Source organism: Gavia stellata, chromosome 32 (genome assembly GCF_030936135.1).
Source record: "Gavia stellata isolate bGavSte3 chromosome 32, bGavSte3.hap2, whole genome shotgun sequence".
NCBI lineage: Eukaryota > Metazoa > Chordata > Aves > Gaviiformes > Gaviidae > Gavia > Gavia stellata.
In genome coordinates, this window is record NC_082625.1 from 2,354,863 (window position 1) to 2,484,841 (window position 129,979).

Genomic DNA, 129,979 nt, shown 5'->3' on the forward strand with positions numbered 1-129,979 from the left:
GAAGGCACGAGACCCTGCCCCGCTGCAACATCAGCATCATCTTGCAGTTCACAGCAAGTCTCCTTTCCCTGACAAGGACCTTTCTCCAAGTCCTTCTCAGCTCTCCCACGCTGGGAGGTAGGTGGGAGCTATCTTCAAGCTGCCCCAAGAGACCAAATTCTCCACCCTGAGGTCTCCAAGCCCACTGCTCCCGATCGGCACCAGCCCCACAGCCCAGACCGGCTCCAAACGTTGCTCCCAACCCCTCGATGAGGCTGAAGAAGCCGAGTTTTACCCCTGTGCGGCTGCTGGGCTCTTGGGCCAGACTGAACCTTCTCCCCGCTGTTCACCGCACACTTGTTGCCTCGCTGAGCAGAGCCCAGCCGGTTTGGGAATGGCCACAGGCACCTCCACGGCATGGAGCCCACGCTGGGCTGGTGTGGTGCAAAGGAAGGTGGTGAAGAGCATTTCCCTCGCCTGACCACAAACCCCAAAGCGTCATCTGCCCAGCACAACCCTCCCCACATCCCCTCGGCTTCGATCTCCGCGATAACACGGGTGCCCAGCCCTGGAGTGGGCAGTTTGGAAGGGGAGTTGGGGGACCTGGGCGTGGACCCCTCTTGTGCCCAGCCCAAACCCAGCTGTGGGCAGTGCCAAGGTGTCCTTGCAAACCTTCAGCTGTGGCACAGCAGCAGCAGGAGCCGACAGCAGCAGCCGTAGGGTGTTCAGCCACCCCAGCCCTGCCCCAGAGCCAGCCATGGGGACACACTGTGCCTTCAAGCATGTGCAGGGGGGAGGCTGAACGAACCCCAGCACTTGGACTTTTGATTTCGGGACAAGCTGCTTCCTCGCAAGGCCTTGAGGAAGGTGAGTGACAACCCCGTCGTCGTGGGATGGAGCTTGTGCAGAGAACGACTTACCCTGAGGGCTGGAGGCATCTCTCCGGTGGGTTCCCCGTGCACGCTTGCACCTGACAGCCCCGGCTTCTTCTCCGGTTGCTGGAGCAAAGCGAGAAGCAGAGACTCATCGGGGAAGCAGCAGCTGTGGGGCTGGTTTGCTCACGGGGGCCTCTGGCTCAACCATCTCACCGCTTCCCCTTTCCGACGGCACAAACAAACCCGCCTCTCCCATGCTGCAGTTCCTTCGGTGGCGGCCCCAGTGCTGCCCCGACGCTCGCTCCCACCCTCGTGGGGCTCTGGGCTCTGGGAGGGTCCAGCAGAATCGCTCGGGGCGTTGTGGACCTCAAACTGCCTGGTGCGGGGGCCCGGAGAGCTGCTGAACCAGCGATGGCTGCAAGGACAGCAATTGCCGCAAACTGCTTCCTGTTCCGTTCAGAGAAAAACCGCTTGGTTGTGCCGTGAGAGCCTGGCACACACGGCTGAGCCTGTGGGCTCGTTGCACCATGGTTCGTTAGCCTCCTGCCAGGGGCAGCGAGGCCTCGCACAGGGCTCCTTTAACCAGTCCTTCATCTTTGCTGTCAAGGGTTGACCTTGAGCAGCAACGGAGACCCCGGAGCCCATCAGGTCTCAGTCTGACGTGGGATGACGCCATAGCAAAGCACAGGAACGCCTGTGCTGGCCGTACTCATCTGTGCAGGCGAGACAGACACTTCAGCTCCCAACGTGAGCGGGGTGATCCCCCTGCCCTGCCCTCGCCGTGTGCGGTCCGGCAGGCAGGGCCCCCAGCACCGCCCGGGCTCGGGTTTTTCGGCATGGCCATTCGCTCCTTCCCAACAAGCCCCGTGGGCTGATGAGCGCACGCTCCTCGTCCCACCGCCCCGAGCACACGCCAGCCCTGGCCAAGCCCTAATCAGAACAAGATCCGCTCACACTCCAATTACTCAGAGACCGCAGCCTTGGCAGCACTTGGAATAGCAATTACCCCGTGCTCCAGGAAACCACAAGAGCAAAGAGGAATTAAGGTTTAATTTCTCTGAAGTCCACAAGAGCTCGATTAGTATCAGAGATCAGGGCTGCTCCTAAATACCAGGCAGCTGCCCCAGCTGAGGGGACGGGGAGTTGTCCTCAGCTCAAAGGAGGATGAGATCTTCTCCTCCTGCCCTGTGTCTGACAGGGTTCGGGGGTTACCGAAGCGGAGCTGTGCCGGCAGCTCGGAAGAGCAAGGAGGGATCACGCACGGGGGCTGGCTGAGCCTCAGCAGCCTCCCCGCACATCCCAGAGAGCCCCGCGGGCAGCAGACCTCCCGTGACAGCAAGTTCAAGTGTTGTGGCTTTGCTTCATTTTGCATTTTAGGATCCCCAGAGAACAAGCCTCTGCCAGAAGAGGCAACTCCAAAACATTTTAAACTACCAGTTTGTTTCTCATCACTCTCACGGTGAGAGAACTCCAGATGGGCTTAGAAAAGGGCCGAAGTGCGGCTGAGCTCCTTGGCGTGCCCGAGGCAGGCGTGGGGTGGCGGGCAGAGCCGGGCCAGCTCCAGCTGCGGTGGCCAGCCCCACGTCGGGAGGCACTGGGTGGCATCGGCACCGCACACTTTCTGGTCAACCAGCAGCACCAGCTCCCTCCCAGCCCTGGGCTGAGGAAACGGTCACTGGAATTTGTCAGGGCCGGGGGCAAGGAGCGCAGTGAGGAGTCACCTCAACCCCTCTCGAAAAAGAAGGACTTGTTGCAAAAAGAAAATCACGCTACTCACTTTTATAACAATTCATTGCGTGAGTGTCAAATGATACCCCTGGGTCCTCCCGAGGGGCAAGTCGGGCACGGCGGAGCGCAGAGCTCCACGCGGGACCAGAGCAGCCCCAAACCGCACGGCAGCACGTTCGGGTCGGGCAGGGAAAGACCAGCGCCAGGGCCGAGGCGTGAAGAGCCCGGGCTCCAGCGCAGACCATCAGCCAGGGAGCTGGGCAGGTCATGCTGTGGCCTGACAGAGCCACGGGGAAGGAAGTATTAAGCCAAAACTATTAATTCCACCAGCTGCGTTGCTGCACCTCCCGCCGTCGGCCCCGTGAGGAACCTGCAGCGGCAGCAGCTCCTGCGGACGCGGGCGGTGGCAACCCCAAGGCTACGAGGAACAGCGCAACACTCAACGCCTTTGCTGACTGGAAGGGGAGCGGGGTATCTTAGCTGAGCGGCTACATACAGCGAGAAGAAAAACAGCAGCAGTAAGGCCCCCACCTCGCTGGCGCAGCTGATCAGGAAGGAAATCTCGCCTCCGGTGAAACAAAACAAGATTTAAGTTCAAAAGATTTTACACCTCCAGAGCGGTCTGCTGCAGAACAGGTGAGACGGCTCCCGCTGCAGATCCGGTTAGAGCTGCTCAGCCGCAGGACAGGGATGAAGCAGATCCTCGGACTTGGAATTTTTTTTAAAAAATTGCCTACGGGGAGGGAAGCGTGGGTCCACGCCTGTGGAAATAACAGGACTACGTTATGGAGAAACAGCTCTCGCTGCTTCAGGCAGAAGGAATCCCTTTACCAACATTTACCGGGTGGCACCGGGCTGCCGAGAACCCCGCGCCGAGGACGCAGCCCGGCGCGGCTCGCCCCCGCCACGGGGCGGAGGAGTTCAGATGGCTTCAGAGCGCGAGCCTGGGACCGGCAGATGTGCATTTGGGTTTTTTCTGAACACCATTCATTTTGCAACTGAAAGTATTGCTTATTCCAAGATACGAATTTAGTGCTTTCTCTGTGGTAAAGCAGCGTTCAGCACTGCACAGACAGCAGACAGAAAATTAACAGTTATTCTTGGATAATTTATTCACAATTTTAATATAAACAGTTAATTGTTCAATATTCTGACACACAGCAAGATTTTTTTTTCTTAATAGTCAAAGATATTTTCTGTACATGTCACTGCTTGGCTCTTATATAAGAAAATATTGAAAAAAATAAATCAAGAGGGAGGAGGTTTTTCTTTTTTTTCTGCCTTTTTGAAAAAAATCATGGCACCTTTGATTCTTTATTTCAAAGAAGAGGTATCTGCAATACTATTTGCATTCTGGAACCTTAGATATGCAGAGAGAAAGGTGGGAGCAGCAAGATTAAACAGGGAAAAAAAAAAGACTTTGCAGAACATCACTTAACAGGTAACTGGAACCGTCTCTAGTTTATTTAAGTGCAAGCAGAACGCATTTGCTTTGGGCTGTGTTTGATAAAGCCGATGTCCAGAAGCCCCGACCACGCAGGTCCTCAAACACCAACCACTGCTTTGATACTCCACGAATAAACTCGCTGCCCGAACTGAAGCAAAAGGAACCGCGTTTCCTTTTCCAGCAACATTCCGTCTTTCCAGATTTGGAAGGGGCCTTTCTAAAATCCTCCGTCAGCCGGTTTTCATGGGACTCGGTTATGGGAGAAGGATTCGGAAACCAAGACGGTGGAAGCGTTGCTGGATGCTGCTGGGAGAATCTGGATTAACAGCAGAGCTTTGGCACGGAGCCCAGCTCAGCTATCTCAGGTAGTTAGTCCTGAGCTCAAGCTTTACTGGTGGCACTGGGACTTAACAGGGGCTGGGACACAGCTAAGCGAGAGCGCCTGTGCCACACTTCAGCTCCTCTTTAGCTGCCAGAACTATCCCAGGTCCCGCCGGCCGGCCGGCGCCTGCTCCCACAGGGACTTTCTGGGCTGAGAAAAAGAAAGCAGCGGATACCACCAGCTGGAACCCGGGACTCGGAACAGAACGACCACCAAAACCATCATTTCTTACCGACTGCAAATCTGTCGGCAAAAAAAATAACAACGCTGTAGGAGTTAATACTAACTTTATTATACAATATTTAAAAAGTCATTTCTCGACCTGTCCCCTGACAGCTTGCATTGCGCTGCGGTTAATTTGCTGAAACCACAAGAATAAGTGCTTACTTTCCAGAAGGCCAAGCAATTTCATTTTAGAAAGAAACAGCAGATTTGCTAAAAACGGTCGCTTTAGAATTGCTTTGGAACAGTCAGGTTCCTCCAAAAGTCAATTGTAGGACTGGCTTCACTCTCGTGATGCTCGTAGCAAGGCAAGCCGGAACGGAACAGGCTGAACACGTTACTGCTCTTACACCAACATTCACATACAGAATCCAAGCAGAGTTAACACAGAGCCAAGCAGAAGGTAATAAAAAGGCCAAATTCAATTAAGTTCATACAAATACCAAACTAGCCTTATTTTTAATTTCACGTATTTCCAAAGAAACTATTTCTCGATTCCAATCCATTCTACAGCTCCCTTCCCTGGACCACGCACACAGGAAACTACGAGGGGCTTCGGCTGCTTCGTGGAGGGGAACGGGTTCCTGCCGAGGTCTCCCCACGGCGCCGGGCAGCTCCGAGGGAGGCTGGGACACAGCGAGAGGATCAGAGGCTTTATCTGCAGTTCCTTGCTCACTCCAGGCTCTGAACCCATCGCACATGGATCACCGGAGCACCTAGCACAGCCTTGAGAGTAAGGTTTTTATGGCACAAAGATATTTTACTTTCTGAGTTGTAAAACAAGGTTCCAGTCTTGGTATCAGGAATCACTGCTCGCAGTGAAGGGCCCGGAGTACCTCGGGGTCCGTCTGCGTATCACAGTGACGTTAAGAGGGAACTCGATCGCCTCTCTCCCTCCCCTAAAACGGAGGCCGAGGAATAACCGCCACAGCACCCTTCTTGCTCCCGTCTTTTCCTATTTGCCTTCATCATAGTTAGCTCGGTAACACAGTAAGCAACTTTCCGATTTTTCCAAAGAGATACCAACATTATATGCAACATACTAAAATTAAGGAAAGTGTCCCATCGCTATAATACAAATTCAGAAGGAAAGAGATACACTACCCATAAATTAAGAGTACCCTTTAGCAACCTAACAGCAGCCTCTTCCATACCAACACAGCTGCTTCATGATCAACAGAAAATACCCTCGTTGCAGCGTGGTCTAGTTCCTAGCACCTTTCCCAACCCCGTGCTGGCACAGAGTTTACGTTATTAGCTCTTCTATGATACAACACAATGGAGTATTTACAAGCAGCCAAGAAAGACACGTTTCTAACCGAGCAGCCAAGCTTTGCAATGCTGCACTGTACTGCAAGAGAAGTACCAGATTTGCAAGAGGCGTTCAGGAAGTGGCGATCGAATGTAACGTGCAAACGTTTCTGAGAAACCTCTCCAGTCTCACGCTTCGAACATCTGCTCAGTGAAAACACAGCAGAGCACAGAAAGCCGTTTCTTACACCTCCTGCTTCACCAGCTTTAGAGATAGTGAAGTTCTGGCTACTCGTGGTACCCTCCCCGTCCCCAGACCGCGCGCAGGAGGCTGCGGCTGCTCCCCAACAGGTTGAAGAGTCTGTCCCGCCGCCCCGGGCTGCGAGCGGCGAGTTCTCTGCCCACAAAGGGCAGGATCCAACCCTCCAACAAACGCTACCAGCCGGTTGTGGCTGCCCTCCTCCAGCCATTCTACCTGCTTTCCTGCGCTATCGCTTGGCTCCTCCTCACCAGCAGCAGCGAGCGCTCGTGCTTCCGCTGCAGCTGCGGTGGTCCCACCCCGACAGGGATCTTGCCGGAGCAAAGAGCGGCAGCTCCCCCGACGAAGGCAGAGCACACCTTGCTGGGCAGGAGTCCTTCGCAACACCCCGCGTAGAGAAGGTTTCGTCTAGCACGTGCAATCTCAACTTGTACGCGACCCCCGGCGTCCCTGAACAGGTATCGGCGAGATCCAAGTGAGGGATTTCGGCATCCCCAGGGCGAGGATCTTCCAACAATAGAGACCAAAGCGTCAGCTGTGGGCTGGGAGTAAAGGATCTTCCAGAAGTGAGAGCGGGGCTTTACAAATGATGTTTGTTTATTCTTCCTAATTCTATAGTTGAGTGAGTGTCACCTTTAACAGCCATGAGCGGCAACCACGCTAATTTTTTTGTTTTTAAAAAGGGGAAAAACGATATCCTCACCACTAGTACCATTCCTCACCCTTGGCACGATGTAGAAGGGATGACTGGAATAACCTTTAAACACAGTATCGGGTATAAACAACTGCTCCGTGTGGTGCAGAGTGAAGGTGACAATATGAGCCACGTGAATGGACTGTCAACAAAGCAAAACACGTAATTCCCTCGTTCAGTGATCCGAGTGTCGCAAATCACGCGTGCTCAGAGGGCCAACCAATATAAACTCAATTTAAAAGCCAGACCCAATACGAGGTTCCAATGATGGTTTATATAAAAGATCTTCTATTCCCACAGTTACCATCACTGCAATTTGAAATGTTATCAAAACAAGGACATGCTGGGAGAGGTTTATTTAAGGAGGTCGCATCCTACCAGCAGGATTCCAGATTACCTGTGCGCAGCGAGAAGGGCAGTGACCAAGATAACCCGATCCAACGCCAACAACAAGGGCTGGTCACACCCGGGCCCCCCGCTGGCAAATACTGCTCCAGAAGGAAGCGGTCTACTCCTTTTAGGTCATTAGTTCACTAAAGTCCAAACGTTTAAATGGCTCTTTTATTGGGTTTGGTTTTTTTTAATCACAACAGAACTAAGAGGATGGTATCAGAATATCAGATCCGAATTTGTAGATAGGTTCCTTTGGTCACAACTGCTCAGATTAGCGATGAACAGTGACGAGCCGTTCTCCTACCCATTCCCTTCGGTGAATGGTCCCTAGTATTGGAATCAGCCGATATTGATTTTCCCTGATCCACAATAGGTCCAGACCAGAATATTTAAACAGGTTTAGAGGTGCGTAGTATTAAAAATATCCTTAAGAAACACTGAGGTAGACTGCACCAGAACAGGACAAAAATAATCCCACCACATCCACCTGCCAAGATTTTACGGATACAAATTTACACATTCTGTGTGTTTAAGAAAACAAATTGTCTGGTGGGTTTTTTTTTTTTTTTTCAGTGTTTTATATATTAAAATAAATTAAAAAATTCTAATAAGAAAAACTTCTCTTCCTTAGAAAAGTGTGAGAATATGTCTTCTTTCCTGCAGTGTAGTACAGAGCTGCTAAACAGTTACTACTTTTGTAAAGCAGAAGAAATGTAAACGAAGCCTTTTGAAATCAAAGGTTCTTACCCATGTCTGGACTGTCTATTTTCCGCCTAACTTTGTGAGCACCCCGCACCCTCCACCTTTATCTGAACCGACCAGATTCAACCAGCGCGAAGGCCCGACAGCTCGTGGCGGTGCACGGAGTCCGGCGTCCTCCCCTGATGTTGCACCCACCGGTTTAGCTACGGCGCGGCTGAGCGGCGCGGGCTCGGAGAGGCGCTTCCCTACGAACTCCAGCCCCTCTCATCGGCTACAGGGAGAAATCAGCGGCACCGCTCGGGCTGGAACAAAAAGCCACACACCAGCTTGGCGTCCCCACTCTCACCGAGCCAGGAGAACCTCGTTTTCTCCTGGCCGAGAGCACAAACTGGCTCTTGGGCTTCTCCAGGAGGAGAAGTGGAGTTCTGAGCATCTCTCTCCCCTTTTAAAACCACCTCCCATATGACAAGGGCCTGCAACATCGATCACTTCACTTCTTGCTTTAGCACTTCTCCCTGCCAGCACACTCCCTCCTCACTACGAAACGCATTTAGTTTCACAATTATTTTCTAACATCTTATGCTGATCAGCTCTGTCTTTTATGCAAACAGCAGCACAACAAAGCACAGTCCAGAAGACGAAAGTTGACATCCCGAAGAGCTGAAAGCAGCGGCTAACGCGCGCGTCCCGGGAAGCGTGCAGGACGCAGCGTGGGTATCTCAGGAAAACATCGAAGGCCTGCAGGCAGCACGAGGCCAGACGCCTGAGCAGCAGCAGACAGGCAGCGGGTAGCTAACCACAGTCACGTTCAGCTTCTGCTTCACGTGCAGAGCCAAGAGCCTTGTGCTCTCCCCCCTTCGGATCGGCTGTAGCGTCTCTTTTTTCGGTTAGAGTTCTTGCTCGTCCTCTCTTGCCGGCTGCTTCTGCGGCACAGCGCACGCAGAAGGCAAAGCGAGGGATGTGGGGGCAGAGGAGGACTCGGGACCGGGATGTTCTGGGGTCCTTCAGCCCCGACAACCAAGTGAAGTCCCAACGACTTTATTTCAGGGCTTCGACTGGAGCCAGCTGGCTGCATTGTATAAATCGTGAAACTGTATTATAAAGCCTTGTCAAGTATAAACTTAACACGTGCTTCGTAGCTCCTAAAAGGGTAATCGGCTAAAATTAGTTCATTCTGAAATCTTTGGACCACTTTAAGACCAAACAATCCCCCAAATTCTCCCCTCCCCAAAAGGATCATAAACAGTCAATAATTTATATGAAGTTAAAATTTAAACTAAAGACATTTTTAAATATGTTACAACAAACAATATATATACTCAATGCTGTAAGGACAGAAAACTCCGTATCTCAGGTCAGGGGACTCCTACTTCGTTTGGTCTTGAAAGTACCCACAAATCTCAGATTTCTGCTCCTTTGGCTCCCAGCACATTTTCCTCATTTGTTAATGAGAGAAAACCTACTCCCAAGAGTCCTTAGTACAAAAATAATCTGTTTAGGATTCAGTCATTCCAGGGAAACGGGAAGAAAAGATAAGTACACACTTCTGAGAAGAGGAAAGCTTCTGTGACAACATACAAAACTTATGTACAAAAAAAAAAGTGTATATTTTGCTATACATATACACCCCACATATATATACTGCACACACGCGCACACACACACACGCACGCACCCTGGGATTTAACCCCTTTAAAAAGTAGGAAAGCAGCAGCTATTGGTCAATCTGAGGATCCGGCGCGTCCGACTGATGTGTTGAATCCTTCAGTTGTAGTGAAGAGTATGCCTGAAAGCCTGGAATTCTACTGGAAATGCTTTTGTCCTGCAGAAGTTTTGTTCCGCACCGTTACGCTGTAGCTCAGATACCAGCAAATTTCACGTCTTTTGTTGGCAAACGTGGATGCTCCTCCTTCCGTTTCACTGACGCGGTCGCTTCCTGTTTTGAAACCATGGTTACAGAAGGGACAGCAGCCATGGAAACCTCTTCCATTTATGTTCACAGATAAGTCCACTGACAACCAGTCAACTTGGCAAAAAAAAAAAAAAAAGAAGTACGAATCATAAGATGATTAAAAATCTGAAGAGTCTGTAGATGTGTGTCATACACTGTGGCAGCAATAACAAGAGTCCTGAGATTTGTGGAGGGGGAAAAAAGCTGACATAACCCTTGGGCCACACCAGGAAGCGTTAGGAAGGACTTGACCTGGGCATGGAGAGAATCCGCCCGTTTTTCTTGCCACCGTTCATGTGAGTGTAAGGTATGTGCTCTTCATAGTTCCCCTTGAGGGCCATGGAGGGTCCATTGTCCCGCCCCAGGACTTTGTCCCTCTGCGAGTACGAGGAGGGATCGAGGGGAATGCTCTCCATATTCTCAAAGTCCATCTCGTACTCCTCTGACTCCAGAGGTTTGTTCTCCTCGCTGTAGAAGAACGAGACCTCGTGGAAGCTGGGGTGCAAGTCCTCCTTCAGCATCTCGATGATCTCGATGAAGGTGGGGCGCATTTTAGGGTTGTACTGCCAACACATCTGCATCAGGCTGTGCCTAGATCAGGACAAACAAGAGTCAGGGGTAGGAAGAAACAATTTCACGTAGGCAGGGCCGGCACGGACCAAGACTGGTGTCCATGTCAGACCACCCACCACGCACGCCACTCCTCTGACACTCCAACTGACTTATTTGTTCTCTTTCCAGTCTCTGTATTTGCCTGTAGATCCTGACACTCCTTTATTTCTGTCTAGATCAAAAATTCCTTCCAATTCCTTCAATTGTTCTTAACTTGGCTTCCGAAGGAAACAGGGCTGCAGTTCACATACTCTGTGTATGCGCGCACACGCTTATAGCCAGGTCACAATTTTTTAATTCATTCAATTTTAATTTTAACTCAACCTGAAAGATAACAAAGCTCCTAAAACTTCAAGGAAAACAGGAGGCTGTGCAGAGGACAGAGGTCCTGTAAACATCCCACCCAAAAGAAAGGCTGCGGCAGGAGGTCATATGTTATCAGACACCATGGAGAAAGAACTTACAAGTACAAATAAAGTTTCAAACTGGAGTTTGTAACTGGGCATGAGAGACAAATGTCCAGGACAGCAGGCTTTTTTTCATAAGGATACTCACAAAACATGTTTATTTTGACTCTGGAAGTGCTGTTTTGGCCAGAAGCGGGCTGGGGTAAGAGGTTACCAGGTTGCCCCTCACCGCTGTACGCTGCTTCAGCGGTGGCTCCTTACACCCTCCTGTCAAAACGCCCTAGCTCAGGTTAAACACTTAGTAAGGGGATTTTTTTAATTACTCTGGGAGAAGCAGCTTAGGGAGCATCTGGGTATGCAGCCGTGCTGGCAGACCTGGGGCCGCAGTAACCTCCAGACAGTAAATGTCCACAAGCAGCTACAGAGAATAACCCTTAACCCCGGCGCAGCAGAACGTCTGGCTTCAGTTTGTTATCTCTGCGAGGTGTTTTCCACTGTCTTCACATGGTGCCCTCTTTTCTCCCTAACCTTGCAAGCAGCCTAGCCTTGTACTTTAAGTGGGGCAATGAGTCTGCAACAGAAATGAAAAGGCCTCAGACGTGATAAACAGCTCTTAGCTCAGCACAGCATTCTCCTGCCTCTCCCTCCTCATTAGCCATAAACTGGATTTCTGAAAATCAGTGGTAGAAAGTTGCTGTAATTCTCAAGACTATTTACATAGTACAGGGAGATGAATTACAGAACACCTCAGCAGACCTGGGATTAACAAGCTGCTCTCCGGCCTCTGTAGCCACGTGGATGCAGATGGTGGCCAGGCTTTGCCACGTGATGTAAGCCAACTGCCATCCACTAGTCTGGAATGGAGGAGAAACGTTTTGTTTGGGCAATTGATACACTGCTTATTTGTATTTTAAGCTTTTCCTGTGCTTTGTACTTCCTTCTCTTGAGTCTGTACTCATGACGTCAGACCCAGGTTGGTTTAATTTCCCTTCTAGCGAAGCAGGCTGGCTCAGATCTTTAATTCCTGGATCGCTAAGGATGCATTGGCTGAATTTCTGTGGCTCACTAAAGTCTGCTTCATTCCTCCCCAACAGAGAAGGGGTTAAGAGGTGCCACATGTGGGGTCCCCTTCGTTGGCCAGGCTTTAGCTGAAGAGTGCAGCTTGGATGATTGTCCCCTGCTTTACTACTTACAGCCTCTCCGGGCAGTTGTCCGGCTGATCCAGGTATCCTCCATCCATTACAAACTTTAGCACCTGTTCGTTGGAGAGTCCCTGGTACGGCTGCTCTGCTAAACTGCTTATTTCCCAGAGGACAACACCAAATGACCTGAGAAAGAGAGAAGACTCCTGGTGAGAATAAAACATCCCGGAGATCTACAAGTGATCATCTTATTTTAGAGAATACCTACTTTAAAAGAACACAACTATATTTTTAAGAAGAGGGTTTCAAAACAATAGTGTTGTTTTGTCTGTACTCTGAAGAAGTCAGCAACTCACAATTTAAACCATGTGTGTTAAAATAGCGAGCTCTTGAGCTAGAATCCATCTGGGATTGCAGAGTACGACTTACCACACATCGGAATAAGCAGTGAAAACACCATCCTTTAATGATTCGGGTGCCATCCACCGCACAGGCAGCAGTCCTTTGCCTCCTTTACGGTAATAATCCGTCTCATAGATATCTCTGGTCATGCCAAAGTCTGAGAAAAGCAATTGGCATGTGTTAAATGTCTCTCCTTCCCCGCTAGTTTTACTGTGCAACACCTCCAATGAACATTTCCTTCGTTTGACACCAGGCTATTTCCATACACCCAGTAAGCCTCCTATGGCCCAACTTGCAGTCATTTGTCACCCTGTGATTAACGTTCAAAACATTTTCCTTTTCCCTGCATTTTTTTCTACAGAGCCGTGATAGAGACTCCAGAGTTAAAATTTTTAGTGACAGCTTCTATTCTAAACATTATTTTTATATACCCCCTTTAAGTAAAAGAGAGCTCTCTTTGCCCTGAAATCCCACTGCCTTGGCTTTAAGTCCAAAGAGGTCTGAAAAACCACCACGCTGTGGGCTTCTGGTTTATTTTTAAATGTTATATTTACTTACTTCTAAAAGGGTTTGCTTTTAAAAACTGGTTCTTGTGGAAGATAAATGACTTTAAAAAGGCACCTGACCTAATGATAGGATTATCAACACTTGGTTTGTTGTACCCAACACCTTCTTTGTCATAATTCTCATGACACAAAAGAACAGTGAGATAACCCCAGGCAGCTTAGGCTGGAAAGGCAATAAACTTTTTGGACAGAGGTTTGAGAATAGAGAAGGCGAGAAAAGCTGCTCTGGCTTTAAGGGAGGTTATTTTCTCACTGAAGTCCACATAATTCTTTCACAGGGAAGAAAAAGAGGAAAGTTTGCTGCATTTCCAAAGGGAGCCAGTGAAAATCACCTTTGTCTGCCACATTGGTCTTGGTCTTGATGTATTTGCTTTTAGAACAAATATGACCCACAGAATTATCTTCTGATCACACACTACATACCTCCAATTTTTACAGTGAAGTCTTCTGCAACCATACAGTTACGAGCTGCAAGATCTCTGTGAACAAATTTTTTGGCATTCAGATAGGCCATGCCATCGGCAATCTCTGCAGCCATCTGGATCATTTCTCTCAGTGTTGGTGGCGGACGACCAGGGTTGTTCTACAATAAATAAAGAAGTATTAAAAACCAAATCAAGTTACTCTGTTGCACAACAGACTCTCTCTCTCTCTCTCTCCTGTCTTTACCTCAGCATCAGGTCTCAAAGAGCGAAGGTAGCTTTTCAAATCTCCATGAGCCATCAACTCCATGACCACCAGAGTAGGCTGCCCTTTTGAGACCACCCCGAGGAGGCGAACCTGGAAAATAAGTGAGAAATTCCCTCAAGGTTGTGTCCAAACACACTGGGCAGAGCCCAGCTATGAAAAGAGGGGGATATAGCAAACCCAACGCTCCCGAACAAGAGCTCAGAACAGCACCACAAAGCCCTGTCACGACGTGAACCTTTGAAAGATGCATTTTTAAAGTACGACATGGAAAGATCCCAACTCTTTTTGAGCAACCGCCTCTGCAGAAGGGCTGCTTTCGTAAGCTGAACGCCAAGCTTTGAAAGCACCAAAGAGCTATTAGTTATGTGATGGGGCTTGCTAATCATCCGAGGCACCCAGTGATGCTTACCACATGATGGCAGCTGAACCCTTTCATCACAGAAGCTTCATTTAAGAACTCGATGCGCTCGCGGAGGCTGGCTGATTCATTAACAGTTTTCACAGCTACGCGAGTCTCCAGTTCTCCCTTCACTATGTCCTTGGCAATTCCTTCGTACACCATGCCGAAGGAGCCCTGTCCCAGCTCTCGGAGGAGAGTGATTTTGTCTCGTGGAACCTCCCATTCGTCGGGGACATAGACTGTTGAGGAGAGGGAAACATTTCTGAATTGAGCAAGTTATCTTTCGAAAGACATTTCTGTAGCAGCCTTGTGTGGCACTGCCACAGGATACTGCGGGTATAAATTTAAAAAAAAGACTAGAAAAACTCCACAAGGACAATGCCAATCCCATACTGCTGCACTGCCTGAATGACCATACAAGAACTAAGGCACTGAAGAAAGCCCTCATTGCTCTCACCATCACTGGCGCTGAGATATTCAGGGTTAGAGGATGCGTAGAGTGGTCCAGTTGGTCCTTCGGTTTGTCTGCAAGAGAGACACAAATTCTTCAGCACATTTGCAGCCTTCTGACACATTAGAACTGAAGGCAGTTTGATGAATTCCCAAAGCATGCAGCAAATACAAACGGTCCCAGTTTCCAAAGGCACAAAATATTTCCTAAACTAAATTAATGTTGCAATCATTATCTAAATTAGAAAATAAATATGGAGTTACTTCCAACAAATAAACAAAATCTTTGGATCTAAGTTTTGCTTGTTCTGGTGAAAACAACATAAAATTGCACTCACCTCTTTTTCACAAGCACGTAAGCAGCTCCAATAATTCCAGCAATTATTATGGCAAAAATAATCGGAACAATTATGACAGCAATATTAGGCTGAGCATTCACTAAGAGAGAAAGAGAGAGTTGGAGGTATTATACACATCCAAAATCCAAGTCTTTTCCTCAATAAGGTCTCCCCCTTGAATAAACTGGAACAAATATGAAACTAGAGGCTATTTCAGGTACAGGATGCGGGGCTGGTCAGAATGAGAACCCAAACTGCTGTTCAACAGCTACATGAAGAAAAGTCACACATTTCTAAGTAATTTAAGTTTCTTGAAAGCAGACATGTTGGTAAATATTTTATGACCCCCTACAGTTCCCTGTGCATTGCTTGCTAAACCCCTCATCTTCCAAAAATAACCTGGGTTTCTATCAGGAATTAAATGTTGAAAATAAAATGAACTCACAATAATCAGCCACATAAAAATAGGTAGGTTCTGTCCATGAGCCATTTCCAGCCAGCGATGTAGCTCGTATACGGACACTGTAGTTTCCAGGCTGCAGTCCACGGAGTTTACAGCCCTGCTCGCTGGCAAAATGCTTACGGGAAACGCAGTAGTGTGCTTCCTGCGGGAGGAGGGAAGAGGAAGGCTGCATTACGCTACCTCTGCGGCAACCCAGAGCTCTGTAACAGCGTCCTCGGATTTCTACCTCACCTCCTTGTCTGGCAAATGTACACAAATAGGGCTTTCACATGCTCAGGTCTTTTCCAATATAGTGGTTTGTCCTGGATTTGCATTTTACAGTTTAGCAGTTCAGATTACAGAGAGCGTATGCCATTTGCTGTACTAGACCTCAGCCCTGAAACCTGACCTGGCCTGGCAAGCCCTCCTACCCCCACGGCACTGGCATTCTGCACGGGCAGCAGGGCTGCCCACAAGCTCTCTGGCTGCTCAACGCTTTCTTAATTTCTCTAAGCAACTTAAATTTAGATGTACGTTTTCTGTCCTTCTGTGAAATAAAATTCCTAAAAAAACTTCATGCAGAAAGTTGGCAAATTAGATACTCTTATTTGGCAGACAGGCACCCCAGAGGCAGGTTTTTATTTCTCAGTGTCGCCACAGACAGACTTCCAGAGGATACAAGTTCACTAGTGAAGTTTTACGTCACATTGGTTTGTGCGCAAGGAAACCAAACAGGAGAGAACACCATATGCACGAGGACTTTTAAAGACTAAACAGTCCTGGACTCCCAGGCAGAGCTACTTCTCCAAACGTGCTGTGTTAAGCGACAAGCAGAAATTCTCACCTCTGTCTCCCCCAGACGTCCATAATTCACTTCATACAGCACAATGAGACCATTTGGCTCCTTTGGTTCCTGCCACTTCAAATGTACGGTATTTTTTTCAACCAGTTCATGAGTCACTGGGCCGACGATGTCATCAGCCTTAGCTAGAACCAAGGTCATGATTAATAACAGTTTTATTTCACGTCTGGCAAAATTCAAAACTGCCAATACTTCATCCATCACCCTTCCCTATCGGGACATAAAGAGAGCACCAGTCCCACACGCTGTTTCTGTGTTGCAGCTGGCTCCCATAGGAAAAGCAGCATTTTGAAAACAGCCATCAACCCAAAGCAAAGCTCAGGAAGAGAATTACCTTCTGGCATGGTCCTGGCACTGACATAAGCTGCAACACTGCATCGGGATTCCTGAGCATCGTGGTTACAAGCGTGGAGCTCAATGCGATACCCGGTGAAATGCCGCAGGCCTGAGATAACCAAAGACTCCTTAGACTTGACTTTTTCAAAAGGTTTCTGTTCCTCTGCGTTCTCAGACGCTGCTGCAGAATTGTTTGGAGAGGATGCGATGGTGGGTATCACCACAGTGGCATTTGCCACAGAGCCGAGGTCTCTTCGTTTTCTTGATGGCCTATTAAATAATACAGGTCACAGTGTTATTTGTTATAGTCAATGTAAACACATTCATCTGAAAAGGAAAAGTTAAAATGGGAGAGCTCAGAGTGCCACTGAAAACTCAAATTCAAGCCTCATATTTGCAATGCAACAACAACAACAAAAAGTCCTGAATTTCTTTAAACAAGCAATCCGTCTCACCCTCTGTAATGCACACAGCTTTTTAAATTTATGTATCCCTGAGACTCTTGCCCTGCACAACTTCATACGGGGGGGGGGGGGGGGGGGGGGCGGGGAATCCAAGTCTAAAGTATTTTCTTGAGAATTCAAGCTCTTCTAGATCCTCTCAGCCGAACACAACTTTACTAGGTTGCCTCATGGATGCCTTGTGCAGTGTTGCAATGCTTCGCAGTTCATCTCCTACACATTCTAGCAAATGAGGTCATGCCACAGCCCCCAACTCTGATGGCCTTAGCTGTTCCTCATATTCCAAGTGTCATAAACTTGCATTTATAAAGCGTAAGACCAGTTTCACAGCTCATTGGAATACATCTGCCACTCTGAACCCTAAGGACGAATCTAGATAGATAGATACTTTTTACCTTTTCCTGAGAGACCAAATCTGTTACGCTCTTTTCAACAGACGCATTTAAAACCAACAGATGCAGATTACATATTAGTTGTGCAGTTTTGTTAACCAAATATTGCCTCTCAAATTATTGCACTTCAGTCTGAAAAGTCAGGTTTTTGCAGTTGTAAAAACAGAACCGGCAGTGCGATCCTGTCAACTCCCCTGTTTGCAAGTGAGTGCTACTGGCCAACCTTCATGTCAGATTTTGTCAGTAAATAAACAGAATAAGTTCAACAGAATTAAGAACCATTTACAAATTTCCATTTCTTGGTCAAAAAAAAAAAAAAGAACAAGTACCAAAACAAAACTCCTCGTTCTAACACTTGACATCCTGCCACACATTTGCCACGAGGAATTCCAGGTTGGGAACTAACCAACGTGGTGAATCAGTAATAGTATTTAGTTACACAAAAGGAATTAATGCCATTTCAAAACAGGACCATGTATTCCAAAGGGATGACAATCTTTTTTTGTGTGGGCATGTGTGTCCAGCTATTAAAGGGTACAAAGAGTGACCTGAACTGAACCCACACTTGAGGCATCTCGAGTCTCTAAAAATGTAACAAGCTGTTGAAGCAAATCTTTGCTGCTGAACTGAACTTTCCACTGCCACTCTCTGACTACCAGGCAAATGATTGGCAAACTACAGCGACAACAGGGTCTTTGTCTGCAACCCCCAGCTCCGTTCTCTGGTGTTATTTCTCCTCCAACAGCAAATGCAACCAGCTGGAAAGCAGATTTGAAGATTTCCTCAAACTAAACATTGGGTTGTACACAACAACGTAAGCATATTCATCCACCTGATGAAAAAATGGGATGCCAAGTGGCGAGTTCAGCAGAGCGCGTTCCAGTTTTTAGTTTTCTCTTTCTCTCATTACTAATTAACTCATTTTGGAGCTGCTGTTATCTCAGCTTGTGCATTGTTCTGAACAGTGTCCCCTAACAATGGGGCAGAGTTCAGAGACCCAGGTCTGGGTCATGCCACCTCCCTCCTTTGGAAGGAATCTTGACGGTCAACCAGAACCTTGTTTGGACTTAGAAGCAAAGCTACATGCCACTGTTTACAAAGTGTGGATTCAGCTGTTCCTCGTGTTTAAGAGAATTTTGTTTTTCACAAGTAAAACAGTAATTTGACCACTGATGCAACACGGAGTAAAATGCAAGAATAACTTCTTCCTTCTCAAGTACCGGAAAGCAAGAAAAACTTTTGAAGCTATAAACCCCAATCTTCCCATATTTATTATCCTGGATTTGCAGCAATTTTCTTGCCAAATTCTCTGTATTTTCAAACACCCGATGTCTTCCCATAGTTGCTCCAGTGCAATTTTCATTATGGCCATTTCAGCAGCTCCAATGACCTTTCCTGTGAAATACTCAGAGTCAGGTTCCTTCTCCTCCTACTGTCAGAGACCACCAGCGTGTGATGGCTCTCGGTTCACAGAAGGATGGAAGTGACAACTCATCACATGCAATATGGCCTGTGCTGGGGGATTTTAAGAATGCATGAGCTAGCTTAAACCAAGTTTTTCCCACACACCTGACACTAGCACAGGAACAGCTGGCCTGCCTTCCCCCTTGTGCTGGCAAAAGCATTTATATATTTGTCTGTGCAATTATTTGGATTGAACTGAGAAACCCAGGAAAAAAAGTTACTTTTAACGCGAGCCATTTCCCAGATTTTGTTCACTCCGTAACCCACTAATATTTGCAATGGCACAAGTGTGTGCGACAGAGACGGAGAGAGAGGATAGAGACAGAGAGAAGAGTGAGACTGCTTCTTCTGCAGTAGTGATGGTGGAGAGCATACACGACATTACATCCCAAAGAGCAGCCATTTAGCTCCCCTCTGCCTCTCAGGACTTTTATGACTTCTGAAATCTTTCCATGCTTTCCACAGAATCACGGAGTGGTTGAGGTTGGAAGGCACCTCTGGAGACTGCCTAACCCACCCCCCTGCTCAAAGCAGGGCCGGCTAGAGCAGGTTGCTCCGGACCACGTCCGGTCAGGTTTTGAGTATCTCCAAGGATGGAGACTCCACAACCTCCCTGGGCAACCTGTTGCAGCGTGCAATCACCTCGTTGCTCCAATATGTGCAACGCTGTTCCAATATAAGAGCAAATAACACAGGGAAGAAGAAACAAAGCATCAGCTTCTGATGGCCACTTTGTTCAGCTACAAAGGGATGTTACGAAGCACGTGGTGTAAAGATACCCGCTAGCTCTGACTGCCAAGGTGGGTACGGCAAGAAGCATTTAGAAACTTCCAGTTCGCCTTGCCAGTGCCAGAGCAAACTAACCCACAAGATTTGCGATAGTGTCTCCCAGAGTAATCAACCATGCGCATGAGGAAGGAACAGCTTCTATGATTTCCAGAGGGGTCCTCAGCAAGTCAGGTGAGATCAGACCTAGACTAAGGCAGAGCATGGCAGATCTGCGGCAGAGCCTCGTATGGACTGGATACTGCACAGGGATGAGAGAGCTGGGAACAGGACAGGAGGAGAAAAACGGTACGTGGAAAACAAGGAGACAAGACATAGGGGGAGTAACTTCTCAACTGCTCTGTCTTCTGCACCCCTGCCATCTCATACTCCCTCATATTGTCATCTGTGAGATTCCCCCCCGCCGTGAATGGCAGAAGGCTTCTAATCTCAAGGGGAGTCCACACAGTGCCTGGAGAGAGGTCAATAAACTATCAGGAGCCACATAAAAAGCACCTGAAGTAAAACACACTTCACATTCAGTTGCCAGGCTCTAGACAGGCTGCCCTCTGAGCAGGCAATAGGCACAGTATTCACAGGAAAAATAATTCTAATTTACGTTGCCACAGCCTGGAGCCTGTCAGAATAAACAAGCAGGATGCATGTCAGCAGGAAGGTATCTTAACTGCTGACTTCTAACAGCAAAAAGGGCTTGTATTAAAAGGATTAGTTAGCCTAGGGGAAGTGGAGATTTCTTCCTTAGCCGGCTGACAAGGTGGCACATCCTGGTGATTGGTTTCTTCCTAAAATACATACCCCAGAAACTCGCCTGAGAAGCATCCTGGGCTGGCTGCACAATAAAATTGGGAAAAAAAAAAGAAATCAGATTGTCAGAAATGTCTGCCTACGTCAAGAGGAGTATGGCTTTTGTACATGGCTTGGTTCTCCTCTGCTTTTGAATATGTTGTGTCCTGGCATCATTTTGCACACTGAAACTCGTCCTGATCAGCGCTAACAGCAAAGAAATAGCACAAGGAGGGAGCCTGCACCAGCTTCCATGTGACAACTGCAGGCTCGCAGAGAAGAGACACTGTCTAGAAATGCACTCAGTAATAAAAAAAATGTTCAGTGCAGTAATGTAGCTTTTGTCAAGCAGCTGCAAATAAATGTTTGTTAGCAAAGGGCAGTAAGCAGGGAATAAATTTAGAGGACAAAATACATGGCAGTGAAGAGGGTAAATCATTACAGACTCTAACCTGATTCCCAGTGCTTCCTCTGTAAGTTGCACATGAAGTGTGAAGACATTCAACACCACTTAATGTGACACTGTGTGTGCCATTCAAAACAGGACATTCACCACCCACAGCAGCTGCATTCCTCATGGTATTGGAGGTATTTCCCAGACTAAGTGCAAGGAAGACCGCAAATACCACGCTAAAGGACAAGGCTGTGGCATGGTAAACTTCCCTTTTTCTTTTCCTTTCTTTTCAACTGGATGAAAAGCTACACCACAAAATTGGAGGACTGAAAAAAATAGCTATTTTTGGCATCATACAAGTTTAAATGAGCTGCAGGCATTTAGCTATTTGTTAAGGATTCTCACTTTATTCTCACACTGAGGAGAATTCAGAGACAGGAAATAAGAGCAGGATCTTCCAAATCTGCAGTAGCATCAGTTGTAGGTGCTCAGCTCCCACCAGTCTCCAACACACATATTCAGCTGGACTAGACAGTCCCATGGAAGCCCAGAGAGAATGGCAATATGGCCATGTCCAGCCCAATATTTTGGTTTAATCATCAATCACATTTCCCTACCCCTGACCACCCGGGCAATATTCTCTGATATTCGTACCTGGGGACAAAAACCTCATTGTGAAGATAGTTCTCAAATGTCTTGCGGAAAGCAGATTCTTCCAGCTCCTTTTGTATTTGAGAGTCTGTTTTAGGACAGGAACAACATTCTCCACTGACATCCTCATTTTCACTTTGATTATACTTCTGAGGGTCTTCAGATTCAAAAGGAGGAGACCACGTCCTTGAGGGCAGTTTTAATCCTGTGGGCAAAACAATTTTAGTATCACCCATACTTGACATGGCAGAAGCAGATCTTTGATCCTGCAAAGATACAAAACTAGCGTACACGAGATTCACAGCACATCTGGGCACCCTGAGCTTTCATATCCAGGGCCGAGCAGCTTCCCCTCTTTTATGACAGGCCTTTGATTCAAAACTGTGATATTTTTGAAATGGAGCTCCGATGCTGCTGTAGTCAAACAGAGTTCTACCCCAGTTCATCTCAGCTTAGGTAACACAGGGCAGCAGGTGAGATTCTGGGAGTCCTCAGTGAAACTCTGTATCCTGAGAGAATCCCAAAAGAGCCACAGGATGCCTTCAAAAATGAACTTGGCCATTGAGCTCCAGAAGCACTGAAATTTTTTCCCTTACTATCTCCATAGCTGTTACTAAACTTATTACTCAATTTAAAAGGAACAAGTGCAGAAGGGAGATCCCCAAAGGAAAAAAAAAATCTTATTTGTAAAAAAATGGTTTGGGAGAGCTTTTGCATGTAACTTGGCAGTAGCACCTAATGCATAATGTAACTGAACAGTGGGAGAACACAGCTGCATCTCAGTCTGTTTCTTGAACAACAGTCTTGCAAACAGCAAAATTAGGCATCCAGAGCACCTGGAAAAATCTCCAGACAATTCTGAGAAAGCCTGAAAGAAAGGCACAGAGAGAGAACCACACACTCACCTTTTAAGCAGTAATCAAGTTCATAAAGCTCACTATCTTCTGCCTGCTGCTGCCAGTACACCAGGTAGTGCGTGATGTTTCCATTGGGCTCTGAGGGCGGCTTCCACTTCAGAATGATTTGGGATGAAGAGTTGGAAACAGATATCGGATCTAATGGGACTGACGGAACTGCATGGGTGGGAAAAGAGATAAGAGGTCACTTCCACTGCTCTGTGAGAGCTTGACAGAGCAAGGGACAAACACAGGCAAATTTCCATTTCCATGGGAATAAACAGTGCTCTCCATAGTAGCTCCACTGACACCCAACAGTCTTGCAGCAGCAGGATACACCAGCATGCACACCAGCTCCTACTCATGGGCACACAAGCTTGACAGGAGGAGTGCATGTCGGCACCACCTCCCCATGCAGGGAAGCGTGCATCCTTCCATTTGTTTAGGAATACCTTCCTACCAAAGTAGAGCAGCCACGGCAGCGGAAAGTTTCATGGATATGGGACTATCACGACTACCAGGCAGAAGACTATTTAGGTCTATTTTTCTTTTTCACTTGCAAGTCAACATTAATTTAATGATACTGACCAGTAGCGTTGGTCTGGACATAGATGATTTCACTCTTTGCACCGTATGTTCTTCGTTCATCTGAGAAGGTGACCAGAGTTTTAACAAATACGGCGTACTGTGTCCATGGCTTCAAGCCCCTCAGAAGCCAACCTGGCTGGGCCTGGGCTTTGGGCTCGTTTGACCGTGGCGGTGGGTCAACATCCACAACTGTCCAGCTATTTGACCCACAAGCATCTTGGCCATCAAACTCTGTCACATTTTGGTATGGACTTCAGAAAAAGAAGAAAAGCCTCAAATTAACAGAATCCTAACTGAAGCTTTTAAAAACAACATTTCTAAAGACATGACTGAAAGTTATAATCCTCTACCCTTTGGAGAAAGTATAACTAATCTCATTGTACGTATTCTGAAAAGGAAGCATAGGGAGCTTTGCAACCCAGTCTCCTAACAGCATCACAGATCAGGTACTGTTCCACAGGTGATCCCAACAACTAAATCCAGGCTAATTATTTTCAGCTTTATGAAAATCAGCTCCGTAACCTTGATTCTAAAAGAATGTTTCTCACCTCAAAGGGAATAAAAACCTCAACATCCCACGGAGATAGTGGAGAGATGATACACTCCATGGTTAGAGTATGTATGTCCAGAATAGTTGGAACAACTGATGTTTGGATTGCTCTCAAATGAGGAATTTTGACTGCGCACAACACAGTAAGTCAGGGATCTTAATGAACACTTTTATATAAGGGTAACATCAGAAAATTAAGTGTAGAAGCCAGACAATCACAGAGACTAAATAGCTATGCCCACAGCAGGTTTAGCATCTACTGCCTGTAGATGCCAACTGCCGTTTGTGGAAGCCTAGCATGGCTATTATTTTGTGACTTCACGTGGATCACTTACGCTTCTTTGTAAAAAAGCATAAATCCCAGGAGATCACGGAAATCGGGAGGCCAGTACGGCTCCCACTTCAACAGGATCTTGTCATGAGATGTTCTAATGGAAGAAAATTTCAGCAATTCATTTTCACCTGTAACAAAAGAGAGTGACAATAATTTTATTAATGCTAAAAAATAAAGGTTTCTATTTTACATTATTTTAGAAGTTTATTTGCTCCACAGATGAATATGAGAATGTTGGCATTGAGAAGAGCTGTTCAATAAAACCTTACCTGCCTTAAGCCAGGGTTTGGAACAGACGACCTCCTAAGGTTCCTGCCAGCTTAAATTTTTCTATGATTTTATGAAAATGACTCTGTAGAAGAGTTGAACTAAATTCTAATAAGTGGGAAATCTAAAGGCAACATATTTTGAAATTCATTATGATCTATATAGCTGAACCCAATAATACGGTTTGCACAGCCTTTGTAGCCTCTGCCTTCAAAGTCCGTGAATTCCAGCCTTGCCCGGGAGTAGCACGGTCCCTTTGCAAACAGGAGGGAAGGACAACAAACAGTTGCAGGAGGGTGGAGTTCTGAGGCTTGAGGGACATGTTACGATATGGTATGTCCAAGCAGCCCAGGAAGGACAAACTGTAGCTCTGATTGGATTTGCCGTTCCTGCAGTAGCTGCACAAGGGAGGAAGAACATTCATTTCACTGGCACCACATCCAGATCAAAGAAGGGCTTGCTTTTTTTTTCCTTCTTTTTTGGTTTTTTTTTGGTAAACAGGATGCCGCCAATATGAAAACTAGTCTTAAAATGTAAAAACAAACAAAAAGCCAAACACACTGGGAACCTGTGGTTTGAGGTGGGGGGATGGCACAGAGAACAGCTCAGCAGAGCGGAGTTAAAGCTGGCAAAGAGAAATGCAACCATCTCCTCCAGCTGCCTTTAAACAAAACCCCCAGCCAGCCCGGGAGCTGCACACAACCACATGACAGAGCTGGATTTGAACCCCAAATCAAGTTGCATCCCCAAATGCGGGAAGAGTTTGTTAGCGTTTCATGGGAGGAGAGGACCTCTACAAGCAGCTAATTCCTTGTACCTCCTTCACTCTGCCCAGACCAGAGCTGTGATATCCCTAAGGGTGTGGCTCTATGTAGGTTTTTTCACTGGTACTGCCAGTTTTTAGGCAGGCAGTCATTATGTTCCCCTCTCCCCACTGTGCTGGCATGGCTGCATGTGTTGACATGTGGCAAACCAGATCAGGAAACTGATTCAGCTGAAAGATCTTCACTTTTTAAGTCTGTTCACAAATAGCTACAGCAGTATAACAACGAGGGCAGGATCAGGGAAGGGGCTGTTTAAGCAGTGCTGTCACCAAACACAGAGAAACAGTGCAGCCACAGGATGATCTAAGCTGCACTGCAAGCTGCAAAAAGAGCAAGGAGCTGAGATAACGAGGAACTGAAATAATAGTTTAATTAATTCTGGGGGTTTTGGTGGCAATACCTGCTTAAGCATCTCATGTGTCAACCTGTGCGTGCTCCTCTTCCTCTGTGCATGTAAAACTTTATGGGGCTAGGCAATAAATCAGAGCTGAGAGATGACACAAGCTAAGAACAACAAAGCTTACTATTTTTTACCCCAGATTACTTCTACAACCTGGTTCACCATGCAGCCCAGCCCTGTAAGAGTTTTACTGGCACAAACAGGGAAAGGGGATTGTGTGTGGCAGAGAATGGGAACAAACAGCAGGGTTGGGGGTGCAGAAGGGATCTGTTTATGGCAGTACTGCTGCCAAAATAAGTGCCTGCAAAACTCCATCTTCAGCAGCACGACTTCAGTTAGCGCATAAAGCAACGCTGTGTGGTTTTGTTCCTTACTCATGCTGACACAGGCATCATCTTATAACCGTTGTTCTTGAAGAAAGCTGTTAGCTTAAAAACCTCTGAGAAGCATAACAAAAATTGTTGCAAAAATTTCTCTGTTGTCATAGCAACTCCCTCACGTGGCTCTAGAGATGGGTGGAAATCCTGTTTCTCTACTATGTTTATTCTGTGTGCATACTGTCGCCTCATGACATGGGAAAAGGAGATTGTGACTATTAATCAGGTACTCAGCAGTAACACAAAGTCCCAGTCTGGACTGAGGTTATGTTGTGCTAAACTCTTCAAAAAGACACAACAATACACTCAACCCTGAAAAACTCACAGCTGAGCACACAAAAAGCAAAATTCTGAAGACCAAAGTTGGCAAGGTAGGCTCTTGGCCAGATGGAGAACCCGTAAGTACTTTTACTCATGGCATATTGACAGTGTCACTGCAGTGCACAAGCCAAGCGGCAAGTCAAAAGGACAAGGACAGTACCTAGAAAAACGTCATAGGCTAGGCTGAGAGAAACAAGAGTACGAGGTTAGCGAGGCAGAGGGAAAGGAAAATGATGCAAATCTTGCTGCATTCCGAGACTTTCTTACATGAGGCTTGATCACCGTTCGTCTTCAGGGCTATGTCGTTCCTTTCCTGACGCCCCTTAGTCCCAGAGATCTCTTCCATCTTGTGGATTTCCGACAAACACAGTTTGGGATTATAATGGAAGAAGAGTTTGCCACGTGCAATAGTGAGGTTGTGTTTACTCCAGTCCCAGAGCTGGCGAAGATTCTGGTTGTCCAAGGCATAAAATGAGTAATTCCTGAAAGCAGAAAATGAAAATGTGGATTGGGAGGGGATCCTCTGAAAATTCTTTTTTCCTCATGCACTAATCCAGACACCAAAGAAAAATGAAATCAAACTATCTTCCCTGGCAGGCCATAAGCCATAGGCAGAGGAACATTTAAAAATAGCTTAGGAATTGTTTACCAATACAAATCACCCTGATAGCACTGGCACTCCTTACACTGCAAAGCATTAAAATAAAGTATCTTTTGAAAGAACTCACCCAGCTTCTAGTGTTTCTCCTCTAATCAGATGTAGTTTACGAAAAAAAGAAAGAGAAACCAAGGCATAAGACCGGCGGATTTTTAGATAACCTGAGATTTCTTCTATCAAGCCAAGATTCGCTTCTAGCTCAGCTGCTATGTTATCTATGGAGAGGAAAACATCGGGTTCAGTTTTCTGATATCACAGAGAAAAACACTGATATCAGAGCCCAAATGTATTAAATAGAACCGATTTACACTAATTCGTGAGACCTTACAAAAATCAGTTAGCAAAAAACCCCAAATGACCATCACAAGAGCCTTTGCTTTGCAGTTATTTTTCTGAATCACTCCAAGATTCAGAGTGGTCAAAGCAAAAGAGAAATGCCCCAGCTCATGGATGGTGTCTTATTCATTGATCTGACATCCAGTGCTCCCTACCCCCTTACTCATGCAGAACTTACTTCCTCCACGGATATTTATAACTAAGCTTCCATTAACAACTGTGCAGCCACGGAGCTCCTGTGCCGATGTCACCGAATCGATTGTCTTCTCTTTCCCATAGTCGCAAACCTTTGGACAGGGCCCTGCGCAGGGCGTACAGTGCAAGCTGGAAAACAAGAGAGTCAGGAATGTAGATGTGATGGTTTTGCAGAATGTCATCTGGGGCGTCCCCAGCGATTCTCAAAAGCAGAGTAATCAATTCAAAGCAACACTGTCCTGGCAATATGCCATGGGATTCACTTGCAGCGCACAGCACGTGGCTCTTAGGAACTCCAAATAACTGCTGGTAATTCTTTAAATCGTCATTTCCACATCTCAAACGCTAATCGCTCTGTCCCTTCCTACACAACAGAAACCAGAATGAAGTGATTTTGACAATTTTGAATAGCCCGTCCACCACAATGCTGCTCAGTGCTAGACATACCAGGGGTTTCACGATCAAGAAACCCAGGCCCAGTCTCCATTCCAAGAGCATTAACCCAACATTTAACTGATGAGCGGAGAGTTGGCTGTTCGTCTGGGAATCCTCTGGTTAAGGACTGTACATAAAGCTGATTTAAAAAAAGGCAAGCAAGCATGAGCTTTGTGCTCCGGGGAAATACTTCTTAAACGGCAGCAAGACGATGGCTTGCCGCGGTCGTAACAGCACAAGAATGTGTTCCCAACTAGTTCAGAGAAATAAATGCTCTAGGAAAAGCGCTGAGAGGTGTCGTGAGGTCCTACTGACAGCAGCCTGGAACAAGCATAGGAGAGAGGCAATGGCTGCTGTTACACAAGCAGCATATCTACTTTGGGGGCTGTTAGTTCGTTCTTTTGAAAAGCAAAACAGGAAATGAAATAAAAAGTCCTGTTAGAGTGAATTCCCTGAAATTATTATGGCAGGAGCAAATACATGCAAGCACAAAGCTACCAATATTCATAGGAAATCTGACTCATCACAATATATAATGTTATTGTGGGACAAACAACAAAGTTTTCAGTGATAAACAGCTCAGCAACATAAATTATTTAATTCCTTCGTCGAAAAACCCTGGGAATAGTCAGAATGGCTGTTCCCTGCTTTGACTCATGCTAGACTTGTTTGTTACATTGTCCATTTATGTCTGGCACAGCTTGAACCTGCTCAATGAAAGTAATTACAGGGATGAGGGAAAGATATTCTGAGAATGACCCACTCAAAATACACTATGCTCTTTTCATTAGACACAACTTTTCCCTATTCTGCTTAATAGCAAGGCTTTCTAGCCTGAGGTCTGCTTTGGAGGGGAGGGGAAGCAGGGCTACTAAAGCCTCTCCATTGCCCATCTCCCTCGTCCCGCTCGATTACAGAAAGATACTTCCAACTTCAGGACACTTCTCTTCCTTGACCCCTCTCTCTGAATCTCCCTTTCCCACTTTTTCCAAACTTAAGAGGAAACAAGGGAAGCAGAGGAAGAATAAACTGGTAGGTAGATCGGTCTGCTTTTAATGGCTTGAATTAGAAAGGTATTAGTTGGCAAATCATATTAAAGTAAACCAGGTAACTGTCACAGACACTCCAATGTCAGAAACTTTTCTTGGTCTTGACACAGAACACAAACCGTCGGTCCAAGCGAGAGAAAAGCACAGTACGAAAGCTACAGCATGGTCTCTTTACCTGCAGACACTTGTACTTACTTGCTGGAATTCATGATGTATCCTGACGGGCATTCGTGAACACATTCGTTATTGTGGATAACGTGACACCCCGACTCCCTGGCATTTTTGCATTTGTTGTGCAGTTCCTGGCAGAAGCTGAAGGTGACGCAACGCCACCCCTCAAAGCGATAGTAACCGGGTGGGCAGGTATCCACGCATTTGCCTTCAAGGTAGAAGTTGCGGCAAGCCACGCATTTTTCAGGGTTGTTCGGCTCCGTGCAGTCCCCGAGACATTCGCTGTGACAGCACTGGCCATCGGAGGTGCAGCCTTGGGACTTGCAAGCAGGTGGACAAACTGTGAAGAGAAAAGATAAAAGGCAACTGAGTATCACAGGACAACCCAACGATGTATGACTGTGAAAGGCTTATGAGCAACAACGCTTCATCCTGCTTGGCTTGGCAACTTTCTTTTCAAAGAGGCATCCATGAAGTGCAGACGTCTGCCTCATCTCCACTTTTCAGCACAAATTCCAAATTTTAATAACATTTTTGAAGAGTGTCATCATTCACCCTCACAATTCATTAATGCTCATCTTCAAAAAGAGAAAACGGAGTTTTCCTCTTCTCTCGCTCCAGTACTACGAGGCTCCCAGGAGAGCTTTGGTGACTCCAACATTATTTCTGAAGCCCAGAAGGGGTGAGACTCTACAGCGAGAGCTTCCCAGCCTGGGATAGCCAGTTTCAGCCATAAAATTCTAGTTTTAGTTTAAGAATCTAAGTTTCCCACATTGAGGCTGCAAATAATGCATGTCCAACAATACTTTTACATAACCCTTTATCAGGATTTGCTTCCTATCTGTCTATCAACCCGTCACCGAGCTCCTTGGAGGAAGCCTGCTGCCCTGGCACCCCATACCAGCTCTTCAGTGACTCTCCCAGCGAGTCCAAGAAGGGCACCCACGAGTGTTATTGCTTGAGGCTTTTATGGTTTATTTTTTAATTACCCATTACTTAGCACCTCACAATACTTTTAATGAGCGGTTTGGGCTTTGAAATAGAAACCGAGCAGCAGCATCGCTCAGAGCAAACACCATGACTAACGCTGAGCAAGGAGCTGGAGGGGAGGCTGAGCAGACGCGGAGACGCTCTGAAGGGAAGGACCGTCCTGCCCCTCTGCCGCTCAGCACCTTCACACTCAGTCTTAACGATCCAAACGAGGCTGAACCAATTAAACCCAACTGCTTAATCCAGAACGCGCCACAGAACTTCAAGTCGGAAAAGATATAATACAGCTGAAATCACCACTACCAGAGCAAGCACCAAAGCCAAGTACGGCTTTGACACAGCCATTTAAACAGCACGAGGAAGAACTCGAGATGAGGGACGGAGGACGTGGGCCTGATTAACCTGCGTGGCGACACACAGCCTTGGGGCTACAGCTGTGAACTGCCAAGACGCAGATCAAGACATCACCTTTTTCTCACCAAACAGGAGGGTTTTGTCTGAGGGCACATCTGAACAGCTTCTGATGTCCTGCCCAAGCGCCCTCGGTGGAGGAAGACAGAGGTAAGTCCTCCTGCGATCCGCGCTGGCCAGACCAAGTACCTTCACACTGAATTAACACCACCTGCCTCAGAATTTCCCAACCTCTCTGTCCAATATTCAGTGTTGAAGCAGGAAGGGCTTTATTTGGGGAGGTCCCAGACACACTGATGTCCAGGTGTCAAAATCTTATTTTTAATTTCTGGCTAACACGCGTGAGCCAACCAATAGTGGAAAATGGTCTAGTTTTATTCAACTAAATGAGCAGCGTGTAGGATCCATAGTACAGTGTGCTACCGATGTTTTGATGATCAAATCCCCAGCTGCGCTTTGGGAGAAAATCCCCCTCCGCCACGTTCTGCGCAATGTTAAAGGATTGCAGAATTGTGTTAAAGCTGTTAACGCCGTTCTTGAAATAAGCAGCAGTAGTGCAGTAGACGGGATAGTAAAGATGAGCAACCTCTGGTTTGTTCCAGCCTGATAAATCCTTTGAAGAAATATGAAATGGATAAAGGTTAAAATTCTATCACAAGGTCAACTGAACCTCAAATATCTGACTGCTTCCCTGTCAGTCACTCACAGCAGGCAGTTTCTCTGTGCATCCCTCAGGATTCATCCATTAACAAGAAACATGGGAATGTATTTCAAATTCATTTTCTTTTATGCTGACCAACTTTTTGCCCTCTTCTACCAACAGGTCTTATTTTGTGAACCTGTCACAAATAGTAACTGATTGAAATGCGACAGCCAAATAGAAGCAGCTTGCAGATGATAGCTTGTATTAGTCCAAATATAAAATGAGAAGCTTGTTTTAAAAGCATGGTTATACATTCTCTACCAGGCCACAGATGGAGCACAGTGTAGCAACAGATGTCGTGGCTGCAGTTTATTAGAAATATTGGCAGCAGAAAGACACAAGATAGAAAATTCCAGAATTTAGTCCAAAACACTATCAAACTTACTAATTCCAGTCTAAAATATCGAGGTTTATGGGGGGAAATATCAAGGTTTATGGGGGGAAAAAAAGTCTGGGCTATTTCTCACACACTTCCCTGCGTTCCTAAGTGAGCACCGACACACGGATGTCTTACAAGGACTTCTACGCTTGCTAGTACCAGCGCTCGCAGCAGCACACGCCTCCCTGAAGCGGGGTTAGCATCCAGCTGGGAAGTAAACTGCTACGGCGAACGCAGGCAGGAATGATTTGTGCAAGCTGGAGGGTGAGTGCTGGCAGCACAAGCCACAGCGTTCATCATCGGCGCTTCCTGCAAAAGGGTATTTTCCCGGGTCTGCTTCATGCTTAAGAACTACAAAGTTTAAAATATTCAAAAGACAACATTTGTTTCTCAAGGCATCAGTGGAGCAGACAGGTAATGTGGAAAAGTCAGCCCTCATGCAAAACACCCAGTGACACACGGCACCTATTTAACATTATGCCACACAGTATTTTTTTTTAATTTGTTATGGAAACTAATCTTCAAAGTCCTATGCTTATTTACACATTTTGAACTCAGCTGCAAATATTCACAGAGCAGAAACTGTTTAAATTCTCAACTCTAAAGGTTTTTAGAAGATACAATTAAACTATTTTTAAACTGTTCTTAACGTTTCTCTTTTTCCTGTTCTACGAGCTTTTGATGTCTGAAAGACAGCTTGAAGCAAGCAAAGCAGCCAAGGCAACATCTTTTTTTCCATTAAGCACTCAAGACCAGAAATTGTCAATCCCTATTCTGTGCAAATCCTCATTACACAAGATCCTGAACAGATGTCGTCTTGACATCAAAGTAGGCATGCTAGAAAGCACCTGAAAGTCACGTAGAAACCTCTCCAGCATATCTTCACTACCGCTTCCTAGAATTATTACTACAGCATCCAGGTTATGTGACTCCGGGTGGGTCAGATGGGATTTTTTTGTTTGTTTTTTTGCTGCCACGTTACGCTTTCACTGCGGGACAACACTGAATAGGTTTGTGCTGACCAAGTGCACCATCATCGAGGTTTGCAGACTCCAGTAACTGCCATTGGCCTATGCAGATTCGCAATGAGATCGGACTTTTGGGAGCTGTGGCATGGTCCGGCACAAGCCGAGGAGGCACAGGGTACGCTCAGACATACCAACTACGCAGCCCCGGCCTCTGGTTAATGCCGGGGGACTTTTGGGGAATGTGGTGTCTCCCCCTCGGCACAGGGAAAAAAGCGAGCTCTCTTCATTCCTCGTGGAAGAGGAGAAAGTCAAAAGGGAACTTCATAAATCCTAGTTAGAGACAAGGGAGCTGCTATTTTGGGGTAAGGGCAGAAGCCATCACACCGTACCATAAAAGCCGCTGCAGGAAAAAGGGCTTCAGCACCCGGTACCAGAGCAAAGCTGTTCATCACAGCCACGAAACCGCTTCATCAGATCTTTAAGAATGGGACTTTTAAAATCCCTGTCCCAAAGATGACAAACAGCATTAACGCTTAACTGATCTGCCCTGGATGGGGGAGAAACGGAGCCGACACAGAGGTTCAAACTTGTTGTTCCAGGGGTGAATAAATATTTAACTAGCTAGCTAGAGTGGCTCCAAAGACTTAGGAAACAATGCATTTTACAAACCTTTCTGATTATAGATTCAGACTGACATTTCTTCATGCTGCTGAGGCCCAGCTGGGGGGGACAAAGGCAGCAGAGTCAGCGCAAAGGAATTTCTACCTCTGTGGATCGCTCCCGTCGTTTCACCACTTCCCTGTGCTTCAGGTGGAAACAAAACACGCTGATACTGTAAACATATTCCTGAGCCAACACAGGTAACCAGGAGATCCATATTTAATAGGCAAGTCAATTAAGCATTAAGCCGTTCAGCTAATAAACACAGTTTGCCTGAATACTGAAGTACGATTAAACACATTTGTGTTAGGTCTTGTTAGCAGAAAGCAAGAAACAAAACAATAGCAGTGAATTGTCAGGAAAAGATAAAAAAAAATATATAAAAATCACTCTGGGTAAGTTTTGCTGTTCCTTTGGGATCCTCTGCCACTGGATGGGTTTAAATAGCAATGTTCTGGGTGAGCTGAACCGAGTACTCAAACGGATGGTGGTTCGGGTCTGATCAGAGCCACACAGCTCATTCAGAAGAAATTCTAAACCACATGTATGACCATCAAGATGCTGCATATACGCTGTACAGGGACAGATGTTCCCACATGGTTTTGGGACGGACATGATCTTTCTACCGTGCAGTAACAAGCCCCGTCCATGCGAACGTGGGTCAGCAGAGGCAGCCCGGGCCACCACGGGTCCTCTCGGCACCGGAGGAGCCAGCGGCAAGGAGCAACCTCGCCTTGCACCACCAGGTCCTTTTTCATGAATTACACAAGCTGTATTTTGATTACAGACAAGGCAATTAGCAGGCTCCAGATCCAACGAAGTCCAGGACAGAAAACAACTGCGGCAGGAGAACCGCCCTCAACCTCAGCCAATGCATTTGCTGCCTGCACAGGGAGGCATCCAACCGCTCCGCTATCTGCTCAAGGCAAACACGCCTTAACCCCTTGCCGGCCACCCCAAACGGGACTCCCCAAACAAGCCCTCGCCTCCCACCGCTCGCACGGGAGTCCACGCCACTCTCTGCCCACGATGCCCCAAAACTCATTAGGCTAATGCAATTTAACCGGCTATTGCAGGGTTTTTCTCACGGCGAGCGTTTAACTTGCGAAGCGTATTTATAACCAGGAGAAAAACGTAGGAGGAAGCCAGTGCGAACCCAGCATTGACACAGCTTAAAACGGCTTGTTTTGGCTGCGATATGTATCGCTCAATGCCAGAGCTTAGGTTAGTGTAATGTTATATGACGTGCACACGCATATTAATTCAAAGCCAGAGTCCCACAGAAACAGTATCAGAGCGCTCTGCATTTCCCCGTGTTTTTTTCTCTTACTGTAAATGGCTGCAGTATCTGTCATATAAATTTACCCTTGAATAGTCTTGCGCGTGCACACATATAATCATACTTGAGTTACAGTTGCAGTGGGAACTGTAATTTAATTTCCTAACTGTACAGTCGCGATAATGACCTCCGTAGAAATGGGTTCTTGTGGTTCTAAACAAAACCAAAACCAACAAGGAAAAAAAAAGGAAACCCAAGGACTAATCGCCCACGGCAGTAACTCCTCTGAGTGTGTTGCAAGCATGTGATCTTAATTTAGCACTACAGAGTTTGTGCTTGTTTCCTGAATTTCTGCAAGTGCTGGGCGGCATCGCTGCTACTGAAATCCATCTGAGTCTTAACTCCTTATAAAATTATGTATTAAATCATGTTATATGTACACAGCATTTTTCACTTGATCACTTTTCCTCAAGATTAACTCATTCTCTTCCTGTCAAGAAGACTCCAAATTCAGTAAGTTGTTAAGTAGTGTTTGTTGCAGAGTTCTGTAACATAATTTTTATCCGTAAAACAGTTTTTAATTTTTTTTTTTACTCATGATCATGTATTTTCTTGTGAGCATTTATTTGATCTGAACACGTCAAGATGACACCTAATCCAAGTGCATTGGTATATCATAAGGTTAAAAAGAGCTATTAAAATTTAAATAAAACTGTTTCTAGTGACGACTAGGTATATATCTAAAACTCCATAGCAGAGTGGGTTGACAGAGGGTCAAGAAAAGGCAAGAAAAACAGTATGCTGCCAACCCCTCTGCACTGTGGCTTATGTCCTTCAATTATTCCTTCATGTCACCGAGACCAGAGAGGCAGAAACCTAAACCCTAAACCCCACCAGCGGCAGCTCTTGGGCTGCACAGGACAAACTGCTCCCAGGGCGTTATGACGGCAGTAACGTGCCCGAGAAGAACGTGGTTATAGAGGTCCATCGGACTGTAAAGAGCACAAGGACTTTTGATCGCCTCAGTGACTAACAACAGTAGCTCTCCCAGACCTTCCCGAATCTATAAAATAAATGGAGAAACTAGAAGAGAACAAAAAAGAAGAGGTTAACATGCTTCTACAGAAAGACTGCCAGCAATGCCTGACACGGGCTGTAGTTATCAAACAAAATTCAGGAAATATCACAAGACGTTCAAGCAAACTTTCCGTCACTTAGTCACGGTGCTCAACTGCTCTAACAACTTTTATCCCTCCCTTTTTTCCCAACACCAAAGATGTCCAAGGAACAACCCTCCCAAAACGCATCGACTCAAATGCTGTTATCCCCACACAGGATTTCAGTTGTTAGCACCAACTCGGGAAGGAGCAAGTGCCAAATAAATTCAAGGTTTTACAATCAGCACTAAAATTAAAGTGTTATTTATAAAATAAGTTATTACAGTACATAGTGCCACGACCCCACTGAACCACGAGTTGGGAACGTTAGGAGGTCCGTATTTACACAGATAAAATTAACCGCAGGTGCCTCCCTTCCCATAGACAGTGACTTCCAAAAACAACACGCTGTTACTAAAACGTAAAGGAAACTCTTCCCATTGACATTTCTCAGGACAACGTTACAACTCTTATCTCATCTATCAGTAAGGATAAGAAAAAACTTGTTTTGCCTGCCAACCCTTCCACAAGTTACGTGCTCATCTGGAGCTACGGGGAACGTCTCAAATATTGCAAAACGGGACCGGTGCCATTTGCAAACCCCGTGTATTCGGCTGCTTCCCGCAAGGCATCCTCCCTGCCCAGGAGAGCTGCCACAGCTAAAACCGACGGAGATGCTGGTGCTGTTGCATGGACCTGTTAGGATCAGCAAACGTGAGTTTAGAACAGATAAAAGGGTTTGGAGTTGTGTGCCACCTTGTCCAGTCGCGATAATGGAGGATATGGAGGTCTGTGAAAGAAGTTGTTGAATGGAGATAGGGGGGAAAGGCCGAGTTCTGTTGTTGACAGAGGAAAAGAGCGGATAAAGGGAGATCCTCTCTAGAAGCGCAGTCTCTTCCATGCCAACCTTCTGCTGTTTAGCCTGCGGACTAATCTTCTGCGCTACAACTGCTGGTGGAGTATTTCTCTGGAAACAGAGAAATTTACTCATATGTCAATTATGCCAAGGAATACAGCAAACTTACTGAGAGGAACTCATACATAATGTATACACACACACACTTTTAATTATATAATATATAAAAATATATTTATCTGTAAGTCATCTTAATATGATGAAGCCTAGAGGAAGTCATCAACTGCAATGGATCCACAGTGCCTTTGGTCACTCTTTATCTTCTTAAGAAGTTATAAACTTTGCAAATGAGCTTCTCCAGCTACCGCACCAAGGACACAACGCAGCACCTGCGCCCAGGCGCACAAAGCCCTGCGTAACCTCAGATTCGACGGCTCACCTCCGTGGCTGGAGTCAGTAAGACTGCCCAACTATATTCTCTTATTTTTGAGGAAGGATCTTCTCGGGCTACAAACCTCAGCTGTGAAAGTCCCTCACCTTTTCCCAATAAACCTTCAGGACACGCTGTCATTTCACAGGTCTTCTAGACCTTTCTGTGTCTCTCCCTTGAAGGTTTTCACTCCTGCTCTCCTCCGTCACCCCAACCATTTACAGGGAGAAGTGGATGCCTCCTACTCGAGTATGCCTAATATTGCCCAGATAGAATAAAGATCAAAGAAACATTTTCCTTTCAAACATTTCAAGCGGTGCACGTGGTGTTTACACCATGGCAGCAAACCCCTTACGAACTGAACTTACAGAGCAAAGCATCTCTCTCTGATGAGAGCTAGGGGACAAAGCTAAAAAAATAATTAAGAAATTAGAATTCAAGACGAGGTCTGTGTTCATTCTCCTAGTACTTTTCAATCAAGCTGATTCCCCAAGCAGGTAAAAACAACTTGCAGAAATCTGGCTAAACTGTTGGCAATCAAGCTATAAATACCAAAACACGGAGTTTGATTTGAAAACACAGCAGCACTGTTAAAGGCGGAACAAGTGTCACAAAGTGCACGCAAGGATAGCGACGAGAAGTTGTAAATACTTTACCTAGCGTCTACAACACTGCTGTTGTGCCATTCTCTGGCAAGCAGATCAAGCCTGCTCCTTGTACTTTGTGTTCAAAATTACACGGGAGCTTAGGGCAGCACAAGGGATCAGAAATAACCACCAACCTCTGCTTGCTTCCTTGTATTTCTTTAATATGTGAGCCTCAAAATTGACACTACATTTCCAGGCAAAACCTGGAGTCCCTGGCCAGCTATCACTAAATATAATGCCCCATGCAAATCAATACTAACTCCAGGCTTTGCTACTGTCAGTCCCTTTGATGGCTTATAATTGAAGAAGATTAAGAAGCCACCACACCCGCTCATATTCCTCAGGTACCTGAGGATTGAGAGGCCAGAAGTTTCTGAGCCTCAGCCCTTCTGACAGTAATTTGCAAAAGAGCCACCAAGTGAAATCTGTCTCCCTATAAAAAGGGGCAGAAACATTCAGCGGACCTAACCTCTGGGGAACATGGAGATTTGTAAGGAGTAGATAACTTTAAAGCAGTTTGGAAATCAGCCTCCTCATATTGTACTCGATTCTGTACATCAGAACAGAGGCTTTGTAATTTAGACCAAGACCAGAATCTTTAAAGTTAATTTGGGGAATTTTTCTGTAAAGCTTTGCTCATTGTTTTACTCACAGCTATGAGGGTGCTTTTTTTGTTGTTATGGTTTGTTAAATTTCAATCCTTATTACAACCTAAGGATTTGTTTTTATCATTCAACGGTTGACATGCCACCTGGAAGCCTCATGAAAGCTTCATGTTAATATTTAACTATATATATTACTCTTTCCGATGTGCAGCATCTTGCAAACATCCCTGTTCACTTTAACCTACTCCCGTCAAACCTGCTCACTAACATTGCAATCCCAGAAGACCCAAGAGAATCACAGTGAAGTGGTCCAGGCAGCCACGGATGTCCTAAAAATAAATGTAATTGCGTGTAAAGTCTCTACCCATACTGTATTTTGAATACAGATCTCCGCTCTCTGAACCAGCGGGATGTGAACCACCTCCCTCTCAAGCCAGGTGACCGTATCAGCACGGTGCTGGGGGCAAGCGCCTCATCAGACTGATTTATTTCTTGGTGATCGGCGGCATGGACTGACCGGACTAAGAAGTCAGCAGCTTAGTGCTGCATGAGAGAAAACGCTGCATCAGGACAAGCCATCAAAGAGAAGTACGGGAGTTGGTACCTGCCTGAGAAACAGAGATGAATGGAGATATACAGAAGTCCTTCAATGTATGGTGATGGTCTAAGAACAAGATCCATCTAATTTTTCCAAACATAGGTCTAAGACAAGCTATTACTTTTACCTACAAACTCTGTCCTGAAAATGAGGAGCGATACGATCAAAGCATGAGGCGAAACGTATAACCTTTGCTTTCTGCAAAGATAAGAGAGGGATAAGATCGCTTTTCTCAAGGCCACAGAGAAGGATGTTGTAGTAAACAAGGTATGAAAGAATGAAAGCTAAGCTGACACATTCAGCTATGTGGGGATAAGGAAGACTGCATTTTAGATACGTTACGTGAAAAGATGTGCAAAATGTAACCCAGACACACAAAGTAAGAGCAAATCTACACCAAAAAGGACATACAGGTTACAGCAAATAGGAAAGCAGAGCTGTCCATAACCGAGAAAGGTAATGAAATGGGTGGAAGTGTAAGATTAACCACAAGGAGATTAGGCTGATAACGAATGATCTACACAGAAATGTCAAACAGAGGTTAAGATGTTAATCTGGACAGATTTCATGGCATAGTCATGAATCGTAAACATAAATACTGAAGTTGAATTTGTGTTTGTGGATGAAGATACTGAGAAGAAGCCAGAGAGAAAGAAGGAACATAACTTATTCCAGATCCCCCCTTCCCACCTCACCTTCCAGAGAGGATGAGGAGAGAGAAAAGTAAAGTATCACCTGAAGGCCCGCTGTGCAAAGAAATACCCGGAGGATGAATTTTGCCCGTGAAGCAGAGCCAGGTAGCTCTGCCAACCAGATTTTTTTTTTCTTAAGTTACCAGGATGCATAAACTGTTTTTGTGCATGGTCATTTAGCATGCTGCCCAAATCCACGCTGGACACGGAACGGCTGCGGTGGGAATCTGATCACAATGGCAGTCTCTGTCCCACTGCAGCCACTCCAAGGGTAAAGGGATCACTCCGTGCCAAGAGAGGCTGACTACCGGAGACAGCAGCAGGAGGAAGGCGACTCCGGGTCTCGAGCAGCCTCTCGAAGCAGGCAGTGCCCTTGAAAGAAGCGCTGCTGGTCAGCTTCGTGCTCCCCAACGTAACGCGAGGCTGGCAGCAGGCAACCTGGCAGGAATCAAAACAGAGCAGTCATACCCAACGCGAGCAGCCAGCGCGCGAAAGGATTCACCAAAGGGCTAAGGCATACATCCTTCTGTTACCAGATCTATTTCCCACATAGATACGGCCAAAGCCGAATATTGTAAAGCATGTCTTCCAGTAATTTAATAGGTGGTATGGTTTTCCCTGAACTACAACAATTTTTTTCAAAATCATATCTGAACTGCGGAAAGGAGAAATGTTTGCAGTATCTCATTACTAAGCACACTAGTATCAAATGCATAGATTATATGCACCCATCTAATATTCTCTCAACTACCCTAGTCATTTTGGCCTCATCAGCTCATGCCCACCAATTTATACACCCTTCTCTCTTTGCCCTAAAGCAGTAAGTACGCTCTCCGCAGTTTATTTCTAGGTATAAGAATTTACTCAGCAGTACTGAAATAGATACTGTTTGCTTGCAGTCCCAGAGCCAAGCACTTGAGACCTCTCTATGAAATGTATTTTTATTTACTACTTGCCCGTGTCATCTTCAGCATACCAGCAAGGCCCATTTTCAAGTAATTCAATGTATAATAATATGTGGCCGCACACAAACTGTCCAACTCAGCTCTATCCAGATATGTATCTGCTTAATGGCTTCTCATTACAAACATACCGATCTCTATAGTTTTGATCTATAGCGTGTGTGCTGTGCCACATCACTCTGCTTCTCTAATCAAAGTGCCAAATGAGAAATGATAAAAATAACCAAAAGCCACGCAAATACAACCCTACGGAAAAACAGTACAAACCCCATTAACTCCGTTGCACAAGCTACCCTTAGTGGCTATTAATTTATTTCTCCTTGTAAATTATGCAAGAGAAAGATGTAATTTGAAGGAATTTAATCCCAAACTAGTTGTGCCATCCCAACAAGGAGAGGCCAACAAAGAGGGAACTGAATCTTCCGGCGTTACATTAAACTCAGGGGAGATCTTGGATTCTCAATCTTTCTCCCACAATAGTTAATGTCTCCAACTGCCAATTGTCAGAATCGTGAAAATTCTGTTTTATTTCATGCCTCTGCCGTGACAAGCTCTTAAAATAAAACTGTCGCTAAAGTCACGGTGTTCAATAATAAGGAAGTACAGTAGTAGCAAAAGTCTCATTATCCGCCCGTTAAACTATGCTCGGCCATCGAAACAGGATCTGCTTACATCACACGAACTGTGCAGGCATGCGCCACGATTGCTAAAAAGCTTCAGCTTCGTGGATGTTTATCAGCACAGGAGTCAAGATACGGTCTAATCACCAGTGACCATCAGCATTGTCCGTTTCAGAGCAATTAAGATTATTCAGAGCTGGTCTAATTGATGCCGTAGCGTGAGCCACGTCACCTGCCGATCCCTAAATGGGGTAATTACTGCAGGGGGCGGGGGGGAAACAGCTATGGAAATAATCTTACAATGGATAGAGTCCTCTGAAAAAAATTGCACAAACTAGCGTTATCTGGCAAGAAAAAGAGATGGGACTCTCCTCTACAAGAAACCTGAAGCCGTATCAGTTTCTCCAGGGACAAAGAATCTTTTTCTTAAGCAAACTATGGAGGGTTTCAAATCTCAGCGCAGAGTTGCTGTTACTGAAAGCAATCTTCAACTGGAAGGGAGCCGAACAAGTTTTTGAGACACCGCCCAACCCATCCACCTGTCCAAGGCCAGATCAAATACTTTACCTAAGACATTTCTGACAGTTGTTTGTCTAAAACCATCTTAAATTCTGCCTTCAGGCACTTCCTGCACTCGCCGTCTGAAGTTTATTGAAGTCTAACTCCTCAGCAGGTCGCTCTGATCAGCTCCACGTTACAGACAACCACCGAGGCACAGAGAGGGGCACAGAACCACCCGAGGCCAATGGCAGCGCAGGGGAGAGATCGGTGGCATCAAAGTCCACATCCAGTGCGCGATCTTCTGTAAAATACTTTGTTCGAAGTGAAACGCTTGACAGTTTATTGCTGAGACCTGCTCGGTCTCCTTCAGTATCAAAGCAAGGCTCATATTTGAAATGGTGCCACTTGAAATTAGGCTTTGGGTGGATGGATGTATTACTGCAACGGATAGTCGTTGGCAAATCTGAGCACCGAGAGACCTAAAGCGCGTTTGAAAAACACAATCTGGAGTTCTTCTTGTTATCTCAGATTAGAGCATGTGGAAAAACAACACGCTCTTCCCCGGTGCTGATCAACAAGAACCATCATGCAGCAACTCCTCCTTTTGCCAACAGAGCCATGCAAAACACGAGGACGTTTTTCTTATCACACCCACCAAGTTCACGCACTGTACAGGCTCAAAGAGAACATTTTATATTCCCCAGAACAAAAAGTCATGCTTGATGCAGATACCTAGTTCTAATAGACTTGTAGAACAGTTTTGTGGACTAGAAACTTGCTATCTAAGCACGGAAAGAGCAGCCAAACACTATACAAATTATTTAAGCAGCCCTGGAGATAAGGATATTGGAGTGTGGAAGAGAAGCCTAAGGAAAAGGTAATCTACACATCACATTTCTTTTGCTAATTTAACAATTGTAGAAACCTGCCGATGAGGTGAGAAGTTGTTTCAGCTAAAGCACTGGCTTCTGCATACCTGGAAACTTAATAAAAAAGCAGTTAAGACTGCTACTGCGCATTACGCTCTCCGGTCTGCCAGAAACACAAGCGCGCAGAGATTCCCTGAGCCTAAAATCCACAGAATTGAATGAACAGAGAAACAGTTTATTGAGCTTTAAAGGCTTCGCTTCGAATCCAGTTTTAAAACAAAAGCCTTATTCCTTTAAGCCGTGCTAAGGCTCCACTGGGCGAGACTTTCAGACAGTCAGACATCACACTGAGGAGCTCCATTTCCTCTCTGGCTTTTGGGAGCTTTTGAGGGGTACTTACAAGGGAACTCTTGGACTCATTCATCCCAAACTGAAGCTGTGTAAACACATCCAGTGCGATCAGCCTTACTTCAGAAAGATGACATTCAGAAAAGACTGAAGACCAGAAAAAACAAGTCCTATTTGTTTTATTAAATCATTGCCGTTATGCTTTCACTACCCGTAGAATGTAATTGGTTTGTTTTTGCAGAAAAGACAAGAAAAACATTTGTCTGATACTCAAATTTTAATGACTATTGCTTATGAAGTATTAAAATCCTTGCAGTGTCATAATGCAATGATAATAATAATAATAATATTAAAATCCTTGCAGTGTCATAATGTAATAATAATAATAATAATAATAATAATAATAATAATAATAATAATAAATCCTTGCAGTGTCATAATGCAACATGGATGCCTGATGAAGTTTAAAATGGTAACAGAAAAATGCCTAGTTATCCTGTGATGTCTGCTGACATGCACATGCCTTATTCCGAGGAAACCCAATACACTGGTAGAGCTTCCTGCATCATTCCTAAGATTTTCTAATCGTGCAGCAGGGTTCAAGCCCACCTTCAAGTGCAAGCATTCTTTACGTACTTTCTCAATCGTAAAACGTTTGCAATATGACAGAGTTTTAGCGTGATGCCTGAATTTTCTGCACGAGACCTTTTCAGACACTCAGTTCAGTGCAATAGCTGGAACTTGATTTTTTTTTGCCACAGGTCGCTTAGTAAAATCCCAGTTACTATTTTCAGATATTTCACAACAAACAACTCGGAAGCTAACGGCATCTCACTCACATTATCGAAAGGGAAGCTGCCAAGTTCAGCAGCTCTCCCACAGACACCAAATAATCCTTCCCTCAAACACACAGTATCGGACTTGGCCCTCTTCACATGAATAGGGGAAAAAAAATAAATCAGCCAGCACACGGGCAACCCCATTTTGTGTCATGCAATCTGCTTGCAGTTTTGCCACACAGGAACGTTACATCTCAGCACTGAACCCTTTCCTCTTGGCAGGAAAGGTACATCTACTCCTGGCTCTCTGAAACGCTGCGTAGAGCCCAACCTCTCCCTCGCCGTACGCATGGCTCCTTCGCTGCGACTGCTGCCCACAGGTATTAAAGCCTTACATTGCAATAATGCTGTTAATATAATTAAACCCGCACAGCCACAAAACCAGCGAAAATATCAAGAATTGAGTTGGAAATTATGGCTACACAACTCCAAGCCGTATCTATTCCCTTGCCCTATAAACTTTCCCTTGCTTACAATCCTACAGTCCAGCAGGCTTTATTTGGATTAACGACTTGAGATCAACCTCCCCCAGACAATTCGCTTTTTAAAAAACACTAAATGAGGAATCGTGCTTAGGGGGGTCAGGCTAAAGTGAACTGAGAGGAGCACGAGGAACCAGAAAGCCAGCAACCTTAGATGTTGCTGCTGCTCAGTCGGCAGGTACCTTGCTACCTAAGTTGCCTTAACTCTGTGCATTGACTTAAAAAACATCAGTCTTTCCCTGTAACTTGAGCTCAGGCTCAGCTCATCATGTCAGGGCCCTGAAATTCCAGCGTGGCCACATACCAGCAGCAGCAGCAATTCTATAGGAGTTCCAAGTGACCAGCAATAAGATGCTTACAGCTCCAGAAGCCTTCAAATTGCACAGAAACCAAAAGATTGGAGTAGTTCTACGAACAGATTAATGAAATTCCCTTTCCCCAACTAAAAAGGCCTTGCAAATTTTACAATCTCCATCGGATCAACCTTGCTAAATATGTGTCACCCTCGTTACGCTTGCATATGAACAAGGGTTATAATACTTAAGAGCTCAACTGTCCGGCACCTGCCAGTGCTTCAGCGACTAAAGGTGGGAGCTGATGTCTGCAAAAGCTGAAACTGCCTGATTTACAATCACAATGCAGCAGTATTTCTTGACATCCTTGAAAAAGGGCACCTGACACACAAGACTAAAATCACATATATTTTTCTGGAGTGCACCAAAGTGATGCCAACAAAAGCACAAACACCTTGAGTTCTGTAAAAATACGTAGAAGAAAATTAATCCCAGCGTTCTGCTGAATGCTGTTCTAACCAGACTTTCTTCCTAACTCTTTTATGGGATTTCCTTCAAAACATCTTCTTCCTCAGAGCCTCCAGCCTCTCAAGGTGCCCAGGAGCCAGCCTCTGGTAAGGTAAATAAGAAAGCCCATTCTCAAATTAAAGAATTCATACTGAGGGTACTGAGCTAGAAGCTCCTTGTTCATACAGAGCATCCTCTTGCCCTGCCTGTGTCCTTCTCCTCAATAGCAGTTCTGACCCTATTTTGAAGAAGGGAGAAGGAAATTCCAGTTAGAAAACCTTTTGGACATGAACAGGTAGGTACCAAGCGCCCTGCTCTGTTTTTTCAGTTCATTTAAATACAGATGCACAAGGAAGCCAGGCTCAAACGAAAACATTATACTCACTTAGCCAACATTTAAGCACCACACAGAGCCAGAGTTAATTCCCTGTTTGTTTTAAATGTCACAAGCCAAAATAAAAGCAATGCTGACGACTCTCAAACAACGCCAGCCCAGCCTGCACAGTGACCCCCCCGAGTCCCCTCATCTAAAAAATCTAGATAAAGACGATGAACGCACACAGTTGTAATCTACAGCATTTCAGTGACCACGCCGCAGCGCGCTGGCTTGGACACTTACGCAATGCCAGCCGCAAACTTGGGATCAAAGCAGCAACTGAAATAACTACAGGCACGTACCAAGCAGCTCAGCCCGCTGCCAGGCAGTCCCAGCCCGTACCCCCACCACTTCCCGCTACCCAACAGGATTTTTTTTTTTTTTCAACTAACCAACAGCCCTAATTAAAAAGCATAAACAGCCCAGCAAGTTCATTCACACCCCTCCAATAGGAACTCGCACACAATTATAGGATATAATTGGGAAGCATGATCATTGAACTTTCAACCAGCTATTGTTACAAACTGAGAGAAGGGTTAGTGTTGCTTCCTCCAGGACACAGTTGGTTATTCACCAGCTCTGTAATTAATCAAAAGCTCCCGAAATCCTCAACCTTTCAGCTAGAAACAATCTTTGCACTGGGCACACCTGGGGTTTTTTTGACCTTTTTTGTGTTTTGTTTTGTGTGTCTGGTTTTTTTTTTAAACACAAAATTTATTTACAGAGGCAATCCCTGGGAAATACAATTCCTGATAGAGAAAGATGTTTCTGAGAGCTTTGCCAAGTGACATATTTCAGTTGGTCTTCTTACACACACTGAATACACGTCTTTGTACGGACCCAATGGTTCACAGTCCCTTCAAAGCCTTTTTACAAGAAGGATTCCCAGTTCCTTCATCACAAAATGAAAGAATGCTATACCATCATACACACCTTAAATTTATTTTGCTCTGACTGCCTAAATCTGAAAAGGAGCATCAAAATTGCATTTGATTTAGACTACTTTTACAATTAATTAAAATTTTTAAGATTTAAAATACAGAAATCATTGTTCTGCCTTCATTAAGGGAGGGGTTAAGGGAGGAAAACATATAAACTGGCCAGTTCCTTATCTTCACTTACGGCACCAAAGCACCCCCAACATTCAGCAGGATTTGCTCTGAATGAAACAAGTCTCCTCCTCCCCGAGCAAACACATCGCACCAGGTGAACCATTTGCAGCTCTCCCATTCATGCATTACTAACAGGTTAACCCTGTTGCTCAGTCTTATTTTTTTACATTCTGTGACTTCCTGCTTCTACATCCATGCCCGGACAACAGGATTCTCCAACAAATGTGTCTGCCAAGTGTAGTCAGTCTTCCGTATTTTGCCTAACAAGGGGTACTGCAGGTTCCCTTGTGTAAGCAAACAAGGTAACTTGGAAATGTTCTTGAAGTGGGAAAAGTAAGTATTCTACCTGAAGTACCCTTGACATGCCACCCTTGGAAATGGCAAACAGTTGACATCACCACTGAAGATCAAGCAGAAGGTCCAAACTCAAAACATCTTCCAGTAACGTTAGCACTGAGCCACTGCACGTGAAGCGTTAAACTCCTCTCAGCCTCCTCAAGGGCCCAGACGCTGACTTAAATAACAAGTGTTTTGGAGAAAGGGCTAAGGATGAAAGAATTAAAATGGCAACTGAGATGAAAAGAAGATGAAAACTTCCAATTTTCACTGTATCAGCAGCAAAATACCTTATTCTCCTTTTTAACTAATCAAACATTTGCCTTTACAAGAATCTCAGTAAAGAAATTAAGATATCTTAACTTTCAGGAGAATTCTCTATATTTACTGTTTATTAACTGTTGGATGAGCTAGGAATTAGTTCTTGTTCAAATGCTCTAAAGATGGAATGGATCAGACAGTGGCTTCTGTCTAAAGTGCTGGTCCATGATGGGCATTTCAGTAAAGGTTCAGCAGTGAAGAAGCCCAAGAAACACAAATGTGGTGAGACCATGGGAGCTGCTTTCATGGGGATTTCTTAGCAAGCTGAAACCATAGTATTGAAATCCTAGTCTTGTGTCACCCCAGGCCAGTGGACTGTTGAAGAGAAAAGATGAACTAGATGCTTCTTCACAGCCCCAAGTTTTGTTTGTTGTTTTTTTTAAGTAAGTAGTATACTCTTAAATAGCCATTCCGCCCCTTTTCCCCCAATTCTGGACTGTATCACACCACCAAGGACCATAAATCCCTTAACTACTCTTAATAAGCTAAAATGAATTAGTTTAGGATGTCTAGCCGTTTGCAAGCATCACAATAGCCCCAACCACAAGCACTACATGCACTCAATAAAGCTGTCGCTTGGCAAGGTTCAGAACAGACGCCCCGGTGAGATTATCGGGTGTCAACTTCCATCTGGCATTTGTCAGAGCTAGGGGGGGAAAAAAGGCAGTTCTTATCAGATCTCCAAATAAAAGGAGCACTTCCACTTCATGTGGTAGCAACTGGAAAAATTTCTTTTGTGTTTGAAGCTTTAAAAATATCTTGCCCTTGAGGTTGGCTGAGTCTGTTCAGTGCTTCGAGACCCCTTTCCCATACAAAGGTAATAAAACTAAGCTTATGGTTACAGAAATTCCCAGCACATAAAAATGACAGGAAGCTGTTGCTAAGTAATATTTCTACCTAAGTAAACATCACAAAACGTTTCCCACACACACCTCTGAACTTTGTTATTCAAACCTGCCTTGAAGATGTTCATCGCTGCAGAATTTCTTCTGGCACTGGTCTCTTTAAAAGCACTCAGTGCTATTTCACAGCAGTTGAAAAACATTTCAGGCTGAGCAGTGTTTTTCCGCGTGCTTTGTTGTGTTGCTTGTACTAGGGAACAAAGCAAGCTACTAAAGCTAGTCTTCACTTCCTTACCTGTCCCAGAATTGTCCCTGGATAAATCACAGGAAAATTAAAGAGAGATTCTGTTGTATCCCTAGTCTCCAGACCTGCTTACGCAACATCATTAAAAAATCTGGACAAACAGTATTATTTTCATACAGTACCTTTCCTTATCAGCTCCTTTGTGTTGCAATTACTCCAGACCGTCATCCCTTCTGTCAGCTCTGTTTTCCATCTTCTTCAATTGGCCCAAATGGTTTCATATACCTTCCACTTTCATTTAATGAGGTTAATATTTTACAACAAATTCTAGACTGCACTAACTGAGAGACACAACTTTTGGTTTTATCGCATAAAGCAAGATAACAGTTTGAAGGAAGAGTCTATCTACAAACCTGAAATGGCCCACGCTCTTAATAACTCAAATTTCCTGGTAGCGTGAAGTCCCAAAAATCAAGAAATAACAGACTCCTACAAAGCTTTCATTCAGGATGAAGAGGAGAACTTGAATTTGATTGTATCGTCTAAGGAACGAAAGCCCATATTTCAGATATTCATCCTTATATTCCAGGAACGTGGCCCCCAATATTCACCAAGGGACTGTCTGATATCGCAGATAATTTTCCTGTTCATTTTTATTTTGCCATTCCACTTTTCCTTCCTATTACCTTATTTCACCTCCAGACGACCCAATATGCAAGGAAAAGGCTGAATCTGCCTTTATAATTAGACTGTCAAAAACATCAGACCACTTCAAATTACGTATGGACACAGAAGACTGACTGCAAAGAGAATTGGCAGGAAATCCTATTTCAGAGGGAATTGTTCCTTCCACAAGTGGAGTGACAGACATATAGCATTTTTATTACATAAAAAACAAACGTGGAAAAAAATGCAAAATATGAAAATCATGTTTGGCAGATCTAGACTGAGGTCTAGGACGTGGCATTTCCAGCATTTTTGTTGTCTGCATTCTTCAGCAAAGACACTCTCTGCATGAACATGCTGCACCAAACTATGTTTTTACAGCAATAAAAGTAAGTACGTATGCAAAAAAAGCCTTATAAAAATGTGGGCTGAAAAGGTACAAAACCTCCAGAACAGGAACAGCACTTGGCTGCCATAAACAGCGTAAGGCTAGACCCAAATTCCAAACAGACTACATATTTCCCTCCCTTCCTACCCAAAATATAACATGAGTCGGCCTTAATTGAACCGACTTGCTTTTCATACCAACACAAGTAATTTAGAAAAAAGACAAGAAAACTTTGAGGAAACGCATCCCAACCAATCTCAATCTATGGTATATCCACCTACTCAGACACAGATTCCTCAATATTGCAACTGTTTTTTTCAAACCGTGCAGCTGCCCACAAATCATTTCAGTTCCTCCCAACGAGTTTCAAACACAACCTTAGCTCTAACGTCTGTAAGAAGATCCTTTACTTTGTTGTCTTGAACATGTTATCACCAACTGAAAAAATTTCTGGGCTGGAGTTATAGCTGCGAGGATGATTCAGAGACTTGGCTGTGTGCCTCAGAGATAATTATATGCTATAACTGAAAGTTAGTTTTGGAGTTAACTGGGATATCTGTGCTGATTACAATAAAGAAATATGAAAGACGCACGATCAATATGAGATGTGGCAGGGATAACGTGAAGGAAGTGACCGCAGAGAGCAGGCAGGGGAAGCTCAGGGACTGCGGAAGGGATGGGGGACACCCAGGGGACCCCACTCCAACCCCGACCGTTGCCATCTCCCTTCCCACTCACATCCAACCTTCTGCCTTCCCACACGTGCGCTCTCAAACTTCTTGCCCATCTCTTAATTTTCTCCAGCAAGACTCAACGCTTAGCAGGTTGGAAAAGCTTGCCAGCTTGGGACTTGTCTCTGTCAATTGACACACACTCTGTAACATCAAAACAATCAGTATTTACACACTAAGGATTTTTTCCGGTAGACAAAACAGCAAACAAAGTATCCTGACCCGCAGTCCCAGGGCAGCAGTGCTATCCAGCAGTGCTAGCAGTTTAGACAGCAACAGCTTCCCTTCCAGAGATGCAAAACAAAAAATAGCAAACAGGAGATTCTACACCAAGTTTTTTTTCAAATGAACTAGGGATACAAATAACCTGCGTTAAAACAAACAGCACACAAAACCAAACTTCCCCCAAGAAAGTTATACTGAAATGGGTACATTTCATTCCAGCATTGGTTAAAGGAGAAAGAGCAACATCAAAAAGAGGAGAATACACTTAAAACCAGAGGGACGGGAGACTTGAGCGCAGCGTTAGCCGCTGAAGATTCCCAGACAAGCTGCAAAAATGGAGAGGGAAAGATTTCATGACATTAATACTCTCGGTACTAGGAGTTGCTATGAGGCTCTTCAGGCTAAGGAAAGCCAACGTACTCTTAATGATCTTAACAAAACAGTTACACATGCTAGGGATACGTTATGGCTGGCACGAGAACAGAGAACGCAGCGATTCCACCAACAGGTTCACTAAACAAACGCCGCTTAATCTCTACCATAGTTAGTAGCGTTCATGCGTGTTGAAAGTCTTAAGGCTACTCAAAAAGTCTAAAAGACTACTCAAGCTGTTAAAACAACTTTGAGGCATACAGGCAGGTGTCACAAAGCACAATATAATACAGATACCAGCTTGCTGAGAACACCAGCTTCCAATAAATAAAAGTACAAATCTTAGCATTCAAAACAAAAGATAAGCGTGGCTTGTTAAGTGGTTTTGAAAATGCATACCAGTTACAGCCAAAATATGTAGGAGCATTGCTTCTCTAAATCTTCTACAAGGAACACACAGAAAACCAGATGGGAGCATCTGTATATAATTACTTTTGAAACCATTTTCAAATTCAAATTTCAATTTCAAATGCGAGTCAAATGGACTTACTAGCTTGGCATCCTTAGGAAATTAAGCTAAGATAGTGTGTGATACTGTACGGGTATCCTCCAGGAAATTTAGCTGAATTTGTACGAGAGGCTCAGGAGCTGAGATTTCTGCCCCACTGGTAAAATATTACATTCCTACAGGTTTCATGGAAACAGGCAGTCATATAAAGGAGAGAAACCGTACATTCCCGTCTGCTGTAGCACAGCCCCAGAAAATTCACAGGAATGAGGGACATTATGATAGGTCTAGCCACAGAAAAAGTTTCAGTTAGATCTTTAACCTTATGAAATAGCACAAAACATAGAACACGAACGCATAAGAAACCAGGTTTCAGCGCAGGTAATAACTGTACACCAAAAGAGTTTATAAACTAAAATGCTTTACAACCTTATTTTTCATTTTAAAAAAGGAACACACATACACGCCTGCATCTTCTTGCCCGTACCCTGTTATTCTGGTGACAAAAAATAACCATTTTCTTTGAAAGGAAGCTAGACGATTTTGGGGTGAGGAGTCGCAGAGGGGAAACCACATTAATTTCATTAGTTTATGCATACTGGTAGGAATTCCTTCTCAAATTTGGCACTTAGCACTCAGAGTTGCCCTTTAAAGCTTGGCAAGAAATTCTCTCCAGCCCGCAAGTTTCCTAATTTCGTCTGAGGACACACTGCTTCATTTGGATGCACTACCTCCCGAAAGACAGACAACTCTACATGTGTCAAAGTTTTACCTCAATTCACTTTGCTCCCCATCAGTCAGATTTAACACAAATCAAAGTAAATATGTAATTAAAACTAAACTTAAGCTCAGTTCCAAGTTTGGAAAGCACACATCTGTATGAAATGAAAAGCAACCCTAACACAGTTTAAGAACTGGAGTTCAGGGCTTGCAACAGCAGCTAGCTTTCTGAACACACCTTCTCCCCTGAACCAAAACCCCGGCTCAAAGCCGGGTTTTTCACCCTCCCCAGGACTCCTGCTACCCGTCCAGGTCCTCTCTCCTCCTTCTCCTTTTCCCTTCATGTCTGACTTGGCGTCCAGCTTCTTACCCCGCGCAAACGTTGCTCGCTCATCCACGTATCTTAAACCTTTTTATGGCAGGAAGGTTTCAGTAAAAATGTAACTGCATCTTTCCAAAGTCGGGTTTATTCCATTAAGACTTTTCCTCGCTGTTCTGTTTCCGTCTGCTGCAGCCTTTCAGTCAAACCGGACTTTTAATCCCCACCCAAGCCCCAACAGAGATGCTAATACCACTAACTACTATACAAGATACCAGTTACCTCACAGTCCATTAAACTTGTGAGCTTTAGGCAGTCCCCAACTTTGCAGAGAAACCAAACACAACATTTTTGGATACATTATTCACATAGGTGAAAAAACTGCTAAAACAGCCCCAAAGGTTCTCTCTTCACCTGTCTAATGTCAATTTTGAGCCTTGCTTTTAGAAACCTGAGCTTAAAGGTAGCAATTAATAGGGACCTATTAGCCCTCCAATAGATCTGACAGGTTACAACTTGACAGCAAAACCACAGTTGACATACATCACTCTATAGACTCACCTCTCTGACAGCGATCGTGGGTCCAGCAGCGTTCAATGAAAATGCCATTTATCACAGTAGGCGGACAGTTGCTCTTCCCTTTCACAGTTCCCGGACACACATCTCCACACTCTTCTTTGTCATCCTTGTTGGCCACGATGTAATTATCTTCCACAGAGTCCAAAATCCTTGACCAGTCGATCGTGGACAAGTAACATAATTCGTTGTTCTTCTCAATCCGCACAGCGCCTCGAGTAATGTTCATCAGGTTATAGAGACCAATCTCTTTCAGGTGAACCATCTCAAAAATGACTAGCGCGTAGTTAAAAAACAGATGAGTTCCCCGAATCACAGTGAGGTTAGGGAAAAGTCCCTTTAAACTCTCCAGGCCATACACGCGAAAAAGAAGCAAGTAGTCTGTAATCATAGTCAGTTTAGGAAAGCTGAGCTCACGGAAATCTTCGGGCTTGGTTTTAAACATCAGCAATATTTGCAAGTGGCCCTCAATCACGGTGCAGTTCTCAAGCAAGTTCAGCCGGGTCAGATTGTTGCGAATGTCCATGCTTCTGCAAACTGGAAGGCAAAGAGCAACGTTATTTATTTATTTAAGAAAAGGTGACTGTTTTCGTTTTCTAAATACACAATTTTGTCCAACCGCACTGTAATGTACAGCTACACTCAGAGTCCATGGCTGGGGCGTTTTTCAGTAACGCATGCTTTAAGTGTTAAGAAATATACTGGGGGGAACATTCCCTGGTATATGATTACAAAATAAGACTGAAAGAGTATTTCATAATTTTTTCTGCCATCTTGAGTTTCTGGATATTACCCCTATCACGACTGCAGTTGTAACACCAGTCCTGAGACGTCATTTGGCGTTTACAAAAGTAAGAGATGTCTATGCAACTGAGTCTGTTTTCTTTAGATAGTTGCCAGCGACACACCTACCTCATCTCAGATTGTGCAATTAATGCCAGTGGATTAAAGGGAGTAATTTAGAATGGTTGCAGGGAGGGGAAGATAGGAAAAGAATAATGGCGAGGAAATGGTAGTGCTTTGGAAGAGAGCAGAAAAACCTGGAAATACACACCTGCAAGAGTACAGCCTACACGCTCACCCAGACTTTGCTGACAGGAGTAATTTACTACACTAGTAATTTTTGCACTAAGCATTCTTTTCAGATTAGGTGTTCGGGCCTTTTTGTTGTTATTTTCTCAAGGTTGCAAATCTCCCTGCCTTGACTATCTGGACAGTTTATTTAGTAGAACCAGTAACCCAAAGAACAGACAAAGTGAACAATTACACGAAGCGTAAATTAGAAGTTAAACAGAATAATATGAATCCAGGCACCAGCAAAAGGAAAAGACGGAAAGCAAAAGGTCTGACTAGGGAAATATTTTTTTTTAATTCAGGTAAGAAATTTTTAGCCCAGGTAAGAAATCAAGAAGGAAATTTAGAGCACCGTGCCTGGACAGCACAACAAAACTCCCAGGGATAACCCTTTTAAAACCAAACTTCATAGAAATATACAGCCAGACCTTAATGGTCAAGGGAGAAGCCTGTGGAACGGCAAGCCTGCTTGGCAATAGAACGGTGCAAACCGACCGTGTCACTGTCCTGTCCAGGTGGATTTTATTTTTTTTTTTTAAGACCGCGTCCACTTTAGGGATTCTCTCTTCTGTCTAAAGCTGAGACACCCCACCACACACACATACTGTCCTTGCGAGTTAACAGAAACTTTACTCTTTCTGTCACTGTACGTAAAGCTCACCGACTATAAAATTACCACACCACAGCTTCACAAAAATCACCCAGCAATAATCAGGCCTTACAAAATTAATGGAGAGACAGACGTTGAATAGTTACGATTGTCTAACTCCTCATGGTTCTACACAGACCACTGCTGTGTGGGTTAAAAATAAATCCTATGCAAACGTCTTAATGATTATTCAAAAATTTGCTCCACCGCAATAAAAAAAAATAAATCTGGCAACACTAATATAGGATTTGAAGCAATGTTATTGCCCAATGGGATTTTTTGGCACTATATCCAAGTCGTTTCATAAATTGCTTTCTGGAAGAAAAAGCTAATGCACACAGTGCCTCAAAGATCAAGGATGTACTTTTAAAAAGTGGGAAAGGAAATCTGAGGACCAACCAGCAGCAGCCTCTTTGCTGCATGAAGAACTGCAGCCAAGCTGGAAGCAAAACAGAGAGCTGTCTCGCTGCACATCCCAACTGTGGGCTAGAAGAACTGGGAGAGCAACAGATTCAGTTTAAGTACTCTAAATATTCATTTTAAATAATTAAGATAGGTATTTCCAAGGAAGCAAGTGTGTGACAGGGTGGGCCAGTGGTTTCTTCATGAAAGGAGAAACAACAGAAGGACAAAAAACCCTCAAACGCGGAAATTCAATGTACAAGTTACCACTGCAGCTAAAACTATCTGATAAATTAAAAATTGGTTCTTATTTACCGCTTGCTGAGCACACAGGCAAGATACAACATGCTGTGCTGGTACCCACGACCAGTCGCTGTATCACAGTATAACGTACTACCTAGTGTAATTTGAATGTATACAGCCGACCTTAAGGAAAAGGGAAGGTCAAAAAACACAGCTCAACTCTACAGACTAAGAATTACTTTCAAGAGTAAAAGTTCTAAGCTTTTATTGTGGCTCGAGGACACAAAATGCATCTATACACTAAGCATAATTACCTCAGTCTTTCAGCATTGCAGCTAGAATTAGGCAAGTCACTAGAACTGGCCACAAGCTGGCCCCCAGACAGCCCCTTAACCCACACGGCTACCCCTGCTCAGCTCCATGGAAAGAGAAGACAGCAAAAGCCTGAGCACGGATGAAAAGAACTGCAGTTTGGGACAGTCAGGAGAAAGTGCTGCGGCTGCACTTCAGGCTATGACAATCCTCCTATCACCCAGTAACGAGGCCGAAGAAGCCGGTCTGGAGGAGCTATCCCAGGCGGTCAACTGCTGCATCAGCCCATCAGCCAAGCACCGAGGAAAATCATGATCCTATTTGGCTGAGGAACGGACAGGCATGCAGCAAGGCTTCACGGAGAGCATGCTCTGCTCCTCTCCTGCAACAGGCTGATCCTCCGCTCTCCCGGAGCTCACAGCACTCACCGCTTTCCTGTATGCTCAAAAGAAGTCAAATTACACTGCTTGTGAGTCTGACCCATACCACCACAGGCTTCTAGAGATCACTACGAATACAAGTATCACCAAATCACTACGGTTGGAAAAGACCTGCGAGATCATCGAGTCCAACCACCAACCCAACACCACCATGCCCACTAAACCACATCCTGCAAAAGTAGTGCTGCTCCTGGTCCAGACAGACAGAAAGCTGCTCAAAGATCTTCCTATCTCCTCAAAAAAGGCACTGACCTAAACACCCACACAGGGTATAAACCTCCCTTGCCTTCAGCTCTCCCCATCCTGAAATATATCCCCCCTGCAGATCGCAGAGAAGGTGACCAAAGGCTAAGATAGCCAAATATTTTGACCAGGTGTGTTAAAGACGAAAGGTTAGCTGAAGCTGAATCTAAACCGAGGGAAGTGAAGCTTGGGAGTAAACAGCAAAGCGTTTTGAAGAGTTAAATAATCATATAAATCTACCAGAGCTGGAGGTACACATCCACAACCCATCAGCTGTTTGCATTTTAGGCCTATTTTTGTGTTTTTCACCAATTCTAAACTCCGATGCAGAATGCATCATCTGTAATTAGTGCTGCCAGCACAGCCCAGATGGGAGATGCCACACATCCTGGCAAACCAGGACGTGACCCGAGTTATTCAAACTCTACTGCTTTCAAAGCGGAGCAACAGCAACGTAATAAACTGGCAGGCTGTCTGCTGTGCTCGAGGGGTTCCAATACTGGGGGCTTCTGCATGAGTCCTTTTAACGGAAGGCAGTGTCAGACGCTGATGTTAGCCTGGTATAGAAACACAGGAAGACTTTAAAACAAATTAGAGGTTTGTTTCTGAAATAAACCATTGAATAAAAGGCTAATATAATTGTAAATCTACGAAGATTTAGAAGGGTTTATATAGATTTTTCCACATTTAGAGAAAATTACCCTTAACTATTTTTCATGTTCTACTCCAGTTTAGTTTTTAAGTGATAAATACCACCACGGTATCTGAGGTCCTTTTTTTTTTTTACCACCTCAAGGATCAAGGAGAATAACAAGGAGTTAAGAATATCTGAAACAGAATACGCTTTTTTTTGGAGGGTTCTCGATCTTTTCATGCTTTTTAATTCTGTTCAGCAGTTTGGATCTTCTGTACATGCAGCAGCTGCTTAAGTCACCCCATAAATTTATTGTTACCAAGACAACAAGAAGCAGTTTTAAGCAAAGTAATAAGTGTTTCTCCATGGCTTCTCTCGGTAGTATTTCTTCTGCAGGGACAGGGGAATTAATCAACAATTCAGCGTGAAGGCTAGGCAGGTTTGATCCCAGAAGAAGGAGAGCAAAGTTGAGCAGTCAGTTATAAGACAGACAACCTGGGTTCAAAAAACACATAAATCAGCCTTCAGGGAAATAAAAATCTCAAATTGATTCTCCGGTAGTATGCCCAAAGCTATTCCTGTTCAAACTACTGGCAAAAGCTCTACAAAATGTAAGTTCCTACATTTCAGCAGAAACAGGCTCCGTGTCCAGCAGCACAGCATTACGCTGCCAGAGAGGAAACACTCCTCCATCCCTAGTTACCAAGCTATTCAAAGTAACGTGAAAAAAAATAACATCTCGATAGACAAGTTTCATCAGACCCCCAGGAAAAAAGTTGCAAGGCATGCTTTTTAAAAACAAACAAACAAAAAATCCCAGTACGCCAAAGCCCCTTGAACAAACTAGCTTGGTAACAACCTTAAAATACTGAATGAAGAAACTAGATCTGATGTCAGAGGTTAATTTTCAAGATAGAGTCTAACCAGGGGAAGAGCTGGAACTTAAGCCTCGTTTATAGTAAACCATGTGGATACCAAACCTTAACGATTCACTGCTTGAGAGCTCTGGCCCTCGAACAATCAAGACCAGAATAACATAGCGTTGCACAGAAAGATCACAAACGGTTTAAGATAACTATTAGTTAATTCTGCATTTTTATAGTGTTCGCTGCCTACTTGAATAAACAAATTATTTAAGGAAAATTACACTTACTTTGGTCACGTCAAAAGCTTTGCAATTTTATATAAGCCTGACTTTTAGAAGCGGTATTAGGAAACTGGAGAAAGGCCTTTCGGGTGTTTCTTGGAATAACTGCTGAGACAGGAAGACGTCTTGTGAAGTGACAGGTTAGCAGAAGGGACTGTAAGACAGCTCCTAGCCTACTGTAGCAAGAGATTAATAAACATAAACGTATCTAATTGTGAAATATTACTTTTTAAACTTCAGTTTTCCACTTCAGCCATTTAGATCTGAGCAATGAAGCAAACTGAAATACGGACTGAAAAGTGAGCCCGTCTATAAACCTCCAGCCCCCTCGCATAACATCTCCGATGCCTGTTATCTTCCACTACTCAAGGCAGCGCTGCTGAACTGAGGGCAAACCTCTCATGGCGGTCGCTTTCTTTAATGCCAAAAGCATATATAACCTCATGGTCTGGCCTATAAAGCCTGGTTTGCTATATCGTTACGCTCTCCTCATTCAAATCAAAGCAAAAACCACGCCTCATACTGTGGTGCTTCCCATGCAAAGATAAAAGGCAGCAAAGCGACAGCATCCCAGGACCAGGGGAGCTCGCTCAGGGTGACGGGCAGAAGTCAATGCTAACAGATCTTAAGATCCTCATTACTTCAAAGGGAGCAGGAACAGGTTTTACACGTTGCCAATATCGACATAATTTATCGTCCGCAAGACAAAATTGACTTCCAGAAAGCTTACGGGTTTCACAGACTATTCAGAGAGACAGTGTACTACCTCTCTTTAAAATAGCAAGAGGGCACACCGGGACAGCTGATAGACGCAGTTGTTGCCTAGTTTTGATACAGCCCTGCCCTGCTGCACTCACTCCTCCTTACTTTACACTCTTGGGAGCAAAAGTTCACTCTAGACAGAGTCTCTCAACATCAAAAATGAACACAGGGTTGAGGTGGAACAAGGGACCAGTTTCTTAATGAGTTTACGAGCACAAAAAAATCTGTATGAGCCAGAAATAATAATTAAGCGGCAAATTATTTTAAAAGGCTATTACTCCAGAAATACAAAGTGAAATTTGTCCCACGTGATGATTTAGGTAGAGAGATCTCAGCTAGATTTCGAACTCCCCCCATCAGCAGTAGGCAATGGAGTACACGTGCAGTGCCCGAATTTCGGTGAAGAGTTTAGAAGGGGAGGAAGCGTACTCTAAACTCTCGTGACTGTATTGATCAGATTACTACTAATTACAAAAAGAGCCCAAAGCAGGTTGCTCAGTTGGTAGATGCCTAAAGCTAGGTGAGGTAAATCCCACCCTAAATACCACAGCTAATAAATTGCCGTGCCTGAGTCGTGTGACATTTATTTTAAGAAGTTGCATTATGTTTACACAGTGATAAAAAAACACACAAACCTGTTTTTCTTCACAAAACAAGATATACATATCTTCCTTTAACACACAGGTCAGGTCTCCTTTCCTTAACCCTTGCTTCTACTCCTTTCAGTAACTTCTGAACTCACCAACTAACTTCAGTCACTTGTAAAAGGGGAAGAGAGTTCTCATTCCTAGAAGAATCATGAAAACTGGGGATGGGTTAAGGAGGAAAAATTCAGCATCTCCATCCAAAGGATGCTTTAAGCGTGAACTCAAACGATCCACCCAGTTTGCCTAGTGAGCCACCTACACGCATACTACACGCTGCTTTCCCCCAGCCTCTTACCTGTCATGGTCTAAAAGAAGTGAAGGGAAGAGAAAGATACGGGGCACAAAAAACCCCACGTACAGTTGGGCTCAGAGATGGGGGGGAATATTGTCACTGGAGAGCAGCGTTATCACGGGGCATGTTTGTAGAGAATGCAGGACACAAATCTCCAAGAAAGCAGACTTCATTAGTTCCGTTGCTCAGGGAACAACTTGTTTGCTTATGCAACTATTGTACGTGCATTTACCCTTCGAGCCACGCTGATGCAGACCTTCGCATTTGAGTGTTGTTTTCCATCTGCACTGTAGTGCTGTGTGATCTAATCCTTCTCAGAAAATGGAGTCAAACATCAAAGCGGCTGAAACCCTTTTGAATTAGGGACCTTATAGTCCAAGTTGTCTGTAAAATACTTTGAAAAGTACTTGCGCTACATGAAAGACATAAAAATATTCCACCCCAGACTCTGCTTTGACATCTTCTGCATCGCTCCTCTTTCTCCATCCGTGAATTGTAGAGGCTATTTTCCTACCACGTAGTAATATAGCAAAGATTATGGAGTTAAGATCACCTGCAACACCCTTGCAACCCAAAAGGCAGAATCTGATTTAAATAAATAAGAAGTGTAGTAGTAATAATAATGTTTTCAAATTAGGAACTGCTGGACCAAAGCTGTATGTGTATTTATTATTAGTGCTATATATATCGACTACGTTTCCCATTTCTCTGGTGGTAATGGGCAGGTTTGCACATGCTTGCCAGCTGGAACTTACCCTCCCAAGTTAAAACCGTACCACTCGTCTCTTTTAAGGCTTCTAATGTAAAAACATGTATGAGGAAGAAACTGGGGTATTTCCAAAATACATAAACTCTCTGATCGCTGGAAAAAAGAGGCTGTCTTAAGGGTACATCCTCCTTTATTCCCTGAGTACTGTACACATCTCAAAAATGGCCATCATTGCATTGTCTGCGCTTGAACCAGTTATCTTGCTATTGCCTTTTCCAATGGGAAAGCTAACAGGTAGATTACAGGATTATCTACGAGACAGACAATTTATATATCCAGTTAGCTCTCTTTAAATAAATACTTTCAATTTATTAAAAACCATCTGTAAACATCATCCAAAAACGACAACCTCTAACTAGAAGAATTTCCTAAGCAAGTTTATTTAATGTAACCCATCAAAACAGCTCGTAAGGCTTAAACTCATGTCAGCCGTGGATTTGTTTGCCACCTCCAATGCAGCATCTTTATAGTCCTACCTTGTATTTTACAAGACGCTGTTTAAAGGCCGATCCCCTGTTTAAACGCCGATCCCCACCTCCGAGCTTCATCCCCCCTTAATACCTGTGGATCTCAAGGACTGCCTAGAAGCATCCCTGCCGTTAAAGACAAAACCTCCCAACTATACGCCACGCTCAAACCCTTCCGAAACCAGAGCCGGTTCTGAAACTGGCCGAGGGAGCGGTGTCAGGGCGCTGCAGCCCGTCCCGTCCCCAGCAGCGGGGCCGGGCCCCTCCTCGCACCCGCTCCGGGCCGAGCCCCGGGGAGCGGCCCCCTCCCCGGCGGCACGGTCAGGCCCTCCCCGCTCCCGCGCCTCAAAGCCCGGTGGAGCGGGAGACCCGCGGGGTCAGGACGCGCCGGTGAGTAACTCCTCAGGCGAACCGGGGGCAGCTACAGCCCTTCCCGCTACCCTCCCAGCTCCAGTCTCGGCCGCCGCCGAGCCCTCCCCTCACGGCCCGCCCTGCCCCACCGCGGTCTGGGGCCCAAGGCGCCGACCCCAGGGATGAAGGTGACCCGCGCCGCTCCTCACGGCAGAGGCTGCGGGCCCCGCTCCCCCGCGCCGCAGGCCCCGGCCGAGCCGCCCCAGCCACCGGCCCCGCGGCGCGGCCTGGCGCGGCGGCCGCCCCCGCCTCGCCCCGAGCAGGTACAAAGGGTAAGCGCGGCGGGGCCGGGCCGCCCCGCGCCGCCCGCCTCGCCCCCTCCCGGCGCGGGGCCGCCGCCCGGGCCCCGCCGCCCGCCTAGGCCGCGCCCCCGGCCCCTACTCACTCTCCCCGCGGCCCCGGCCGCACCAGGCCGCCAGCACCACGGCCACGGCCAGCGCCGCAGCCGCCGCCGCTCTCGGTCCCATGCCCGCGTCGCTGGAGCCGCTGCAGCTCGGCGCGTCCCGGCGGGGGCGAATCAGAGGCCGCGGGGCGGGCGCGGGGGCCGGGCCCGGCTTCGCATCGTCGGTAAGAGACCCGGAGAGGCGCCGCAGCCCCCTTTATAGCGCCCGGCCGCCGGCCCAGGAAGCGGGGCGCCCGGCCCCTCCCTGCCCCTCGGTGTCGGCCCCGGCTCCGGCTCCGGCGGCCCCTTCCAGCGCAGGCCGGGCTGGCGGCTGCCTCCCTGGCCGGTAAACAAGGGGCTGCCCCCGTCAGCTGGGAGCGGAGCGGGGCGGCGGCAAGAGGCGGCGCGGAGCCGGGCAGGGGACGGGACGGGCCGGGCCAGGGGAGGGGCGGCGGCGTCCACCTGCCGCGGGCGGCCCCGCTGAGGCGGCCCCGGGCCGCGCCCGGCCGCTGGGCTAGGAGAGGGGCCGCGGAAGGCCGGGGGGAGTCCTGGGAGCTTTGGCCTGCCGTAAGACTCGCTGCGGGAGGGAGAGCTGCCCGAGGGAGCTCTTCTGGCCTCGGCAGCTTTGCGCGGGCTGCTGAGGAGTTCTGCAACAGCTGCTCCCTGAGGGGGGGGTCGTCCCCGACGGCCCGAAGGCCAGCGTGAGAGCAGGGCTTCATCCCGAGCCGTGACCGCCTCGCTCCTCCTCTCCGTAAAGCACTGGGAGAGGACGAATTGCCCCAGAGACTCGCGACACGGAGCTTGGGGAGAGGCTCCCGCCTGCTGAAGGGTACCATTTTCAGCATCAAAGAGCCCAGTCCAAGTAGGCAGTTGCTGGTTGTCTTTTTCCAGCGGGATTCAGCATTTGATGCCTTTTTCTCCTTTTTTAATCATCTCTGCGTTGTAGTCGTGCTAAGCCAGGACAGTACGTTTCCTGGCAACTTCCAGTAATTTCATCTGGTGCTTGCTTTCACCCATTTCTGCAAGATACCTAGTTATAAACTGCTGGAATAAAGCCTTTTGAATGCAAAAATACTTGGTAAATAGACATTCTTCTTTCAAATCTTTGGGCCACCACCTTCAGCTTACAACAGATCTCACTTTTGTATTACATTTCTTGCCCCAGGGGCCGCGAGGCAGGTCAGTGGTTCCCAGCAGGTCGCTTCGCAGTGGCTCCTTTTTCTAGACACTGAATTGCATTAAGAGAGTGGGCACTATTTTAAATACTGCGTGTTACTTTGCCATTTAAAGAATTGCTGCAGTTGTCACAGGGATATGACATAGTTGTGAACGGGAGGAGGACCAGTCCATGCAATCACATCTATTTTGGTATGGTTCACTCTTTGACGTTCTCTGAGGTTTCCCAGTTGGATGGGGTAAGGTCGATAGCCTGATTCGACTACATCGCCTGCATGTAAGCAGTATTAGTTGTGATGGTATCTGTGTAACAATAACTACATCTTAGCATTTGCAAACTATTTAAATGCTTAGATGAAAGGCCCTGCGTAAGCGGGGATGCTTTCTCTGTGACTATTATAGCACGAAAAGATGTGTGTCTGCACAGCACATTAGCTGTTGATTCAGGCTGTTGGTGCGTCAGAACTGCCATGGTGGGAACAAATTTTCCCCCACATTTCTGTTCTTGCTGCCATTTTCTCACATGTACGCTACTACTTAGAACTCAGAAGTGCAGAAGAGACTCAGAATCTACCTCATGTCTCTTCGGAATACTTCAGGAAGTAAGGGCAGTTAAGGAATGGAAATAAACAGCAAAACTATGTGTTCTCTGCTTGCAAATTAACCTGCTTTATGACTATTGACTTTGCATAAAACAGACAGAGCCAAACATCATCTAGACAGCTTGGGCCATGTGGAATTTATAATGTGACTGTAATAGCAACCTACTTTTGCTTACTCACTTATGTTCTTACTGCCTTTCATGTAATAATGATATCAGCTTACAGATTGGCACAGGAGGATTAAAGGCTACAGATTTATTATCTTCCCCTAAAATACTATTTTTAGTTTCTAATTACTGATTAAGAACATCAGGGCGCAATCTTTCCAGCATCTTTCCCATACACTCACTGCTACATACTCATCGTGCTACAGTACACTGGGTTTGCAATCAGATAAACCAGCAGTAGCAATGTGGGCGCTAAGAAACTAAGCCAGCACCTGCTTATTTTTTTCCCATAGCTGCACTGCAGGCTCTTCTCTAATTTCTGATTCAAGAAATTCTACTAAAATCACTACTTCAATATATTAAATATGACTCCTCTCTTCGAGAACATTCGCATTTCTTTATCCCCTCCACAGATGTTTCATGGTTTAGCTAAAATAACTTGCAACTAAGCAGTGATAAATGTCTGCTCTCAACTGTGACACTTACAAACTGTTGGGGTTCATTTCTGAATCCTCCTAAGAAAATAAATACAGAGAGTCTTGAAACAGAGGGTATCTACCTATTTGACCCCACAAATACTTTTTTCGGTTTGGTCACTTTCTTATTTAAATGAATCTCTTAAGTAACAACTGCCAGGGAAGGCAAGGAAAATGGGTGTGGAACTTTGAAATAATACTCTCCTTTATGACCTTTAATTTTTTTTTTTCTTTGATGCAGATACATACCTGAGCAGTGTACATTTGCAGCAGGTAAAAGATATTTTTCGTAGGACAAAATTTATAAAATTGTACAAACCCCATCAGCCAGGGTACTGTTTGTGTCTATAGAATCCTCAGTGCATTTGGAAGACAGGGATCTTTTGAAACTATTTAGAAAATTCGTGTGACAAAATTTTTATTGTACTTTCAGAGCTGGAACCCAAATGGTGGTCCCCCACTGTGGTGTTTTCATGAAAACACACTTCAGGTTTGTCATCTTTGGCATTTCAGCTGAGGTAATACACAGTAAAAGTGCTCTACACTATACAGTATGAAAGCAGTACATCACAAGATAATGCAGTAAATTTACAGGCCCCATCAAAAGCCTTGTTCCTGTTGAAATCCCAAAAAGGAGCTGTCCCAGGGATTCATCTGTGCTCTACCAGTCACTTCACAGCTGCCAAGAATCACAGGACAGACTAAAAGGGTACAAAAAAGCCAGAGAAACAGCCATTTAAAGCTGTATGTCTAGTGCCTCCTTATAAAAGGTGCACAATGTCTGTAGAGTCGGTACCCTCCAAACAATGGCCTTCATGGTCTAAAAAAAATGAAATAAATAAATGCAGGCCCTTATCCTTCACTCATTAATGTATATCTACAGAAACGTAAAGGTTAAAATATTCTAGGGCTATGGGCACATCGTTATCACACCCAAAGCTGTTTCAGATTATGTTCCTTTAACATGGCATATCTGGCATGGCTTCAAGTCCTGCAGAAGGACTTTGACATATATTGTCACCAAAAAAAAAAAAAAAAAGAGTTTGTGGCCCAAACCGTGCACTAGCTTTTTGCATTCTGCATGCACTGGTCTGTTGTAGCCCACAAGGGCTGGAAAAAATCTTTCTGGAGCTGTGTCCCAAGCTTCCTTTTCTGTGAGACTGGAAACATGGAGTCATACTGCTCTGCCCTACAAATGCCTCCGCATGAAGCCAACCCAAGTGTACCGACTTCCTAATCAGATCCCCGCTCCTCCAGATCAACGATGCTAGGAACTGAAGTCCTTGGAAGCCCATCCCTGGCCGCAACATCCCTAGAGGAGGAACCACCTTTGCAGGAATGAGTGTGGAAGATGACATTGTAAACCAGCTTGATGTTACTCCCCACCTTCTCAAAGGGCTGAAACTGCCAGCTTTATCACCATTTTCATTCAGCTTTTGCCTGCTCAAGTTAACAAAGCTAAGACAGACCGAGCTGTTTAGGCACCAAGAATACAGTTCCTGACAGTCTTATCTCCCAGGCCTGCTGTCTGCGGCAGTGCCGTATGCTGAACACGACAGTGTTTGCACGCTACCCTTGGAGCGCAGTCGCATCCCTGCGTTGACACAACTGCATCTGGAGAGAGAACACGGCTTGGCTTCCTGATCACCCAGATACCGCGCTTGCTGCAAGCTTTGTGTCTTGAAAATGAAACATATCTTTCTCTCATGAAATACACACAGACCCGAACACACATGCAGCGGTCTGTGTTTGCGTAAGTTTTGGGTTGGTTGGGTTTTTTTAGCCATAAAAAAGTAAAAGTTCCATGCTAATTAATCAGTCCAGGAGTATTCAAGGGACATAAAACTTTGTGCCCAAAAGGAGCTTTCAAGCAGTTGACTCACCAATAAGGTACATCGGTAGTAATTCTGTTTTAAGAACAAAACAGCTGAAAACCACTTCAGTGACCCAAAGCCACACAGCAAGCCAGAAGGCCGAGCTGACAGTCAGAATCCTCATTTTCTGCTTCACCCACTGTCAATACGGCCTTTTCTTAACAACAGGTCGCAACTGCCTGGGTGAACAGTTACCCCGTTGCTCAGGTTGCTCTATTTTTATTGATTTGTCAAACATGCTTTCCTGCTCACAAGTTTCTCACCATGCAGTACACACACTATTCAGCCTCCTGTCCTTTGAAGATGCAGAAGAGTTGCTGCTGAAGCCAACAATAGCTAAGTCTCTGCATCACTGGCAGGATGTTGCTCTAAAGGTTACAGAATTGACATCTCAGTGACTAAACCTAAAGCCGAGAGTACAGGAGAGCTGACCTTGGAAAATTTATCTCATCCTGTTTGGAGTCTCACAGAACCATTTGCCAAATCTCTTAATATAAAATATTTCGCGTCATGGATTGACAAAGTTCCTTTCTTACCCTTCCTTCCGTCCACACCAAATCCGATAAGTGACTGCTCTCTTCTCGACGGGAGAAAGCTCAGAGGATGAAGATCCGGTCATTTTACGTGCTAAGGACACAAGTCCCAGTTTTTTACTGTTGAAACAGGAAACACTGTCAGATCCTTCTGGAGAATTCTATTGTTACATTAGCAAATACAGCCTTTGCCCAAGGTGGAAATGGCAGAGGGCATCTCTCTGCCACATGCAGTTCAAAGAAACTGGAGATGAAGGATGCAAAGGAAATCACAGCTCTCCATAGCCTACTGCAGCGCTGCCTCCTTTTATCTTTTTTTGTCCATTTTCTGGTTTTGTTCAGTTTGATTTTTGGATGTTACAGAGGCAGATGCAATATTGGACTTATTTTCCATTCTTTGTCAGAACATTTTTGTTCTAATTCAGCATCAAACTTTTCAACTCAAAAGAATCTAGATTTTTTTTCTTCATTGCTACAAGAACCACATGACAGTCACCGTTCCCAACCAGTGTCTAGCACGCAGGGCCCAGCTGCGAAACAGCCAGACAAATCTGTATCTGGCCTTCAGTCCCCTCCAGCCTCCCCATCCACCATTCTTTTCTACAGCTTCTTGCAGTACACCTAAGCCAACCCCACATCTCGTTTGCACAACCGACTCCGCGGCTGCCAGGCGTGCTGTTCTTGATCAGCAGCCACATGCGAGTTAGCGGCTGCAGCAGCGTCGCTCTAATACATAGTATGGGCACGCCGTGCTCCAGGCGACCAACTGGCTACACCAGTTCTAACCTACAGCTCACCACCCCTACCTCCCCCCCCCGCTTTTTTGTATTTTTTTTTTTTTTAATTATTTCTTTACGCTAATGCACGTATTTACTGATCCAGAGTCAATTTCAGAGGGACAACCCTCTGGGCAGCATAGGGGAGTTCAGCAAACCGTAACTGTATGCTCCACGTTGCTTTATCTCACGCTTTGCATTTTGGACGACACAGAACTTCTAGTTCCCGTTTTGATAACCAGTTTGTTCTGTAGCTAGGAGACCCGCCCTTTCTTTGTAAATGTTACAAATCAGGCATATCTAATCCATTATTCACTAACTGCTGCTGCTTCCCACTTCCATCTCCTATTAGGAGGTAGCGCTCACGCCAGAAATGTCACAGCAGTGTCATGTGACAGGTGGTATTGATTTAGCTAAGTCGGGTTTTAATGTCACTCTTGTTCAGCGGGAACACACGGAGAGCGCACACCAAGCCTCAGCAATGCGGCAGATCAGGACAAGAGCTACCAGCCAGCCCTGCACGGGGCTGGAGGACTCTGGAACGGCATCAGCACTCTGCTGTAGACCAAGAAATTTGATTATTGTTTTCCTCTCCTATCTGCTGTATTATCACGATTAAATTTTTTTTCATGCTTGTAACTATTAATGATAAGACTTTGATTCTCAGGTTTCATTTCAGGTTTACAGCAGAGACGAGAATGGAGGTGACTTGCCCAGTATCACAAGTGAATGGTCGGGAGCAGAACCCCGGTCTGCCCACTCCATCGTTTTCACCCTTTTAAAAGATACCCCCTTTTCAGCAGAATGGCTGCCAGTTTTTTGGAAAGCTGCTCACAGCCTATAAAGTCTGATACACAGAGGCTTTGTACAGTAAAGCCCGGGAAACATACACCCAAAACAAGCCGGTATTACCCAGCCACAGGAGCTGTTGTATAGTGGTCTGCTCCTGCCATTCATGCATCCTTACTGACAGCCTATCTACTGTAAAAAATCCTTCCAAAACATCAAACTTAAACATGAAGTATTATAATACAAGGAGTCTCTGTCGCCAAGGATGTTTGCCAGAAAAGCTTAGGCTGACCCACAGTTACTGTTGCTGCCAGGCTCGGAAATGGTGCATTCACTGGCCTGACATGACCTAAGTCTCCAAAAGATTTTTTATTTTTTTTTTAACTTGCTCTCTGAAAGTAGGTAGTCTGCCAAGAAGCCAACCAAGGCCCAGCCCTATGCCTGATAAACATCTCTCCATCTGGATTTCCCAAGCTTTTGGGAAAGTTAAGCAATTCTCACTTCACGATGTTTGCAACTCTCACAGAAAGCTATTTATATATATAACATTATTCTGCAGAGAAAAGCACATCAGAGCCCCATGCTATGAAATGGAGCTGAGGGCTAAAGCGCAGATCGTACAACCACCACCCCCCCTACACTAGTCAAGAATAAAAACTGTCACTCCGTCTATGAAATGTCGCAAAGCCTCGAGCGATTGTTTATTCTAAATACTACTGGCACCGACCTTCAAAGTCTTTTTGAATGACTATAATTACTAAATGAACTCAAGAAAAGCAAAGACTGCGACTGCCAACTGACAAAACAGTCATTGTGTGCAGGGTGATTGCTGGCCACTGAGGCAACGAATCCCTTTGGTTTGCCAGGGCAGAAGGTAACATTCTTCCACGGGCTGAGAGGTAACCAGCAGCTCAGCGCGGCGCTGGAGGCATGGTGCTCAACGGTCACACGAGATACCACAAAAGGTGTTAGTAGTTAGAGGATTCAGTCTCTGTTCTGGCAGTTCATCCTTCAAAATAACACACACCCATGAAATGTCAACGGTCAAAAGTTAAATAGCATGTGCTTCTGAACTGATTTCTGTGCAGGCTTCTTTGTAAAGGAATTGCTGTTGACTTGGAGGGGTGGGTATTTTTTTGGGGCAAGCTGTCCCTTTCAGGTCTTTCCAATTGAACTTCTAATTTGTAAGTGCCAAAAAGTTATAGCCAACACATGGCTGATAGCAAAATTCAGCTTTAAACTTGTCTGCAATGATGCACCAAGTCTTTTGCAAGCTGGAAAAAATTATTTATTCAAAGTAATAAAGGGGAAAATGTTATAGACGATGAAGCATTAGTGTTGTATCATTCCAATATCTCACGCACAAAAAACATTCCAGCACTACATTCAACCTCTGCTCTAAGAGAAAAGCTCAGCACTGAAATGCCTGCAGGGAAAGTAGTAAACAATTAGAATTAAAAAACAATTTGGTGACACAGCATTTACTAATGAAGCACAGTGAAATGTCAAACATCACAGCTGAAGAAAAACTTGTGGGAAAAGTAGAGATGTCCACAAATGGATAGCTACTACTACAAAGTTCTATAAAGTTCAAGGTAAGTAACAAGTTTGCTCAAACAGAATAAGCGTATCACATAGAACTTGTACTGTACTTCATAGTATAATCACTTGTTTGATAACTCATAAAGTGAATGGCATACTAAATTGCAAACATCTTGTTAAACAAACAAAAATGCTTTATGTAAAAAATGTTAACTCTCTTCATTAACACAGTTGGTTTTGTAAAGAACAATTCTGAAACAGAGCTTGCTACTTCGGGATGCCTTCAAAGCAGCAGTCGATTTTCGTAAGGACTCAATTGTTGTGACAAACAGCTTTCCCCCCACCCTCCTCTCACTCGGGGCTGCTCCAGAGATCACCAGGCAGGCCCCAAACACCCCATCTAGTGGTTCCAAACAGCAATAAACAGCAACAGAGCACTTGGGGGTCATCTGCTGCGCCTCACCTCCTCAGCGTCAAACCGTACATGCCTACACACCAACACTTGCCAGAGGAAGACTCCAGAAACAACGGCACAGATGCGGAATGGTTTGCTTTTAGCTTATCACAAGCATTTAAAAACGGCTCTTACATTGTCATGACAAACCTTGCTTTACTGCAGGCTCTAGTTTTTTTCTAGCAGTAGCAGTGTTTTTAAAATACTCATTCTAGTTTATTTCATCTCTGCTTTATTGTAGTGACCTCTTCAGAATACAAGTTTGACACGAACACTCTGGACCAGAATAACTTGCCTCAAAAGGTAAAGGCTGAATTACTATTTTAACATTCCTCTCTTGAAGACACCAGCTTCCTCTGCCCTCATCTTACAGTGAAAAAATGTTTGCACAGGTGAGGTCTATACCATACGGAGAGCACTGTGTGTACAATTCTGCGGTGCCAGGGTCACAGTGTTTTCTTGGTGCAATAGCATCAACATAACGGACAATGAGTAAGTGAGAATATTTGCGTGTACAGAAAGGGAAGCAAACATTGCAACAGCAAGCAACTTCAGCTCTTCTATTACAATTTTCTTCAGTTTATACTTGCTAAGTCCAAAGTCCCAAATACCCATCTGGGAAAAAGGAGCCTGAGGATAGTTTTACCTGTTGATACTCTCTGAATCTGAGCCAGGCAAGCAACTCAATGGCAGCATTCTCTTCCTACACCCTACAGCTGGGTATGTACGTAACTTTGTCATTAAATATCCTGTTGGCAGCAAGGTCCTACGTCAGTACAGTAAAGCTGTAAAGACAGGAAAAATTGTAAGACTTCAATTGTTACTTATATTCATATTGAATAAACGCCTTTTAGGAGTCGTAACATTTGCCACAGCCACATTAAAAACAGGACTGTATCTATCCACTAAGGAACTTGTTTGTGGCTCAGCATGAATTGCCATCTTTATCCCAGTTCTCCCCTCAATAGGTAACAATATTAACTAAGTAAAAAAAGTAACCGAGTATCCAAGTGTAGAAAGCCTTCCCCATGAAACCCTTCACCGAATCCAGTGATTGCACAAGAGAGATGCAAGGGTAGGCCTTGGACATCCTCTTTAAGGACATGATAGGTGGCAAAGAAATTGATTGCTGACAGTTACCATACCAGCTGAGCTTTCCAACTGCACTCTGGCAGTTTTAAATAAATAAATAAAAAAAATCATTTTAGTTTGGGGAAAATCCTGATAAAGAGAATCATGCTGATGAATATAAAACAAACTACAATTAACATTATCCATAATAGCCAGTTGACTGATTTCTTTGCATGCTGTTCAAGGCGGTCAGATTCATCCTTGAGCTTCTCAAAGTTCTGGTCTGCCATCCTGAGAGAATGCGATAGTGTCTGGGGAGCAAAGACAAACAACAGTTTCAAACTTAGATTTAAAAGTTCTGGCTACCATTTCTTCCAACAGAGAAAAGGTTCAACTGTCCTATAGAAGCAGACAGGTATTGCCTCCAAGTCTCCCCACTCTAATCTCCCCTGGAATCAAGTTATAAGTATAGTACTTAATGTATCGGCACTTTAACCTTTTGGGTTGCAAAACTGAGAGGTTAGCACTTTAACATGCACTACCTGGTTATCTTGTTTTATCACATTTTGCGCAGCCAGAGTGTTGTTTTTGAGACTGCGAGCCAAACTTAGCATTTCTTCAGCTAACTTCTCCTGCATATCCTGATGGTGCTGTAACACAGCATCCAGCTCGACTGCTGACTGCTTCTCATCAGATGCAAGGCCTCTGCAAGAGGATAAGGAAAAAGAAATTAGGATTTCTACATCCTTGTGGGTTGATCTCTGCAACTCTGACAAGAAGAACAGTTAAATCAGCTCAAGTCATTCTATTTAGGTTTCCACCAGCAGGCACTACACCCCAATGGAAGCACATCTGTGATTTAAAGGTCCTTCGGAAAGCAGTTCCCAAAACACTGACCATCATAATGAGAACTTTTGACTTACTTCCGCTTCCTTACGTTTAACTCCACAGAATCTGGAAAAAGAGTTAAATTTGTGTTTTAGCATGTTATAAATTCCCACGCAATCATAGGCTGAAGAGACAAGTTTTCTCTAAGGGATTTTCAGATGTCCAAATCCTACTTGGCCCTCTACCCCAGGAAATATGGATTTCAAATGCCTACCTGCTTTCCACAGGGAAAAGACAACACCTTACGTATGGTGGAGAGAAAAAAAACCAGATGAATCATATCCCTGAGGGCATGGTTTAAGCCCGTGTGTCTTGGTGTTCTTTCAGGACACGTTAGATTGGCCTAGCTCCAGCCACTCTAACAGTAGCTATGGAAACCGCAAATTAATTCCTACCAGTTCCCTACGTGAATAACACGGCTGTGTATTTAAGAGGAACTGAACAACGCCTACTCTAAGCAGCTAAAATCACATGATTTGCTCAGAGCAGAAGAGAACAGGAGCAACAATAAAGGTCCTTGCTAATTCTATAATTAGAATGTCTGTTTCTGTACAAATTCCAGAAAATAGGTTCCTGCAAGTCCCTGCTACCATACTGATAACAACACTTACGCTTTCATCTTTTAGGGTTTTTGGTTTTGTTTGTTTTTAAAATCTGCTATCTTGAAAAGAAGTAAGCTACTAAATTAAATGTACACTTTGGCCAGTCTCTAATACTTGGCCTTCATCCTTCTCTTCCTGTAAGGCTCAGGTTAACTGAAGTTAGAGAAAACAACAGAATAAACTTACCATCGATAACCAAGGAGTCCTGGGAGGCAGAAAGAGAAACAAAATGGAAGATTACAAAGGGCCAGTGATAAAAGACAGTCCTCCAGGCCTAGCATAGTGCCTGTGCCCAGTATTTAAACTATCCAAACCAGAAAAAGGTGACTCCCCACCCAGGCTGGGACACATCTGAGGCATAGCCACCAAAGGCAGCAACAAGAGACAATCTATAAACTAGCAGTAAAGAACAGCAGCACCAAAACATACTGTACCAAGCAGCTCACTCCTCATCTTGCCTGTGCAGCGAGCCTTTGTCTGCAGATGAACTGTTTTAGTAGCTGGGGTTCTCTCTTTGGTTGTTGTAGGGGTACGTCCAGGGGCCAAGAACTGATTTGCCAGAGCCTTTTCAGTTGATGAAGACTGTGAGTAGGAAGAAGTAATGAAAAGTCAGGAATTATCCCATTCTGCAGTGTGAGACCACCCGGATGTGTGACCAACAAGGATGCAGGGAGCACTTCCACAGCTGCTTCCCACAGAACAGCGAAGTCAGTCTGAACAACAGCTCTGACTGTACCCGCACTAATTGCGGTGCAGCTTATCGGCATTTCATAGCTCTCCAGATGCACGTAGCGCCATCCGAAGGAGGTGTTAGACCTAAAGGGCAGTACCTGCCCTGTATCTCACATCAAAGAAGCAAGAAGGATGTAGGCAAGATGTACTTTGCTTTTGAAAAGGAGGAAAGAAGTTTCAGATTTCATACAGTCCCCCCCTTCTAACAAAATACAGAAATCCAATATATTTATTCATGGTTTTAAAAGGACTGCCTGATAAGATTTTAACAAGTGTTAATTTGAGACATAAGATAAAGGCAAACATAGGAACCAGGCAACAAGGTGAATACAAGCAGAGAACACTTTTCAAGCCGAACTAGCAGATCTTACCAATTTTTCAGCTTCTAAAAGTCCCTTCAGGAAGTCCACTTTGCGAGAGTATTCATTCAGCAGTTCTGGGGCAGGCTTGCTATTAGAATTGGAAAAATAATAATATGAAAACCAGAAGTTATCAGTATCTTCTACTGTTCAGGTGACTTTCCAAATAAAATGAAATAGAAAACCCCGACACCTGGTTCTTCAAAAAAGGACCTTTTAACAGAAGTAGTCTCAGGCTAGGAACATGCTTGCAACCCCCTCAAATCCCCTTTTCCGAGGCACTGACAGCACGAGGCATGGCCTGCCAGAGGGGCACGGGCACTGCCCGGGGCCAAGGCCGACACGCCGGGAAGCGTGGCTGAAAACGCGACAGAGCTGCACAGCTCCTCGCAGGGCTGTGTCGCAGCTGCTTTGCGGGCACAGTTTCTCCCTCACCGACAGGTATTTCCACAGGGAAGCCCACGCACCACTGCGGTGCGTGTAGGCCACGTCTGTCTTGCAGCAAGAGAGTAACGAAACCGCAGGAGACACCCGCCCGCCCCAGGATTTCAGAGCGGCTCACCTGGACTGCTTCTTCAGCTCCCGGAGCATGTCTTCAAGAGCGGCCACGTACTGAGGAGAAAAAAGCCTTTAACTGACAACATTAGAGAATCACAGAATCACTAAGGTTGGAAAAGACCTGTAAGATCAAGTCCAACCACCAACCCAACCGCACCATGCCCACTAAACCACGTCCCGCAGTGCCATGTCCACACGTTCCTTGAACACCTCCAGGGATGGTGACTCCACCACCTCCCTGGGCAGCCTCTGCCAGTGCTTCACCACTCCCTCAGGAAAGGAAATTTGCCTAATATCCAGCCTGAACCTCCCCTGGCACAACTTGAGGCCATTTGCTCTCGTTCTACATTCTGTCTGACAGAGGCTGCTGCACGGCTGGGAGCGAGGTTGGAGTTTTAACGCTCCACAGCACTCGCGGCCCCGGTTTATGTGGAGGAGCCGAACCGCGCTGCGGCGGGGCCGCAGGGGCAGGAGGCTCCCGCGCCGCGCGCTTTTCCCGGCCGGTCCCCCCCTTCGCGGAGCGCCGTCCCCGGAAGGCCGGGCCGGGCCTCACCTTCTCCAGCCGCCACTCCTCGGGGCCCCGCCGCTCCGCCGCCAGCGCCTCGCACCGGCTCAAGAGCCGCATCAGGTTCAGCTCCAGCCGCGTCGCCGCCATGGCGGAGGGTCGCCAGCGGAAGAAGCCTCAGGGCCGCTTCCGGGGACGGACGCCATCTTGGGGCGGGGCGCAGGGAGGGGCGGTAGGCGCTGGGAGGGCCGGCGGGCCTTTACAGCGCAGCCCTTTTATTTAAAACACCCCAAAACCAAAACGGAGAACACCACACACGTCCACAGAGGTGACTGCTGCTCGGGGCCACGGCGGCAGCGCTGTGGTGGCATCGCCACAGCCCCGGAGGCAGCGACTGAGAGTGCCTGAGGCGTCCTCTTCCCTCAGCTTCGCCACGGAGCAGGGCTGACACCCAGGGATTTCGGACGGCTCTGGGGTGCAGCCTCCCGCTGCTGCTGAACGGTTTATGTGCGATCGCACCTCGCCCTCAGGGGTTTCACTGCACAGAGGTGAAGCGCGGGGAGGATGAGGCGCAAGCATGCAGCACGATGGCTCCGTGCTGGGGGGGACATTTGCTCCACGAGCACCCCAAACGCTCCGAGGTGACACCCCGGGCCTGCCTCGGTGGGGAGAGCTTTCCCCGTGCTTTATGAAGTGCTGACAAAGATAGGTGACTCCCAGTAAAGGCTTCCTTGGGAAGAAACTGTTCACCAGACAAGGCAGACATTGATAAACTAACACATGTATTTTTAAAAAGTGCAATGTATTAATAAACATTTTTATATATTTTGGTCTCAGTTAAGGCTATTACAACATTAACAGTTCTGTCAACCACACAGAAAGTTGTCATAAAAACATAAAAAAAAATAAGGCAACACACACTGACTCAAACTCACTGTTGGTCCCATGAGAGTCCATTGTAAAGCAAATGGGAAAAGGCACGGCAGCAGAATCGGGGGACTTGTTTTCTCCTGTACACTCAACCCATGTATTTTACTCAACATAAGTTTTATGTTCTACTTTCTTTGCAGGGTTTTAATTTAAAGTGAGGAATATTTATTTTAAACAACCTTGCTTAACCCTTACAGTACTGTACATTTCCAGGCTGCCTTCCCAGCAGCCAGTTAAAAGAACATGAACAAGTTCACGGCCTTCAAAGGGTTAAAGCCAAAGCTGCAAGTCAACTTCAAAAAAGTCCAGACAGCTTAAGTATTTCACTCCTCTATACAGGGAATGTGAGAGTAGGGGTCTGAAAACCTCCGTTTTACTTTTGCTGTGGGTTCGTATTCATCCAGAAGTTCCTGAGCGTGGGCCACTGCAGACCCTTGTGCAATGTATACAGAGTGGATTTTATCAGTTCGCCTTGCCGGCTGCTCCCTTCGTCTCACCATTATTTGAGAGTCTTCGTCAGCCGAAATCCTTCCCTGGGATTCTGTACATTTGAAAATCCCAGGAGGAAGTTTTATATTTGCTGTTGGCATCACTGGAGTTCGACGGGGCACTTTAATCTTGGACAGTGTTAAAGATGATCTGTGTCTTGAAGCCAGGGACGCAGAGGAAGAATTCAAAGAGGTTTGCAAAAGAGAAGGCACTTTGCAAATGTCTTTGGCTCTGGAGCTCTGAGCACGGCAGTGTAATCCAATAATTGCTTTAAAGAAACAAGATACTTAGATACTGAAAGCATGGGTAAAAATGTAACTTGATACAAGCAACTGTGACCAGATAACATCTGGTCACCTGGCTGCATGCAGTGAAAGATGTAGAATAAAAAAAACACACACTACCTTAATACTGACCTTCGGTATCCATCCGTCCTGTTCTATCTTCAAGCAGGCTCTCTGTGCTTGCTGAGGTCTCAGAGTCTACATTTTCCTCATCAGAGCCTCGCTGATCAAGCTCAGGTAACCGGTAAGTTATATCTTCCCTACATCAAAACAGAGACTGTAGCACTCTGGAAAGACAATGTCTCTGATACGAGCAACTTTATGCAGCTCATATTCAGAAGTAAACCTTCCTGCCCGTAGTCATTAAATATTAATTCTCATGGCATCTTCTCTCAGCTAGTCCTTTGCGTTTTCCTTTTCACCTTCACAAAAAGCCTACAGAACACAAGTAACTAGATCATTTTGGACGAAAACTATACTGCTTTACTATCTGTATTACCTCCATCTGCAAAGGGCATGACCTACAGAGATAAAGGGTGACTTACTTTTCTTCTTTTATTGACTGTATGCGATCAATGAGAATCTCCTTTTCCCGGTTATCAGCTTCAGAAACTTCCTCTTCTTCATGCAGCGAGTCCAGTTCTGAGTTGCCACTGTCATTTCCTTTGACCTGTGAGCTTTTACTCTGCAAGACAAATTTACGTGTAACACTTCTCACTCATAAGAAGCTACGCAAGTCTTGACTGTCTACTAGTTGCAAGGTGGAAGACAAATGAATAGGCCAAATGAAGGGCTGATGGAATTGATGAAGAGCTGTTAGTTATCCATACAAATGTTTCAAAAAGTAATAGAAATTTTTCTATTCACCTGATTTCTGGGGTTTTGTTACCTTTTTTGAAGCATAGTAATTTGATTTGCCAGCCTCAGCTTAGTTTTAGTAGTCACTTGTAAGTATTATCATTACATCCAATACAAGTTACATTCAGAATGTCTATAAAATACCAGAGTCATGACAGAACAGGTCAGCAGCCCTGCATGCAGTCTGGGGAGAAAGTTGCACCAATACATGCAGTCTCAATTGTTCAAAAGAGTATTTAAAACCAAGTTGCAATACACATAGTAAGTATTTTAGTCATGCAATAGTACCACAGGGAAAAAACACAACAAACATGCATTCTGAACGCAGGCAGTGTACATACCAGCATCCCCTCATAAGGGGAAGAAAACCCAAGTTTTACAGGCCAGAGCTAGAGAGAGATGAAGACCAAATTCACTATATAAGGCTTCTGATCAGACAGAGTTTGGGTTTTTTTTTAATCAGTACAACAAAAACAAAAGAAAAAGTGTATTTGCTCTAATAGAACACAGCATATTTTTGTCCACCATCCATCTGTGGAGTGAAGTAACTCCTTTGCCACGTAAGAGACTCAGCTATCTTACTTCTACTGATTGAATTACGTGAGAATAGATTTTGACCACTACAAGAGCAGATCCCTACCCCTGCACCCTTTATTGATCTGAGAGTCCAGTACAGCTGTAGATTTAGCTCCTACCTACAGTTCTGGGCAAGTCCAAATCCCTTTCTTATCTTGCAATTCATCTTTGACTTACTGGATGGGATGGACAGGATAAATAAGCAGCACATCCCCTTCCAATTAATTGGTGGGTTGCTTTCTACTGGATGGTGTTTTTCTGGTTTATTTCAACACTTACCGTATTCTGCCGAAGCAATGAGAGGCGTCGAAAAGCAATGCTCTCAGCTGCTTCCAGCTGATTTATTTCATCCATTTTTATCTTGTACTTCCTTATCTGTTCCTTTATGAGCATCTCTACACACCTGGACAAAAGGGCAAGAGTTTATTGAGCAACCTCATACTATAAAAGCTCTGGGGACAACCATGGTGGGATGAAAGGCCTCTCCTCGCTTGGGGATGTTTACCACACGCACACAGGTGGATGGCATGCAATCGAAGTCTCCCAACGCATGCCTTACAAGGGGTAGCACTGCATGGTAACAGGGTGAAGAGTCCAACACGGCAAGCAAAACAGGACAGACTGTTAAAGGTAATGACACGTGTTCTTCCTGGGATAACCAGAGCCTCTCACGCTGACTGTACACAACGATGGCAAGCAAACAGACATTACCATGGCTGCTAACTGCTTTTGCTGCTTCTACCTGTCTTCCCTGTGCTGGCACTGACTGGTAGATACAGAATGAGCCTGCAGCCACCCTTTTCCACCTCTATGGCCTCATGGGTCAGTAAGAAGTTACAAAAAGCTGTCATTTTTCAAACTCTGTTCTCATTGGAGGCAGATGCAAGGCCAGCCATGCAGTGAGGATGGTGAAGGACATTCAGAGAGCCAGAGTTGCTGGAGGGTGAGGAGAACAAGAGGATCAAGGACAGAACCTTCTTCAATTCAAAGAACAACGCAGAAGAAATTATCAGGGGTTTTCAATTATGCAGGAAACAGTTTAATTCTATATCCTACTGTTTATTATGGCTTGTATCTCGGCAAAATATATATGACTGGTGTACATTCCCCCCAAGAGATTATCTTGATGTAAAATACAAACCTGATATTTAAGACTTATAACTATTCTACTTTATGCTTTGTAAACTTGAGACAGGTGGAAGGACTCAGAGACAGGCGTATAAATTGGCAGCACTAACAGAGCCAGATTTTAGCAACTCTTAACCTTCTGTTTCTCAGCTTGATATGAATAAGGTTGTAAGAAGTGCAGGTAGTAGTACTGGCCTTCTATCATATTTCAAAGTACTACTTTGCAGCAGATTGCTAAAACTTACATGGTTGTTTTTGAAACATCCTTCATGCTGGTTAAAGGATCAGAGGTATCAGGACAACGCAAGAGGCATGGAGCAAAAACAATGGCCAAGGCATTGGGTGACATACGGTTGACATCTTCTATCAAAGCCACTCTGAAATTCAACGTTCAGGAAAAAAAAAAAAAGAGGATTTTAAGTGAACCCTGCTAGAATACAAGCAATCTGATCAAACTTTGCCAGAGTTCCCAAATAACATGTAAGGAGGCCTCTAGGGTACCAAGTATGCACAGCAGCTCAAAGAAATGTTTTAAAATTATTTCACACCTACTAAGTAGACAAAGTTTCATGCATTAAAAAAAGGAACAGGAAGCCACCCAGGTTAAGATAGTTTTGTAGTCTCTCAAAGTGAATGTCTGGTGATTCAGTGCCTCCTCTTTAAAAATCCCTTTTCCCTATGTTCAGAGGGCCACTCAGAAAATTCTCAAGTTCCTTGGATAAGAGCAGCCCCTTTACCAGCACCATTTATCCCTGCTCACAAGACTAGCATATGTGCAAGTGTTTATTATCCTTAAGCAGCCCCAACCAAGTACGCTAACATCCTCAGTTCACTATGTACCCATCCGTATAAATCCTGGTGTTCAGATGACTCCAAGTCTTTCAGATCTAGCTTTTCTTCAAAGTTGTTCTTACCTGATTTGATACAAATACACAAGATGGTAGAAGTAAGCGTGCTTCTGTTTTTAAGCACAACTATCAACTTCAATTCTTTAATTTCTAAAGCAGCAGCACAATCCCTACACTGACACTCAAGGGGTTTAAGTTTTTAGAAAGCTTCCAAGAGGGACTCAAAAAAGTCACATGGAGTTTCTCTCCAATTGAAGTAATTAAACTCATTACTTGACCAGATGGAAGATAAGTCGCTCCAAGGTATTATGATTTGCTTGTGGAAGCTGTTCAAGGACACTGTAAATGGCACAGAGTTGCTCCTGTTTTTCTGGTAGTTCTGCACAAGGGGAGAAAGCACAAGATCGTAATTGCTGTGGAACACTACTGGAAAGCTGCTAAGCACTTTCTGACGTTGTCTCAAACTGTCTGCTACAAATAGAAGTTAAATTCTTAGAAGTCCCACTGTCACTTCATTTACCAATTGTTAAAACCAGATGTTAAAGTACCCCTTGTGGCATGGCAGTTTTCCTGTTTTCAGACGCTACTGTTGTTAGCAACCATCAAGTGACACATCGAGATCTCCAATAATATTTAGGGTGCCTTACTCCCACTGAAGTTAAACGAATCTAAAGATTGGAGATACCTGGCTAGCTAGATCTGGTCCAGAACATAGAGAAGAAAAAAAACTGTATGAAGGGAAACTTACTCACATGTGTGCTGTTTTTAGAAAGGGCAGTTGTATAGTGACATTGTGCTACAAAAAAGGAATCCTAAAACAAGGTCAAGTAAGCTAGAGGAGAAATTCCCTGAAAAGCGTTTTATATAAAATATCTACAATCATTGCTGGAACGAAGCTGTTTAGCCAACATGAGCATCTTAGAGGTTCTTTTCCCAAGGACGTAGTAAGTTAAAGAAAAAACATTGCTTCAAACATTTCTAAAACCTACCTACAGCTCGGAGAAAATCATTGTACTGTGCAGATGTCATCAGTGGATCTGGTAATTCCCGTAGCCATTGCTTAAGGATCCCCGTAATAGTGTGAATAGGGTAATTCTCCAGTTTCACTGAGTTTGGATCTGAAAAGAAGTGTTTTATTTAGAGCAGTTAATTCCTTTGATGTACACAATGGGACCCCAAAGAAATAAGATGAGAAACACTCAAATCTCCTGTTCACAGAATCCAAGTGGCAATTCACAAGAAAAAAAAGCGGAAGTCTGCTGATAGTCACTTAGATGTACTAAGCAGCTTTTTCCAGCCAACAAAAATAATACAGCCTGAATGGCCACCAAAAAGCTGGTTTTAAAACACTAAAAAGTGGCACATACTTTCAGATAGAAGAGAATTGCAGAGCAAACTGATAATCGTACAAGGAAGTCAAAAGGGTGGACAACACTGCCTGACCTGCTTGCAGCAACTGCTTCAGCTCCTTCATACGATTTGCTGATCCTGATTTCCTATAAATGCCTTCTGTGTAGAGGCCGTGCATCTCCACATACTCTAGCAACTTCTCCATGACAATGGGGACTGAATTTCTCTCACTGGTCAGGGAACTCACACACACTCCAAAATGACGTGGTTCTGCATCTTGTTCATTCTGGAATTGATACAGGTTAAGCACATTGAATACCTGTTCCCAAGGTAGAAAATTCCATTGTTTCATACTACAATTAGCTTATACTTCCAGAAACAAAACCCGAGTCTTTTATTCTAGATCTTGCTACAAGCCTTTGATCATAAGGCAGATCTCCTGAGCTGCAGCAATAAAGAAACTTTATGGTACACAACGAAGGATGTCTTTAATGGTTTGTCCAACACAGCACACATACTCTAAAGGAAGAGTTCCCAAATGAGCTCGGGTATCCCCTTTTAGAATAATGTTCTGTTTCTGCAGGGCCTGCCTCTGACTACATGCAAACAGAGAAGGGAACTGTTTAAGCAATTTTTATTCATTGCCTGGACATCCACTGTTCATTTGCTGAGGGAAAAAAAAAAAGGTAGCATTTTGCATGCATCACTTAGGGTGTCACAGTCCCGCATCCCAGATCTACAGTTCTTACCTTTTTGCCACAGGATGTACAGCTGCTCTGGATTTTGGACATGCATTTCTTGTGACAAGTCAACTTGCAAACTAGAGAAAGGAGCAATTGTTACAAGCATTCCAAGACACATTAAAATGCTAAGTATCTTGTCTTATTCACTTACTATATAACCTGCATGTACTGTTCACTAAGCCCCATCTGTACCAGCCGAAGTTACAAGCAATCTGCACATATTGTAAACTAAGTGGCAAGAATGAGGTGTTTTTACTTACCACTGCAGAGACAGGCCTTTTCCATGGGCCAGATGTAGGATGAGCAGTGTTCACATGATTGCCGTATGCTCACTTGGTAGTTTGTGAATACATGGCCATTGTGTTCTTCAATCTGGTGGGAGACAGTAAGAAACTAATGGACTTTTTTTTGCCTTTTTAATTTTTTTAATAAAGCTATCTACCCTATCTTAGATTTTTCCATTTTTATTTTACAATTACAGCTGATGGCTTTGTCTTGAAACCAAATTTCACCCTATCTTAAGGCAGTTGGGTTTGCTGGGTCATTTCATAACTGACTTGCCACCTTGGTTAAAGTTCATCAGTGCAATACATTAGCTATAGTTTGTTATTAGTATTTAGTAGTTGTTTTGCTTTAAACAGTCCCATTATTGAGAAAGCCATTAGGTTCTAAAAGATGCTATGGACAAGCAATAAAATGCTAAAGTACCACCTATCCCTGCATAAGCAAGATCTTTGATTTATGGAAAACAGTTTTAGATTGTGTCACATCTCCATAAAAGAGGTAAGTGATTTAGCAAGCAAATAAAACAGAACTTCAGCACAAAACCAAGCTCTTTCACAAGTGTTTTTCCTTATGTTCTGTAAGTGCAGCTGAGGACTTAGATTATCGCAAAAAGAAAAGTACTTACTGCACGATCTTGTTTTCGTTTCTTCTTCTGGGCTTTGGTTTGCTGCAGTGGAGTACAGAACTGGCATTAGTCTTTGAAATTCAGACATTCCAGTCTTTTTTTTTTTTCTCCCTACTCTGTTTCCCAGACTCTACTTCACCTCCAGACATTTGAGACACTATACTGCAGCTTCAGCTTGGTATGAGGGTTGTCTGAGCTCACACTGTCAACTTCCTAAAAATCAGCTGAGCTCACTGCCTGATGACAAGGCAATTCCATCTCTAACACCTTCAGAGAACTCCTAAGTTTTCACCAAAGAAAATGCACAAACACTTCAAGATTCTGAAAATACAAAGAGCAAGTTAAATAATGTACAGTTCCAAAAAGGTGTATCAGCATTCAGAATTTGTTGTACGCATGGTTCGTGCATGGAAAGTGTTTCCCAAATAATGAAGAATGCTATGGAAAAAAACTTTCTGAGGTAGCACAGATATCCTTATCCTACGAGAGTAACATTGTTTAATCATACCATAAGCCAGTAAAAGAGTAAGTTTTATACCTTGGGATGCTCAGACTCCTCCTTTTTTGTATATCCTCTGATGAATTCATCCAGAAGGGATTGGAAGAGATTCAAAACCAGCTTCACTTCTTTCTCTTCCCTTTTTTTGGCCAGATTTGTAACTAGAAGCTGGTAATTTTCCACCAGATCTTTGTAGCCAACATGGATTTGCCCATTCTAGAGAAGGAACAAATACTGTTCAGAAGACAGTCTTTTTGGAGACAGTTTAATATTTTTATGTGTTTAAGTTCAGAGGTGAGAAAGCACACTTATGATTAAAAAAAAGTAACAGCCCACAACAGAAACAAGTTAGCACGCTTCCCTACTACACTGTAGAAGGGCCCTTGGCTGAGACAAGGCAGTGTCAGAAGAATATTGGAAAAGCTGTTGGCACCTCTCTGGTGTTTAAACACAGCAACATGAAGAGGTTGAAGACAGCAATATCCATCCATTTCTAAAAATAAGTTACAGCTGAGTGAATGAGAAAGGGGAAACAAAACAGTCTGCTTAAGATTACAGCAGAACTGTACAGTGTTCTTTTTCAAGTCTAACATTCAGCTTAGAATTCTATGCTAAGAATTGCTTTGTTAAAGAGCTGTACATCAAGTGTTTAAACCGCACACGATTCATTCATCACCTACCAACTTCTCACTTTATTGAGGCTTACTACTTACAGGAGCAGAGTACATGGTCTTGATGTTTCCTCTAAACTTCTCTGTGGCTTCAAAAAACAAACATTCAACACCAGACTTCTGGGAGCGTAAGTCATTGATCTAGAAGGCAAATACATCTGCATCAAATTTCATTAACACTGGTTGAATGTTCTTGTTTTAAGTTTCAGTCACTGGGCTTAGTCATCTATGGCCATTCCAATTATTTAAAACAACATTTCTTAATGCACTGTGATGATACAAAAATAGGAGTCAGGTAGGTAGGCTCTAGAGAACTCTATTTTCCTTACAACTCATGCTTTTTTTTTTAATACAACTTTTGCTGCCCGCTTGTTTGTAAACAAATGAAGAACTAACATGAATGCCACAGGATTTAATGTAGTGTAATGCATTCAGAGGAAGGAATAGGAAGGGCCTTAATAGACACCTAATTTGGTCAAGCTATCAAATCAATTCTCCTTTGCTTTAAATCATAATATAAACTCGTACCTAGAAAAGTAGCCTTTAAAATTCCACACAAACAGTGAACATAGACCTGAATTTTATCATAGTGGAGCGCCTTTTACCTTGTTTAGGAGGAACTCATCAAGATGTTTCAGTTCATTGGCATTTGCAATCTCACGGACCATGGAAGCTCGCCAATTCTGAGACACACTTGAGATCTTGCTGATCTTTATAGTTCGGTTCTTCTTTGTTTTACTGCTCTCTTTCACATGGCGCTCCCCTGCCTGGAGGCGACTTGGCTGTCCAGAAGAAGCTGGGAAAGAAATTAATTTATGTATTAAAGCAGGATGACTGAATTCAGCAGTATTTGTTTCCATGCAAAACATTACAGAAAAGAGGGATATTAGCAAGCTGGGGATCAAGTCACAGAAACTCACCTTCTGAAACTTTCTGGGTTCCTCCTGTTTCTGGAAAGAGGACACAAGATACAAGGGACAGGCCATCTCCTTCATCAATCACATCAGGACTCTCCTTTGGAATTTTCTTGTCTGGCTTTTTCCCCAGAAGTCTACGCAAAGGACTTTTAAAAGCAGACCTGAACATAAAAGCAGACACAAGTTTGTCACATTAGTAATGGAAGCTGGCTCTACTACAAGAAAAGACTCTTAACAGTACAGCTAAGCCCCACAATAGGATTAACCTCTATTGTACATATTTCCTCTAAGATCCAACCTGGAGAAAAAATGAGCAGCAGAAAAAAGGAAAGACAGTCTGAAAGCACATCTGGACATTCTGATATATTTACTAGACGAGAGCACTACCTTCAACATACAGAGACAACACGTCACATATCCAAGACATCAGTTCTGGCTCAGGAGGTCCCTGAGTTGCAGAATGCCAGAAGCTGGAGGAGCAGGCCAGGGAAACAGCATTACATGCTCGCTAGGTTCTTAAGCTTTTCTCTTGGCTTCTTATTTCTCTGGATGACAGTACACTAAATGGACCTTTGATATGAGCCTGTATGGTGGTTCTTAACTTAAAAAGAACCAGTTCAAAGACAAGTGTTATGCAAGAAGCAGAGAATGTGTTCCTCAACAGGGTCAGATATCATGCTTACATCAACACAAAGATCAAGTCAACGAGCAACACAGCCACTCATGTAGCTGATGTCAACATGGGTCTCCCCACAATCAGTCTCAAGATTCCCAATTCAAGTACCAGTGGAAAATGTCCTTTTTTTTTTTCTTTTCATTTTCTTAAAGGCAGGCCAGTCACACACAGAATACGTACTTGGCATCTATTTGCTGACTTGATGACTGCATGGAAATGGCTGCATCCGAGGTAGGTAAGAGGTCACTGGGCTTCTTTTGCACAGGATATTTCTTGTTGCCTTTTTCTTCTTCTATCATATCTGGTGATTGCTACCATAGAGAGAAGGAGTAAAAGAACTACATATTGAATGAAATAGATTCTTTAAATGGTTTCCAAAACTAGAATGGTGAAAACAGTTTGCTTCATCAAGACAAAACACTTTATCCAATAGATATTAGCTTACTAATATAAGATCCAAGTACATTTAATGCTTTGATCAAGGGTCCATTTATTAAAAATTAATTTTTCAAACTGTTGTATAATATTTGCTAATGACATTTTTTCACATGGGTATCAAGGCAAAATAACAACCTGAAAGAACACAGGCATACAGAACACACTATAACCAATTATTCATAAATCTTTAATATTTATAAACAAGGATAATTAAGTATAAATATGAACAATAGCATCAGTACCTGATTCATGGCAACAGACTGGGCCAGTGTTGAGAGGTCACTTAATGAAGATGAATTCCCCTTCTTTCTGCAATGTTACAAGATTAGTTTCAGAATATATATTTTATAGAAGTCTGTAGCCTCTTAATAATTACCACCTTTTACATAACCCACATATCAACATTATATCCGAGAGAGAATCCTGATCAACTCTTGCAACTCAATTTTAAATGCAAAATGGACTGAAGAAGTAAAGAAATGGGTATGTCAGATTTCCTGCCGTATCAGAGGGATGACGCTTGCAAACTGCAGGTCACTAAAACCTTGTTTTCAATGGACAAAAGATACATGAAAATAAACTCCAGACACTACTTTAACTAAAGCCCTGACTCTCCAATTTTAATTCAGCAATGCAGGCTTTCTATCTTCTGTCAGCTTCTGAAAACATTCTACCCATACAGATTCAACTGCAGGTCTGGGAGCCAAGAAAAGGCAGCAGTTGTTCATAGCTCTGTTTTCTCACATAACATGTCCAGATGTACAGGCTATCAGGAGTTCTCCATCTATTTTTAAATATTACAGATATCTCTTTTCTGAAAGAGTCAAAATAATTAGGAAGCTGCTCTTACTCTAGCTGATCCTGAGGAGACTTATCCGCACGTGTTCTTTCATCCAATGACTGACTCAGCATATCATTCTGTCCAGTATCAGACTGTCTCTTTCCTTTCCACTTCTCTCTCTTGTACTTTAGTTTTCCTGGGTCATCCACATATCTCTGGATTGGGGAAGAAGTGGGACTATCCAGATCTTTGGTTGCCTTCTGAACAAGACGTTTATTTTTATCTGCCCAGTATTCAGCTGGAGTTTGAAAGCTCCCAGTAGCAGATAGCGTATTATGAAGATTCAGAGCAAGATTTGTCGGCCTTTCAGGGCAGTTAAAGCTTTGGCTGCCTTTTATCTGGTTGTTTTGATTCCCTTGTGTTTTCATTCTACCAACTGCCTTATCACCTACTTTTTCCCCTTCTGATACAGGTGGTTGCTCAGGAATAGAACTGCTTTCTTTTATCTCGCTTGACAGTGGTGTATCTGAAAGAGCTTTTTCTTCACTTGGACTTTTCTCTCCCTCACTGCTTCCCTGAAGGACAGTATCTTGTGCTGTGGATTCCTCTGGTATTGGAACAGTTTCTAGGGCCTCTTCAGAAGAGGTTTGTTCCTCATGGCACAGTAAAGATGGCCCTTCGAAGGAAAACAGGACATGCTTATTCTGTAACTCGTTATGTTCCAGCCCCCTCTGCCGGCGAGATTCCCGTTTCTCCCGACTGTTTGTTACTTTCTCAGAGCCCTCTGTCACGTTCTTCTGGAGTAATGGGGCTTCTTCAGCTAAGCTCAGGTTTTCAGCTTGCTCATTTGGAGTTTGATCTCTGTCCCCAACAGCTTGATCCAGCTCTGACTTGTGTTGCACAGGCAACTGATCTGTTGCTGGTTCACTGTGCTCATCTTTGCTCGTATCATTCTCTTTGTCCTGATCTTTCTGCATTTCTCTCTGCTTTTCTTCAGCTTTCTGCTTTTCTATAGCCATCTTCTGAAATCTGTTAAGAATTTGTAAGATGAAAACACAAATATTTAATGCCGTGCCATCAAGAAAAGTACTCAACTGTTTAAATGCAGCCTAAATAGCAATACAAAGGACAAATGCACTTACAGTCCTAATATGACTGCATGGAGGTCTGCTTATTAAGACTGGCACGCATCAGTGCGGCTCAGGTGAATAATGCTCAAGTACTAAATGCTTAACCAGCTTCCACACACCACTAGCTGTTTGATACTGACTGCAGTATCACATGGTAATAACTATCTTTAAGTTGTTTACTAAGTCAGCATATCACACAGAAATTGAGCTTGGCAGCTGAAGCCAAGTATTCAAGTGGTTGAAATGCACGTGTTCATATCGTATTGCTCCTCTTCCTTTACCTCTTACGCTGTAGATGCCCTCTGACCATGGCTTGCAGGAGACAAATTCTCCTCTTCTGCTGAAGGTAACATTTTCGCTCCCTGTATCTTCGCCATGCTGACTGAATATAAACGGCAGCATTATTCCTCTGCAATGCCATCCTAACACAACGGGAACGCCAGCAAGCCTAAGAAGGGAGATTTCTGAAGTGAGGGAGGGGTACTTGAAGGTAGGGAATGTCATTTGAGGGGATTTGTTAGGAAAAGAAGATTGGCAATTCTCAAAGATACCTGTAAAACAATGGCTGCCTGCTTTGTTCTAAGAAAGCGTCTCCTTTCTAAAACCATCCTGAGCCAGCTCTGAAGGAGAATGATTTTCCTGATCACTTCTTTGTGTAGTGTATCCTGTAGTATCTGCCGTTCAGCCTCTTTCATAAAAACCTGCTCAGTTAAAGGAAAAGTTCCTCAATAAACATTTAATAGGTGCCTTTCAGCCCCCACTGGAGGCATCTCTACAAGCTAAAAAATGAGAATGGTAATACTTATTACTGACCCAAACCTTATCAGCTGATAGCAATTAGCACACCCAAAAAGTCCTTTTGTTTTACCAAACCTCAGTGTTTAGATCCTAAAACATACAACTGTACTTACAGCCTTCAAATGATAGAACCCTTCAAAACATTTATAAGAGTTAAAATAGCTAATTTAAATACAAAATGCAGAAAAGAGTAACACCTGTAGATGAACGACACTAAATTTTGCAGTGTACATCAGTATTTCTTATTGGCTTACAGGAAGTTTCACAGACCTTGGTCATCCCTATTTGATAGTAGTTTTCATCCAGTTTTAGTTTAGTCAAATAAACACAAATGTCTTCCTTAGAGGCTTTGGCATTTTTGGGCAGTAACACCTGAAACTGGTCTATGAATTCCTGTGAACAGCAGAGACAGCAAGAGATCAAAGTTAGAAGGCAAATTCACAAGTTCAGAGTTTTAACTAGATTTCTAAAATTAGGCTAAGGTGTCAGAGCTATAGGGGTTTGAAAGAACTTATTTCTCACTCCAAATTGGGCTATTTTTTCCTACCCTGTAAAATGCAGGCTTCATTCAGCCTCCAATTAACGGTAAAGATTACCTATATGTGATCTATAAAGCTACACGCACAGAGTATTTTATAGAAAACTATTCACATACGGAGACAGTAGTGTGCAGCTCTGATCGCTTGTACAGCACTCGGAATGCTTTCCTTCATGCAACAAGTAGAACAACTTACTGGTAGATGACTCGCACAATAGTTTAGACTACAACTTGTTACCACACAGGCTGTCAAAACTACAACGAATTTTTTCACCCCAAGCGGTCACGAGCTTCATGTGAAGAGAGATACAAAAGACTCTGAGGCAATGCGTCGGAGCAGATATTTCTGAAAGCATAATCCACTTCCACTTACCTGGAATGTATATTTGGCACTGTAGCCAGATCTTCTGATTCGCACAGTTTCTAGCATGCCAGTGTATCTTAACTGTTGAAGCACCAAGCTTTCATCAAAAAGCATCTCTTTCTGAAAAAGATCAGCAGTCAACAGCTAGTAAATGCCTGAAAAGTCCTATTTCTGTCCAGTAGAAAAAGCACATTCTGTTTTCACACCCTAGTTACCTTTCAGCTTTGTACAGAATGACAGCAGACAAGTCAAAAGAGATGTATTACAGGGCTAGAAGACTTAGATCCTCAGGAGTCAGATCAGCTCAGCTCTTAAGGCAGTCTTACCTTCTCAGCATTGGAGCGTATGCAACGGATGAAGAATGGCTCAGCTCTACCCAGTGTCTCCAGTAACTTATTAAGTGAAGTCTGAAATGAAACATTCGGAAACATTTCTTTCTTCAGGTATCAGCATTTTGAGTTGCATTTGACAGCTTCTTCCTCAGAAATAAGTTTCTTTCAAGTCTGATGGCTATACAAATCCCATTTAATCCTATATGGAAGTTCTCCCATACTGCACAGCAGATCCCTGTATTTGTTTTTACCTTTTCTCAAGATAATGAAAAATGGGCTTTGCTGTTACAATAGCACTAGATTTGCATACAAGAATGAGGCTGGTTGTACAGAGAACTAATACATTTCATAGCATAAGGGGAGCCTCCAACCGTAGTCTAACTTTAATCAAGTAACAAAGCCTACTTCAAACAAATACCAAGAATAAAAAACATTTTGTTTTTCAAGCAAGATCAGTCTAGATCAGACCAAGAAGGTCTGTTCCCATGAGGTCAGGGTGCACCCAGCAGTGTGTACCACCACATCAGTCACCTACCTGGAACTGTGCGCTTATGCTAGGGGGTTTCTTCTTTTTGTGTAAGTGCAAGAGGGATTTTGTAGTTCGATCATGCAGAGTCATGCTTACTATGAGCTTCAGAGATTTGGAATCCAGCAAGTTCTAGAAGAAAGTTTTCATAATCAACAAAGTACAAGTCTCTTGACTTAAGGGGAAAGATTTCTGTCTGCATCAAAATGAGTAAGAATGAAACCAACTACCTAGAGCTCCACATTCAATGACATATTACACTTCATGACTATTTCTATTTTGGACCAAAGCATCTTCTTAAGAGCGAAACTCCTCATTGCCCCATCCCAGGAGTGCAAGGTGAACAAGGTGAATTACATAATCACTGTCTTTGCCTTCAATGACTTGATTAGAAATGGCTTTATGTATTTATGGCATCTCTAGTCTAATTAAACAGATGCCGATTTGCAATGTTTTCCTGTTCAGCAATTCTTATTAAGGTGAACATTTACATATCTTTTAGATTGTCAAAAATGAAGTTTTAGAGGATAAATGATAAAACTTCCCTACATTATGAAACAGTATTTTCTGAAGTGAGTTCTGTCAATCAAAATGAAGGTTCACAGCACAAAAACGAAACAAAAACCAAGAGAAATCTGAATTTACTGAATAACTTTACCTTGGGAATGATCTGCTTTTGTTTGATACCTCTACTTTTCCTGTTAAAATATTAAAGATAATTTAAGAAAAAAATACACGATTTTTTGTTATTTCAGCAAGCCATAAGTTGGTGCAATTTATGAGGCAAGATGAAGGATAGAAGAAAATTTGCACAACAGCATCAGGATGTGTTCATGCAGTTCTCTTACAAGTGATCAATGCAAGAAATGCAAACTGCTTCGCAACAAGATTTTTTTTAAATAATAAACTCTGTAGGTATTGGAAGCTTTCAAAAGTGAAACATTTTCTCTGAAGTTAAAGCTATTAAAAACTGCACTGTTGCATAGACTATTTTTGTGCAAGTTACTCTATTTAGCTAACTGTACAGTCATTGAACTCTTGTCATAATACTAAGGCACTATCAAACAAAAATATTTGATTCAGGAGTTACTGCTGCTTGCACCAGAACCCCTGTGACAGTACTTAACTGCTCACAGAAGGACAACACATGCCCCAGCACTCCACTTACGAATTCTGATACGTCTGAGATCATCCCCAGAACCTCCTGGGGCACTGCACAAACCTCAGGCATAGCTCTCATCCACACACAGACAGTGAACTAGAAGGGGACGCTCTCAGAAACAAGGCTGTAGTTCACATCCTCCTAATTCTCAGCATGTTAACTCCATGAGGTAAGGTGAGTTCCAACTCCATGCCACTCAGTTTGCATTTATTTATTATACAATGGACCACAGATTGATTTTCTTACACATGCATAGGTGCGCACATGTAAAGAGTCTTAACCCAGGAATATACACAGCATTAGCATCCTGAATTTCAGGAAACCATTAGTTACAACTTGTAAGAGATTTCATTGTCGAACGTTTTGCACAACAAGCTTGTGCTACGTACTTGGGTTTTAAAGCAAGTTTACCTGAAAAGTAGGTTTAACTTTCAGCTAATGCAATGAAGCAATGAAGCATTCTCTATGGCCTTTATATTTTTTAGAAGGAATTATTTTATTCTTAATTGTCTTGTTTAGTTTTTTTGCAGAAGCCAAACTTGGGACAAGTGTATTTTTTGTGGACTAGAATAACTGCTTGGTTATTGTTGCACTTTCAAAGCAATACCCAGAGCACCAGAACTCACATGAAGTGGGAGCGGTGTTGAAGTCGACTGAGTGACCGAAGCAGCTTACAGGGATCATCACCCTGCCAAGGAAGTCCTTTTATACTTGCGATGATTTGTTCATGCATGTCTCTAAAATGATTCACAGCAAAACAATGATGGCAAACAAAGATACACAGCCATGAGAGAAGGGGGGAAAAAAAAGTTAAACCAAGAGATCCCATCACCAAGTGTGCTCCAAACAGTAGCAGGTCAATCCCAGACTACTTTTTCCTAAGCATGAATGATCCTGATGTCAAGTCAGCACTTTCTACTGTCAGTGCCCTAAAATTTAATTACCAGGGTCTCATGATAAACTTACTCCCTAATTCTACTTTTTAATGTAAATTCTTAAGCCGTCAATTCAGAAAACAGAGGGAAATTTAGCAAAATGTACTTAAGGTGCAAGGAACCTTTTTGTTAAGCTAAGTAGCCTTTTCAGATAGATATACGCTTCTTTATAATCAAGCGGTAAATATTTTTATATATAGATTTGACTACAAAATGAGGCAGCTTAAGCAGACTTACATTAGAAAAATAAGTTAAAAACTAGCTATTACAGGAATATTTGATGAAATTGTTTTTCATTTCCATTTCAAACTTATTCACACGTTTAGCTTTTCAAAGTAAGCCTGGGATGGTCCCTAATCCGTGGCAGATTCTAGTATTTTAAGCATGCACCGTGCTCGTGAAGTGTTGTGTCTTGGCACAGAACTTACCTTCTTTACTCTCCAGAGAGGCACAAACCAAAAATAACAGAAGCATAAGAATCACTTCTGACTGTTAGATGCTATCACCATTCTGAGCTGCTCACTGAGGCAGCAACATTATTACAGACAGTTGCTTCCTTCCCTTGGTACCTCTGAATATTTTTGAATATCAAGATTTTGGTTTAAGATGCCACAAGGAAACAGGTATGTTACACTATGATGAATCCATTCACCCGAATTGCATCTTTAGTTCTTAGTTGCCACAAGTGACAGAGGCTGTCCAGGATGAAGTAATTATAAAGCAGCATGAAGTCACTATTTTATGTGTACTTCATGGCTTCACTTTTACACAGAGCATGCTCAGAAGGTCAGTCTGTCCAGGAATGTGCCTCCCTGGCCTTTAAGTGCAGGCCTATTTCTACTTACTTCTTGTTTTCATAAAAAGAAATGATGTCTTCAAAAGCATTTATATCGAAATCCTCAGAACAATCAAATGAGAAATCAAGCATTGAGCAGCTGCAAAAGGAACATGTATAAAACCTAAATAGTCCATAGAAAGGCAAATATGCCTATACAGAGCAACACGTGGAGGCAGTTCTGTAGGACTTGCCCTGACTCCTAATCATGTCATAAGGCTGCAAAAAACACGAGTGCTCTTACGAATCCTTCAGTGACACAGACTGGCTGCAGAGGAACACAGATTTCTAAAAGCAACATAGACAAAGTACAGACAGAGAACTCAAAAACCCAGTCGTAAATGGAACTGAGGCTACGTCACCAACATTTGGTAGTACTGGGTCATACATAAAGTAAGTATTGTTTTGATGGTATTAAAAAGGCTGAATGAAATAAGACAGAAGAAATAAAACTTGCTATCCTTGTGGAAAGATCTAGTTGACATTTGATATATGAAAATGCGACTCAGCAATTCAGGTCTTTTCCCTGATACAGGTTAAGTACATGTTTCTCACCGATAAACTTTTTCTACTGGTGTATTTGATCTCTGGAGTTCTCCAAGGGGAACTCTGGGTCCTTGACGTACCACTCCTGTTATGAAATAATCAACAAGTTGAATTTTGACAAAGATATGTGCAAAGCAGACAAAAAAATCCCCACCAACTGTAACAAGCAAAGTATCTATCCAAGGGCCTGGAGTTTTTGTCTAGTACTTTATCAAGCTAGACCACTCTGTTTCTCAAACTCCCTACTACTAGAAAGTAAATGGCAGCTGCTCAGAAAAGCTTTTCAAAATTAGTATTTAATCCCAAATACTCATTCGAAACTGCAGGGAGGTCTGAGAAGATCAAAACCAGTGACAAGATGAGCATGCATACTAGAACTACTAATATCTTCCTCAACTTTTACAAATAGGGCTTCAAATTTGGCACAGCCTGCTGGAAATGGTGCACTTATTGGGGGAGGAAGTCTGACTGAGCTCAGAAAAAACGGTGACAAGCTCTTTGGTGTGTAAATGTTAAGCCATTTTCAAAAGTCAGTTTTGTCCTTAGTGCCAAACCAAGAAGATGATAAGGTTTTGCTGTAAACTGGTTAGTGCTTGTTGACAGAACCAATTGTACAGTATTTAAAAGAGTTTCCAGAGCTTTTTCATACCATACCTGCAGTCTTCTGAGCTCTCTGGCGTCCAGCTTCTGCAAAGACAGCCATTGCTCGAATAGCTGCTCGCAGAACTGCCCAACGGAACACAGCTACAGGGTCCATTCCTATCAGCTCCCGAACATAAGCACTGTCACTGCTTCGTAGTAAAGCAACAATATCTGGTCTCATGTAATCCATATTTTTCTCTCTGAAATCCTGCAAGACAGGCACATTGAACCACAAGCTCTCAGGAAAGCTGTGTTTTGACCCAAGATACTAACCACTATTCAGAATAATTCATTATTCTATCCTCAAGCCTAGACCACAACCAAAAAAATAATAATAAAAAAATCTGAAGTACATCTGAGGACACATCTGATCCAGCCCATTCCCAGCAAATTTTCTACACTCTGACAAAAACTATCAGAAAGGTAAGGAAATTTTTTTTGTGGCCATCAGATCTATCACCTACTTTTATCTGGTATTTAACTTTCCCGGCAAAGTGTCGAATAATAAAAGCAGGCTCCATCACCGGGGTTCCAACAAAAAACTTGTTCTCCTCGTGCTGCTGTTTGAATTTTGCAAGTAGAGTTTGGTTGGTGGCATGTGGAAAACTAGGAATACAAAACAAAAGACGTCAGCTATTTTTCTCCAAATACAGGTACATTTAGTGAGATGCAAGGTGACAGACTGAAGGACGCCTATTGATCCTTGTGGAAAGTATTTTATCGTCCAACATCTCTACACTTTTAATTAAGACTCATACACCTGCTTTGAATCTTAGAGGTGGGCTTAATTTCTGGACCAAAACGAAATGGCTCCACACATAGCAGAATATTCTGACTGTTTCAAGTGTACGTCAATGCTTCCTCCCACTTCACCAGTCAAGTTTAGTTAGCACCACATTAACTCTTTACCGCATTTGCTACTTAATGTTCCAAAGGCTTACATACCATGAAATTATGATTGAAGTAAAATGCATGTAAAACACAAACCTGAGTTTCTAAGTCTGCTTAAACCAAAGTTCAGTTTTTATCACCACCATATTGGAGTCATTAGAAACAAACTAGAGTGTAGATCATAGCCAAAAGATGACCCTTTGCTTCCCACAACATTCCTTTCCTTTTTAAAGTACTGTATTTCTGTTCCCTTCTACAGTCCTTCCCTCCTCCCTGCCACATATTTTTTCTTTCAGAAGATGTTTGTTGCTTACTTGCTTTCTTCATCCAGAAGATAGAAGAGGCCAGTGGGCTTCTTGCTGATTAAGTGAATGCAGGCCACATTATCAGTATAGTCAATATTGTGCCAAGTGATCCCTTCACTCTTATATTCCTCCTGTGTAGCTCAAGAAAATTCCCTCATCAGTACAGTGCCCTGACCTTTAATGTCCTGTGGTCTAAGTGCTTAAAAGACATCCTTGAACAGCTATGGCAAGTTGCATTTGTTAGTTCAGAGAGCAGAAACAAAAATAAGGAAAACTTATAAATAAGAACAGAACAGCAGGCATATTGAGTCAGATCAAAGGTCTACCTAAGCAAGTCACTCAACAGCAGATGGTTGGGGTAAAACTATTTAAAAACCAAAACACTGAAAGGAATGTTTTGTTGCACCTCCCCAGCAATCAGCAGTCTACTAACTTGGAGTTAGACATTACATCTACATAATTACATTAAAACCCTAGGCAGACATATATTGGAAGAATTTAAGTCTGTTTTTCTCTTCCGTAGTTCTTGTATTATGAGAAATGAAAAACATCTAATGTTAAGGTCCAGAATTTCCAAATTGCACTGTCAGACAAAATAACAGAAGTTTCAAAACAGGCAGTTAAGCCCTACAAAACATCAACACCAGAACTTCCCTAAGGAAGCAGTGTATAGTGCTTAGGTTCAGAAAATTTGGAGCTCTTTTTGACAAGAGAATATGAAGCTCTTCTGCTGAAATGACAATGCATCAAATGCTTGACAGGACAAGCTTCCGATTAAGATATGGAACCAAAATATCAGTTTTTCTTAATGCTGTAAATACCCACAGAAAATGCTAACGATAGGGTACTAATGTAAAAAAAAAGATATCCCACAGAAAATTAACTAAATAAATTTTATGTTTAAGAAAAGACAAAGAGCACCTCTCACTATTCTTTATGATGATGATAAGAAATGGATTATTTTTACTTAAGTAGAATTCAGTCTGCCTAATGACAGACTGCTCAGTGCATGCCACATGGCAGAACTGAAATGCCATTTTCCACAGACAAAAAAGCCTTTCTTTAAAAAGATATAGAGACCCACCCCTGAGGGCCCTGACACTGCAAGAGATACAGGAAATAGGTCATTCAAGGATTAAGCTTATTTGGAAAAATGGCATTAGGAAAAAAGAAAACGATCTAACTATTTACTCTAGTTAGCCTCGATAGCCACTCCTGTCATAAGTTACAAAACAGGGACCTCAACATTATGTTTACATATGAAGTTTGTATATTTGGTAATTTTCTTCTCTTTAAAATGCTTGTTTAAAGTTATCTACATGTTGTTGACAGAATACCACATACTACAGAATGACTTCTTTCTTTCAGCAGAGTGCCCTCAGAATTATGTTTTAGCACAAACCAGAAAAGATCCAAGCCTAGAACAAACCCCCCCCCAAACCTCAGTCTAGAAACAGGATCTGTTAGCTCTTGCCGCTCTCAAAGCGCTCTGTAAGAAGATAATACCATCTGCAAACAAGTAAATCAACATATGCCAGTAATATCAGGATTTCAGAACTACTGCCAATATCAACATACAGTTGTATACCATAAATGCAGTCAGGTGGAAGCAGCAGCAAAGACTAGTTATTGAATATTTACAAACTGACAAAAATAAGAGAAACTGTTTCCCAACCATAAAAAACCCCACAACCCTGAAACAAACACCTTACCTACCATTAAAAAAAAAAACACACAACAAAAACCACCTCAAAAAAACCCCCTGAAACAAACACCTCACCTACAGACTTTCAATCTCAAAGTTTACGGTTTCATCTGGCTTCTGTCTTGAGTGGCCTGAATGTCTCTTTTTTTTTCCTTACAGTCAAGCAGAAACTTAATGCTAGCCCTCTGAAGAAAGACCCTACTATCATTAGTATATGCAGAGCACTAAATACAGCAAAGCTGCAACTGTCAAACAATACCAGGATAAACAATAATAAAACAAGAAATTAAAAAATAAGACTTTTCGAAATATATTCAAGCAATTACAAAAATTATGCCATGTGGTTTTGCAGGATAGTGACCAAGTCTGCATAATACATGAGCACTTGATAAAAACAAGTTTTTCTTTCAGCAGCTCTAACTTCTTACCTGTTCCAACTTGAAAATATGCTGATTGAAATAATACTGAAGCTGCTCATTTGCATAATTTATACAGAACTGTTCAAAACTGTTGGTTTCAAAGTCTTCAAATCCAAAAATATCAAGTACACCAATGGACAAACACTAAAAGAAGATGTGGAAATCTAGTTAAGCAATCTGTCATACAGTGACTTAACCCACATTACAAAAAGCGCTGTAGTGTATGCTAATAGATTTTTGAATATTTAACAGTTATGTCTATTGTGAAAACAGAGGTGATTAAATATTACCAAGAAATTTATCACAGACTTCAGAAGAATCAAAATTTATCCCAGATATCTGAACATGTCATTTATAGCATTCTCTGATAGCTCTAAATACACAACTGTCTACAAAGACCTGTTTTTGTGAGAAACTTACTGTAACAGATTCCTCCATGTCCTTCTTATTAAGGAGTGCATGATTAATTCGCAGAACAATCCAATCAAACAGAGCACTGTATAAGGACTTTGCCATTGAATCGCGAGCTGTTATTGCCTGTAGATGAAACAATGTTCAGAACTTTGTTTAAGAAAGCATTTCTATTTCAGACCAGCATCACTCAAAGGTCACAATCCTATCAGAGACAAATAAAAACAAAACTTCCCCTTAGTGCTAACTTCTTAACATTCCAGCCATCCCTCACTAAAGTGTAGCCTATTTGCTTTTTGTAGCCAGAAAAGCAAGTTTAATTATTTAAAATAATACTACCAGTGTTCTTTTACTCACCTCATTGAGACTATATGGCAAAATAAGCTTATCATTAGCAGTCACAGTTTTTCTTTTTGTTAGCACTTCTACTAGAATTTCTCGTTTAACCTTCAAAACAAGCAAGAACGAGAGTTACTGTCAGCCTCAAACTCCCCAACGAGTAACCTGATGGCAACAGTGGACATCACAATTTCCTCAGATAAGCCCAAGTTCTTTGACAACAGCTGCAATTATCACTCATCAATAGCTTTACAAGCTCTTAAAACTTATTTAAATTATTCTCAGCTTAGATTCATTCAGATGTTTCCCTATGGTGGCAAAGAACACATCTCCACTACATTTATTCCTGCTCGGCTCTATGATTATTGAGTAAACAAATTCTGCTTCCATGCTATGGGCTATATTTCATCCCTAACCCAATAATTTCACCAATTTTATCCATTTCCCCTCCCATAAGGTAAGTGTTGTGGAAGTATCATAAACCAGATCTAGATATAGCAAACTGGGCAACAGGATATTCAAGTAAAATGCTGAGGTAGAGCACGACAAAAAGATCTATCAAACATCAGAGCTAAAAAGAAATACTGTACTTTCAGAAGTTGGGAAAGAATGTCCAACACTTCAGGAGGTCCTACTTCCAACCCTTCATCACGACCTGTAGCTTTCTTCTTGTATGTAACGTTGCCCAAATAAAGAATAGCTGAAAGTATTGAAAAAATCCTAAGGAAGAAAAATTGAATTTTATGAGAATTGTTCTTATGAGTTCATTGTAACAGGTTAGCAGACTTAATTCTACTTCAAGAATTTGTCCGTAAGCCCTCAAATACTCAGCTCTCCTTGCTTCCTACTGGACTAAATGTGATCCCAACACATACACAGTTTATTGCGATTCATGAACATTAACTAGCTATCAGTAACAAAAGCTTAAAGGATTCTACTTACTGGTTTTTTGTTGCTGAAAGGAAGCCGACCATCTCCATAGCTTGTTTTAATCTTTCAAAGTCATGTCGGAGATCTTCCCCGTCTTCAATTTTCAAGTTAGGCTGTGAAGAGAGATCCCTAATTAAAGGCAAAGAACGAAGCCCAAACATCACAAGAAAATAAGTACAATCTGCTCTGCTTTCTTTCATCTCTAACACAACAGACAGACAACAGTTATCAATGCATTTGTAAATCCCTGTCACAGATTACCTGATTGAGGTAGAAATAATCTTCAGGTTGCTTGAGGTGAAATTCTTTACGCTCTTCCTCATTGACTCCAAGTAGCAAATAATAAAAGACATGGTAGTTCCTACAAAGTCAATACATTTCTCTTTCATGAAAATATAATGACTTTTTTTTTATTCTATATACTTTAAATGCTCTTAAACTCTTGCATTGATTATGACTATGTTAGTAAACTGTACTAATCTCTTACCTTTCATCTTTTTCTTGTGAAACCAGACGAGATTTTTCAAGCAGGTATTTTTCAACAACAGCCCTGAAGAGCCGTAAAAAATGAAAAAAGCATGAGGGCAAAAGAAAACACCTCACAAAACATCAGACAGCAACTGCCAAGAGAGTTCAAATAATTAAATCTGCACTAGAATATACAAGAGAAGAGCTTAGTCACTATCTCAAACCTAAACCAAAAAATTCAGTATGCACTATATTGTGATTGGAACAAAGAGAAACACCTATCTTTAGTGCTTGGTTTTAGTAGACATAACTGGAAAAAGACAGACGAAGCTAGAAAAGTGCTGATGAAAAATCGTAAGAAGAAACAAGATATGCAGAGTGCTAACCATTTGTTATCTACTCCAAGATTAACAGTTATCTGACAAGGAATGCAGAGACTACAAGACCTCAAAAATATACCGGATAACTGTCTGATTCTCAAGCTAACAAATTTGCTAGATTTTTATAACAGTATACATGTCAGCCTAAAATGGAAGTCAGCCAGACAGAAAACCCCTTACAGTTTGACAAAGTAATCTCCTAAATGATAATCTAAACTCCTTGACATGGGATACAACGAATGAGGCCGAAGTTTGAGCAGCATTTTCTCACGCTGAAGACAAAACAAATGTATTCAAATTGTACCAATCTCCTGAGCTAATGTGACTTCATCTGAAAAGATGGCAATTTTGTTCAGAATGACATAAAGCAGATGTGGTACAGAGTTCCTAGTCATTTATGTTATTGCCATTTTGTAAACTGCAAACACGAAGACAACCCAAAGGAAAGACACTGGAGCACAGAAGTCAGTGATAGCTAGTGACACTCCACAGTGCAGCCAGCTTCAGGCAGAACTCTATACCAATATTGTTGTTGTATGTTATGACATTGCACCTAAACTAGCATGGCTACATCTTGACAACAGGCGTGACATACTGCTGTGAACTTTGCAGACACGAGCGTTAAAAATTTAAGCTGCATTTTACAAAGCAAGATCTGAAAGAAATGATTTTACGGCATGTGTTAGACAAGTAACTACACGAGTATTTGCACACAAATTACTAATATCACATAAAATTTTTGGACAAAATTCTTCAATTGAAGTGAAAGTGCCTGCTACTAAAGAAGAGCAAAGCATAATCTTTGATTAATAATATTGAGGGGCTACAGTAGTATGACATAGCACTTACTACGGGGTGAAAAATATAAATAGAATTCTAAGACTCAGCTGTAACTATCACATATTTAAAAAAAAAGTAGGTATAGAATATTTCCTGTTTGTCCTTCAGATAGAAGCACATAACTTCAAATAAGTCAAGTAAAATCATAATTTTATAGTTTTCTTTATCTCTAACTGGTGTTTAAATTGTTTCTTTAAAATGGCTTCCTCAAATCTATTTCACTTCTCTCCAACTCCTCTTAAAAATTCAAATCTGCTGTTTTTGGTTACAAAATGGAGAGGACAGTAGGTGCTATGAAAAAAGCCTTCATTTAACATGAAGGTAAAGCTGCAGCAGCAGCCAAATTCTTAACCTGGTATGGTGGTAGAGCAAGGTAAGAATATTATGCATCACCTGATTATTCCACAAAGCTCAGAGTCTTGAAAACTCCGCAGCAGCAAGCTATTCTCACATGAGAAGAGCCTCAGTAAGGCAGCATTTTATACACAACAGAGTCTTTACCAATTCCTACAAGCACAGAGATCAACCCCAGAAGAACCTCATACTGTACTTACCCTCGGACAATACCATTCTCTAAATAGTTGACTTGAATAAACTTTCCAAAACGACTGGAGTTATTGTTATGCGCTGTTTTTGCATTTCCAAATGCCTGCAATAAAGTAAAATGAGTTAATTTTCCATTAAACGAAATGCCAATACATAGCTTTTCAAGCTCTTCTGTTCATTGTTCAGCCTCCTCTTAGCTTGCAGTATAAACTCGAAATACTATGGAAATGGCAGCATACAGATACCAAAAAGGCAGCTTAGGCAGCCTCCACTGTTCCTCACAGATCTATATACATTTATTATTTGCCCCATGCAATAATATTTGAGGGACTGAGGGAGGAGAATAGTATGTTTAGATATTTCTAAGAGTACAGGAAAGGTAATCACAGCTAGAGAGCGCAAATCAGCCTCAATCACTAACAATTATGACCTTAGAGAGGATATTGAGTAGGAAGATGACAGGACAATTACCATGAAATTGCCTCTCCCATAGAAAAGCCACAAACTACGTCTTATTCCCTAACGTATTGCTCCCACTCAAAAATTTCACAATAAACACAATTTTTCTTTAAGTGAGAACAGAACATTAAGGTCTCATTTACAAAGTTAGCCTATGAATTTTCAGAGTTGTGTATTCAAAAAACAGGGAAAAGACAAAACAGAAAAACTTTGGTTTACAGAACCATGTCATACACATTGGCCACTACACAACACAAAAACGTGGCTTCATTAGGAGGTGTTAGGAAAGGGGAAAAAACAGGTATGGCACAAATCCTCACTGTGCATCTTTAATACTTCTGCCTGTATCATAAGCCCTCTGGTAATTGCTAGTACACACGTAACAAAATATTCTCTGCATGAGCCACACTTAAGAACTATAAAGATAACTTACTTCATCTAAAAGGCCAGTAGAATTAGTTATTGGGAATGTCCTTAAATTTATCAAGTCTTAACTATGCGTTCTTAGGTTAAGAGAAACTTGTCATCCATCTAACATGCAGGAGGCAATCCAGCATGTAGAGAAGAAACCCTGTGTAAAATACAATTGTTTGGAACAATACACTGCTCGATGTAGAATATCACCAGCAATTCCTGCCACAGATATTTCCTCTTAAAGCTCCAAGCAATTAAGGCCTCCATAAGGAAATCCGCCTCCCCTAATATAGCACATTTGTGGAATAATTTCACGAAAATGCCACTCTCTTCCTCCACACACACACACATCCGGAGAGTGACGGACATGCGAATACTGTACACTACATAAAACTGCCCAATTATGGTGTATATCCTAGGGGATTACTGTTTTCATGACAGTCATATTGTCTGTATATTGAAACTCTTCCCTTCTCTTTTTTTTGTTGTTTTTTTTTCAAACTATCTTAAGGGTTGCGGCTACACTGCAGTGTGACACCTGGATCACTGTATCCAAAATAGGTTCTCAAAGCACTCTTACAAGTAGATTTCTACCACCAGCTGCCTAGCATTCAGAGAATCTGAGAAACTTCTTATAAACTGGAAGAATGCCCATAATTCTTCAGACAACTGTTATTTCTGACCTAAAGGAATAAGCTAAAGGAGCTCTTCCTCTTCCTGTGCAGGGTGAAAACCCACAGGGTGACTCTGCTTGTAACTTCAGAAAAGTCGAGGTGTTTCTAAGGCGAGAGGATTTGTGTCCAGCAGTGCTTATAGGTGACTGAGGCTGAGTTCAGCCATCTAGTTTCTAGAGACCATGCTACGTGTGTTATAATGCAAACAGAATCCCCACTCAGATTTTTCAAAGCAAGCATTGACCAGAGTCATCAATATCTTTTTGGAACTACTACCCAACAAGTTACTGCGCAGATATTTTTTTTTAGAGCTCATTTTGCATACATGTGCATATTAACGCATACATAAAATCCAGGTCAACTCCTTACAGTTACCAAACAACACCAAACCAAAAGTGGAAGTCCAGTAACATCAGCACGGCAAATTGTCTGCTTCGTAAATCAAAAAACCTATTCCTCTCCCACTGACAGTGGTTCAGCTGTGGGGCTCTGAAGAATACCATCCAACTTCCCATTTAGTTTATTAAGAAATCTGTTGTAGTGAACTTTGCCAGGCTGCAGAAGACTGGACTTGCAAATTGATTCTGGAAAAAACTTCTTTTTAGAAAGTTTTCTAACTTAAGCCACCAGTTAACTATCAGTTTACTAGACATATTCAAGAAACCAAAACACAGTACAGCTAAATTTGCCACATTATTTTATAATAATAAATATTTTGGCATTATAGAGTTAAGAAATCCCATAACCCAGGCTTCCTGAAAAACTTTTCTTAGTGATTACTCATGTAAGCAATGAATACAGTTTAAAACTAAAGGCTCTTATGATCTCATGTGTCTGGTATTTAGTCAAAGCATACAGCAAATTCTTAAAAGCTGATCTAATATTATCAGTTTTTAGGAAAGTTTTCATGTACTGAATGGTTTTCTCATAAGAGCCTTTAACATCTACAACTTTTTAAAGAACATTCCAAGTCGCTTAACATTTTGGGTGGGGAATTTTTTTTTGTAACATTAAACTTTAAACTCTAATCACTGCTACCATATTCCTCAATATACTTTGACAAGTTAACTACCTAAGAAATGAGACTCCTGCCTAAAATCAGAAAGGAGCAAAAACTTGAAATGTTAAATAATTTGGTATTTAGCTGTTAGAGATCTTCAACCTACTGTAGCTTTTTCCTACAAAAAAAGGATTACAGGTAAGAATTAAGCTCCCGTATTACCTAGCCATTGCTCTGCATGGAAAGCATCTTTCCCAGATAATTCTAGGCAGATACTCTACACATAGCTGAAATTCAACTGCTATCTCCCTGGTTTGGCTTTACGGAGAGCCACCTATGCCTTTACAAAATAAATTCAGAAAATGTGAGGGGACAAGAGACAATTTCAGCTAAAGAGAAATAATCATAACACCAAACCCATTTACTGTTTTCTCTTGTGAGTCCATGAGGAAACAGATGAAAATGAAAAACTGAAACTAAACCTCTCCAATGCAGAACACTAACTATATAAAAAGGTGAGTCAAAAATAGCAGACCAAGGCCAGCAGGAACCAGAGTTGGGATAGCCTATTCTGGGAGTCAGGAAGTCATCCAACCCATCCTCTTACCTTGGAATGCCAGAGGCATAAACTGGAGTCAGCTACTCAAAACTCCTACAACAATGACAGTTTTAAAAGTATTTGGACAAATGCCAAATTCTCCTTTTATTTGGTATAAAAAGAAAACCCCAAACCACACATGTGCTCCTATCATCTACCTCAGGAACACAACTAAAAATCTCATTTAGTTCTTTCATAAGAATTGCCAAAATCTGAAAAAGCTATCAGAGTTTCTATGTAAACCACTCTAATCCATGGCAGAACCACCACTGCACAGACCATGTGCCAAATGACATCGAAGACTCAAATTACACACCCTGGAAGAGGAAATGACTGCTTCAGAGTTGAACTCAGTTTAGCAGTGGTCTTCACAAACACGCTGCAAAGTATCAACTCATTAACACAGAAGTTGCAGTGTTCGGGGTAATTTTGCAACTCTGCGTGCTGTATGATGTCCTGGGGAAGCCTAAGCAGTCCACATGATAAGACTGTATAAAGGACAAGGTGATTTTTCCCCAAGAGCGGGGAAAAGTATGCAACAACACACTTCTACCAAAAAAAACCTGGTAACATCCAACCAAATGGAAAAAGGAAGTTCCATTCCTCCTCTGATTATGATTCTTAAAACAAACACATGCAGATAATAGCCTCAAAACAACTACTTTCCCTTAAATAGAACAGACTACACCCACTAAATATATATGCAGACTTTTATGGCAAATACAAATGAAAACCAGAGTTGAGGCACCACTCAGCTTAAGTCCATCTTATACCAAAACCGCAAGCACAATGGGACTGTAATAAAGAAAACAGAGCTGACAGCAAATTGCTTTACTCTGTTTTCCACAGAATGGTAAAGTGTAAAAGTTTAATTTCTACAATGAAATTTAACAGGCTTTTTAAAATGCTGAGTTCTAGAAAATCTCACACACCCCCACCTGATTGTGCCATCAATATTAATTGATTCACATTTACAACTGCCTTCTTTAGGAGACCACTTAATGAAGGCTTCCTGTTGGACTTTACGTTTTATTTGGGCCTTAATTATTTTCAAAGAATGATTCAGTGCCATTAAGAAATCTTCAAGAACACATCCAAATGGAAATAGGCAATGCTTTTCAAAATACTACACAAAAAAGTTAAGACAACCCCAGTATTTCCACCTGTCCCGCTGCTCCTCAGCTTCCATTTCAGAGAGAAACGAACTTTCAGCACACTAAGAAAATAACCTCTGTAATAAACCCAGGATACTAAGGGTTACAATTTAACAACAGACAGCACGCCAACAGCTTTGCTGCCAGAAGAGGAAGCTCTAATTCCCTCTTATTAGGTCTCTCACCACACGCTCCCACCCCCTCGCTCAATTTTCTGCCACTTTACTAGTGGCTTGAAGAATCCAATAAGTTAACTTCAGGTCTCCAAAATAAGTTCAGAGTCTTAGATTGCACACTGTGCATTTTAGATATAAAACATGCTTTTTAAGAGATTTTTCCCTGATGAAAGGAAAATACAAATTTCTTGGAAACTTCTTAAGTGCATATGGAAAGGTTTAATTATCTTGTTCAAGACTCTATAAAATAAACAAAGGTTTGATTCACTATTCCCAATTTGCCCCAAATAACAGTTCCCAAATGCAAATTCCTTCCTAGGACTTCAACCGTATTGACTGTTAAGTTCAGTTTACTTACAAGAAGGCAAAACTCCAAGTCAGGGAACTATACTTTAATCACTAAATTTAGAAAAGGATGAAAAAGTCAGGAGTATCTTAAAACAGAGCCTATCTTTATCTTCCTACCAGTTTTAAAGAAACTGCTCTTCACTATAGATTATCTATGTTTGCCTGGAGAAACAATTAAAAAAAAGAATTAGAGAGCAATTCCTATACAGCTAAGGCAACTACATGTCTCATGAATGGTTAAAAACAGCACAAAACACAGCTTTGGGCTGTACTGAAGCATCACTGTCCCACAGAAGCAGCCAGCCTTTCAGATTCTTTTCCTCTAGAAAGCTGCAAGCAGTGCCAAATGTAATCAGAAGCAGTGCAAATTACCTCTACTTATTAGATCCCCAACAAGGAATCTTAGAAAAAGCTCAGACTCTGGTGCCGAGATTGAGCAAGAAGCATCTGCGGATCAGAGACTAGCCCATGACGAGCTTTCCTTTCACTAGCACATGTGACAGCAATTGTGCTAGTACCATATCTAATTTTTAACTACACTGTCTCAGTATCATGTCTTTAATTTCTCAGATGTTTGAGAAGGTAGTAACAAGCAACATTTAAGGTCAAATCTCCTTTCATGGTACAGCTATAACGCCATTCTTCAAAGCCTAGAAATTGTGAACAAGGAGCTAAAATATTAACAATAGTTTATCTTCAAATTACTTATATATTTCAACTGGGATCAGTTAGCCAACACAGAAGGAGGATTCGGTAAGAAATATGTTTCTGAGTTCGCTAAGTATGAGATGATAAAATCATAAATCCACCTCCATAACACACTAATAGTGCTCACTTCTCTGTGCTACAACTCCTTGAACTTTTACAAAAGGTCAGTCTATAAACAGACACATTTTACTTAGGCTTCAGAAAAATAAGAGGTCACTAAGGGGAAGTTCTGAGCCAAAATGCAACCAACTTCTACATCATAAGAGTCAGGGAAACAGACTTCAGTCAAGAGTACGTTTTCATCTTTCTTGAGGACTCAAAATTAAACAGAACATTCTCAAATAGTTTAGGCACACTATAAAACTGTTCATGCAAGAAATCCCCTGAAGCATCCATTTAAGAAAAATTCCCTTTTACCACTTCAGTTCCCTTAAGTAAAAACCCAAATGAGTCACCACAGTTGGATTTAGTCATGACCAACTCTAACAGAAGAGTTTGTCGTCAGTTTAACTTCCACAAAGCAAAGTAAGCTTTCCGTGCATTCCTCTCCAGACCAAGATTTGAATTGGGTTGTTTTTAAATTACGCTTCATGAGTGGAATTGCACAAGAGCATCCATACTGGGGAACATGGAAGCTTCACTGTCCACTTAATCCACTCTGCAGTATCCAAAGTAGGATAATTTGAGTTTACTTCTCTATGTTCTAAACCTACCACAGCATCACTTTTTGATGTGCACTGAAGTTATGTAAACAGAGAAAAATATTTCCACTACCTTAGAGTTGTGTCAAAATCACAGGTACCCCAGTGATTGATTTCAGCCTGGACAAATCTCAGCCTCTGCAAGTTTCAAAAAGGTTTCTTTCCCATAATTTCAAGTCAATGAATAGTACTTTTAATACAAAAATGTATAAACAATTCTGAAAGACATTTTTTATTCAGATATTCTTAGAGTTTTTATATTTAGTTGTCATAAACCCCTTTACCTTTGGCAATATTTGGGAGGACAAGTTCGAGCTGAATCAATTTGCAACTGACAAACACCCTCAAAGAAAGAGAGCGGTAAGTTTCTTCGAGAATTTCAGAAAAGAGCCTCACATTTTAGGCAATATGTAGTCCAACAGCCACATTAGAATCCATTTGGGAAGTTTGCAAGCCAAGCTTTCAATTTGGCATCATATTTCTAGCTAGCAAGACTATCTTCTCATGAAATGCATTACTAAATGCTCAGTGGAAGTCTGAAGCAGTTGCAGTACTTATGACAACCAATCTTACTGCAGAAAATCACAAATGTCTCTTCATGAACATTCCTGGACATATAAAACATTTACGTGTGACTCCAGCAAAGTTATTAATTTTAGTTTTGAATCCAGGGATATGTGCATTTCTTATTCAATTGAAAAACTGCAACACCAGATTTTACATCTCTACCTGGTTTGACACAGCTGTATCACATCCGGCAGACTAGGATCTGAAACAGTTAATTTTATCAAAGGCAGAGAGATCAGCTGATCAAACAGTGCTTTCCACAGTGACCCCTTCCTGTTTTCTGTTTAGAACTGCAAACTTGAACTCCAGCAACCAACAAACCTCAAACAATTTTACTTCTTCTTTCAAGCAGCAGAAAGGAAGGCAAAAAAGTACTTGCATATATTCCTCATTCTCTACAGAAAAACTTTCAAATCACATTTATAAATCTAACACATTTTAAAGTTTAACTTCATTGCTTTTTCACATTTTATCTAAAAGCTTAAAAAAAGCTTAAAATTTTTCTTTAATGAAACTGTTGTTACATTTGAGAATATTTAAACCTAAAAATTACAATGGCTGTGTTCAAGTCCCTTACTGTTGAAGATTTTATTACAGGTGACCATTACATCCATCCAAGCTTCCAGAGTTTTTCCTTTCAGATGAGAGAGTAAAAGGGAGAGGCTAAAGTCCAAAAGATCAGTTTAAGTTTGTCCTGCTGTTACCTAACGCGAGGCAAGCTGTACCTCCTCCTTCTAGTGTGTTTAGTTTTGCTTTCTTTTGGAAATGCTGTAGCAATTAAAGCCAAAACCAACTCACACTTTCTCCTCAACTAACAATGTTGCTCTCTTCAAAACAAACAATTGTAGAAAGGAAATAACTCCCTCAAAAAGTGAGTTCATAAAAGTGCTGCAGGACATGCTTAGACACAAAGACACGATTACACTAAGCAGTTAATGTTTCAGTGGAACAATCTTTTTATGAAAACATTTACTTACGATTTGATTCAAATGCCATCAAAACTTTAAGATGGAAAACACAGGTAACCTCTGTCCCAGAATATTAGTGTTTAGTGGTGGAAAGTTAAGTCAAATATAAATTAAAAGCAACAGGAAGTCAACTGAACGGAAGGATGAATTAAGGAAAATCAATTAGAAGCAGTCAAGCAACACAGCCAAACACCAATGCAGCCCAGTGATACTTAAAACCTAAACCAAGTGGTTGACTCTCAAAAGTAGTATTCAACATCAGTTATTTGAAGTTTTCAAGAAACAATTTTCACAGAAGGCAATATTAGCATAAATTTACCTCCAGAACTGGTCCAGCTCCAAGAATAGTTCTCTCCACACCACTTGCGTACCCTTTCTGGCTCAGTGCCGTAAGGCAGTGAATTAAGAAGTTTGTGCTTTGAGTTTTCCCAGACCCACTTTCACCTGATATAACTATGCACTGATTAACGTGTTTTTTAAGCATTGTGTGATAAGCCACATCAGCAATGGCAAAAATATGAGGCTCCAACTTCCCAAGCTGATGATTCTCATACATCTTGACATATTTAGGATTATAAATGGGCAGAAACTTGAAGGGGTTAATTGCAATCAGAATGCTTCCTGCATAAGTATAAATTTTGTGTTTTAGAAAGCGGCATTTGAGATTCTCTAGGAGTGTTGTCTCCGTTAAGTTGGGGAGGTTGCACAAGTCATCAAAGTCCTCCTGATGCCATGGAAGAAAACCCCTTTCAACCAATCGCCGAGCATCTGTCTCCTTGGAAAGCAATTGCATCTGGACATATTTGATGGTCCCATCGGTGTTCCTTTCTTGCAAAAGAAAGTAGTACCCATCCTTTTGAGGATGCTCATCCTGAGCGCGACGAGGCCAAAGTAAAACCCTATGAACAGGAGAATCATTTATATCAAGTACCCATTCTTCACCGCCCGATTCTTTCACTTCCACAAGCACATAATGTTTTGAGACATCCAAGTTTAAGGTATTAATCACATCCTTGATGACATCTGAAGACGTGCTGTCCTTGGTTGCTGTCACTTTGCAGCAGGGAGCACTTTCTGTTGAGAGTTGGGGGTAAATATGAAGATTATAGGCTGCCTTTGCCTGGCAAACTGCACTGTCAGCATCTTTCAAACTCATTCTGTCCCCAAATGGGCTTCAGTCTTCCACCCCTGCTTAATATGCAGTGCCCATTGTCTGAAAAAAGAAAAAAGAAAAATGTCAGGTGTTAAAAAAATGTGTACAAGAGGTATTAGGGCAAGGTATTATTTTCTGGAGGATGAGAATAAAGTTATTAAATAGTCAAATTAGTCACTAAAGAACAAATGCACTATTTATGCACATCAGTGATATTATTTCAGTCTGCTTAGCCTACCCCATGGAGTGGATAGCTGCCAAAGTAGCTATCCTCTTTTCCCTTTTCCTTCTATTCCCATACCATCCCTTCCTCCCTGTTACAGCAGCACAAGCATTCATATAGCCACAAAGCACCCTGAACAGGGATAAACGTCCAAACTAAAACTTCCTTGTTTCCCCAGGTTAGTTTTAACCCAGATAATTTCCCTGACCTGGTTCACCATGTGGCTACACATTTATTGACCCTCCCATGTAAACACTCCCTTAAAGCTGCACAAGCAACTTGAGGTAGAAACAGGGTTTGATCACTTCTTAAACCAGCAGTGACAGTTTAGAGCAGCCATGAACTATGGCAGAAGGAGCAGTGCATAGCTGCAAGGAGGACGACAGTTCTGACACTGAGATCCACACATTTTTTTCATTTTCCCCAAATGACCTCTTTTCCTGAAAGGTAAAAGATAGGTACAGTGTTTACCCCACTCAACTTTAAGGAAACAGGACCTATAGCTGACCAGGGCAAATACTGCTGTCAACTCCTTCTAACCCTGCACACTGTAGTGATTTCTTGAACATGCATAATTTACCCAGGTAAGAGACTGATAATTTCACTTGAGTGAACCACATCCTTGCTACAGAAAGGTTTGAACATGCTTTTTATCTTCCATTTTAGGCAAAGTAAAATTAGTCTTATTGCAACTACTTTTCAGTTCAGCTACCAAGATCCCAAATAACCCACTTTATTCAAAAGCCTTTGCATCTATCACATCAACTCCTTCCTCACTGGGTTTCAGGAACCTCATGCATGAGCCTTCCAAGAATCATTCATTCTGATTGCTTTTTCCTCCTTTCATCCCTAATGCAGGCCAGCAATCTAACTTCAACCTAACAACCACCTCATGGAAGTCAGCCTCCTCCTTACTGCCAAGTTAAAAGCCTCTAGACTTAGTAACATTCTGTACCTTTGCTGGTGATTTTTCTCTCACCTGCAACTCTGTACACCCAGATCACCAGCACTAGGTTTGCTTAAACTGTTGAACTAAAGCAATGTATTAGCTTATCAATGGGTAGTAAAAGAAGAAGGATAATGAAGTATCCTCTTTGTTTTAACAGTCTGTAAAACTTCATACCCAGAATATCAGTTCAATTTTTGTTTCAAGAACAAAGTGTTCTAATTATACACTTACATGCTGAATATATATATTAAAAAAAGGCAGAGAAATGCCAATGAAGTTGCTTTTTGCCACTAAACAACTGCACAGGAACTTGCACAAGGCCACAGAGAGCAATCATTTCAAATCAAAATCAGTAGAGTTGGAAGCATTTAGCTGCCACTTCCACTGCAAGTAATGAATCACTTCACAGAAACATATGACATAGTTCTGCCTCATGAACAGCCTCAGAGTAGAGAATTGTGCTTTAAGGGAACTCTGAAAAGTAAGCTTACAGAAGACATTGTTACGCAAGCTGAATCATTTTTAGCGGCTACTCATCAAAAGGAAGGCTGAGCAAGCCACAGACAGCGAGACAAACCACAGCACATCTCTCGTCAAGATCTATCATCCCTCTGAGAATGTTTTCTTTGCCCTGTTAAATTTCATTCTTCATTCATTAAGGAGAGCTTATTGCAAGAACTTGCGTCATACAGAAGGATGGACCAGTGAGCTCAAAGTCCCCTCTCCATTTCCTATAATTATCACTGACCAGTAGCTAGTAAGTCTGAAGTACCTTTGAAGTAATTATGCAAGTGTAAAGCATTCTTAACTGACAGAAGCCCAAACACCTTATCACATAGTAGAATCTACAGCAGACGTCTGCTCATGGGGAAGATGAATCTGGAGCACAGACAGAAAAAAAGAACAACAGCGACCATTTTCCTCTCAAGTTAGCCAGCCAGTTAAAGGGAGACAGTCTTATGCAGACTTCCTTTTTTCTTCCCAGCAACTTGTTTCAGACACACAGTCTGGTATGATAGAGGAAGTCCCCCCAGTAAGCATTTTTGCCAAAACAGCACCCTAAGAAACACGGCACCAACTTCTTGGCCACACAGAAAAGCTGAACCTAGGTGCTGACCTCTGACTTTATTGATAGACATTTCCTAACCTCACCTCATGTCAGCTACCACGATGTATCTGGTATATTGCTCAAGACTCCCATACCACACTTTCCAAAGAGGAAACCGGAACACAGATGGCCTCTTCTCTACCAGTGAAAAACCTAGGCCAATCACAGTAAGTGGCAATGCGATAGCTGGTAGTGTCTGCTCAGGTGTGCATGACTGAAAAACTAGAAAGAGAGAGACCTCTCATCCTGAAGACAACAGATTTCTGACAAAGCAATGTGCAGACATCAACCTTAATGTATTTATGCTACATACAGATTTCTAAATTACACAGCCATCATACAACTTGATAGAAGTTCAAGCAGGTATCCATCACTTTAAAGGAATGATTTGGAAGATAAACTACAGTAGAAGGAACTTGCTGAAACATGATTTCAATGCACAGTCACATCAGCAGTAAACAGAAAGACAGTCAGCATAACACTGCCCCATTTTAACCAGATATGAATCCAGACACTACTTGCTTGCTTTCAACAGCATTGAGCTTTAGAACCACTCTTTCACTCAGCAACTTAAAACAGATATGCTACTTAGAATAATTTAATACTGATTATAAGGCTTTAAGAAGAAAATAAATTTAAATTCTTAAAGGCACTTAAGGAAGAGTAGCACCCAATTACGGCTAATTCCTTTAAACTAATTCTGCTTTTGTTACCTACAGTTTATTTACCTGAAAATGCACTACATGAATCCCAGAAGAAATAACATGACGCTTAAATTCTTCTATCTGAGAATCAGAATGAGAATATCTAGTCATTACAAACAGAGGTCTGAGGAAAACCTGCTGGTCCTGACTACTTGTGATTTTCTTCGAAAGGATATCAAATTTATTTGATTGATAATGCTGCTCTAAAAGAGACAGGCTTTAGTATACCTCTGACTTCACACTAAACAGTATTTCAAGCAACAAATTAGAACATAAAAGCAAAAGAGCATACACTGAACAGACTATAAGTTGGTTACCTAATCAGTCCCAGTATTCAACTATGGACAGGGTATCATCAAGCAACTGGAGTATTAGATTCTAGTGAAGTTGGATTCCTGGAATCAAAGTAAACATTTTCATGATGTTTCTAAAAGAAAGAAAAGAGTTACTGTTAAAGATTGTATCATAGAGAGATTGAGAAGGCAGCAAGTAATCCAAAACCTAGATCCATTATATAGTTCAGTAGTATAGGAGCAAGAAAACAAATGCTAAACAAATTTCAGCTCAGTTCAAATTTATCCAAGAAAGAATCCATACCAGAGGGATGGAATGGGAGCTATCCTGAAATAGGCTTGAAAACCATAGCAGGTAATTATTTAAACATGGTATTCTAACATAACACCACAAGCATGACAGTGAATATAATTCCCAGATACACATCAAATTAATATTTAGCTAGGCAGCCATATTACCCCTGTACTCAGAAGGTACGTGACAAATACTGCATGTAGAATAGATCCGAAATTCAATTAAGAAGCTGAGATGAGAACAACAACAAAATCTGTTAGAAAATACCCCCTTACAGCAAAATTCTCTAGCTTTGTCTATGAGAAACACACGGAGGAGACTGATATCAGTTTAAGTCCTTGCACGGGGAGCTAGAGTCTGGAGGACAAAGCTCTAACACAAGCCAGTGGCTGGAATTCAAAGCTAGACAAGCTCAGGCTAACATAAGACATAAAAGTCACCAGAAGGCTATGCTACACTGCAAAAACGTAACTGACACTAAGGATGAGGCCCGATTGCTAAAGTTCTTCTTAGAAAATCAGCCAGTCCCCAGTTACAGATGTGCCTCTTAATTAGAGAAATTAATTAGGTATCACCCTCTCATTTATGTCGAGAGTGGTCTGAACAGATGATTACAATGATTCCTTCTAATTTTACGATCTCTAATTATTTAGAAAATTTTTAAGCAACTGAAATATTTATTCTATGTAATTTGGCTCATCAAGGATGCACAAGCCTGAATTCAGGTGCAGAGAATACTGGAAGAAAAAGGAGAAATACAAGAGTAGAAGGCAATAATGAAACCGTATTGGTCAGCATGCAAAACAGCAAACTCAGGAAAACAGCAGCCTAACCACCACTGTTGAGTTATTTCTGTAGATGGAAATTCTGCAAAGTTACCTTAATTTCTTTCAATACCCTTTCTTACAAGAAGCCCCCTTCCAATGCATGGGAAAAAACAAAGCTGTGTGTTAGAGAATTTAATAAGTGGGAGGCAGAAGCTGGCACTAGGTGCACATCAACTAATTTTAGACTTCACATTCAGACTCCTTCCTGTTTTCCTTAAAACGTTTTACTTTTCACAAGCCTTTTGTAGCGCAAGTATACATCTTCACAGCACTTAAAATTTACTAAGGACAGTCATCATCATCTACAAAACACAGCAAAGCATTGTTTTTCACCATAGTTCTGTTTTACAAATGCAAACACAGAGTTAGGCAAGCTGGGCAAGACAAAAAAGTCAAAAAAGTTAGAGAGGCAAAGCTTTTAATTCTAACCTTTTATTCAGAACATTAGACTGTATTAATTCTGTGGGCATGAGTGGGGCAACAGCTGCATGAGATTAGTGTGTTAAAGGATATAGCGATATAAGATTTGAGACCCTTGAGACAGTGGTTTCGCTGTGCCAGTATAACATACACAATTTAATGGTACTTATTTCAAGTGAGATTGAAGAAAAGTAAATCTGAAATACGCTAGACAAATTTAAATATAAGGTACCAGTTACAGGCCACCTTTACTCGACTGTCCTAGAAGGATAATTCCAACAAGTCTAGAAATACGGAAGCAAGTCTAACCAATCTAAAATCTCTTTTCAGGATTTTGTTAGTTTCTCCTATCCCATCCATTGCAAGTTCTACAAACAGTGTATTTGTTAATAGCACTAACATAATGAGCTTATAAGGCAACAGCCTAATGCCATATTTATTTTTATATTACCTATCAATTAGTACTTTCATTGCACTAATAATAAAAACCCACTGGGCTTACCAAACAATAATCTAAGTGAACATGAGGCTGTACTATTTAGTCTATCACTGGAGGATTGATTATACTTGCCACTTAAATCACTGAGTTGGGCAACATTTCAGGTAACTACTTCAGTACGTTGTAGAAGAAACGCAGTAGGCTACATAATTTATCATCATTCTGTAATTTTACTTTTTGCTCAGACATTGTTAATAGAAATAGAAAACCAAAAATTCCAATTGTATATGGTAATTTTGATGGTATTTTCAAGTCTGCATTAAGCCAATTAATTTTTTAATATGCATTAAAGCTAACGGTGTCCACTTAATAATGTAGTAAAACTCTAGAAGAGAGCTTCATCCCAATCAGCGCAGGGTATCCGTTTAGTTTAAATAAGGCCATAATTTGAAGCCACATATTTAGTCAATGAATCACAGTGAAGCTAAAAAGGGAAAGCTACCATTACAGCAAAATTGTTGAGGATGAACTTTATAATATCCCAGTTCTTCACATTTTCATGCACATTTCCAGTGCTGCATTCCTCAAACAGAAAGATTCAAGCTTCTTCCATTGTTTGTCATATAATTTTCAAAATAAAAGTAGAAACACATCACAAGTACTTGACCTCTAATATTCTTGAATACCAGAATCACCAGTGATCATCCCCAAAAGAGACCCCTCTGTCTGATCAAATTGAAAACATCTAGCAATTTCAAAAATATTCAGCTATTCCTTATCCTTTATTTCTAAAGCAAGGAATTTCCAGCAAAATACACTACAGAGACACCCTAAAGTTTCCACAATTAACTGTGCATTACAGGTAAGGCAAAGGCCTCAACCCTTGTCTTACGTCATGTCATAAGGACATACAGTGGCTGTTAGTGGAGCACAATTAATTTTAATTTTTTTCCAGTATTCAAGACATTTGTAGATTACCTGAAAATTGCTTAGCATTCTAGTAACACTTCAATATTTTTCTTGGTCTTAAAAAACTCTGCTGGACTAAACAACTTTAGATCCTTGGTTTTGTTTAACTAAAAGCTTTTGGCTTCTTCTACTCCAAAAGGAGTAGTTCTGAATGGAGCATGCAAATTTACAACGCATTTGTTACTACTCTTTGTAATCAGTCCTGCCAGAGAAGTTACTGCCACAGACTGCCTAACAAAGGAGAAGCCGGACTGCAATGCAATACAGGAAAAAGTCAAAGAAATTACCTTCATTACAGGCAGTTCCTTCTCAGTTACCTTCTCTCTACTCCCTATGGCCCTTGAGACCCTGATCCCCATCTCTACACTCTCAAACCACCCAAGATGCAGACCTCTACTTCCTCTTAATGACTCAGATGCACAATTTAACCTCAAGACAAGGATACCTTATCAGGCTTACAGTGACATTGAAGGTCTATAGCATGTTATTACCTTACAAAAAGTGTGATGTCAGAGTTACAGATGTATGCTTGAGTATGATTCAGAGGAAGTGAAAATGTGGCCCTGTCAAGTAAACAAGGAATGATGGCAAGACAACAGAGATTGTTAGAGGCAAAGAACGTAGGCCAAAAGAACCTTGGAGATTATTCTACCACCGTTTGTAGTTTTCTTAATTTTATCCTTAATAGCATTACAGCTGTCAACAAAGGAAGTAAAAATTTCACTGGTCTAATGCTGCATTTACACTGATAAGAAATTTTCTTAAGAAACTTTAGGTTGAACTTTTGTGTGAATTAGAAGAAAAAAAAAAGGGGGATGTTCATCAGTAGAATGTACACATGCTAAAAATTTCTTTAAAAACGCTTTTATTGTTAAACATTGTTGGTCCCTAAAGGAAGAGCATAGTTTTCTAGGATCTGCATTGAGTTTCATTTGGTAATCAGATACAAACAACACAATAAAGCCTAGATAAAAGCAACTCTGCAAGCCATGCTTAAGTCATTTAATACATCAAGAAAACATGATATACCAGAGACAAAACCTCTGACTTTTCATTTTCTGAAATAAAGACACTCATAGTTCTTTGAGAAGGCAGACCATCTATCGAAATAGCCATCTATTGAAAAAAAGAAAATCCTTATCAGCATCTCAGGCTTTACTTCTCCTTGATATTAGAATAAGTAGGTATTGTTTCTTAGAAATGTGATTAATAAACACCTTCAGCCTTCAAATTCACAAAAAGTACTGAACCACAGACATTTTGTTGAATCATAATTTTTCACTCTTTTCCTTGACAGTTGAGATAGCTAATATTGTTGCATCTTTCAGGAATTTTTCCTCTTTAAATGCCTAAGATATGCGAATCATGGTATTTGACCATCTAGCTAAGGAAAGGCCATATTACCCTAAGCAATATTGAACTACGTGCATATGAGTCAAAGTTATTCATACACAGGATTATCCAAGAGGTCTCATGTTTGAATCATTATTTGTCAGAAAACTCGGTCCGTACAAAGCATTACTTTCTAGGTGAACCTCATCTAAATTTTTCATCAGCTGCATTTACTCTTCCTAAATTATTCAGTTCTATAAGTGTTTTAGGTTCCACAGACAAACACAAACCTATGAGTCTTCCTACTCTGATTAGACTATCCATTCGCAGACAGCTGCCCTGTCACTGCAGAAACTACAACATTCAACTACTGAAAAAGCTTTTTGTTGAGACAAACGTTCAAGCAGGGTGACAAAAATACCCAAACCCCAAACAACCCAAATTGTATAGTTCTACAAAAACAGTTCCGTCACATTACTGCAGTAACTCCTGAGTTTTATGCTAGTAAGTAAACACTAATTGTTAAGGAAATGGCCTTAGATGCATCATCCTGAAAAGCACAGACAATGTTACTAGGCTTTGAATGTAGAGCAGGTAGAACCTCATTGTTAGTTCAAAAGACAAAAATAATCAAGATTAACTCTTTTCTAAAAAGAGCCACGATGAATCTTGAAGCTCATGTGAATATACATATGCATTAGAAGTTCCCCATATTGCTTCCCCTACATTAAATGGATTTCTTCCTGACAAAATTCCGAGTTAAAGACACCAAAGACTTACTAAAACTTGATGGGTGTGACACCAATATACTAAACCGGAATGCAGGGTTACCTCACACTGTTACTTTAGGGCAAGTACTTCAGCCATGTATTCCAGCTAACAGGCCTGAAATCAGAGAGCTTCTAATTACCCATGACAAACTCTTATTTGCAAACAGCTAGGTAGATGAACCGATAAGAATCCACCTCTAGGAGTAACGTGGGAGGATGCTGATGACATCTTTGAAAGGCTAATTGCGCTTGCCAGAAGCCTGAGATCATCTCCAGCCCTTTGCTACACTGCCACCCGTTTCCAGAAGGTGAAATCAAAGAATACTGAGCTCATTTGCATTCAAAGTACTTCTCACTTTTCACAAACGGGACTTGCAAATAAAGTCGGGTAAGAATCTTGCCAAAATACATACGGAGTATTGGAAAACAAGGCTAAAAATTGTACTGGGAAGTCACCTTAGATTAGGATCACACATACCTACATCAACTGCATGGTCCCAACAGTCATGAATCAGGATAGTACTCTGCTACTTTCAGTCTACAAACATGTAACAAAAAGATGTTCCCAGTTTGCAAAAGTTTTACTTTCCAGAGATTGCAAAACCAAACTTCCCAAAGACACAGCACTACCAAGATACCAACAGCTAGAGGCATATATCCATTAGGCAATGATGGTCACCGTGATAAAGCACGACCTCAACGCAGTAGCACCACGGATATTGTCAAGAGTTGCCCAAAAATAAAACAAAGAAACAAAAGAACCTAGAGAGTTTTAAGGAATTTTTGGAAAGATGCTGAGATAGTCGTACGAAAGTTCACAGGCTGTTCATACCGAGAGTTAGAGGCATCACGTGAAACAGCAGAAGGCTGCGTGGTTGAAAGATCAGTAAGCAGGAGATGGAAGTTAGCATCGCTAACATCAACGGCCAGACCTTCCCCCTGCGTATCGCCTCCGAGACGGGAGGTGCAGGCGGGCGGGGAGGCACGTTCCGTCCCTCAGGGCACGTCCAGCTCTTCGGGCACAGCAGATGCAAAACGAGTCAGCAGCAACACATCTGCCACCCCGTCCGTTACAAGCCCACGCAGCCGCCCCGAAGCCGGGCACACCACAGCTTCACCCTGCGCCTCAGCCCGGCCCCGAGCAGCGCACCGGCCCCGAGCAGCGCACCGCCCCAGCGCCCACCGCCCCGAGGGGCGCCCCCGAGGAACGGCCCCCAGGCTCCTGAGGGAAGCGGCGGAGCCCCACGGCTCCCGCCCGCCAGACCCACCCCCCCCATACAGAGAGCTCCCCGCCCGCCCCACAGCGCCCCGCCACACCGGCCCCGGGGCTCGGTGGGCAGCGCCGTCCCGGCTCGCTGCGAGACCCGGTCCCTCTGAGGCGCCGCCGCCACCACAGAGCTCGGTCGCCCATAGAGAAGGAAAGGAAGGAAAGAAGGAGAGCGGGCGCCCATCGGGGGCGTAGGGCCGCGCTTCGCCGCCGTTTACCTCAGCCGGTGGGTGAAGCGCTGGCGACCAGCACCGCCGCCCGCCACAGGCCCCGCCGAGGCGCCGCTCGCCACTTCCGGGTAGGGGGAGGCAGGCAGGGCGGCGCCCATTCAGCTCCGCGCACGCACTGCGCATGCGCTCCCCCCCTCCCTGCGGTGGGGCCGTGCGACGCGCCTGGGCGGGAGGCGCGAAGCGTCGCCCGGGGTGGTGGCGGACAGCGTTCGGCTCGGCCGCCTCGCCCCCGCCTGCGGCTCTCGACACAGCTCGGGAACGGCTGCTCGTCAGGAGCCAGGTGCTTTCTGAGGGAGGGCCCTGCGGCGAGAAGCGGGAGTGGGCGGATTCCTGTCAAAACCAAAGAACCCCAGTGCCATCCTCGGCTGGGAGCGATGCCTCCCGGCGCTGTGAGGACTCCTGCTGCGGAGGCGGCGGTGTGGCTGGTGCTCGCTGCCTTCCTCCAGCGATTTGTTAGGGCACTGGGGCAGAAGATCCCTAGTGGAGCCTTCCTGAGGTCCACTAGCTGAAGGCGCAGAGAGTGGCCACCTCCCGCCCAAGGCCTGGGGAAAGAAGAGCGTTTGGGCGCAGTCATGCTGTAGGCATTGTCGGGCCCTCATTTCTTGCTTTACCCTGGTGCTGAGGGGAGCGTAGCAGTCCTCTGCAGGCGCAGCCCGGGTGGGAGCCGTCCCCCTCGGGGAGGGCGGCCCGCCCGTGCGGTGAGTGTCTGCCCCGGGCGCGCCGGCGGTGGCGGCTTGTTTCATCCCTCCGCGCCGCCAGGCGGCGCGCGGACTCGCCTTCCCCCGGAGCGCGGGGCGGTGCTGCGCCTGCGCGGCGGTTCGAACGGGATGGCGGCTGAGGCGGCGGGAGCGTGAGGGAGGGGAAGCGCCGCGCCGCCCGTCTCCTCACTCGTCGCCCGCTGCCGTTGTCATCTCCCGCTCTATCTTTGCAGGATGTCCGCGCTGGCGAGCGACTCCGGTACTACGGTGGCGGGCGGAGAAGTGTCAAAGAATAAGCGGAAAGGTAGCCGTGGGGTGAGGGGGGGAGCCCGCTCCGGGGGAGGCGCGGCGGCGGGCCCGGCTGAGCTCTCTTTGCACCTTCTTCAGGAGGAAGAATCGTGAAGTCTCGCTACCTGCAGTACGATAAGAAGGATGCCAAGAAGGTACTTGGATGCCTCGCTGGTGGGCTCAGGGGTCGCTCAGCAAACGATAGAAATAGTGTGAGGGGCTGCTCGGACTTGTGGAAACAGGGCCTAAGCAAAAAATGACTCTGCTGGGGTTCTGAGGGAGTCGTGGTGTATTACTGGATGCAGACTGGGATGGGAACTTGGGACTATACTCAGGTGACTTGCAAAGCACCAGGATATCCTGGGATTGTAGTTGTTTATTGTCAGCATTCAAGTTGGAGGTAAGATGTATTGCTGATCGCAGTTACTGCTTATGTCCTGTCTTATCTGTTTCTTGATTTTCAGGATACTTCAGCAAATTCTGTTTCAACATCTACTGCTAAACCATCTTCTGCAACTAAACCAAGATCAGTTCTTCCTCAGAAATGTAAAACTTCTGCTGGTAGGTTTTACCAAAATTTAAAAGCTCCTCTTTTGTGAATTTCTATTTCCAACCTGTGGAACTCTTAACAACTCTAAAATGTTGTTAAGAGATTATATTTTATATTATTTATGTCACTGTCAGTTATTATCTGTATACAAAGGGAATTAAGAAACTTGATATGGGATTGAGAGGTGTAAACTGAAGGGCATTAAACTCTTCACTGGATCTTCTGATAGAGAACTAATCTGGAATTGAGTAATTGGGTTGTCTAAAATAAGCATATCTCTTGCCTTCTGCACCAGGCTTTGAAACACTCTTACTATGCCCTCACCATTGCCCTGCTTTTTTATTTAATCTTTTTAATAAACCTGGTGTAAATGACTGAAAATCTCTGTTTGCAAAACAGTCCATTTTTATTTCTTTTGCAAGAACTGCAAAAGAATTTTTGGGTAAGACCTTAACTTGACTGGAAAGTCCTGAGGAAATGACATTATTCCCTTTTCACATCTGAGTGTTGTTGTTGAACTGTGAAATGTTTAAGAGGATAACATTCTGAACTACCCTATCTCTAGGTAAGTTAGGGAGTATACAAACGGTGTATATAAAGTAAAAATGTGTAAAAGTTTGCGTAAGGTTGCCACGTATTAGTGAAAGCATATATAATTGTGAACTTGTGCAGAATCTATTCTAATTCTTTTAGTTTGATAACAGCTTCTTTCTACAGGTGTTGACTCTAGCTTATTAAATCAGAGTAGTTTTGGGAAGGGTGACTTGCAGTCCACTTTATTAGATGAAGAAAAAATTAGTCGACCGGACCTTGATCTTTCAGCTATTAATGGTAAGCTTCCACTCATACTCAATTTCTTGGTTTATTATTTTTAACATATGTGTTGTAACTTGGTGATAAGTAACCCTTGTATTCTACTATATTCACAAAAGGATTTTGTTAGATGTTATTTCAGGTGTCTTTAAGCAGAGATATTGACACTTTCAGGGTTTAAATTAACCTGTTGATGTTTAGTATCTTTTGGGTGCTCTGTTCTGTTTGTTTAAGATCAAATGTTAAAGAACAAACTACTCCCAGGTCTTTGTTCCTCTGACAGATATGTGTTAGGTTATCAGCCTTTCTGAAAATTGTATCACATCTGTCTGTAACTGTCACTTAAAGCTAAATGCTCATGTGATCCACATCTTCTCATGAGTATCATCAGAGCCAGAAACAGAGGACAAGTCTGCTTTGCTGGTACACATAATAATTTTGAAATGGTTATGTTGACCCACCCGATATACTTTGGTAGAAGAGAGCAATAACTTTTTTGTCGTGATACAGATAAAACTGTCCGTAGAAAGACTCCAGTTTCAAACTCTGCTTGCAAAGGAGGTACAGGGACACGTCAAAAACCCAAAAAAGCGGTGAGTCTCACTGCTTTCATTTGTTAAGCATATTTATTTTGAAGCATGTGAAATGAAGATTTTCTGTTTATCTTTAATCTTGATAACAACTTTGAGGCCCTGGGGTGATGTAAAGCCTTCTGGCAGAAGCCAGAGTATAAGTCTGTTCTACTGCTAGCAATATTTGTTTTATTTATTGGATGTCTCAACACTGACTGAAGCTTTGCTTCCGTTTCTTGTGGTAAAGAATCTGCTCCAATTGTAGCATCTCCTCAAGTCGATTCTCTTTGTATTCCTGTCCATACTTTTTAATGATATCATGTTACCTTTAAATATTTTCTGACTTTTTTTGCTCAGAAAACGAACATTGATTCAACCTAATTTGAAGTGCCTTATTTAGGAATCTCATTCATCATAGCGCTGAAACTTCAAGTTCTTTACCAATATTAGGAAAATCTGCTGAAAATGTTATAAAAAGTGGTGGAACAAAGAAGTATATTTAATTAACATGCATTGTTTAAAAATGCAAACTTTTTTCATTGAGCTGTCTGTTGTTGATGATGATTCTGGGCACAAATTGGACATTCAGTAATTTGAACATTGAAAAAATAATTGTTTAAATACCAAAGTTAATGTAGTGTATTCTTTTCTTTTCTGAAGGGAAATGATTCTGATGCTGTAATGGAAGAGCTGGAATCTCAGACACTGCTTTTAACTTACCTAAGAATAAAGGTGAGAGTCCGTCAAGTATTTGGTGTTTCAGGTAGGAGAACTTGATATTGAGGAATTGTTTAATTTCTTGTCTATGCTTTCTGATCTGCAACAGTTAGATTTGCTTTGAAAACTCTTTTAGAGTGAATTCAGTGTCAGTTTATTAAACTGGTGCTGGTTCCTCATGAAGTAGGAACATACCAGAAGTTTGGGAAAACCGTGAGTGTGTTTGGAGTTCAAAGTTGTAGCAGTGACTCTGTTCTTTGTTTGCTCGGTACTGTATATGTATATTTTTCCTTTACAAAAAATATCAGTGGGGGTGGAGGAAGAAGATGGAGGGGGGTTTTGACTATAGTGTACTGTGCTTATTGCGTGAGGTCTCTGATTCATTAATTGAAGCTCTTTGAGCTGGTCTGAGGCTTACATTTGTTTATTCAGAATATGTTGATTACTTAGATGTAGCATTACTTTAGTTGTGAATATTTTTTGGATGTAATAGGCAGGAAAAAATCTTGCTGAGCTGGAGAAAAAAGCAGAAAAAAACTTGTTGATGTTGTGTGAAGAAAAGGAGAGACAACAGGAGAAGCTCTACGAGTTGAAGCGTGAAATTCTGCTCAAAGAGAGAGAGCAGAAACTTGATGATGCGTTAGACAAACAGGTAGGCTTTATTAGAATTCATGCTTCTCCTATATTTAAACAAGCTCACTTATGAAGTAGTCCTTTATCAAGAGAAGATTCCTCTGCTTCTGTGGCCTGCTGGGGTACAACTTTATGCATCTTAAACAAAATAAATATCTTCTTCCTGTTGTGACATGTTATGCTCTCTAGTAACCTAAGCAAACGCCTTTGTCACTTTTCTGTTGTCCCTTGTGGATAGGCAGGAAGGAGAAGTTAGAGCTATTAGGCAAGGAGCAGCAATAGTGCACCGGTTGCCAGAGCAGTTTACAGTTGATGCACAGGAGAAGCAAGTATCTTAAACCACGTGAACATCCTGCAGTTATGCAATTACAGTTAAGGCTAGAGCTGAGATGCTAACCCTTAGATGAGAAGTGAACATCTTTGATTCTTTATTTGTCTTATTTTTATATGTTATACAGTAATAGTTCTGGCCCTGTTGTAAGAAGCTAAGTTTCTAATGAATAATTAATTTTTGAATAATTAACTTTCAAAACTGAACCTATGTTTGCTTTCAACAAATATGCATTGAAAAAATTAAACAAGGCTTTTGTCTTTTGGAGAATACACTGTTAACTACAAAGTATCAAATATAAAACACTTTGCCTGCTATGTTGCTAGTACCTCTGAGCTCCAGTAACAAGGAAACTGGTATTGACCTAGGCATTTTGGGGTGGTAAAGGAAAACTTACTAAATGGCATGGTAAGGGTATCATATGACAAACTTCTTGAATTCCTCTGTCAACGAGCACTTTGGAGTGGTACTTGGAGTTTTTTATAAATTACTTTTCTGTATTGAGCTAGGTCTGTACTAACAAAATGGCTGCTTTTGAAGAAATGTTCGTTCATCATGTGTCTTTTTCAGATGGAAGTACTTTCTCCCCTTGTTCCTGTTTGTGAACAGTTTAAAGAACAGTATAAAAGCTTTGCAGTTTCCCTGGATGCCACTAGACATGAATTACCCATAAAGAATATTCACATAGAAGGAGATACGCTAACATACCTTGGTATGAAAATTTGATTCATCAAATTTACTTTCAGAATTAGTGGGTTTTTGGTATGCTAAAATTCTTACATTGTTATTGCTAGATCTATTTCTGGCCACTGGAGGATTTTTGTGTGCTCTTAGAGCTTGTGTGGACACGGGGCTACAGCATTAGTCACATGTTTTGCTGTGAATAATTCTGGTTTCTGTTTAACCATTAAACTGCACTTGAACAAGTTTTTTATCTTGCAGCAGGAAAAATATTAACTTTCTAAACTAGGGCAGTCTTCATATACACTTTCTTTAGAAAGTTTCTGTATCTTAACTGTATTCATGGCATTCCTCCTCCTTCCTTGTTCCTAACGGGTAAGCAAGTTGCAGGGTTGTAGAAATACTGTGATCTCTTCTTGGTTTTGTGTTTGAGGGATAAAGTCACGTGGGTAGACTCGCTCATGTTTTCTGTAGAACTAGAGCTTAACTATATTGTGTGATGTCTTGAATCAGCATGTTCGTTTAATAAATTAGTACTTGTGGTTTCTATTGAAGTCTGGACAAAAAGTTACATTTTTAAACTGCTCTGCAAGAAACAAGATTCTTAAACCATTTACAATAATCTTACTTACACTTTAAAACAAATGGTAAAGGTTTATTGAAGATCTTAAGATTCTTGTAAGAAGGCTTGAAAGGATATAAATATATATTTTTAGTTTGTGAATGCTATAGGAAAGGACTGGATAAATTTCGTGTTGGGGGTACATACCAATAGCAATATATGTAACTGGCCAGGGGACTTTGGATGTTTAAAACTTGTTTTTTTCTCTCACATTTGTCTTGTAAAAATGATCTTGGACATAATCTAAATGAGAGCTTGATTGGCAATTTTAATAGCCTGTTCCTGGTGTTAGTCTTCATAGCTAAAAATAATTTGACTTTCACAGTTTTCTCATGGTGTGTTTGTGAAAGCTGAACAAACAGTAGTTTTCCATCATCTGGTTCACCTGTCTCTGTGGTTACTCCAGCTATTAAGTAATCTTGTATTAACTGATGCCACTGCCTGCATTTCTGAATAATATTTTAATCTCTCATATTGTAGATGAACTGCGAAAGCAGTTAACTATCACACAGGAGCTTCTGGCAGAAGTTATGCCAAGCTGCTCAGAAGAAAGTGAAAAAGCATTTAGTGCACTGAAAGAGCTTAAAGAAGTGTCCCAGAAACTGGATAAAGAGCTTCAAAGGTATTTACAACAATCAGGTGAAAAGACTCATTGGCTAAATATTCAGAGGAAAATTTATAGCTCTCACCAGAATATATCCAGAATGTATATTGGAGGAGGGTTAATTGAGGGGGTAGTAGCACTAAGTATAATTTTGTTTGTAGTACACATCTGTATTTCTCTCCCTACCCTACTTACAGTCAGAGTAAAGATGCTTGGGATTTTTTGTTTGTGTGTTTTAAGTGAACTACTTTAGTGTCCTGTTCGCTGACACTTTAGCTGAGAATTTCAGTGAGCAAGAATAGCTAGCCCTGGTAAAGGGCAAATATGTAGGAAAGTGAACAAAAAAGTGAACTGGAAGCACTATGTCTTAAATAATAACCATACTAATATATCATCCTTTAGGAGGTACAAGGAGCACAGAAAAGGGTTTTTTCCTCAAGTATTGTCTCAACAAATACAAAGTGTCACTGAGAGCATGAGGAAGAGATAAAACATGATAAATTTCATTTCCTTCCTTCATTTCCCCAGAAGAAATTACAGCTAAAATCTTTGAAGATTGATAAACCATAAAGCCATGCATCTCCCCCTCCTGCAAACTGCTGCTCCTTTCCTCCAAATTCTAGCCTTTGTGAAGAAAATTCACGTTTTACATTTTTTTTCTTCTGGTGGCTGCATGGTAGGAGAACAACATGAATATTTAGGCGCATAGCCTTTGGGGTTAAGCAGAAGTTGTTAGCCTCAGAGTGACTGATTTAGCTTGCTTAATTTCTTCCAGGAGCTTCACACAAGTGCAGAACCTGTCATTTGAAGTTAGTAAAGAAGTTTCTCTACATAACCAAGGAGTATGCGAACAGAATCATGGACTAGATGTTGTGAAAAACTGGTACTTCAACTAAGTTTGTGTATTGTTTCACTAATGAGCGGATACTAAATCAATGCCAGCATACTTCTTGTATAAACATGTAACAACCAAATTTTCAGTTATACCAGAATATGCAACCAGCAGTATGTATGCTTACTAATTTAAGAAATGGAGTTTTCTTCTGCATGCTCCCATAAGGAGGCATCTTTTTTTAATATGAATTTCTGTGACACCTTTCTGATCACCTTTTGCCTTGACAATACCGAAAGGTAAATAATAAGAAATATTCTTGGCAAATATTCTTAAACTTCTTGGTTTACTTTCTTGCACCTGGCTTCAAGTGCACTGATTTGCATCTCTTTCCAAAGTAGTGTTCCTTAGAGGGCAGCATATCAGAATATAGATGTGGAATTGTGTATGTGGTACTGTGCAGCTGCTGATCTCATCAGGAGGATCTGTAGGAATGTAAAGCATGATCATTGGTGAACAGCTTCTGGAGGAACTCTTAATTGTCCCTTATTTCTGGATTTGCTGAGAGGAAGAGCTATGTGGGTAGCAAGTAATGCGGCTGATGATTGGGAGGAGCCTGATCACTTGTAACAAGTGAAAAGTTTTGGTAACATTGCCTAATTGTCTTGGAAACAAATTATTAAAATCCTAAATGCTTTTGTATTAATCTGACACCTTCTCTTTAAGGACTTTATTTATTTTTTTAATAATAATAAAGACTATTTTCCACTGCAATATCAATAGCCTTCATGTTTGAATATCTTCACTGATCTCCTACAGAAGCTTCTGTTTCCATCTGGGCTTACATAGGGCTAATACTACACAATATATGCAGCGATGGACTTACAGGCACTAACCAGTCCCAGTGGCAAGCCATGACCTACTGGCACCCAAAGTGCTGAGGACAGAATATTGTGAATGTGGAGAGAAACTTCAAACCTAACTACCGAGTAAGTGCCTGAGAGTGTGGTCTTATTATGAACATACTTGCCAGATGTGGCAGGTTTTTCCAACATACTTTCCATTTTTATGCATGGAATGCATTTTGCTCTGGAAGACGTGCTGTATCCTGTATTTTTTTTACCTGTGGAACCTCTTTCTGTGACGGTTTTTCAAAAGCTTTGCTTTGTATTGTCTGCATAGTGGTACATTTCTGGCTTAAGCTGTGTCTCTAAAGCTTTTTGGCCTGCTCAAAAAATACTTGGAGCATTCTCCTTGCACTCCTTGAAGTGCTATTCAGGCTTTCTTCCTAGTGTTACTAGGGGTCTAATTAGATTCTTGTCTCCTTTTATTAAAAATTAGGAGTAAGTTAAGCTATAGTAACTGGATCAGTAAGATGTACAGTGCACTGCATGAGAAGTCAGTATACAACAAACTATTAAGACTCTCCTTGTAGATAATATCAGTGTCATTTTTTTCACAGAAACTTATCCGTGAGCCAGTGGGAGGGCAATGAGTTATTTTAAGATATTCATAGAATCATAGTCATCTGTTACTTCTTTTTTCTCAGACATGTTGGATGAACTGCACCTGATGGTTCACCCGTGTGTGCTGCCATTCGGTCCATGAGTCACAGGTGCTGCACACAGCAGGATCGTGTTCTGGGCCGGGAACATGAGCTGCACCTACAAAGCTGGCCACTGGATGGGGAACTTTGCTAAGCAGTCAAGTCATAAGTTAGTTGCAAATTGGTAGTCTTTATTTTTGGTTGATGGAGATCTCAGTAGAAAGGTTCCTATGTGATGAAACCGCCGGTCAACCAGCTGTGCTTCCTAGGTTTGGATAGTTGCTGGGATGTGTGTCCTCATGGCTATACTGCTTATCAAAAGTGTGTCATTCTGAGACTCGGAAAGTTAAGAGAGGTCATCTTAAATATGAGGGGGGAGGAATGAAAGGAAAAATCAAGTTTATAGTGTCTTGATAATTCTGTCTCTGCACAGACACAAGTCAGAATGTCTTTTCTAGGATTTCTTGATGGTAGACCTCATTGCTGGTCTAAAAAAAATTTTTTTTAAGAAATACTTTTACATTAAACCCATCCTCTTCAGTCAAGTGACTTTCTACCATTGAGATACTATTGTGTGTACGTGTATATATACAAAAATGTTACTTAAGCAACAGACAGCAATACAAATTTTCACTATGAAGTGAAAATCTTCTTCCCTGAAGAAGATTGGTGGAGAAAGGTTCTGCTTGCTGTGATCGTGGTTAACAGCTAGAAATTTTTTGGGGCAGTAGTTCATCCTGGCTGCTGCAGGTGGCAGTCATTATCTGTACAGCAAGCCTCAGGCAAAGTGGGAGTCCCGGAGCTAAAGGCCGACTTGCATGTACAGAACAATAA

At 42.8% G+C, this 129,979-nt stretch overlaps 4 protein-coding genes across 6 annotated transcripts; 1 reads left to right on the forward strand and 3 right to left on the reverse strand.

The window, feature by feature from the left end:
• Positions 1-9,957: 9,957 nt before the first annotated feature.
• Positions 9,958-56,758, reverse strand: INSR (insulin receptor). Its single transcript, XM_059832021.1, has 21 exons — positions 56,677-56,758; positions 52,380-52,931; positions 28,887-29,202; positions 27,191-27,336; positions 26,747-26,891; positions 26,286-26,500; positions 23,831-23,957; positions 22,946-23,196; positions 22,367-22,534; positions 21,465-21,666; positions 16,529-16,800; positions 16,177-16,319; positions 15,336-15,495; positions 14,891-14,990; positions 14,527-14,627; positions 14,112-14,341; positions 13,682-13,792; positions 13,436-13,595; positions 12,474-12,603; positions 12,096-12,230; positions 9,958-10,474 (listed from the first exon to the last, which is right to left on the reverse strand). Exons 1-21 carry the CDS (start codon positions 56,756-56,758, stop codon positions 10,120-10,122), a joined length of 4,101 nt encoding a protein of 1,366 aa, XP_059688004.1. The 3' UTR covers positions 9,958-10,119.
• Positions 56,759-68,644: 11,886 nt separating this feature from the next.
• On the reverse strand, positions 68,645-74,522 carry USE1 (unconventional SNARE in the ER 1). 3 transcript variants are annotated; one of them, XR_009484544.1, is made up of 9 exons: positions 74,421-74,522; positions 73,872-73,921; positions 73,322-73,400; positions 72,648-72,800; positions 72,405-72,423; positions 71,652-71,682; positions 71,271-71,433; positions 70,304-71,039; positions 68,645-68,670 (listed from the first exon to the last, which is right to left on the reverse strand). XR_009484544.1 is itself a non-coding variant. In XM_059831731.1 (8 exons), exons 1-8 carry the CDS (start codon positions 74,520-74,522, stop codon positions 70,857-70,859), a joined length of 780 nt encoding a protein of 259 aa, XP_059687714.1. In that variant the 3' UTR covers positions 68,987-70,856. The 3 variants fall into 3 exon arrangements, 2 of the variants coding, with proteins under 2 accessions (XP_059687714.1, XP_059687716.1); XM_059831731.1 differs by lacking the exon at positions 68,645-68,670 and having other exon boundaries at positions 68,987-71,039; XM_059831733.1 differs by lacking the exons at positions 68,645-68,670; positions 72,405-72,423 and having other exon boundaries at positions 68,987-71,039; positions 72,638-72,800.
• Positions 74,523-75,202: 680 nt separating this feature from the next.
• On the reverse strand, positions 75,203-110,435 carry MYO9B (myosin IXB). Its single transcript, XM_059831789.1, has 40 exons — positions 109,599-110,435; positions 101,521-101,615; positions 99,766-99,828; positions 99,540-99,639; positions 99,291-99,391; positions 98,939-99,068; positions 98,367-98,456; positions 98,019-98,135; positions 97,608-97,742; positions 95,484-95,605; positions 94,743-94,884; positions 94,291-94,486; positions 93,646-93,721; positions 91,947-92,057; positions 90,817-90,856; positions 90,168-90,290; positions 89,627-89,707; positions 89,310-89,420; positions 88,669-88,791; positions 88,152-88,301; positions 87,882-88,048; positions 86,540-87,499; positions 85,932-85,998; positions 85,432-85,562; positions 84,579-84,736; positions 84,264-84,454; positions 83,701-83,799; positions 83,027-83,203; positions 82,489-82,530; positions 81,839-81,950; positions 81,585-81,655; positions 80,929-81,121; positions 80,475-80,603; positions 79,759-79,864; positions 78,883-79,014; positions 77,789-77,912; positions 77,275-77,322; positions 76,621-76,760; positions 76,208-76,335; positions 75,203-76,059 (listed from the first exon to the last, which is right to left on the reverse strand). The coding sequence occupies exons 1-40, from the start codon at positions 110,433-110,435 to the stop codon at positions 75,626-75,628; spliced, it is 6,552 nt and encodes a 2,183-aa protein (XP_059687772.1). The 3' UTR covers positions 75,203-75,625.
• Positions 110,436-121,124: 10,689 nt separating this feature from the next.
• Positions 121,125-127,799, forward strand: HAUS8 (HAUS augmin like complex subunit 8). Its single transcript, XM_059831879.1, has 10 exons — positions 121,125-121,260; positions 121,344-121,399; positions 121,709-121,805; positions 122,512-122,625; positions 123,118-123,200; positions 123,840-123,911; positions 124,390-124,548; positions 125,431-125,572; positions 126,644-126,785; positions 127,543-127,799. Exons 1-10 carry the CDS (start codon positions 121,191-121,193, stop codon positions 127,661-127,663), a joined length of 1,056 nt encoding a protein of 351 aa, XP_059687862.1. The 5' UTR covers positions 121,125-121,190; the 3' UTR covers positions 127,664-127,799.
• Positions 127,800-129,979: the final 2,180 nt, after the last annotated feature.

Bases quoted from the DNA above. Each gene is read 5' to 3' on its own strand.
- USE1 (XM_059831731.1), bottom strand. From the start codon at position 74,522: ATGGCGGCGACGCGGCTGGAGCTGAACCTGATGCGGCTCTTGAGCCGG. The intron at 73,922-74,420 runs GTGAGGCCCGGC...TTTTCTCCTCAG, and splicing joins AGGAGTGGCGGCTGGAGAAG to TACGTGGCCGCTCTTGAAGA. The intron at 72,801-73,321 runs GTAAGATCTGCT...TCCTACTCACAG, and splicing joins TTTTAGAAGCTGAAAAATTG to TCTTCATCAACTGAAAAGGC.
- HAUS8 (XM_059831879.1), top strand. From the start codon at position 121,191: ATGTCCGCGCTGGCGAGCGACTCCGGTACTACGGTGGCGGGCGGAGAA. The intron at 121,261-121,343 runs GTAGCCGTGGGG...CACCTTCTTCAG, and splicing joins GTCAAAGAATAAGCGGAAAG to GAGGAAGAATCGTGAAGTCT. The intron at 121,806-122,511 runs GTAGGTTTTACC...TTCTTTCTACAG, and splicing joins GAAATGTAAAACTTCTGCTG to GTGTTGACTCTAGCTTATTA.
- MYO9B (XM_059831789.1), bottom strand. From the start codon at position 110,435: ATGAGTTTGAAAGATGCTGACAGTGCAGTTTGCCAGGCAAAGGCAGCC. The intron at 98,136-98,366 runs GTGAGTAAAAGA...TTTCATCTACAG, and splicing joins TGCCATATAGTCTCAATGAG to GCAATAACAGCTCGCGATTC. The intron at 81,656-81,838 runs GTAAGTAAAAAC...TCCTTTCTCTAG, and splicing joins AAAGGCCTGTCTCTGCAGTG to TTTGCAAGTTGACTTGTCAC.
- INSR (XM_059832021.1), bottom strand. From the start codon at position 56,758: ATGGAGAAACACTTATTACTTTGCTTAAAACTGCTTCTTGTTGTCTTG. The intron at 23,197-23,830 runs GTAAGTGATCCA...CTTTTTCTGAAG, and splicing joins ATGCTTTTTTACAAAGAAGC to TCCATACCAAAATGTGACAG. The intron at 14,342-14,526 runs GTTCTTGTATGG...TCTCCTCAACAG, and splicing joins GGGCTTTCTTCAGTGCCTTA to TCTATGTCCCCGACGAATGG.